Here is a 144,179-nt window from a genome sequence, read left to right on the forward strand (position 1 = left end):
TGACCTTGGTCTTTACGGAAATTATAAAAATGTTTCAAGTAAGATTCTGTGTGTGTTCTATTCTACCAGTAATTTGGGAAAGTGACCACAGAACTCTGATGCTAGCAATGGATCAGTGCAATTCAAATGGTTTTCATTGTTTATTTTTATCCCTTATTCATGAAACCTCACTGCTGACAACCGACAATCCATTTGTCCAATTGTAGAGACCAAGCTCAGTCTCTACAGTAATTGGAGACCACGCTCAGTAACTCCCATCAGATACCATCAGTTAAGGTGCCACTGTCCTCCAACAAGGAGGTTTATAGATTTACTAAGCTTTTTGCATCCTACTTGAGATGCTGGGATTACGATAGCTATTCAGCTATTACATTATCTTAGTTTGAGTTAAAGAGAAAAAGAAGGGGAAGCCATATGTATTTTGTTTTTACTTCTGTTGATTAATGAAGGAATTTAGTAAAATAGACAAACACTGTTAGTCATACAATTTACATTTTTTAGCTGGAACTTGATTTTTTTTGGGTAATGTAGTAAATTAGCAATATGACAGTCAAGTACATTTTAGTGAAGTAGCTATTTGAATTGCTGCTTCATTTATATTGCATTTAAATCAAATTATCCTAAAAGCTTTCCCTCAGTTTCTTTTCGTAAAAGCTTTCCCTTTAGTTCAAATCAGTCTGACAGAACCATTTTGTTTGAAAAAAGGAGCTGTGACGAACCAAGCAGTCATTTATGTCCATCAAATAAAATGTTTTCCCCTTTAAGAATATTAAGTTAATTTCTCCTTTGCTCTTAAATTATGCTTTTTAAAGTCTTACACTTCTTTAACCAAACATGTTGAACGAGCAGATTGTCAAAAATAAGCTACTCAATGTGTGGTCTGCAAATAATTGAATAATGTAGTGAAGTAAACATGCTACTGTTACTTAACAGCTTTTTCCATTACAACATTTTGCTTTAATATTTTAGTGCAATCACTTGACATTTATTGTAACAAGTGATAACTACATATACAAATGCATTTTGCGTATTTTGTATGTACATTTTGGTTGTACTTAAACTCATTGTGCTAAAACAAGGAAGCCCACACATAAACAGAGGCAGAAAAGTGTCCTGGTGGCACAACACAACAGACATCTGCTCGTTCAATTCCTGGTTTCTTTGGCATGACCTGGCATTTCAACCAACACAACTAGCAGAGTTTAGTGGAAAGCCAATCAGGGATGACAAGTGATGTCCAGGTTTTCTGATTGGGAGCTCCGTGTGAGGGTTGAGAGAAAATCATATTTTTCTAAAAATGCAGGAATGCTATTCATGCTAATGCGAGACAGTTCATTTTTCTTCACCACTCTTCATCACAATTTGAAACGACCATTTCCCCATGAACCATATTTTGGGTTTTGGCAAAAAGAGGATGAGGAATATCCAAATGACACCCGACACATTTACTAAACACTCTTGATGACAGAGTATCATGTTAGATGTTGTAAAGAGTGCATATGATAGCACTGTTGATAGGTAATGTAGAATAGTTCCATCTTTAATTTTAAGATTATTTTTAATTGTTAAAAACTGATTTTAAAACAGTTTATGTGGTATCAATATAAAGTATTTTACAATCTACATTTTGTTTATAATCAATACCGTATAATAGTAATAAACTGTATATTATACTGGTCTAAATTAAAACAAATAATGTGGATAAAAATGCTCCACTTTCTTTTATAATGTGTATGAATAATTATTGGTGTAATTGTACCAATCATTGTGAATCAATAGATTGTCCTGGGTCTACTCACTGAAACCTCTTGTCTTGTTTGTCCTCTGAGCATCATTAAAATAACTACAATGCTTTTAATAATTCATAAAACACTTGTACGTAATTGATTGTTGTTTTTACACTATATGTCAAGTGAATTTTGCATAAACTGGCCATCAAAATCATATTGAAACAACAGTTCAGTACTTTGAACCTTACGTAGCATTTGGTGTATACCCTATGAGTAAAATATGAAGAATAGTTTATAGAATGGGAAATGGTACAAACAAGCCTTGCTCTTCTTATTAAATATAGCCTTTTAATGAGAAATAGATTATTATATGAAACATTCATTTGAAATAAGCTGATATAATGATGTCAACAGAACAGCAAAAAAGTACATAGGCAAGGTATTAGGTGTAAAAATCTTCAGACATATCCATGGATACATGTAAGCAACACTGTGGTAGCATAATGCCATACGATTAAATGTGCTTGTTTTATGGACCTTGCGGTGGCTCAAAACTAAATTGTAATGTACAGAATGTTTTGACAATATAAAAACAGTCATACATTGTCATGAATCTAATTAGATACATTAGACATGAGTGCCCTGTACTTTGTGCTGATGTACTCAAATGGAGGGCTTTTTTTAAAAGTAGTCTTTGTATTCCCTTTCGATACCGTTATATTTTATAATAATGTTACTCTAGCAGAGGTTGCTACTGTAACAGAGTGATTATTTACAGATACATTGTACAACAGGGGACACAAAATGTCAACCATAACTTCAAGTCATCCTTTGACCCTCTGTCTGGTGGTTGATTTCCCCACATGCACAAACCTCCTGAAAGGGGTAGATCTCAGGAGGACATGAAAAGTGTTTATTAGATCAGCATTAATGGTCTTAAATTCTGAAGCTAATTCAGTGTCACTCGTCTGTGTAACATCTAAAGGTTTTCTCCAGCTCTGAATGTGTTAAAGGGATAGATAACAGGCACTTAATAATAATAATAATAATAATAATAACGTAACATTTCATTTGGATAGTCCAATGTTAATGCTGAACAATCAAGTCCCCAATTTACTGCAGGCTTGTGGCCATCTCAGGCATCTTACAATGATCCATTTGGAGATACCATTAGCATGCAAATGTTAGAATGGCAATGGTATGGACATATTTGCAGAAGTGTAAATTCTACCATATTGACATTAGCATGCTGAAAATGAGATCGAAATTAATAACTTGGCCTGATAAGCAACAATACCAAGAAGCTTTGAGACAGCTTACAGTTAGCATCTACACCCAAACAGATGGGTCTAAGATGGTATACAATACATTTAAAAAGGTATCCACTGGTTCAGATGCCCTCTCACACCTTGCTGCTGCTTTCCTAGAGGCAGTGCTGCCATCCTATTCAAAGTCGAAACAATAGCATTGCAGCAGCAACTGCTCACTCACTATATGTTGAGATATTGACCTGACAAAGGAAATAGATAATAAAAGTAATGTACTGTGAGACTAATTTGACAACACATAGTCTGACAACCTGAGCCTTAGTCATCCTGAACCAGCCACCACATATGTGCTAACCCGTAAATTGAAAATTGAAAATTTTGCAGACTACAGCATCACCTGAAATTGATTAGATCTGTCGTGAAACATTATACTTACATATCTGACTAAATTGTTGTTCATAAAGCAACTCTCAAGAGTTAAAAGTGCTTCGCGAAAAGACTGGCAACAGTAAAACAAAACAAAAAAAGAGATGATTCTATCAGTTACTTCATGGCTAGGATGCACATCAAAGCTGTGATTGTGGATGCCGTAAAATCTGCAGATGACAAAGATGCATCCATAAGGTGTTTTATTCCAGGGCTGCTGCAATTTCTTGCTTAATTAATGCCCCACATGTGACCACTGTTTTCAAGACGTGTTGGATTGGTTAAGGTTTATGTCACAACTCAACACGATTGTTCCTATATTACATGTCTCTGCTTTCAGCTGACCGCACAAGACGAGTGACATCACAATGTAAAAGAACAACAATTATTTAGAAGAACACAAAAATTAACAAAAAGTACCAAGGGGGGAACCAAACTATAGCTACATCAAGAGACCAACAGACAAAAAAAACAATAAAACAATCTGAAAATAGAAAATGTGTTAGGTGTGTTAGGTAAATGTGTGCAACTGGGCTGGCAGCTTCTACACTGGGAGGAAGGATTTTCCATTTGGGAGCCATGGCAGCAAATATGAAATCTCCTCTTGTTTTCAGTTCAACCCCACCAATGGCTAGAACAGCAGGGTTATATGGCATGAGTGACCTTGCCTTTGTTGTTGTTAACAAACATGCAGGTAATGAACTGGACCTATAACAACTAATCAGCATTAGCAATGTTTCAGCATCGGATTACCCAAATAAAGTGTGACCGACAATACATAGGTAGTGTGTCATATTTCAGTTTGATGATTTAGTGTTCAACACGGTTGCAGCTCTGTTGATGTTTCCAGCAACATGCAAAACAAGGTTAATTTCCATATCTGGAGAGAAATATCTCATAAAAAGCTTACAGATTAAACACTGCCAAAAAGGTATTTTAAGCTTTAATATAACCATTTCTTTTTTTTCTTTTTTTTGTTTTCCTGTGGCACAACAGAGAAATTCAGTGGCTTTACAACAATTCTTATCCAACATAATATGCCTTCCCTTGTCATCTCCCTTTTTGCTGTGCTCTTATCTAAAAACCGAGAGACTAAAATAAAACCATAAAAATGGAAACATTTTTAAATTTGTTTCATGTACGTACTTTTGTGAAACGGGGATGAGCTTTATGTCTTACTGTATGTCTACCTCAGGGAAGTGTATGGCTTTAAGTTGTCTTGCAAATGTGCCTGAATGATGAATGTTTATATTTTGCTCTTGGTGCTGAAAAGCTCCACAAATCAGCAGTCACGACATGTACATTTTGCAAAGCTGTACAAAATAGCATTGATTGTTAAATCTTCAGACCACAATATTGCACTCACGCACCAGGAGGTACTGCCTTGTGAAAAACACAGCTTGAATTTCAAACACGGGAAGAAGCGCTCCAAATGCAAAATTTTGCTTAGACGGGAGTCAATCTCAAATGACACATTCAATTAACGAACAGCAATAAGCATCAAGCCAAAAAAATGTACACGCACATTTGCACACGCGCACACACACATACATTCACCCACATATATATGTATATATATAAACAGCTGGCTTTTGTTATTTGACATGACTATCCATTACTGCCCTGCTGTGTGCCTTATGTGTCAGAACTATGACAGAGTGCCTCATAACTCACAAAGAGCAATGCAGATTTGCTGTGGGTTTGAAATGTAATAAAGAGTCTATAAGTAATGTGTTGACTACTTAATCACTAGGGCTATTTAATCCTTACAATGTATAAACATTTTTTTAAAATATTAAACTGTCCATTATGTCTGAAATACTTTGCACATTAGCTGAAATAAAAGGATATCTGCCCTTGTGTTATGTCATTATTCCTTTAAAAATGTTTTTCTCAGTAAACAATGGCAGTTTCAGATATAACCTTTGATCCCTCAGAGTAAAATCAAGGCCTCTTTTTCACCAGTACATAGATTTTATATTTAATTTTTTTCTCATTCTTTTAAGTTCTTTTAGGGAATGACAGACATGCTGGGACAAATATGATACAGTCTTTATAGTGGTTCCATTGATCTTCGTTAGCTTATCTGAAATGCTTTTCATCAATGCCTTTTTCCTTCATCTCTTTAAGAATTATGCTTACAAAGTTAATATTACATCAAAAGGCAGAAAAGGTCCAAAAATGAAAAAGAGAAAGAAAAATTAAGATTAATTTCCCCTCATAGTTCATTTGTTGGGTGTTTCAGTTTGCTGTCCTTGTGTTTATGTTACTATGTTCAACAGAGTTTCGCAGTCAGGTGATCTGATTGTTTTAGAATCTCTGTGCTGTACATGTCCAAGGCATGATTTACTCGAATCATCTCACTGTTGTTGAGCTTGAGCCTATGCTTTAGCATACAGGAGAAGAGGTCCAGCTGGGGTTTGCCAGGAGCAGACGGAGGGGCTAGGCGGTTAATTCGATCCCGAATGTCCAGTAACAGGAGCATAACAGATGAGGATGAGTAGAACTGAGTTCCTTGTGTGTACGACTGGTTAACCTGCTGCACGGCACTACGGAGCAGGTCGGCATTAAAGCGCAGGCTGTAGCCAAACACTTGAATATCAGATATTTTGATGTAGATCTGGCGCTTGTTAGGGTCTCCGAGATCCACTGGACCCTGTCCTGTGTCATTGCGTAGGCCAGTTGGGATCTTAGCACGGCTACGCAGGTAGATGTGCACCGTCTCAAAGAAGCTCTTCCACCGGTTCCCCAGCAGGAGAGTCCAGTTGAAGCACTGGGTGTTCTGCAGTCGTACTTTTTCCCAGCGTGGGTAACCATGTTCTCCAAAGGGCATGCTCCAGCCTTCTGAGTGACTACCACTGAATGGGTTGACATAAACAAAGAACATGGGGTCAATGCTGCTATTTCGCATCTGGCAGATCTTCATCGATAGGCCGATTATCATGTGGAGGTAGTCCATCCGGTTTTTGTTACTCTTGAGAGTTAGGGACATGCGCTTACGCCATCGGGGATCAAAGAAGGTCTCTAGTCGGATCTCATTACTGATGAATGTAGTGTGAATGTACAGTCGCGAATCCATTTTCTGTAACAGGTATTTGAGTTCCAGGTCCTGAAAGTCCAGATCAGTTTCAAAGCTGATGAACTGCTCACTACGTTCTGAATCCACATTCTGGGGCTCACAGCGACCGCGGTACAACTTATAGCCCTTGTTGCAGGAGCCACATTGTGAGATGTTGGCGAGGCTGCACATGGCACAGCTGTTGTTGCCCCCTATGACACACGGGATGGGTCGCTGGCACAGGGTGACACCTGTGTGGCACACGCATGTCCTTTGGCTCTCCAGGAAGGTCCCCCAGAAGCCATTCTCATTGCAGTAGAGGAAGGACTGAACCCTGTTGAGCCACTGCATCACAGATCTACAGAGAAAGGAGAAAGAAAATCAAGAAAGAAGAACAGTGGTCAGATGGAAAGTTCAGAGGCTTGTCATATCAGCACTATTTGTTATCCCATTTCCCAATACATAACTGCTGACGAATTTTACCGAAGACCTTCCATTCATCTCTATACATTCTGACAATCAACTTTAAATGATTCTAAAATTGATTTGATATCTATAACTGTGGACAACATGTTTGGTTTTAATTCTGTTTCATTATCTTTTAATTAGGTAGTAATGCACTTTACTATTTAGGAATAAAACCCATCATTAAGTAAACTGGGGTGCATTACTGTATCGCGAGTAAACTTGTTCCTTGTAGTCAGTTGACTTACTGTAATGAATGGACCCCAATGGCTCGAAGATGTAAAACACATACAAGAATCACACAGTCAATCAAATGCATCGTTAAAGGATTGGCAGCAATGTACACATGGAAATCATCTAGTCAGGATGGTCTGGGAATTGGATAATGTATTCCCTTTAAGGGGGAGGAGTTGCGTTATTCCCCTCAGGTGGAAGGCATTACTTGCTATTCTTATCGTGGCCCTCTTTTCCCCTCAGGCATCTTTCCCTGTCATCTTGACAGTACTGGGATTTCTTTTCTGAGTGTAGGAGATGAATTCTGAATCCTGATTTTTCAGAGGACGGGCTGATCAAGGTTAGCTTGACATGTTAATAAAGCTAAGGCTTAACTATGATGGATGACAATGCATTCTCAGCAGGCCATAAAGCCCCCAAGCTATACCCAAAATGGGCCTGGAACAAATCAACTATAGAGGACAATGGAAGCACTATGCTTGATTCCACTAACTTTGACTTCAAATTGAAGATTTGATAAAGTGAAGGTATGCTATAAATGATCCCATATTCTCACACCTGCATTTTAGGAAATGGAAAAATCAACTAAAAATGTACTTAATAGCAATGTGTCCTTTATTCCCCCACGCAAAAACGTTGAGACATTCAGTGGTCATTGAATGACTAGAATTCAATTCAGTGAAATTCTGCAAATGTTTGGGCTTTTGATTATAATCATTGTTTGTAATAAACAGGATACTTCAATATCTTCTTCCAGCTTTTCCTAAAACTATAATTTAAAATGAATTCATAATTATCTACCTTTATTTTAACTTCATCCATTGTCTTCATCTGACACCTGAATATTTGAAATGGTCTAAAATTGTTCAAGGAAGGTAGCAGGACGTATAGGGTTTCGGCAACATATTTCAAATGACAGACTCTTTAAGAGGTTAACAACACTTTGTGAAAGCTTGAACTGTAAAACAATACATCGTCAGCATACAATTAGAGATTGTGTTTCATTTTGGAAGGAACAAAACAGGAACAGAGATCACAAATAGCTCAATGAACACATTAATATGAGAAGGGAAATCTAGGAAACCAGCTGGATAAAGTGAACTGAAAAAGAACTGATGCTAATAAACTGGTTGGCTGAGTGACTCTATTAAAATAATGTATCTTGTAATCTTAGACCAGAAAACAAGTTATCTAATTAATGAAATCTTGGAAATCTCAAACTATACAGTTATACCTCTTATTTAACTTATCTAGTTCAGGAACTTATTGTAATGTTTAAATATTAAAGTTCTCACAAAAACAAAATAAAATAGTGAGGAATCCTTGACGGGTTCAAAAGGATATAAATACATAAAAAGGATTAAGGGTGTTTTTTACTCTTCAAGATTAAGTGTAATCTTGATACAGCCATTGTTGTTTTCAACATGACACAACAACACAAGTCGAAAAGCTTCAGTGTCAAGACAAATGTGAGAGTTTGGGTCCCCTAAATGTGAGCTATCATCAGTTTCCTTATATTCTTTGGCTTACATTTTGTATATGTGTGTATTTTATGACAGAGAAAAAAAACACTTTCAAACACTGCAACCCATCTGATCACTGGTTTCTTCATTTGTTTGTTCTAATGCAAACTTAATATGTGCCCTGTGTGGAGCAGCTATTTCTTGAGCGTGTTATGTGCACTAGTGGGCTGATGTCTGCTTTTGCCTTTTCCCCTAGAAATAAGACATCTTAATCTCCTGGTGCAGAAACTGTATTTGTGATTTTTATATCATTTTCCATTGCCTCTCTGTAGTATTGCAATTCGGCCTGGAGTGTCTTTAGAGAGATGAATGTATCATGTTAGTTGCCTCCAGCTTGTTTTTCCTGTCCATCGCAGTATGCATACTAAAGAGCCAGCAAGCAGAGATGTGCCAGGACATGGTTTTATAATATTAAATGGAAACATTTTTATGGTAAATCAACAATTTATATTACCATCAATACAACGATTATTGTTATTTTCAGAGGACACCATAAACACACCACAGCATTCCTGCCTTTGTTGGCAGTTATATTTTGATTAGCTCTAATGGCTGCAGAGCAGTCACAGCAGGGCCAGCTAACTTTGCTACATGTCTGTTAAACTCTGAGCTGAAGCTACTTTGGCCATAACTTCCTATGTTTACATTAGCTGGTTAACCCACTGAATTAAAGCAAGTGTATGTGTTCATGCAACCTGTCCTTACTCTCCACATGTTCAATTACGCAGCTTGTTCAGTGCAGCTCATTGTCTGACACGACGCTTATTTAGTGTGTGTATGCGGCACACCTATCTGCAGCGTTGCGTGCAGAGCTACTGACGATATAAAAAGTGCATTTTGTTGGTGCATGCATTTTGCCTTTTTACAAAGGAAACGCACTGTTTCAAAATTGTGCACATTCTGTTCTTGCTCATAAGTGAGCTTCACCTGTGCCCAATGCTGGCAAAAATTCTTAATTCACAAAAGAAATAACAATGTGTATGACAACATAAGTGGTCCATACACTGCAAGTGAAGCATTATACTAATCATACAGTCTTGGTCGGAATTATTTTGTTCTAATCTCATTTCTAATAGTTGTGTTTCAGGAAAGTTTGATGATGATCATGATAGTGCCATTTTCACAATAACCTTAATATTTAAATATGATACCAGCACAACCCTACTACTGAGTGACACATATTTGGAGGAATTTAACCACATGCTCATTGTCGAGAACACCTTTGAGTTACAAAGGTTTGAAAGCTAATTCAACTAGTGATTTTATAGGTAATTGGATTTTGGTATAAGAGATCAAACTTACATATGTATAGTTTATCATCACGACGTGGACATAGTTTATAATGGATGTAACACTAACGCAGTGGTTGTATGTGCAGTGAATTGAAATGGTCGTGCTGTCTGAGCTTTGAAGCTACTGGATTCTTGAACTCCTGTGGTCTGTAACACATCTGTCATATCTGATATAAGCACCATGGGTTCCAATCCCATGTGGCTTAGCTATGCTTTCTTGGAGAATGTTAATAGGAGCAGCAAAGAGTAGTCACACAACATAACACCATAGTAACTACCGCAAATGCAGCCGCAGTCCGGGCAATTAAATTATCCTCAGCGACAGCTTCAACCACCACAGCTGTAGCTGTATACTGTATATCGTCAGAGCTTAGCCTTTTGAAAGGAGTAATGAGCGATAAATGCTTAATATAAAGTGTCATATCATCTCTCCTTTATGGAGTATCTGCAAAGCGTCAAATTTCACTGGCAGTGTATCATAACACACATCCTGTTGCGATGGATCGAGGGGGGTGGTTTGGGAGCTCCGTATGAGAGAGAGCCTTGATGATTTCTAGTGACAGGATATATGTTGTATCAAACTCAATGCAAAATTGGATTCAAATATGTTTAAGCAAAGCTTAAAAAGCAGTGTCATGTCAAAATCAATTGAAATTAGGGCAAAGTAATTCATCACATGGAGAGCACATTCCTATTTGTAAATATGCTTGACTTGACATGAATAATTAAAGCCAATGCAAAGCCTGGATGCAAATGATTTGGCTGGGAGTGAAGCTACTTCATATCTGTCACTATTAATCATTTACACCAAAGACAAATGGCTATGTTTATTCTACTTGAAGCAAGCTGCTATATTCATTAAAAGAAATGCAATAGCAAATCCAATTTAGTCCAGCTATACGTTTGTGTGTGTGTTCACAACAGGAATTGACAATGCTTTTAATGAATGAATGCCTTGCGGTGAGGTAAACCAGGAAAAATTATAAGTTGGTGATATGCAATTCTAATTATGGCCAGGCAACAATGCATCTGATGCCTGTCTTTCATTAGCTGATGTAAATGTGTTTATTGACTAACCTTTTGCAATATGCAATGGTGAAGGGGCAGCATGATTTAAAACTTAAAATCTTTTTTGGATAGGTTTAAGTTTATTTCAATTTCACATTATAATAATTGCAATGAATTATAAGTAACTCGCCCTTACTTTGCATCCATAATTTAATCAAACTAAAAGCGTACTCGGAGTGGCATAATATGAATGCTTTGAGGCAGCATGTAAGAATTATGAAATAAAATGAAACTAAGAGCTGGTTCATTAAGAATGCATCACTCTACTGTGTTGTAGTGTCAGTCAATACATTATTGGATAATGCATACCTCTATTTTTTACCTATCTATGAATATACAGTACATTTACTCACATTCATATTTATGATAAACATGCTTTACTGAGCAGCTATAGTACGAAGGTCACCTTCCATTATACAAACAAAACATCTACTTGGGAGTCCAAGCTCATCTCCATGAATGAACAATCTTTGTTAGCTAGGTTGCCAAGGCAACAAAGCATCACAAAGCATATTTCTCTTACCTTTCCAGCCAATTGCAAATGACTGAGCCAATAGCAGCGCCATGGTTCAGCCACAGCCCTCAAGGAAATATAAAGTTCTTATGTCCTCTCTTTCTCTTGCATATCAGTATGCAGTCGAGTTGTCTTATTAGTGTTAATAAATCTGGGGGAGGATTTCACGAACCAATAATAGTACTACACCATCTCTCTTATCCTGGTTACTTTGAGTCAAGGGTGGTTTGATAGGCTTTACTGCTCTGATCCGCCTTACACTGCCTACGATTGGCATATCTGAGACTTAATTGACACTAACTCTGACCAATCTCACTCCTCATGCCTTAACCTAACCAACCCAATCAACAGAGACAACGAGTACGAGCCAATCAGAGGCAGAGTAGGGCAAGTCATGCCTTCATTAAAGCAGGATTTGTAATTTAGCGGCCCAATGGAGCGTGTGTGTGTGTGTGTGTGTGTGTGTGTGTGTGTGTGTGTGTGTGTGTGTGTGTGTGTGTGTGTGTGTGTGTGTGTGTGTGTGTGTGTGTGTCTTCAGCTGTGTGGCTTTCACAACAAATTAAAGAGCAGGCAAGAAAGTGAAAAAATGAGAAAAAATATTGACACATATACAAATATTTAATATGTTTCAATTCTGAACATCATCTAATGGGTCTTTTTAAAGACCACTGAACTAACTATTTCACAATAATATCAGGCGAGAGCGTTCAGTGGCCGATGAATCGATGAAACCCTTGTGACCTGATCAAGCCAACATAAAATAAACGGCAAGACATTTAAGACACAACACATTAAAATTTCAGCACCTCTAATTAGAAAGTGCTTTGAAATGTGCTCTAACGCTCATTGAGCGAAATTACATGAAATGCAAGAGACATTCCCTTTTGTACTGCATGTAATTTCATTTTATTTTTTATTATTAACCAGTCAGTTACCTGTTAAAGGGTTTCGGGCTATCGAAAGCAAAACCAACCAAAACTGACATTCCTAATGGGTGGGGTGATCTCTGTTCCAATTGATCACTACAGGGTTTCCACATGCATAGCTCAGGGAAATTCTTCCCTGACTGGTGTTAAAACCACAGGAGATGGCAATGGACATGATTCTTACAGTGCCCCTCCAAGTATGCACAGAGTAGCAGGTGGTTGACAACATCATCCTCCCCATTGTGGGCCTTATGTAGGATCTGGAGGGAATCTAAACGGTCCCTCGCAAGGGATCTGGCCGGCTGTCATTTAGAGTCCTGGTGTGCCCATTCTTGGCCACTGGGGCCAGGCAGGATGTTTTTCACATCATCATCAGCACCCTCTGCAGCTTTACTGACAGGTGGAGGATGTGCTGGAAGGCCTCCCTGAGGTGGTTGGCACGCACCTTGAAAACACTTGGGCTGATGGTTTATGGGCATTCAGCTTTACATCAATTACCTCATCCCCAGATCAGCTGTTATAAGCTGCCCAGAGGAGAGGATAAGGTTGGAGTCCCTGTTGGTGATAGGGGCACTTTCCTTCAACTGGGGAAAAGGAAGATACCTTAAAAGGCACTATACTGACAATACACATGCATTGGGCAACATGGTTACCCTTACAATACAGTCCAATATTATTAAAACAGTTGATTGTTTTTATTAGATGTTAGATGTACTCGAATGAAAACAGAACCCCTGGGTGAGCTATAGACCACATCTATGCAAAGTACAAACACAAACACACACACACACACACACACAGGTAATGAAAACAAATAAGTCCACCATCTGATGCAAACCTGTCTCACACAAGTAAGCAAATAAACACACTGCTCTTGTTTCCAGTGCCATCAGGCACCCTTGATGCATACGCCATGGAAGAGGAGGCACATATACTGTGTCTCTTTGATAACACTTCACAACAAACCTTTGCCAACTCTCACACTCACACTCTCTCACACATACACACACACACACATACATGTGGGTGTGTGCCTTTTCTGTCAGTGACAGTTGAAAACCGCTCATTTTCAGACCACTTAAATTAATATTTCAGATTCTGTTTCCATTTATATGGCGACATCCCCTACGTGGAATAGTTTTCAGGATGTTTCATGTGGCACCTGGGATTTTTGCATATTTTCCATAGTGTTTTTCTAATATTTGTTACAGCGGAGGGGGAAATTGGGCAGGCAATGCTGACACCATGGCACATCTGCAGCGAGGCTCTTAAGCAGCAACTGCAGTAGGTGGTGACAGATGTGTGCAATGACCTATCAAGAAAACTCCCACAGCTACATTTTCTTTTCAGACTGCAATGTGAAATACAAGAATGAGCAAGAGTGCTTTGGGCATGTGCAAGCCTCAGCACTAAGTTGGCTTGATGGACAGAAACAACAGAGCCATACGTTGAAATGTATAATGGATGACATCCTTACTGTGCACGCTTCAAGAAGAAACAATCAAAATAAAACCTCTACATCATCTCAGAGGAGACATTTCCCTGAAAGATGTCATTACATTTTCACATGCTCTTGCTTTTCTTGCACTTGAAAAGCAGATATCCAAAAATATCAGTGCCAAACAGCACCTTTGCTGTATGTTGCTGATTAAATCCACACCTCATTTCCACTATGATGTGGAGGTCGTATATCTACCCACCTCTCCCTTGGCATCTGGTGGTTGGGGTTGTGGTGACAACGGATGCTGAGGCCAAAGAGCTTGCGGGCGGTGTGCTGGATCTTGAGCCGCTGGATCTCCAGGGAACTCTGCAGGAGCCTGTAGCGGGCCTGAAGGTCCCAGTCGCTGCCCCACAGGAGATGCACACTGCTGATGGGCAGGAAGTGAGTGGAGGGCAGCCTCTTCAGAAAGGATTTGAACTCATCTGGATGACGGAGAGGGATGGAGAGAGAGAGGATTGCAAAACAGAGATGAGTGGAGAGAGAAAAAAAAAGGGAAAAAAATAGTGGAATAAACATTCTGACTTGAATGCTTCAAAGGTGCTGAGTTAGATAATTTAAAATAGTTGTATTGTCCTTCTATGTTAAAATAATCTGATTATTTGAATTAAAGGAGAGCACTTAACATTTATTCTCAAACTTTTAAGCAAATATGGTACACAGGTAAGCAGCCGGTAAACTGCACTGACTAAAATGAGTTTACATTTCCATAGTCGAACCATTTCTGGCATTTGTTCAACTAATGAAATAGTGAAATAAAAAAGTATTCATTCAAAGAATCCTATCAGTGAACCAACCGGTGTGTTTCATACAAATGATAAGAATGTTAACAATATTGGCGAATGGGTTTGTTTTACAAAACATTTATTTGTTCAACCCGAATCCAGCTAGCATCCTGGGTAGAATTACAAATAGCAACAGCAAGCAGCTGACCGTATGGAGGATTCATACAGGAGAGTGACAAAACTCTTGAATCTGCTGTATTTCTTTCCCTTAGGACACAAAACAAACATGATCAGAATTAACTTTTATTAACTGATGAGTGAGGAAACAAAGGAGTAACTTTTTTGTATTGCAGCACTCTGTACTCTGCTGACTCCTGTTTGAATTTGATGTGTAACTAAATGAACTGTTACGGTACACTTAATTAAGTAAACGTGGAATTAAGTGAAAGTCGCTTGTGTCAGCAGAAGATTCTAACAGTCAATTAATCCACAATGTTTGGATCATTTCAGAATTGACTGCTTGAATTGACCGCTTGCTATTTATATAGATAATTGTTATTATTTTACGTGTACGACATTTTGTCGCCTACTTCTGGATGTGTGATTACAATCTGGCACCTGGTCACTATGTTTTTTTATAAGTTGACGCCCAGAAACGTCTTGAACACAGCGAAATGAAAAGACGAGATAAAATGCGTCAATATAATGTTTTTGTAGGAAAATCCAATTAATTGTCCCTATTGAGGACAAGCATGGTAAGGTGCCAGTGGTCAGTGAGCACCCAGAATTCTGACCAATCTGTTTCCTATGTGGTTGGATGTATTTTGTTTACTTTTGGATTGCTTCTGTTTTGAGCATTTAGAGAGAATTGAAACCCTCAGTTCAGTAAACACCCTTTTACTCTGTGCTCTCACACTTTCGCTGAAGAGCACTGCCCAAACAAATTTGTGTCCACCAGTGTTGATTATTGCCCTTATGTTCCTGCTGCTGCTTCTGATCTATATTGCTTTTCTCCAACCCACACAACCGTGCGCCCGGCTCTCTGACCCTTGTTTTCAACACTAACTCCAATGTTTAGCAACAAGGGGCATGATGATGAGACTCAGACTCCAATAGCAAACACACAAGGGTAGGGAATCTTTTATTTGGTGTGCTAATTAACAAAATATCGAGTCAAACGACTCAGAGTAGCTTATTTTTTTTATCTCTGAAGATAAATGTAAGCACATCATTATAAATAATAGAGGTAACAATTGAATGCCTAAAATGTCTTCTTAGCAATGTCAACAGTCAAGATGCTACACACAATCGAATGCCCTTGATAAAGCAGAAATCTGCAGTGGGTGATAAACAAAAAATGTCTATAGAAAAAATGTAACAGTACAAAAAGCTTCTCCACACTCAACTCTAAAAAGAAAAGATTCCCATATTCAAGACCTGCGCAGTAAGCCAGTCACCTCACACAGACCTTTCCAAGACAGTTTAGCGGCATTAGAGTTGAGAGCTCTTTTTGAGGCACAGCCGAGAAATGTCAGAACTTCCTCCACTCTCCTCCCAGGCATGTCAGAGCTCCCCTTTTCTTCAAAGACACAAGATGTCTTCTCCACCCTTGTTCTGAACTTGCCATATTCCCACACCCAGTTTTCCGAGATGTCACATACCTCACTTTTTCCCGAGAAAAGCTGGGTGTCTCCAGCATTCAATATTTAAAATTGTCTGATTTCCTCACCAAAAACACACATCATCCCTTCATGCCAGTTCAACAGTTGCCAAGTCTTTCTACACAGGCTTCAAAGCCATCAAGGATCTCTTCCCTGATACAGCTTCCAAAGAGTCCTCGTCCCTCGCATGACTCTTATCTCAAGTCACCCAGCACTGTATCTAGAGATTACAGCTCTCAGAATGTAACCACACTTCACCTCTTGTGCCATTTACATCTACATGTGTTGGGTCCAGGATATCTCATCACAAATGTGTTCTGTTTAAAACAAAAAATGTTGCATTTAGAAATTGCATGCAACATCTGCAGAACCTCATAAAGGTGTATGCAACTAAACTAATGCATATTATTGTATTAGCTAGTTGACTGAGGATGCAATGTATTCCAAGATCTTAATGAATAAATGTGCACATGTCTCGCTTCACTATCACTTTTTGGATAGATGCACAAGTGGAGTAATATTGTGAGTATAAAATACATGATCCGTGTGAGCCATATATGATGATATAATTTGTCATCAATCCAATTACCTACTTTCCTTTCCATTAAAAGACAACTGAGGCTACAACGGTTCTCCCAAGAAGAAACAAGTCTTTGTAGAGGAGGTGCTGTACATAATTGCAATAAGCTTATAGAAAGTGTATCATTTGCTTACCTTTTTACTTTGGTAATAATGGGCAGTTAATTTTGGATTCATCATCATGCTCCATTTACTGTTCTTGACATTAATTATTCCCTGTTATGGTTACATGCAGTACATTATACAATATGTCTGTTTAATCCCCTTTTGGTTTAAACCAAAAACAAAGTGATATTTTTGATAAATGTTACACACCCTGCAAAAGTTATTGATTCCTTAACGTCTTATTTTGGTGAGTGTGTGAAATGCATTTAGTTTTCTGGGACAGTAATACATTTATATAAATACTTGTGCCCTCTTCGTGCGTACTATACTCATCCTCTTCACAGACTTGCTGCACTCAGTGACCTCCATGACTCGCATTAACTTTCTTCTATGGTACATAAATATATTTATCTGTAGCTGGCAGGTTTTATTGGGACACTTTCATATCATATCAATAATAGATAAGCATGGTGACTTGCAATGTAACAGCTGGGAACTAGCTATGCTTTTTCTTTCAATGTGTGTGTCCAATATTTTTAGCGTCGACCTTTAGGTCTGCATTTGCATTCAATAAAAACAGAGACATTTGTATGGGAGAGAATATTACTTGCCATGACTTTCAAAAGTTCTCTTTTTGATGCCATTCATTCCTTATGAATAACAAATAAGAAAGTAACTGTGATTATTATATCTGCGTATCATGCGTTGCTTGCATGTGTGTGCGTGCGTGCGTGCATGTATCCGTCCGTCCATGAATGAGTGACCGTGCACCTCTGTGTTGTCCACCTCTAATCTCGCATTCTGCAGCGGCAAACTAAACTAAATATTTTGGGAGGCTAGTTACGTCTGCATTTTTTAAGGACCTCTCGTGGTAGCGGTGACTCACACTTTCCTAAAACACATTGTATTGCCTGTTTTATACTGATATTGAAAGCCTGCTGACTTCTCACTCGTTTCTCTTAACTGGCCCTCGGCCAGTAGGGGCCGCAAGTGATCATACAGCTGAGTGCATCCCCAAACCCCAGCTGCTACTCTGGGGCCAGAGACACAGTGGGGGGAAACCATAGACTGTATGTCTATAGGGGAAAGCTTAGTCACTTGTATTGTGTTGGACAATGTGTTTGGCTAGCAGCTAACAACCAACAGAACTAAACACACAGCTGACTGCACCAATGCAGATTTTTTTTGTTTTTCACCAGATAACAGAAAGGAAAAAAAAGGCAGTGCCACTGAAGAGCATGCACACTTAATATCTCACAATTTCGACTTTCTATCTCATAATTATGACTCTTTATTTCATATATTTTTCTTTTACTGCCGGAAATGGGCTTCCATATACCTCACGTTCACATGTGTATTACAGTAAAAATAGATTTAATAATAAATAAATAAATAATTTGTAAGTGCATTGCCCATAAAAGTGTTTTCTCATCTATACTACTTTCTATAACAATATGAAGGTTTCTGCAGTGAACATAAAAACATAATTGTCTATTTATCATCTAGATTTGGCAGTGAATAAGGACAGACTAAGCTGCCAAAGTATTAAATATGTTTTTAAATTATCTTCGAGCAACAAGGAAATTGAGAGATCATGAGATTACCTTAATAGCCTGAGCTATGTATTTGTGTCCATTAATATGCTCTTCAGATTTAAGATGTGTCAAGAATGGTTCCCTTGCAAAATAGTAAAACATACCTACGCAGCTTTAACATAAATACAATGATGCGTTCATACGATGTTTCTTAACTGTCATGATAGATTAAGGTTAGTGGGATTTCCGACTTACCAGAGTTCTCAAAGTCTTTATAAGAGGATACCCAGGACTCAGACATGCCCAACATGGTGTTCTCCATGATCTGGATGTCGGTGATGGGACAGTTGCATTGCGGATAATCGTCGGCACACTGACAGATGCACTGGTTGTTACTGCACACGTACTCCCCCTCTCCATTGCACATGATGTAGCTTAGGGCTGACTGGACAAATTTCTCCTGCAGGTAATCTGGGAAAATGACCTGAAGACCTGAAAGGAGATAAATGAGAGGATTAAGTTAAACAGAATGTGGAAAAAAAACAATTCAAGAAAGAAAAAGAAAAACATTACTGTTCTTGTTCAATTTTCTTTGTGTTGTAAAACGATGAAGCATTTGGACAAGATATGGAATGTGCAGCCTAGTGGACCAAACTAAATAATAAAAAGAGCTGAATACAACAGCTTACAAAATTCATTTAAAAAAGGGACATGAATCATTTATTTATCATTGTTATCAAATGTATACTTAGTAATAACTGAAATGGAAGGATGAGAGTGAGTAATACTGTCAACGCATGATACTAATACTGTTCAACATAGTAAACACACATGTGAGAAAAAAAGAGTGGGGAAAGCTGCAGTTAAATGGATGGCTGCCCTTCTAGGATTGTTTTTTGCCATAAGCACTCTTTTATTTTTTGGAAGATGTGCTTCAGAGTTCGACTATGTCCAATTTGAGCTGCCTGTTCTGTGGCTGATCACTCATGATGTGACCACTTTCAACAATGATTGATGCCTGGTTGCGCTGTGTTGTTTTGTTTTTATCACATAATTTCACTTCCTGGGCATTTTCTACAAAATGCATTACTGTGTTCAATAAGTGTTTCCATTTGTATTTGATTGTGGTTAACATACCCAACTTTGCAGCATCCTGCTTATTTTATGCTAATGGAGGTATAATTTATAATCTAGAGGCCAATTTAAAGCTGAAGCTGAAAGTACCTCTTCACTCTCACTCACTCACATATAACTTGTTAGACTCCAAAACAATCCCTATCTCACCCTGGGTGTCTCCTAGAACTGAAGCTTGATGAGCTAACAGTAAAGCCTTTTTCTTCAGTCCAGGCCCGGGAAAAATAACCCCCAAGCTCCACGAGCCACTGAATTGGAAAAGAACTAAATAGATCTTTTCCCTTCTTGTACGACACGGCAATATGGTGAGGCAATATTTTCTTAATAGGTTTTACTTGAGCACAAACAGTGCTTCAGCAGAAAATAGGCAACCAGGAACCAGAACATAACAAGTTATTGAATGATGAATGATTGCATTATTTTTTGTACGCTCACATATTATTATATTTCACCTTTGGGTGAAAATAGGAATCCATTTATGCAAAATCAACATGATCCAGCTGAAATGAAAGGGAGAATAAGCCTACAATGTTGTACTGTACACATTAATCATTTTGGGGGTATTGTCACATAGTTGAATGGTATTTCTTATTGTGCATATGCATGTCGCAATTAACGTTCCTTATTTCCGCCCACAACACACGCTAGAATAAAAACTGAGTGTGATATAGAAGAAAAGGAGGATCTTAATATATGCCAAGTTTTGTGTCTGACATCTAGAACAACTTTCACATTCATCGTCATGGTGACACCCTTTGAAACGCATTGCTGCATTAATTATCGAAACACATACTGCAGTTTGGATGTGTTTGGATAATTCATGTTCGTCAATTCTATCGGCCAGTTAATTATGCTAATAGTTCAGTCATATTTACCAGGTATGGTAAATATGCTGGTTTTGTTTTCACCTTGTGAGTCTGCGTGTTTATACGCCTGTTGGTTGACATATTTTGACACCAGGATATCGGAACTGCTCAAGATATATTCATGAAACAATACAGGTGTGTAGTTCAGATAAACATGAAGGCTGAGTTTGGAAAAAGAAAGATAGCAAATGGGGACCTCCGACTTTAAGCCCCTGGTTCAATTTGGTGTCGTAGTTGGTGAGATTTCATTCCAAAATGGTTATTTTTATACAATGATGATGTCAGTTCAAATATGAACTGAAAAAAAAAAAAACACTTTCAACTACAAGCTGTTCTTGTGTACCTTTTTTCATGGATATCAAACAGTTCCCTTCTCCTCATCAGTGATAAAGAGAAAAGAAGGAGGGAGTGATGGAGGGCGTAAAAGGGAGTGATGGATCATGTCTGATCACAAAAGAGTTGGGTTGCACAGGGCTTTCTCTCCATCAGGCCTGTCTGCGGCCCCTGGATCCAATATTCATTTAGCTTGATGTATTCCTGGGTTTGAAACTTTAATGTGATTTGTGGGAGAATCCAGATGGCAAGTTCACGGATCAACGCTGCTTACTGACAGTGCTGATGCCAGCGGCCGGGTGCACAATAACACCGAGTGCTTCAGCCCTCCCTCTTTCCCGCTGCTGTCCGACCATACCCCATACCCAAACCCCCCGACCCACACACACACACACACACACACACACACACACACACACACACACACACACACACACACATCATTGTGTTGGTACCAGCAGATTGCAGAGGGAATCGTTTGGGATGCTGACATTCAGTATAGCACTATCCGTCGTGCAATCTATTGTTTTCCACTTTCTTTTCCCCTCAATGTTTCTGGTCCTCCTCCTTCCATGCCTCTTTCCCTCTCCCTCGTACTCTGTCTCTGTACACATCTCTTCTGTCTTACTTCATTACACTCACTCCTACTCCCGCCACACTCATGCACATGCCCCTTGACTCGTCCCCCATCATCCTTTGGCTCCCATTCACTCAATCAATCACTCTCCTCATTCCCGTTTCTTCACCTCTCCTGCTCTCCTCTACGTTCTCCCACCGAGCACGTATTCAAGTATTGGAAATTTGATGTCTTGTCCTCCCACTCCAGTGTAGAAATGATGTCATGCAATAAAAGCAAATCAATCAACATTTGTTAGTGCAGTGGGGAATGAGTAAGAGAATTGGAGCCCTCGGGCCAAAAATGAAATGAGAAACTAATCAGAGAAAAACATTTATCTTTGTGACTTTCCTGGCTTTGTTGTGGTGGTGCAGTAGCATGTGGACACATTGAGAGTGATTGGGCAATAACGCTTCAGTTTATATGGCTCTGATGCAGGTATTTGTTGAGGAAAACACTGGGTTTTGGAGCAAGGAGTTACACTTACTATCATTAAAGAGTTACTGATGAAATGAATAGGTGCATATTGGAATTCCCGTACAGCCATTTGATAACCTCCAACTTCATGCTCTGTCAGTGCACATAATTCTCTGCAACCAGTATGCCTGACTTGCTCTAAATAAATAGCACCTCAAAATGGCAGTTAATCTAACTGCATACATCAGAGGCTGATATATTTCCTTCACGTACTTTGGAGGATATAGGCCTTCAAACATTCCATGAATGCTAAAATCGGAGACTCTGCAACTGTGACTTTGCCTTTTTATTGTGTCTCTTTCGAGAGTGCTCTATTTTTACATGGTGATAGATGAGGAGTGTAGGCCACAACTGAGGCTTGTAACTGCCTTGGCAAGCAGTTGCCTGCTTATTGCAATGCCACGCTTCGCCTCATAAGTTTCACTTTCATTAAAGATTAATTGACCATTGTGTGGCCGCAATTTCGCAAAATAATCATTACTTAATCCACTGGTGCAATAAAGTGCATTACTTGAATGGCGGCATTAAATTACCATTGGAGGTTATCGTTGCAGCCATGATACAAAAGCAAAGACCTCTGAACTGGATGATTGGCTTTTTCTCTTCAGTCCAGGTCTGTCCAGTCTGCCCTGCTGATCCCTAGATGCTTATAACAAAAGGGCACACAGCCGTAAGATTTGCTGTGTTGGCCCATTTCACAAGAGAGTTGTTCTTCAGCAACTAGAAGGTAAAGGTGCAGCTAAATCAGCGATTATCCACTTTTCATTTCTTTACATAAAGCGCTTTAGGTCTCTGACAGTGCGTGTTGGTCTGACAGGGATAACATGTTACACTGGAGCTATTCTCAGCTCTCAGAATATGTTAGCATTTTTTAAAGTTCTGAATGAGGTGTACTTAGCATTCAAATGGATAATGTGTTGCTGTGTGTGCCGAGTAGATTATTGTAGATTACCATAAGTGTTCCCAACACACTAGAAGGCAGCAGCCTCTGTTTTCAAACAGGACTGTCGATGATTTTGTTGAACAATTCTACTATAAGTATTTGTGTGTGGGAATACTTGCTCAGGATGATTTAATCAATATTTCCATCTCAAATATGTCCAAAGTGCAGAACAAAGAATGTTTTTGAGTTGTTTTCATCCCCGAGTGCTCTGCCGAGGTATGTGGAGTTTTTGTGGTGCATTAATATTTAGCCAGGCATATATTTGAAAAAGCAAAACAACAGAGAAGTGTCTAATCCTATTTTCTGGACATATTAACATACAAGTGCTTGCATATGCATATGCGATACATGCTGCTGTATCTGTGTGGAACAGAAAGACTTGCATAACACAATGCTTTCCACACAATACCGCTATATGACGTTAGCTTTGAGGAAACTCACTTATTCACATTGTTAACACAAAAAGCAGCACGGATGAAGGTAATCACTGTAAAAGCATACATTATGTATACAAATGGATTTTGCATTCAGGCCCTTCTGCTCCTGCCTCTTGAAAATAAGGAATTGCTGAAATTGCACGTTGAAGCAATTGCTGGATTGAAAAGAGCAGACAGTCTGGAGAGGTAGACGAGCTCTCCATGGTGCCGAGTTATTGCTAGTTGTGCTGCACATTGGACACAGACGCACAAGTTGAGTCAGAGTATACGTAAGTTTGTGATTATTTTTCTTCTCCTTTTGCTGTGTGCTGGATCAAAGATGGGCATATGCAATTTTGTATTCTTTCTTCTTCTTTTTTTTTTAGGAAATATCCCAAATATATTGCAATTTAAATATATTAATGCAAATGTATGTAATATAATTTAGTTTTGAAGCAACAAAATACTTAAATATTAGCCGTGTTTCAAAATATGTCTTGTGGTTGCTGTTGGCTGCTTCTGCACGACAGTCGCACAGTTCAAGCTGTTCTGTCGTGTGCTACCATGTGTCCCCGCACAGCAGTATCAGTAGGGCCTCGGCTGGTGAGATATACTAGTGTCACTTTCTCAAATGCACGCACGCACACACAGGAAGAGATGCACGTCTGAGCACATGTGCACACTCTTTGCAGGCTCTTGCAGAAATCCCATGTTTTACAAGAACCCCGGAGAGGGAGAGCCGAGACGTATGACAAGCTTTGACATTTCCATTTCTGCTATAAAAGATACAACTGTCCTCAAAGTGTCAAAATGTGCTGTATAAACGTCTCAGATCAAACGCCCAGATTTATCACAGAAATGACATCAAGCATCTCTAAAAACAGAAATGTTAATCTATTTGTTTTGGGGGTCACACATTTGCCCTAGACTTTTCAGAAAGTGTTGTACAGTAACCCAAAAGTGAAAGCGTTTGTGGGTTATCTATTATGTTATTTGAATATTTAACATTTTCAAAGTATGGTACACATCATCATTTCAACTCTGAAATATAAAACCATGATCATGCAAATGTATTATAGTTTTTGAGTCTACTGTAAATCATTTAGCTAGTGGTGAATACCTTTCAAATTTTTTTAATAAAAGTGACTGCAAAGTAGCCATAGAGAGGTGCTCAGAAGTGCTGGTACTGGTAGTTCCGTTAGCTGTGAGCCAAACACACCGTCCCAAACTATAACACGGTGCAGACTGTTTCCACCACACTGTTTCTCTGGTTGCAGAGTAGCGGCTTGACGGTCGTAGATGCACCGAGCTACATGATCACTAGCGGCCCCTACTGGCCGTGGGCCGGTTAAGAGTGGTGTGTGAGGAGTAATCAGGCAGTCAATGGCAGTATAAAACAGGTAATAAAAAGGTGTTTAGAGAAAGTGTGAGTCCTTGAGGAACACTTGAGGTTCTTGAGCATGCAGCCATAAATGGACACCACAAATAGTATGCAGTTTGCTGCAGCAAAATGCGGGATTAGCCGCGGACAAACACAGAAGTGCACACTCACGCAGTCACGGGCAAACGGGTCACACACACATAACCAAAACAAACACGTAAGCTCTCCCCAGGCTTACACCTGGCGGAGATAATAATGGTCTCATAATACCTGGAAGTGCTATTTGTTATGGAAAAACATTTTAAACAGAATCATCATCTTTTGTCCATACATTCTGACCAACAATTGAAGTAGTGTGCACAAAGTGTTCAAAAAAATAGAGTTGAACACTGCAAGGGCCCTTTTGAATGAAAAAAAAAGAAGAATAAAGTAAAGAAACCCCCAATCAATTGATGAAATAAAGTCTGTCAGAGAGAGAAAAAAGACTGAGTGGAAAACCGAAATGCTGAAATGGCAGCCTGCAGCTGGCACAAGTGAGTGGAAGAGAAGATTTATGGTTACGCTGGCTCAAATAGAAACTCACTCTTGATTGACCACTTCCAATTGAAAGCTGACCTCCAGGTCAACATGGGAAGATTTCATCAGGTACTGGGTTTTCGGAATGTTAGAGAGAATTGAAAGAAAATGTCCAGCTATCCATCCTGATGGAAATGATCCAGTGTTATCATTTCTCTGGGCAAAAGGACGCATGCTTTCATCAAGGAAATGGTCGCCTCGGTCCTATACATGGGCCTGTCCAGGAGCTGGGTCAATACCGCCGACCACTAATGTGACATGAGATATAGCGCAAGCTGACCCTGATCTCTAAGTCAACATAACTTGATGTGGTTAGTACCACCATGTTAAGAAGATTAAAAAAAACAGTTTTTTGTGTCTGTGTATTGACAAAGATGTGTTTGTGTTTTCTGTGGTGCTCGACCAACATTTGCTCTGCTTGTTTTGCAAGACTTTGTTTCAGGAAATAATTATCTGGTAACCAGGGACATTGCGTTTACTAATATACTTTTGTCTCTGAATACAGTTTTCTTAACAAGTCTGTCATGAAAAAAACACTTAATTGATTTGTATGGTTGTTTGTCTTCCCCATAATGTTTGCAGCGCTTTCACTTGAAAAGAGGGACAGGCATCGAGCGACAGAGCAATGAGTATCTAATTCATCACTCTCCGCACGACTTGCCTACAGGGCCAGTTTAATTTATTTTCACTTCACCACTTTGAAAACTGTTGGCTCAGGCTATTCTAACATATTCATAAATCTTCCAAGATAGGCTCATGGCTCTTCAAAGATTGGCTGTTGAGAAAACTGGAGAAAAGGGAAAGAGAGACAACATGTGCTGGTGATTGAAAGAAGCAAATTAGTTTGCTTTTGTTTTGGTGCTAATTTATGACAGCCATATTGGAGGTGATTGGGTCCTTACAAGGTAATGGCTTGTAGAGGTTCCAGGGCCTGTGTGTGGCCCAGCTAAAATATGTAATCATTCTTTTCTTCCATCACCAGTGTGTGTTTTCTTTATTTGTGTTGGCTATCAGATTACGCCAATGATTTCTGCCCAATACACTGAAAGCCCCTGCTGTTTTGCTCGACAAAAAAAACCCAAATTCTAATGAGATAGTCAATGATGAATACTAACAGATGAAAGAAATTAGGGTATTATGAGAAAATAAATACTTTCTCCCTGCCACCTGCCATACTGTTTAATAAGAGTTTAATAAGAGTTCAAGTGAACAATGACGATCCACACAATTTGTCTACCACATGCTAATATCCTCTTTCATTTTATTCTCACAACTCAATAAACTGTTTTTACTTGCCGGTCCCAGGGGAGGCAGAAAGTGAGAATGCAGCCAAAACCAATATCATCGGGTTACTAAGCTTTAGCCTGGAGAGAGGGCAAACAACTAACACATTCATGTGGGAGAACAGAAGTGCATTTATATCCCAATTGTAGGAAAGCTAAATAGTGTGGATCTTTCATTGTGATTTAATTCAGGAGAATAAAGGAAAAAGAGTCATTGTTCTAATAAATCAATGTATTTTTTTAGAGTTGGTTCACATTCATAGCTTTTGCTACTTATGCATAATATGCTTTTGACCCAGCCAATAATTTGTAATGCAAAACAGATTGATTTCATAATGTTCAGAGACAAATGTGTGCAAGGTTATAATGTAATTTGTGTTCGGTGACAGAGGAAGACTGGGACAAAAACATTGATTTCCTCTTGCATGCCAACAAATAGTGTCTGCTAATAACATAGTGTATTATGATGCCCTAATTCACAGTGTTTAGCAGCCAATACAGTTGTGCATATATAATGCACTCTGACACTAAACATGCCAAAATGTATAACTGAAACCTCCACAGTTTGCAAAGTTCCGTTTCTAGATCAAAGCTTTGCTATGTCGTGCATGAAATCTAATATGAAAAAAAAAATGTTCAAGTGCCATCTCTAATTCTGATGATTGTCGGTGGATAAGGGAAAAAAAGAGAGGGAGGGAAGGGAGGGGGGAAGGGTTATTTAAATTGCCAAAACATTTCACAAAGCAAAACTGTGGGAGAAACGAGGACTGAGTATAGGCTTTGATAGGTAGCTCCCTTGAGATGATATTCAACTACAGCATTTTAATCTCAATCTAAGAGAAAGCAGAGGAATTATCTAGGGAGTGTCATATCCGCATTGTGTTATCTGTGGCTCACAGTCCTGCCAGCTCACAAAGACCAGACCACAGGGGGTCGAAGGAAAGGGAAAAAAACAACAGTACCTTTTGAGAATTCAGTGTAAAGTGTAAAATGTCTCCAGGAAAAAATTGACCACATCTTAATTCACTAGTGTGATACGAGAATGCTGTCTCAGACTGAAGGGATTTGCTCAAAAAGCAGTCTGTGTTTGGTTACAGGTTTTATATAATTTTCTTGTATATATTTTCCAACAAAGTTTTGCAGTTACACTTGTGCCTCAAGGTAGATAAAGTGCTGAGGTCTGGAGCGACTGAAATACAAATAGGAATGAAAAAGACATGATTAAAAGTTTAATTAGAATAATGAAATGGAGTGGGTTTTCTATTACTGCATCTTTGTTGTAGCCCACATGACACTGCATACTAATATGAGCCCCTTATTTAATTTATAAGCGGTAAAAATAGCTAGATTAAGTTTTTCTATGAATTTATTCATTTCCAAAAAATTTAATTATACATAGGAGACAATGATTTTTGGAAAGACAATCAGAAAATACATAGTTAGAGTCTTCAAAATATGATCTGATCCTGATATGGATCAATCTGTGCACAGTAGACAGGGTGAATTCAGTTCAGTGAAGAGTAGAATGGAAAAACAGAATATCAAAAGAAAGAAAAAAGCAGAAGAATAATAGCGATAAGATAAAAAAGTCCTCGACACGGCTCATCTGAAATGGCTCCAGTGGAGATCACACACACACCATTGTGAAATTTCAACTGACAGAAAAAGAGAAGTGCGTAACACTGTCTGCAATTACAACCTCGAAAAGTAGTGTTCTCTCACTGGCAGTGATTTTAACATTCTGGAAAAGAAATGATCGGCCTCATATAGCATAAAAGCCATATTAAGAGGAGAAGCGACATGAAAAAAAATTGAAAAATTGAAAATTGTTCAAATCATTTTTGTTATTCTTTTTGCCCAGAATTCAATTACCAGGACCCATATTTAAGTAACTAAGTCAATCAGTCAGATGACACTTGATTATTGGTTGTGTTCCAACTACATTGACACATCTCTAGATTTTGTTAGCAGTGAAAATGTTAGTTTGGATTAACCTGATTAAGTGGCCCAAGGCCTTCTTCAGTTTGAGTGCATACTGAAGAAGCCTCAGCCCTGTGCTGATTAATGAGGAAACCAAGTTCATGAGTACAAAGCTTTTCTACTTTGTGTAATAAACGCTTTGGTTAAACACACAAGACCAAAGAGGACAGAGATGGGTTTTCATAGCCCTAGTGCAATTTTGGTGTTTCAGATTCTATGAATGGACATTTTTCAATCTCAGGAAGAAAACTACAATTCATCCAGGTGACATATTGTCGCTGTCCTGTGGAAACCATGTAATTCCAAGACGTCAACCTTTCATGAACGATGGAAAAACAGCCTTGTTTACAGACAATACACTTTTTTGGTAACCTGGTGGGGTTTTAAAATGGTTTGTTTATTTGAAGAAGTAGGGGAGTTTCCACGAATCACCGAGGACTACTTACCTTTGGTTTGATTGCCAAATGTGGATATACATGGTTTTCACAGGACAGCGGAGATACATATTGTGTCGCAGTGTTTAAAAATGAAAATGAACACAGGTATATAGTGTTCATAAAGAAGTCATTCATTCAGGACTGGCATCTACATGTCCACATTGTAGAAAACAAATCTGATTCAAGTTAAGCAGTAATTCAAAATAAAAAAATACATGTATCAACGCATCTCCATTAAAATTGCATCCATATCTCAAAATTGTGAAGGCAGGCTTGCCTCTTCTTTTCCACATTGTGATTTTATTATCTGATTTCTAAGATGTGGACATATGGATGTTGGAAGCCTGAATAACCTTTCCAAGTAATCTATCTCGACTGTTATGAGCGCACTGCTTTTATGCACCCTTCCTACACACTACATACTCAGGAGAAGAGCAGGTTTTTATAAATCATAAAAAAACACATGCACAGAAGAGTTAAAAGATAAAATTGCATCAGAATTAAATGGGGTTCATCTCTCTACTCCTTCCTTTGATGCCTACCTGTGATTTACCTAACGAGAATAGGTGTGCACTTCCCTTCAGTTCTTTATTGATTGAACCCACCAAACATTCAAAATAATGAGTTGGTTGAGTACTGTGGAGTTGTGCCACACCAAATCAGTGTTCCTTTGTAAGAAGATATAAATATAGAAAACACCATCAGAAGAATCTGCAGAAGCTACATGTCCTAGATGTCTAATTCTTATTTGCTGAGGTAGATCTACAGTCGATTTAATAATTTATTTTAGGTTACATATTGTAACTGAAATGTCCCATGATGTGCATATTTTGCAATTAGATACTGCAGCCAGTGATATATGATCTTCCACATTGGCCAGATTTGACTTCTCCCCACAGTTTTAAGGCCAAAAGTTAGCATTTAAGCTAATTGTTGGGTAAAAGGTCATAGGCATTTCAAAATTAGACACATGGTGGGTGTTTATTAATGTGCTGGAAGCTGCTAGTGCTTATAAGAGCAGTCCCGGGCCCAGTCAATGTCTTCCTTCTCAAGGGATAGTTTGTGAAGTCCATTTACTGCGTGTTGTCAAAGACATGGACAATGCTGTGAGATTATTTTTTGGGCATTGGCTGTAAAGACTAGTCAAGGGATTCAGTAAATCTGTCGGGGAATATAACGGTTTTGTATGAAGAAAAGGCGATAAAGCTGCTTTTGGAACTAGTATGAGGTTCACAAGTTGTTCCAAATGGCTCAACCGTTAATTGTCTACACATCCAATTTTTCTAAGTGCACCGAGATAAAGAAAAACAACATTTAAACACATGCTGCTATAATGGTGCTTGATACCCTTCTTCTGTGGAGAGTATGGTTTTTCTTCTAATCACACTAATCACAATTGCCATAGTTATAACTCTAAATGGCCTTGCAATCACAGATTAGACGGTAACAACCACTTAACAATTCACTTACGTGCTCAGAGACACAGTATCGACCACATGGTGCCGCCGTAGTGGCCACAAAAAAGCAGCTAATAACAACTATCTGGAAACCCCTGCCAAACCCCTGCATCAAACATCGGAGCAACCATCAAGCCATGCCCGACCAAACATTCACACCACCATAACAACCACCTGCCAACAACCTTGCAACTGACCTGCACAGCAAGAACATACCTGCCAACAACCTAGGAGCTGCTTACCACCTACCAAGCAATGCCCGACCAACCAAACCAAAGCCACGCACGGCTTGAAGTTTGATGCAAAGGTCGTTTGAATATCTAGCGATAATTAAAAAATACTTCAAGAAATGCATACTTTTCGAAGTAAATACAAAATCGAATACAATATTTTTTGGTTTGTTGAAACAAATTGACTTTTCACTACTTTATAAAATAATTTGTTAATTGATACATGAACAACTCCACCAATGTTTTATGACATATTGAACGTCCAAATGAGGTTATATTCCGGTAGTACAGATATACATTATAAAGTAATCATCATATCAGTGAGTTTCTGTCATCTGCTTGTGTTGGTTGGCTCAGAGGAAAAATGGCCTATGGACATAACCATAATATTATATATAAGTACATATATTTAAAAAATTAAGATATCTAGAATATGTGCTGGTTTTTTATTGTGCTTTCCAGTGGAAGAAAACATAACTCTGCTTTGAAGCTGACTGAATTAACTGTTAACAATAGACAAAATCAACATACATCCTAAAAACATGAGACTCAATGGAGACCAGGGGGGAATTTCAGTAAGCCTGCGCAGGAGTAGGTTTACATTTTTGGCTGTGTTGCTATGGTGATTTTTTAAAACTTGCTTCGAGAACCGAAAAGCCTGACCTACGTCATCTTATCCTGAAAAGTAGCCGGCTAACTCAGTAAGCCAGGTACAAAGAATAGGGCCCAGAGCCAGTGACCTGACTGAATAAAAATGTTAAACCGTAACCAATGTTAGATGCGTAGGAGGACAAATTCTTTATACATGCACATGACTGGCTTAATCTGAGAGGAATATATTGTTCACGAGGGGATGAAATAAGCCTAAATGTTACACTTGAACTAGTGTTCATGTCAAAAGAGAAACTGTGAGGTAAATTAAATGTTTGAATCTCATTATGAATGAATTTGAACAGCATAAAACTAAAAATATTTCCATTAACGACATGCCTCTCATAGAGCTGTGTGAAGTGCTATTGCTTTGAAGAGCACTATGATTGTTAAAGAAGTTACACCATCAGTTGTCTTTCTAATTAAAAGGCAGAAACGATAATTGCTCTTGAAAGAACGTATTTTCAGAAGAACTCTCAACACCTCCTATAACACTTCGCCCACATTCAAAATGCATAAACACACAATAATATATTTTGGCCAAACACAAAACTCTAAGCCAGAAACCAATCGAAAAAGCTTTTCCATTATAGTAGGGATATTATCAAGGCAAAAGAAAGAATCTTTTCCAGGCCTGTCATCTATCAATTGGGTGTCAAAACAGTCTTCAAAGCAGAAGGCTAATACGTTTGGTGCGTGACAATAAAGCTTTTCCCAAAACCTATAGAGTCCTTTGAGTAAGTGGCAGCGGAAGACTTAAAAGTGTTTCTTTGACAAACCACTTAGTTCTCTGATTTTAGAGGACGAGTAATGATCCCTTCAGAGAGAGGAAATAGAGGCGTGGGGATGATAAAATAAGCCTCTGTGATGCTCAGACTGGTTTTAATAACCTGCGTAAACTGGAATAAATAAAAGAAACAATCACTCTATTCAAACACTTGACCTCAGTTACACATTCTTTCATCATTCCTTTTCCACTGGGTGACTGTCACTGCACGCATGCTTCTTTTATGCTAATTCTTTGTTGTATCAATGTTTAAGACAAAACCATTTTCCCTTCAAAGAACATTACCACTAATGTGAAAACGTTGCTATTTGCCTCCACTGAACCATGATCTGTCATCAATGCCTTGGAAACATTCTTGAGATACTTTCTGGTGGACACAAAATATCGTTTTGATATCGCTATACCGTATTATATATTTGACCTTCATGGAGAGTGCTGGTTTCCGCGCTCATGTTTTAATGGTTTGCACAGTTCATGCAACTCTTTTGTATTTAGGCTGGGCTCTGAACAAAGCTTGAAGAGCGACTCAAGAAAACAATTAACACAGCAAATATCTATAACCACAGATAATTGTATTGCAGTCCCCAAAGGATTGGGGAACAAATCTATCCCAGGCCCAATTAAAACAAAAAATGCATTGCCATTCATTCTCGAGAAGGCACACATTTCCTTTGAGCAACTAAGACTATTTTATGTATGACTATAGATGCCCTTTACTTTTTGAGGATAAAATGGAGTTGACCCTGCTGCCCTACAATGTCCTAACAGCACTCTGGGCAGCATGTGGAAAATATTGGTATGCTGGGATTGTTTACCTTGCAGATGAATCTTGCTCTCAGGGCTCTGCAGGAGGATTGAGCTGACTGAGTCCAGATTGTCATAGCTACTGCATCCCAGGGGCCCCGTCCGTGTCTCCGTCACCTGCAATAGAATTAAGACTCAAATTCAACTTATGCACATTTGAAGCAAACACATGCACATTGTTCGAATGTGTGTGTGTGTGTGTGTGTGTGTGTGTGTGTGTGTGTGTGTGTGTGTGTGTGTGTGCAAACATCTGCATGCACATTATGTGCTTATGGTCATAATTTCCCGTCTCGGTCTTCACAGTCTTCTGTACTTCTGCACGCTACACTTATCAACATATGCAAGACCTCCCCTCCCCCCCCCAGCCATTAATAATGTCAGGCGGCAATAAGACGGTAGCATCTGCTCATTACTGCTGTCAGTGGATAATGTAACAGTATTAGCACAGACTTCCACATGTGCTAATTGCACTGAGTTCACACAATTTTCAAATTTCAATTTTCAGTTTGTTGCAATCTGCAACTTCACTGCTAGAAGCCGCCACATCCTACACACTAGACCAGGGGTGCCCACACTTTTTTGCCTCACGAGCTACTTTTAAAATGATCAAGTCAAAAAGATCTACCTACATTAATAATGCTTATATCAAAATAAAGCATTATTAATGTATAAATATACAGAGTATACTTTATATTTACAATATTGGCGTACTTTGCATAACTGCATGAACCCTTATGACACAATACAATTTTGTACATTTTTGGTCATTACATTTTGCTCTGATGACTTCACTGCTTGGAACCAGCAGGGTTGCATAGTCCGGACAGTAGCTGCTTGTAGTCAGCGTCAGGCAGACCAAATGGTCATCAGTCATGGTGGAACGGTGTTTGGGAAAAGGCTGACTCTAGGGCTGCAACTAACGATTATTTTCATAAACGACTAATCTATCGACTATTTTTTCGATTAATCTAATGACTAATGATTATTTCCCATAGCAAATTAAGAATAGTAACTCAAAATGTTGGAATTTGAACTTCAAATGTATTTGAGTAACAAGATCTGAACATCATCATAAAAAATAAATTAAATAGTAATACAAATTAAAGTGCAAATATGCTTTAAAAATAAAGAAAAAGTACAAATAAAGCTTTAAAGGTAACTCAACATAGCAATCAAGCCTCTGAAAGTGCAAAATAACTAAAGAATAACTGGGCTGCAAGTGACATTCAAAGTCCAAAAGTTTAAAAAAATTGTCCATCCTACCCGATAATTAAAGCGCAAGGGTTGAAAAGTAAATCAAAATGACTTATTACAGTCCCACGTCTTGCTGCTCCCTCCTTCAGGGGAACACACAATTTACACACGTTTTAAATTGTAATTCAGAAACGTGAGCATATTGACATACTCTTAGTTGGTTGTATTCTGCATGTTTAACAACATGGAGAAACTCCTGTATCTCCGGACAGAGCTCTATAAGCCATCTCACATCAGTGTGCAGCAGGAAGTCAGAGTGGCTGCAGTCCTTCTCCAGATGCGCACAGAACATCCGTCTTTGAAGAGCTCTCGCTCGATTAGACGATCTTTGTTGCCACATCCGTGATCTCTTTCATGTTTAGCGTTGCAGCGCATAATGCTTGTTGGTGTATTATGCAGTGGTAATTAAGGAAGTCGGGGAAAACATCTCCCTGTACTTGGCAATACATCCATTCAAGTGGCCAACCATTACGGGCGCAGCGTCCGTAGTGATTGACATTAATTTGCACACTGGGAGCTGGGTTTTGTCGCCAAAGTTTTTTTAATTATTATTATTTTTTAAATGGCATGCGATCTACCCGCACTACCTCCGCGATCGACTGGTAGATCGCAAACGACGTATTGGGCACCCCTGCACTAGACCTTTAATGAAGCGGCTGGTGAAATTTCCAATGTGTTGCAAGGATGGTATTTCTTTGAGACACTTTAAACAACTTTTTATTTGAAGGATAAAAATGTATGTCAATTTTTCTTGAACTATGTCCTTGTTCGGTTAGCAGTGGTTCTTGTTCCCCATCCACAGACCTCTGTCAAAAGAAATAATGACGTTATTCAGTTGTGAAGAGGCTGCTTTAAAATCTACAGTTCCCACATTTGCTTGAAAAGAAAGGACAGCAAAGGGAGAAATATCTCCTCTTTTCAGTTGCCTCTGCTCATTAAGTTGTTCATGGTAGCTCCTAATAGTACTTCTACAATGTTCCAAAAAGCTTAAAGAGATCAGCAAATGAGATTAAAGGAGATACTGGATGAATCTCACAAAAAGCCTCAAGTGTTTTATGCGGGTCTTTGTTGAGAACAGAAATGGAAAAAAAAATGCCATTGTTAAGTCGCAGACCTATACTTTGAACATGCCAGAAGACATTTTGTTGACAGCTGTTTTGTTTATGTTTAAGTACAGAAATACATATTGTGTCTACAGTAAGGATAAGTTTCTTTAGAATTGTACTGCATTGTATTTAGTACCGTCGACACACGGTGGCTCATGAGCTAAACATTGTGTAACACTTTACTGTATTTGCAGAAAGCTAGGACCAGATACTAGGTTCGGAGGAGCAGTTTAAAACTAGTTAAAATCAGAAGTAACAGACCACAGACCAAGGAGTTATGTTTGAACGGCAGATTGATTTATGTAGAAAATAAAAACATACACATCTGCACCATATCACGTTACCTCACAGATAAAGACAGTGGAATTGTGCAATTGAATCCCTTGAAAACATCCAAAATAAATACCAAAACCTCAGAAAAATATAAATATAAATGATATAATATAAATAAATATGTCTCCGTTTTATCTAACTTTGGTTTGATTTAAACCTATTTGAGATCAAGATAAATAATCCTACTTTAAGTCTTTTAAGTGGTTATTTAGTTTATCTTGTCTCTTTTAGTTGACTCAGTTCTCATTCTATCATATTTGGATATATTTAACCGTTTAGTCTTAACTTTTCATTAATTTACTTAACTAGTAAATAAATTCAGACTTTACAATAAGACAATCCCATTTGCATTGCCGGTTTGGCACAAAATCAATGGAAAATAACAAACAACTCAATATAGAAACAAAATCCCAAACTCTCGCACAATGACATACACTATATGATCATTAATGCAATTTCACAAGTAAAGTCCTTTTGCAAAGTCTTTTGCTCTCCAAATTAATTCCACTGCGTGTTGCAGCAAAATATTGAAAGTCCCAGTCCTACCACGACTCAGGTGTATGAATCAGTGTGTCCTTATCCAAGGATTGTAGTTTCGTCTGGCAGAAGCAATGCCGTCCAACTCAATTTCTCTTCTATGGGTGGCTCGCCATCTTCGTTTCCCGGCTTCCGGTGTATAAACACCAAGCGATCATCTCACTATAAAAACCTGGCCTGTTGTACAACAGTGCCATACACATACAGATATTTTAATCGTACACATTCAATCACAGAATTAATTGTTTTAATAGAACTAGCACCTAAATACAGATTAATCATCTGAACCACACAAAATGGCGGCGCTGTTCACTGAACCATGCTAACCAGGCTAACCTTGAACATGCCTGCTGCATGTAGCTTCTCAGTTCACTTTACAAACAGACAAATGAACAAACTACACGATATGAACTTATTCCCACCGTCTTAATTTAGCTACGGGACATTTTGGCTCCACATTCAACTTAAGAAACACAGGGAAATAGCATACTAACTTGACACGTGAAAAGTACAGTTTTTAACTCACCAAATCCTGATTCAAAACTCAATCGAACCCCTTCCAGCAACAGGGAGATAAAATCGTCCAAGTACGGAACATTAAAGCTTATACTCTTCAAACGTATTTGTGAACTTATTTGCTTGACTCTTTACTCGTTTGCGATCTCTCCTTCTGGTCGTCTCCCGCGATCTACCGCGCTCGCGCTGTATTGTCCCTCTCTCTCTCTCTCTCTCACACCAGCAAGCGGCGCTGCAGTAACGTTGGGTGCTGTATTTCTTAAAGGAACAGTACATACATTAAACAAGTAAAACCAACAGTGTAAACCACCATTCGGAGAGTTATTGTTTAACCTTGTATTTGTTTAAGGTTCTATTAACCTGGGTTACAATTGTGTGATCAGCATGTGTCTGTCGACGGTGTTGAAAAAAAGTCTCGGGAGTTCAAACCGCACTAACTGATTTTCTTGGCCACTTGGGGGCAGCGGAAAAAAGCTGTTGTCACATGATTGACATACTGTGTTGTTATCTTTCACTTTTTAGGTTGATATGGTGAATTTGTTAGCAGCATTACAATCCATTAAGAGTCTTGTTTCTTGCCACTTGGTCAATGTAAATCTAATATCAAATCCCATATTCGCTGTTTGTGCTGTCTGTCTCTTAAGTCACTAAATGTTTACGAGCTAGTTTTTGTTTGTCGGTCATTTAGTAATAATAATAATAATACATTGCATTTGTAATGCACTTTATATTTGAGCAATCTCAAAGTGCTACAGAACAGAATAAAACAAGAACATTTTAAAGATATATTTAAAAGCAAAGCCCATAAAAAATATTTTATGGGCTTTAGGGAGGGAGAGTTTATACTCAATTCTGTGTGGGATGGGGAGCCAGTGTAGTGATTTCAGAACAGGGGTGATGTGGTCGTATTTTCGGATTCTTAGCAGGATCTTGGTGGATTTAGTGCTGGTAGGTAGCGTACAGTGTTTTTTTTCATAGCTTTTCACTGAAAAGAAAACAGTAAAGCTGCAGGCCAAAAAACAACAACAATGAGCTGAAAGGCTCATATGTTCCGCCAAACTGAACTGTAGAGATAGGTGTTTATTTTCTGTGCACGTGCAACCCGCTTCAGATTAAAAAAAGTAATGTGATTCATGGTAAATACAAAAACATTGCATATAGCTGCTTTGACTTTGAACAAGAAATCCCAGAAACGGGAAAGAAAATAGAATGGATTACAAAGATAATTGTAGAAGTGAATAATAAATAATAATCTCACCTTAGACCTGTACTAATGTTCCTCAAATATATGTTTTAAGATTTGTCTAATAAATGACCATTACACTAATATGAGTACAGGCTTGGGTGCAGTTAGAGGGTGTTCCAAACAGATCCAAAGGAGGGGAGTGAGGCCTTTTCTGACACAGACGCTGAGTTTATACTTCTTTGCTTAATGCGAGCCATTGGGCTCTCAGTACATCAGCTGCACCATATTTACACAAACACCAACAATTGACCAGCTACTTGTACTTGAAACTAATTATTGAAATCTGCTAAAGACTTAATTGGGATCTTGAGAAAAGGCTTCACGTCTCAGGCTTCACCTGACAAAAACATCACTTTGATAGGTAAACAAAAATGACCAATGTGAGTAAGATGTCCACCTCCGATGGCCACAATAACTTGAGCATTCTACACTAGTGTGTGTGTGTATGTGTGTGTGTGTGTGTGTGTGTGTGTGTGTGTGTGTGTGTGTGTGTGTGTGTGTGTATGACTGACAGTGAGAAACCATTTTTCCTGTCGTTAATGTTGATATTGCACCAGATGGTGGGCTGACAAGCAAGAAATTAGACAGATGTATATCGTACCCTTGGCATCAGGCTGTTGGGGGGGATGCAAACTCATGGGGAGCCAAACTCATAGGAGAATGTTGCAATCTTAGTTTCAAGAATATATTCTACTAATTTTCATCATCCTCAGATACATAGTATTCACATCACAGTGCTGTCACATGATTGCTGTTTGTACTGTGTGATTTTATCACACTACATCTTTTAATCTTTGGGTGGTAAAGTGATACTAATAGTATATGACAGTAGTACTGTTGCATTGGAGTGTCATTCTTGTTGCAAAGTTTAGTGGCAATAATACATTCAATACGGAGTGCCATAGAAACATTTCTCAATATGAATGTAATATTAGAACCTATAAAAAATACTATATGTTAAAGTCTTTACACAGCTACTGCTCTTTAATGAAGTTTACTCGATGGAATATGCTTCCCTTTACACACACCCACTGAATTAATAAACTATAATGCTGTAAAGTTCAGCCTGTTTTCTTTCTATGAAACTTGTTAGCACAAACAGGCCTATATTAGTGCAATTTGACTTTAATAAAAGAACATATGTATTCCTGGTTCAAGAACAACTATTGGGAGCTATTTCTTGACAACTAGTTTATCGCATTTGACTGAACACATTCATGAATATATGCATTTTTCACTGGATCAACTAGTCAACACTTTCCACGTTCCCTTCTTTATTTATTTCCAGCCAAGCAATGGACTTTGAAATACACGGTATGGCCTTGCATAAAGTGAATGTGCAGATTGATTACAGAGCTAGACTTGCCTATCACACTCTAACATCTTGATGGCTGCTGACGGTGCTCTTTTTCCTCCATTTTTGTTGTGCTTATCGCCAAATGAATAACTTCCTTCCAGAGATAGTGTTGCATGATCTATGGGGACTCAGACAAGTGACTATATGTCCTCTGTCACCATTGGACATTTTCCCAGGTGGCAAAGCAGGCATACTCACAAACCACATTAGTCGTTGCACACAAATCACACACTCAAATGGATGTGCATAAACATGAGTGCAGCTTGCCACAGCCAGTTTACCATACAGTAATTTTTCTCCAAGAATTATTATTCCAAGTTGGGAGCAGACATCCCCAGCTTTATGGATTAGAGACTGACCCTTGTAATCTGAATGACTTTAGGAGGGCAGTATGCAGCGCTTGTTCGCCTCTCTCTTTTCATTCTCTCCAGCACACACCATAAGAGTGCTGTGCACCAGATTATGAAAATGGAGTATAACGCAATAAAAATACAAGGAGCAATCAAAGGACTGAAGTGGGCCGAGGGGGATTTAGAGGATTTGGATTATTAAGCAGAACATAACAGTGGAATCCCAGTGGGCCCAGACTGTATCACAGCCCACAGTCAGAAACCACGGTTCTGGAACATCCTCTCTAATTGTCATCTGTCATCAAGAAAATCATCTAAGCAAGTAAATAAGAGATGATGCACATGAGATCCTACAATTCTCCTGTTTCTATATTTTCTGTTGGAAACCAAATTCATTATTCCCCAAGTGCCAAATGTTGGAAAACTAAGTTTCTCCATTCTGGGATAACTTCTTTGTTTTTCAAAATGCAAAATTCACCCTAGTGACACACATGCAATACAGCTGCAGTGTATCAGCGGTGTGTAGGTTGAATGTGAGTTTTGGACATGTGTTTGTGTGTTGAGACTCAATTCCATCACTTATTCCTTTTTATATAAAAATGAATCATATATGAGCTTGTCTCTGTCAGCTACATATATCATCAGTAGCACTGTAGTAGAAGGACACAAGCTAGGTATTTAGCATATTATGCACTTCTCTCATTATACATATCCTATAATAAGAGTATAAATGTGTATCACTTCAAGTGATTCAAAGGGGCTCAGTTGATCCAGTCTCATTAGGAACCCCGAGCAAGAAACATACTGAATGCACCGCATGTATTTATCTTAAAAATTGATGCCAGGCCTGTCCATGTGTTTTAGCACACATCCTATTCTCTTGTATGGATGACCTTCACGATGCACCTGCCTTTAGTAAAACGGCAATTAAAATCTCATTCGAATCCTGGAGTTTGACTATTTATAGCTCCTTAAATGCAGAGTTTGGAACTTTCAACAGTCAACATGGGTGGCAAAGGCTGACTTGCTGTTGTTACACCAAGCAATGCAAATATTCTAACAGAGTAATTGCAAAATAGACTTACATTCATTTGGAACGCTTTTAATTATCAAGGATATTTGTAGGCCTCTCAAAACAAAAAAAGACAAATGTCAAAGGATATCATTGTGCCTAATTCAAATCTTCCCAAAAATGTCAAAATCACTACATGTTTCATGAAAGTCTTTTGCAAGTTGTTTTACATTTGCATATAGCTGTATACCATGTATGAATTTAAACATATAACACTGTTCTATAATGTGCTAATGTACAAACAAAAGGGTCTCCCTTTCTATAAACTAAAGTATTGTAGCACTGCGAGAACGGAGAAGGAGGAATTGTATGCGTTAGAAATCCACTTTTGGATCTGTATTGACTGGCTCAGTTGTGCAATAAAACCACTTTTCACCACGTTCATTAAAAATATCACAGCATATGGAGCTCTCATTATTTCTATAATTCCTGCAACTTGTGATGGGAGCAGTGTCTCCTCACTTCTGATTTTCAAACCATACTGAGAGGAGTATATTGCATCTCCCAGCAAGCAAACCTCACATTATACTGTGTCCCCAAGTTGCCTTTCAACTTGAAAGACCGAAGAGAATAAAAAGGTGGTTTGAAGCTATGTGAGATAAAGAAAACAATGGATGAAGGGAATACGATGTGTGAGTGGGACGGGGAAGAATACTGTAAGGTTGAACTGTCTTCATTACACATTGCCTCTGCTGAGCCCTCCTATAATACGCCCATCACCTGCCATACTCTTAATGACTTGCTATTTCTGGATACATAGAAATGAAGAGACGTTCTCCTCAGTAATTCTCAAAGCCTGATAGTAGAAGATCTCTGAGGACATTTTGTCTGCCTTGTTCATATCATATATATGGCTACAGTGTTACTGTAGGTCCCATTAGAGGGATACGGCAACAATATTTGAGGAACACATAGCTCATTGCTCTGATATTTCTATAGCCTTTCTTGTAATTTAGCATTCTTTGGAAAAGCCATTTCTTATTTAACGCCTTTGTTTTGAATGATACTGAGAAAATCCACAACTTTGGGGCATTTTGAATAACTGTAGTTACTCTCAAAAGCACAATTGAAGCAACACTGCATGTAATTCTGCTTGCTTGTGGCAAAATGAAAATTAGATGTAAACTGTTCCAAACCTGGCTACAGCAATCGACAAAAATCGGGGTCATGTTGTATAAATGTTACATTTCCCTTTCACATTTCACATGAGGCTCACTTGACTGGACTGTGAAACAAGAAATAGGATAGTATGGCTGTGGCAGCTGCACTACCAGCACCCACAGCACTGCAGCATCATCAGGAATACGCATATTGAGCGCTGGTGTAAATCAGAGTAACTGTATGGATAGGTGACCTTGCGAGGGATGCAGTAAGCACACTCCCCAGTAGGAATGCACACTTGCACACTTCATGCATGACTGAATATGCAGTTCACACGCCACATGCACACTCATGTGCAGCTGTGATAGCATGTAAGCCTGTATAAACAATTTCAAATCGTACTTCATCTTGCATATTTCCGCAGGAAGGCACTCACTTGTAATTTCTTTATTTTATTTTTTCCATTAAAACACCCTGCCCATCCCATTGTTCTCAGTGGGAAGGGACCTCTCTTTGTATTGACTATATTCCTTATGTTTATGTTTGAGAACCCTACTGATGTAAAGTGCAGGACCATGTCCGTTCTATGAAATGATTTATGTTTGCCCGCTAAAGATTTACTAAATGAAGGCACAAGGAAAAATTGGTACACTAGCGGGGAAATCATCAGAGATGTGCAGCCCAGTGGTTCGGGGTAGCTGGAAGAGAACTCATGTATTTGATGTATACAGATTTTAACACAAAGGGGAACTGAAGAGTGATTTATAAATCAGTAAGTAAGGATAATATGTTGAATGGGTTCTGGGATTTTTTTTCTAGTTAATAAAAGAGCTGCAATCTAGTCATAAATAAATTATGTGTTAATTACCTTTTGATAAAATGTATATTTGCTCTACTTTTTACTTTTATGTGCGGTTTAGGCACATTTTCTTATCCAAAAGAGGAACAAAAGCCTTTCTTTCAGACAATGTTTTTCTGGATAGGTGGGTCTCAGGTAAATAATAAGGCTAAAGTTCTGCTAAAGGCGCCAGCAGCACAATTGCGATATGTCTTGGTTTTGATTAACATTCACATGTAGCTATAACACCTCTTAAGTAGTGCAAAGGCTCAGTGAGACAGAACAGAATATCAAGGATGAAAGGTTTGATCATTTCAGCCAGCCACTATGCACGTAGTCTATTAGCCAACACATTTAGTGGCAAGCAATTGGACGTAGCCTACACAAAGGATATGCACACATAGAGAAAGCTATTCATTGCAGTTCAAAGCATATCTCGTGTTTGACATTTTGCCAATAACTGATTTTGATTACTAATGGGTTTTATTTAGCAATAAGAGCTCCTTAGGGACCAATTTTACATGTAGCACTCTATAAATGTGTTTTCAGTATTCAAACCATTGCAGCTTGCACAGCATGTGAAACCTGTAGGAGTCCAATAACAATCAAACAATTGTTTGTATTTCTCACTGATGAAAAGACGACTGAGTTTATAATGAGAACACTTGGCATTACTGCCTGCACAGATGTCTGATGTCATCAAAGACTGATTGTTTTATGTCCTGCTGGTTGCCCTGATGTTCACGTACTTTCCGGCTGCTTCATTAGTAGTCTGATAACGACACAGTAAATCAAATAATGCTTAACATTTTTTTCAAAGCATAAAGGTTTTGATATACTGCAGATACTTTTACATTTTCATTTAAAAGCGCAATGAGTATGATCCGATCATCAGTGATCTGCAATTAGTATCTTGGCAAACAATCGTGATCAGGGATCTCTATAAGTTATATTTGCTCCCCTTTTGTGCTGATCTGATCAATGATCCAAACCGTCATCCGATCCAATCCGCAATTTTAGCTTTGGTAGATGGACAGACATTCAGTTAGCAGAGCTGTAGCAACTTAAATTAAGCCTGCACGAGCCCCAGTGCTGGAGATCCGAACCCAGGGGAGCCGCCCAACTTCCCGCCAGATCAGCAAACTTTCTGTTGCAGCCGTTACCCAGTGCTGTGGTTTGCACTAGCTGAATGTGAGATGCTACAGCTAACTTCTAACTGAGGTTTTATCCATCTCCCGGAGCCACTGCTCACACCCTCCTCGCGCCAGAGTATTCTCCTGATGGAGGGGAGTAAGAAAGAAAGTTTTATTGTTTCTGCCACTTTCTAGATTGAATCTAATAAACAAGGACCTTGTATCTTCAACTTTATTGATAAGCCCTTGGGGCAGCTCTACTTCTTAGTCTTCCCCGACTGGGGGCAAACTGGTTGCTACCGTGACTCACTGTCACATCTTAAGGTACAAGCAAGTGGTATTACAGGACAGGTCGGGGTAGGGTTAGCATTTTTATTTGACTGGATATCTCTGCAAGACAAGCAAGGCTGCATAAAAGAGCCATTTGACCCAAAGTTCTGACTTTATCTACCCTTACCCTACTCCACTCCCCCAAGCACCATCACAACTCAGCTATTGCTCCATCCAACTAGAACATAAGCCATGCTTAATATGAATCAACAATCACTCATGACTGCAGTGTAATGTTATCACTGTTGCGGCAGCAAATAGCCCATGAGTCACATCGTCATTATAAGCCCATCAATTGCAGGCCCGGTAGCACAGAGCCCTCTCCGTCTCATTCATTTAGGAGTCAGGCATGTTTTTTTTTTCTAAATGTGAATTTCATGTATGGTAATTTGCCAAATTCTACAAGCAAACGCAATGCTACATTTTCTCATAGGATCCTAACACATGTTTTTGTTTTGGTTCTAGGACAACTGCTATATATCATAGGAAACAGTTATGTGATATCAGGCGACGAGCCAAATAAAAGTTGGCGGCAAACCATTTGCAAAAAATGGTTAAGGTGTCAGTGTACTGTAAAACTACTATTCAAAGGTTTTTATGTCTCTATTAGCTAGTGAGTGCTCCCTGGGTAACAAGGCTTTAATCAACGAGGTTTTCTGACCACTTGGTATTAAAGTCCCCTCTTTGTATTCTGTACCTCCTTGCAGACAGTGCACCAAAAATCATACATAGCACTTGACAGGTAGGTATTATGTGTAAGACTCTATGAGAAGCCATTGGTTTTTACAGGTGTATTTCCTAATGAAATTTGGTCGACAACTAATTTGATACGGTATTTTTTTATCCGTTACATTTTAAGTTTTCATATGAAGCTGTGAAGGTGGTTTCTGTATTGTACTGCTAGTTGTTGTCTGTTAGAAGTAAGACAGTATCACTAAAAACACAGAGCTTGCTGGATCATGAATTGTATTATATCTATAGTTCAAAATGTTTTATTTTAAAGCTAAAACAGTTCATATTAATAATAGTAATCATTCTTAATATATGACACAGATTATGGAATCTATTCACTTATGTTTGCCTCAGGTTGATCATTATCTTTGCTGGAAATCTATCTTTGATGAAGAGAACATACAAATTGCATTTCATAATACTGGCTTGTTTTAACATGTGTCTTCTTTAACCACTTGTCTTCTGTATCATTATTATCATTATTATTATATTTATATTATTGTTATTCATACTATTACATGTACAACTACAGTAAATGTACTGAATGTAATACTCAAACTTGAATTAAAACATGTTAATTCTTCAGAATAACATGAAGCTATTCTAAAATGTTTAATGAACATTGTTGTCTGTGTTAACTCTATGTATGCTAAATGCTACAAATCAAATGAATGAGCACAGCTGCTAATCATGAGGCCAAAGTTACACTTGCTTCACAAAATATTTCAGTGAATAAAGTGGCGCTGACTTTCAACATCTAAATGTATAAAACATGTCTGCTGTATTGACACGTGTTTTCCATCCTGATTGTAGGTTTGCACTCCAAAGCAGGTCTCACATCCATACTGAATCAATATTGGAGGAGCAAAGCCCTTGTTCTCTGTGTTTATAGATCCATGCCTTTTGCTGGACTTTGCCTCCTCTGCACATTCTGATCACTGTCTGTCTGCTGGAGACGTGACTGGAGAACTGCAATTTATGCTGCCATTATTTATAGTTGACAGATATGCGAATGCCTGCTATGATTTGTGGTGATGTATATCTGACAATTATGCACATTTTTAAGTACTCAAAATGAAATCAAATTTAAGATATCTAATACATCCGCAAAACGTGGTGCACATGATCTGCCGCTACTCTTTATTCTATCAACTCTCATTTCATCAATATTTTACGTTATTCTGAAGACATAATGATTACAAAGTATGTATATGAATGTAGTGGCTGTAATTTGAAGGTTGTGATATTTATATATTTTAAATGCTGCAAAATGTCATCACAATTACATGCGTACATTGAAATCATTTAACACAACTAGCACCAACTTTGCCAAAAACATTCTTTTTTGTACAGCAAAATTGTCACATTTCGCCATGCACATGTCTCTCAAGTTTTAGGCAATGCAAAGTATAGTAGAGAGGATCGGCTAGAGTTTTCTTTCGAGAGAAGGGCCCTGGACTCTAATCCCAGCGTATTACAAAACTGTCTGCTGCTTTTAAATGAGATGAGAAGAGTTAATGTGATTGGCCATTACTGAAGGTTGCGGCAACTCTATTCTCGGATAATTTATTCCTGAACAATGTTTTTATCCCTATTTCACCCTTTCCCTCATTTTCCACATTAGTATTCTGCCTGTAGTCACCAAAGTATGTTTGCACCCTTATATACAAGGATATATTGTATCCTGGCGCTACAGTGGCTCACTATCACCTCTCGATGTACAAGTTATATTAAAGGACAGGCCGGGTTGGGGCTAGCTAGTTAGGATTCTCTGTAACGCAATCAAGGCCACATTAAAGAACCATCGGCCCCAAGGCTATGCCTTTTTCAAGGCCTTACCCCACCCCAAGCACCATCACAACTCAACTATTGCCCAAGCCAACCTGCACACACATCATCTGCATTTAATTTGAATACAATACTGCATCGACAATCATTCATAAATGCAATTTATGTTTATGACTGTCCTAAAGAAAGGGCTACAGACAACTTTGACATAACGTCAAAACTGTAACGTCTTCACATTCTCTTGATAATGCTCAGTTAAAATAAGACAAAGTCTATAATGATGTATTCTTAATCCCACTCGTACCAAGATATTTTAAGTCAAGTTAATTTTATGTATAAGACAACATCTCATCCTCCCCTCTAAAAATGTAAGAAACCATAGGAAGAAACCAAGCTAACTACTACTGTACACCTACTTTATGCCATATGTGTACACAGCCATGTTTGTTTTGCTTGATCGAGCAACCCCATTAGATTGCTATTTATTCCTGTTAGAAGAGTAAGAGACATTAATTGTGAGTTTTAAACAAGTCATTACTAATTCTCAGAGGATGCTATACCCGATACGTGAAAGCTATCTGGCGTGCCTGCATTCTCATTCACTAAGTAAAAAATGGACTCAATCACCAATCCATTCCCAGACAGTTTTCCAAACTCAGACAAAGCCTTACCTCTTGACATGTGCTTCAGGTTCATCGGCCCTGATCAGCAGACATGCAGTCCACTCAGCTTTGCAGTAACCTTGTGTGTGTGTGTGTGTGTGTGTGTGTGCGTGTGTGTGTTGTATGGATACACTCTCCTCTCAACACCTCCTGCCTTCCTTTCCTCAGAAACTGACTCAGCAACCACTGTCAGGTCTGCTTAATTTTTTCATGGTCGACTTCCTGCTACTTGAAGTCTCATCTGCCAGAGCCCCTTAATCCACTTGTCACTCACAACAACTAAAAGCTAGGAAGGTGCTCCTTGAATGAAGATGGGGAGGGAGAGCATTGGTGGGTGTATCAGAGACTTGGATTGGAGGTTTTTGTGAGGCCATGTGGACATGCACAGGTTCATGGCAGAAGCTGTGGGAGTTTCAAACTTATGGAAAATGTCAACACTATTCAAAAACTATACCAAGAGGAAGCCTTCCAAATCACATCCTTCCAAATAAATCAAATGCATCATCCTACCATATTAGCAACAAGTTGTATAACACTAAACAGGTAAAAAACATGTAGTAATGAAAAAAAGCAAAAGCTCTACCTTATACTTCTCTTTCTCATACTTTTTAACAGTTGTGCAAATCGCTGTCACAGTAACACGTTCCCCTTCTCATTGCTATCAAATGCACTTAAAACATTTGAGCTCAATCAATGTTTTTCCTCTCGCTGTAATTTAAAATGCATTTTGTAAATGCTACTTTGCGAGACCCACTGGCAATAAGGGCACCAGGAGTGCATCTGTTTCCCTGGATGAAGACATGGAATGAGGAATGGCAGAATGGGCAGTCCTAAGGATATTTGGTGATGTAGAGAGAAGAGAGAAGTTTAAATTAGTTTTCATGGATCATTGTAGTGCTCCAGGAAGCCTGCACCCCTGCTGATGTGCACTGCAAAAGAAGTAGCAGTTTGGGTGGAATAACTACGCAGTTTGGATGGTTATTGTGGAACAGTATTGTGCATGATTTCCAATTCGTGAAACTTATAGAATTTCAGATTTCCCCAGTAAAGCTGAATTCAATCGAATTGAAAATAAATAGTCACAAAGACAGACGGAATGCTTCAAACCATTGACATTTAGCTAAGCTGATACTGGCATTATTGCACATTTAAATGGTATTTTGAAGCTAATGCTAACAATGTAAAATGTTTGAAAAATACCAACGTTCTTGTCCTGCACCATATCCATTATTTAAAACTCCCAGTCCTGAGTCCGGAGATGTGTCAAATTACAAAATGTCAAATATCAAAACAAAAAAAGTCAATGAGCCCCAACTTTTCTGTCACATTACTTTCAGAATACTGGACACCAATTGATGGCCGACATTGTAAAATCTCTGTCTGAAGTAAGGCTCAAGTAGTACAGTTTAAATGATCTTTCTTTACTGAGATATTTACAACACAGGAGGTGATGCACTGTTATTGGGATATTTACAGGAGGTGATGCACTGCTGCAGGATGTAAGTCTTTACAATCCTGTGGCGTTCCAATTTATCTGTGGTGCAGCCTATTTTGCTCCTGCAATCTGCTTTCTGATAGGAATTGTGTGATTGGAGAAGCAGAGAAGAAAACCACTAAATAAACATGCTCACCAGGGCTTGAAATCAACATCAGCTAACTCACTCAGTCTAGGTGAAATCTGAATGTGGCAGGTAGCACAATTCTACCTGGAGCATTGTTTGCTGGGTTTCTCTGCTTCACTGAGGCTTCCGCTGTGTTCTTTAATGTATTTTCTCCCACAAAATATTTTTTACTGCACCACTGACTTATTCTCCATTTCTGAGTTTTATGTTTGTGATTGTTAAGGTATAATGAAATGTATAAAGTGGTATGTTTTCAACGGTTTCATTGTAGGTGTGTTGTATTATATTTTAATTGTTTGCTTCTAAGTTACCATACTTGGGTAGAACAATACCAGAAATAGACAGATACTTTTCAGAGTCAGTAATCAACATTTGCTTCCTCTGGGTTATCTGGGTTCCTACAGCTATACTGGAAGCATAATAGAAGCAAACAGTCCCTGCTGCTGAGCTGCTGACTTGTTAATCAAGTTGACATCTTCACACAACAAAACATCCCAGAAGCAGAGCTGCACACCAAGGTTCACTCCAACTTTTATTCCGGCACATGTATTGCCTCGCAAACTAGGTTCATACAAGCAAGGTCATAGCAGACAGGAAATGTTGTCCTGGCCAGTATTATTTATTTGTCATATAGGTACACACATGGAATCGTAATGTGTATCCCTGCCAGTTTGGTAAAGGAGTGATTCACATTCAGGAGATATGTGGGGCCTTGGTTGTTGTGGCCATGCCTTGTTTTAGTACTTTGTTTTTCTTGCAATAATATAATAATATAATATAATATCTCAAATGCTTTTATTTTAGCAAGCATTTGACGAAATGTATGGTAGATATAACAAATAATTAATTACATTCCCGACATTATGAGAGTGGCTGTATTAATCAGCTGACAGCTAGAATTTTGTGTGTTTACATGCCATTTAATAATGCGATAACAAGGGCAAGTCCAGTTGGAAGAAGGTAGAATGTAAAGCCCTGTTTTAAATGATATGATTTTTATTATGAATAATTAATCAATATATATATATATATATATATATATATATATACATATACATATATATATATATATATGTATATATATGTATATATATACATATATATATGTATATGTATATATATATATATATACATATATATATATATATATATATATATATATATATGTATATATATATGTATATATACATACATATATATATACATACAAATACATGCAAATACAGAACTGAATCCAAAACCACTCTCTATATTCCATCCATCCATTATCCGAACCGTTTGTCCTGTTTAGGTTACACACTGGACAAGTCGCCAGTCTATCGCATATATATACATATATATATATATGTATATATATATATATGTATATATACATACATATATATATATACATACATATATGTATATATATATATATGTATGTATATATATACATGTATATATATATATATATATATGTATATATATATACATGTATATATATACATATATATATATATACCGTTATATATATATATATATATATATATACATACATATATGTATATATATATATGTATGTATATATATATGTATATATATATATATATATATATATATATATACATATATATATATATGCGATAGACTGGCGACTTGTCCAGTGTGTAACCTAAACAGGACAAACGGTTCGGATAATGGATGGATGGAATATAGAGAGTGGTTTTGGATTCAGTTCTGTATTTGCATGAGTTTTGAAGCTAAACCATATTCCACGCTGATACCACCTCCCTCATCACCTGAGACAATAATTAACATTTGGCTAATTACTGTAACATGGTCACAAGAGAGGGGTATTCCAACACTGTGACCTGTGTGGCTTTACTTGATGTTATTTATACTGTACAATTACTTTCCCTGGCCCCCTCACCTCGATGTCCCTGGATGAATGAGCATGTGAATGACCACAACTGGCAAGCAGTCGCAGGCAGCAGACTCACACAGCCTTTCTTTTTTTCTCCAAGTCGTCTGACAGCCAGAACAGAAAGAGGAGGGAAAAAAACAGCTAGAAGGATTTGTTTAAATGCCTAAATATATGTGCCGGTTGTCTATGTTCACGGTATACTTATTTCAAGAAACTTCAATTGGCAATTATTTTTAAATCGGCGCTCATATGACCTGGCATGTGATGAATACACACACATACAGGAAGGATGTGATTAGAATCACAGAGACTGCCATTCAGTATGTAAATCAATGTATTGCAATCCATCTGCTCATATCCTACGGCCTGTGGAAGCATCGGTTTCTTTTCATCCCACCTACTCCTCTATTCGAGCACTTTTGTGAAATGATTTAACAACTAGCTCATCTGTGCAATGCTACATCACAACGTATGCTAATGTGATTCATAGGGATGTACTTTTCTAGGTGTTACTGTTTTGCAGTTTCATTTATTTGTTCAATATAGTCCGCCATCTGTCTCTGGAGGAAGGGAAAGTGAGACGTGTATCTGACTCTGAGTGGTTTGGGTACACTGTTTTTTGTTTTTCAGAAAAGAAAGCTCTTTCTACTATTTGTTATCTCTCATTAGTAAAAGTGGAAGTCGCTCTATACCGTAGCAAGAAATCTTTATGAGGAATGTTCGGCATACAAGAGAGCACTTTGAGACAAGTGACCACAGTTTACGAGATGCAATGTGAAAGTGTTCTCTCCGTGCCTGTAACCTTATTACAAAGGGGGTAGCGCAGAAAATACAATACTTTTTGTAAGACTTATTTTGTACACAGTTTGTGTTGGAGACCACTCCGGAAAATCGACTGCATTGTTTTGTCTAATATGAAATAGCAAAGAATACAGAAAAAAGTAATCTATGATAATGATACATATTATTGTCTCAAAAAAAAACATTCATGTATTTATTTATTCTGACATCCAGTTGTCATATAATTGACTCAATACAATTTTCAATGTGAATACCCTGCATATTGCAAGAAATATAATTTCCCAGGTTATGCATCTGTGTTTCATTGTACAAAATGACTCAGTAAATGTGTTTGTATATGCGTGTACATGTTCCATACGCACTGACCTTGATGGCATTGGTGGAAATTTGGATCTCATGCAGCTTCCTCATCGTGCCGTCACGGTCAATGAAGTAGGATGAGGCCAGCTGATGAAGGGCTTCCACGTTCTGAGTAGCGTTGACAAGCTTCCTGTCCAGCTTGTTTTTGGCCAGGTACATAGTCAGTGCCTCCTCTCCTATAGGTAGCACAAGGACATGGAAATATGATTAGGATTATACATACTTACTGCCTTGGAAGTGCCGGAGAAAAATAAAGTATATACGGTCTCAATTGAAGACATGATCTTGATTTAAGGTGCAGTGAATAAATAACCTGAGTGTACTGTAGATATCTGTGAATTGTCCGTTATCTCAGCAGCCAATGGAGCTCTCAACAGGAGGGATAAGTCAGAGGTCTGAATATCAAGGCAAGCAGTTTTAGCTTGAGAAACCAGATGCCCCAGTTTTCCAGGAACAGTGTCTGTATTCACTGCTTCATCCCCAGCTGGCACCTTCCCCAGAAATGTCCCCGGATTTACCCCTTTTGGGATGGCATTATTTCCAGGAGAGGTCTAGTGATATAGAATTTTTACCTCAACACCACAGGAATGTTATCCCGTGGAGAACAAATAGATCACATCCGGTATTTTCTTTTTTTTCAGCTACCCCAGGCAGGGGAATGCCAAATTGAATATGAAAACAGAAATACAAAATAACATTGCCGATTGCAGATATTTAATTAGTGCAGAGAATGTTTGCAAAATCTGAGTGCGGGAGGCTAGTGTGGATCCACTTGAGGAGGATTGTACCTGTTTTTATGTCCTGCGGCATTTTGTGGCATGTTATCACAGTCCAACTGTTTTTTTCTCCTCTGTCTACTGGATGATAAAGAAATTACCCGTGCATGGTTTAATTAAATTACTGACCCTGTCTGGTGATACTAACACTGCCCAGAGAGGTGTGAGAAAAACATTGTATTTTCTTTTTCCCACTGTTTTTCTACTGACGCTTCTATTCTTTCCAACGATGCTTTTAAACCACAGACGAATATTCCACATAGCAAAGCTGTTGTCTCTTTAATCAACAACCATCTGTTTGGTGTCTTGCTGGCATAACTATCTACCAGATTTAAGCCACTGAATGAGCCATGATTGTTGATGTTGCTGTGGTTTCTGAGATAATTCGCTGTAGATTTGGGTAAGGTGTAATGCGTACTCAGGTAAAGAGGTAGTGCTCCCACCTCTAGTGTAAAGTGATATTACAAATCCTCTCCCCTGTCATAAGGTCACATCTACTGTGAATGCACACACAAAATCAGCATGTCTCTAATCTTGCTCTATAAATTCAGTACTATGCCCAGCATTAATATTTGAGGGGTGAGAAATGAAAGCACATAACACGCACCCTCACTCTATTTGTGCACAGTATGTACTGTATGTCAAGTTTGAATGTCCACAGGAAAACAGTGTGGGGGAGATTGTATTAGAGTGAACCACTGACCTTTCTGTAAGTGTCTACCACAAAAGAACACTTGAATCAGTAAAAAGACCAAATATTTACAGAGCACCAGACAACCTCCCTGATTTACATGTCGTGTGTTTGTTTGTTGACACGTTATGAAGGGTTGAGCTGCTCATTCTCTACACATCACATTGTTCACATCTCGCATTCCTACAAGCAGAAACTGACGCATGTAAAGCAAACAGGCAAACACCAATTTTCTCCCGCGAGCTCATACAAACTTGCCTTTGAAGATTACTGTTCAAATGGCAAACCATATGCCTGGAACTCATTCAAGAGCATGTCATATATGTTTAGGTTTCTAGTGCTGTGAATGGTTATTTGGCCCCCAGCGTTGCATTGGAATTGGTCACTTAACTTGTGGTGACCGTGACTAGGGGTGGGTGGCAGTCGGGGCCAATGTCTCATGCCTGGTTAGAGTACAAGCACTGAGGGGACGAGTCCCCATCCGCTGATGGTACCATGCTCTCTCTCCCTCGGGGGTTGGCAAAGTTACTTACACACACTTTACTACTGCACAAGAATAACAGTCCTACATTAAGCCCTTGATCTGCCCCCTTTTTTAAACTCTCCATTGAGACGTAGTGGGTATTAAGGAGGTCCTCTGTACATAAATACTAAGTGGTTATTGCTGCTGGTCAGGCAAAAACCATAACCTCCGTGGCTTTAAAAAAAATCATCTGCGTGCACCTTTCTGAGAGTAATACATTGCGTTACATTATTACGGGGCGCCTTGCTGGCACTCTGCCAGAATGAATCAGCTCACGCAGAGAGTCAGTGTTTAAAGCGGAGAGGTATTTAAAAACAATGAACTGTTTCCCCTAAAAGGAGGATGTGTGAAAAGGCATCTCCTACGCATGCACTTCTTATCTTCTCCTTTGTAGTGTGCGTGTGCAGGTGGATGTCAAGGAGGGTTAGGAGTGCAAGTAGGGTTTTAAAGTAATGGAATGGCTGGGAGTACTCAATTTGGTGTTAATGGTACATGTGTGGGTCACTTTATGGACAATGTTAAACTACGCTGTTTCCTTCTGTGCAGGGGAAAGACGCTAATTGATTTGTTGTTGTTGTTTTTTCAAAATACCTTTAGAAGCCACAGATTCATAGCATAATTAGAGATCCAATTGAATGTGTTACAACATATCCTGCTTTATTATTTTATGCAGCTAGACTGTATGTTTTAAATATGAAAAATGTGTATTTTAGAACAGACCCAGCAGAGAGCAGTAAAACCCAAGGAGGGCAATGCATAGAAACTATAAACAAAGAGCAAACATATGATAAACATCACAGATAAATAGCCACTGATTGTTGTAATAATATATATATTTGAACACAGGTGGATATACTTTCTCAAATGAACATAATAACTGCATACAAACATTCAAATTTGTAGAGAAATGATCATCACCAATGTTCTACTCAACTATAACTAGATTGTCCCTGCTTTATGCAAGAGATATTCTAAAAGCGTTGCTGTTGCTTTGAGATAGCCACGCTCTCAATGCCCAATTGTGCTCGGTGCTTTTCATGTTGGCAGCAGAACAACAGCAACTACTAAAGTTCTGTGGCAAAGAGGTATCACTGACAGCTTACACAGGCCAGTCTTCCACCGCAACCCAAAGCACAGCCAGTGTTCTGCATGAACCCCAGCCTCAGGCTTCAGTGACCACAGAGCATTTCAATAAACTACTTCTTTCTCTTTAGTGCTAAACGCATAAGACTGTTGTAGGGAAAAGGTCTTCGATCCAGCCATAAAGAATGTGTATTCACTACAGAGGACGAGGGCTAATCAGTCCTCACAGCTAGGACAGTCCCTCCTCCATGGGAAATCTCAATCTAATCGGTTAGTTGTGGTTCAGTCTGCCTGACCTAAAGGCGCTAAATTATGAATTCAGAGCATATCTTGTGCCTAGACAAGGCTCTCAACATGGAGACGGCTGAGCTGGCGGATAGCAGCTAACAGCGCTAACAGCGCAATTAAAGGCAACAGTGCTGACAGAGCTAACAGTGTCAACCAGAGGATGGGTACTGTGCTTCAAGGCAATTGATTGGGACAGCGTTATCAGCTGTCACATACATATATATATATATATATATATATATATATATATATATATATATATATATATATATATATATGTATATATATATATATATATATATATATATGTATATATATATATATATATATATATATATATATATATATATATATATATACGACAATGGCCTTTTCAAAATAGTTGTAGTGGATTAAATAGCTTATTTTTCTTCCTACACTTTCATGCACATTTGCATCTCCTCTCTCTCTCTCTCTCTCTCTCTCTCTCTCTCTCTCTCTCTCTCCCTCTCAACCCAAATGCTCTGGCCGCTCTGTAAAAATACCAACAGGAGTCACAGTGAAAGAACAGCAGTCTCACTTCAAGTGTAAAACTGTAAAAATGTCAAACATATGAAGGAGAGAGGATGACAGATGTGGTGAAATAGGTCTTTCAAACTTTAGCAAAAATGCAAATATGCCCTTCACACTTTTTTTTTCTATGCAGTACCTCCCTCTAGTATTTATAGACAGCAGAGCTTTGAGTTTTCCATGCACAGCGTGAACCCAGGATGCAGTGAGTTTATATGTTGCACTTCAGAAAACACATCCCTTAATGCCCAAAGACACCACATATGCCAGAGACCTGACTATGAGGTAGTTAAAATGCTCAGACGGCAGAAAGGCAGCAGGCAATTTATAATTATTTCGTCAAACATCTTCAGCAGACGCTGTCAGTCAGTAATGTCAAGAGAAAGTAACTGATAATCTTCCTTTTACCGACATTACAACAGTTTTTTATTTACACACATTTACTGACTCCAGGAGATAGAGTTTGAAATTAACATGATCCAGTTTACTAACTTAAGTACATTTAATTGTAAATAAATCAGATATGATCATGTTTAGCATTAAATATGACTAAAACATTCAAGCCTTCATATCCAGTAAAGAGTATTAAAACTAAACATAAATAAAGGATATTGTCAGAAACAGTTTTTCGGTTTCCGGAGCTTTCAGGCTCCACAGAACACATTGTTTTTGACTTGAAAAGGAGCCAACGGACAATAAAAACAAACAAAAAGATTCATTGAAAAAGGTCACACTCTACTAATCCAAAAGCAATACTCCACTGAACTTAAAGGCTTTAGTTATAAAAATGGACTCAGGCACGAGGTTACATAATCAGTGGAAAGGATTAAATGAGAGTGTCCTCACCCAAATCACCACAATAATGCACATTAGCTGTATTGCAAAAATATTAGGCAAAAAAGAAAAAGAAAAAAACATTTCTGAACAACCATTTCCACTCAGTTCAGAGGAGGAAACCTTTAATGGGGCTTTTCACACTTGACCATTCAACTCTATGTTGGATGTGAAAGTGAGCATTCGATGCTTCCCTCTCAAGTGTATAATGGATCAGGAGACCACAATGTGTAGGCCGCTAAAGAGAGGATTAGCCTCTTCTTCTTACTTTATCACTAGACAGGTGTGCACATTTACTGCTTCATATAACTGTGTTCTTTAATGGGCAATCCCAAGATTGAGATAAGAGTGTACTGACCCATAACTTAAAACAAGATGGCCTCAAGGTTATACATAATACGGTGATAACTCAGAGGCGGAGAAGAGGAGGCAGAGGTTAAAAATGAATGAAAGGCAAGAAATGTAAAGAAAAAGAGGACAAATATAAGGTGATGCAATACGATGAGATCAAGAAGGATGCTGTGGTTGAAAATGATACTGGGATCATTTTTGTGGCTCATTTGCCACATTTTTTGCCATCTGTGGAAGTGACATCCTCCCTAGCTGAGACACACTTAATTACATTTTACCTTCATATAATGTTTCAGACCAATATTGTATTTCCAATTTCCAAAATTAGTGTCTCAGTATGAATTACCTTCCAGAGTAGTGTAGATGACATTGCAACTCTAACCCTTCACACTTGATATTCCTCTGCACCGTTTAGCTCAATTATTAACACCTTGTCTGACATGAAGTAGATTCCAAGATTTTTAAATAAAAGAAGTCTCCTCCTGGATTAATTTTCTCTGCCAACTGTTTTGGCATCAAAGGTTCTGGGTATCTAGGTATTATAGGTTAACATAGAATAGCTGTTTTAATTTGTTGTTAATTATTAATAAAGAGAACAGGACAATAAGGCCTGACTCTTTTCTTAATACAAAGGATATCTATATCTATAGGTTAAAAAAAAGTCTGCAAAATGAACCATAGTTCCCACGCTCATTATTAACCCTAAATGATCTTTCTTTCTAAATGTTGGAACAAATATACAACAATTAAACGTTGTAATCATGTGTTACGGTCCAAGTTCCAATTATGCCTTGTACAGTTTTATACTAAGGAGAAGAAAAACATGACAGAAATATGAATATTTCTCAAAGGCCTTTGATTGTGAGATTACAATGTGACAACTCTCTTATTACACAACTGGAGTGACTACTTGGCTATGTTTCATGCATACCATTATATAATACAGAGTTTGACTAAAAGAGCAAATTATCATTCTAATTATACCTTTGAAATGCAATTGGCAAAGTAATCCCAGTTAGTTGCCTTCATGTGTCCCTCAGAGCTTGAGATAGGATAAGAGATTCGAGGGAGAAGCCATTTATATTTAGACTTTGACAGCAGGGGTGCTTTACTTTTATTTTGGGAAGCACATCCAAAATACTGAAATCATCCATTAGAGGCATTTATTTCTCTTTCCACAGTTAGTGTTTGTACTCGAAAAATATATTTCCCAACAGTTGCAGGGTTTTTGGAGGTGGTGGTTAATTCATTCCAAAATAAACCTTGTGCTTGTATGCCTACGCCAATCAGTCAAGTTGTATTTTAAATATATGTCTGTCCAAAATTATTATTATGCAGTTGTGGGAAATTGTCATTATTAGCATATGAACGTTTACAGTTATGGCTAAAAACGTGTTTAGCAAGGACACAGTGACCACCCAAATCAAATCAGTTCAACAATGAGTTCAAATGGATAGTGCCAATTTTGTATGTATTCCTTCTAAGTGTTCCTGAGATATTGCTTTCACAAGAATAGGGTAGACGGATGGACGGATGTACAACCCGAAAACATAATGTCACTGGCGGCCACGACTGTCGCCCGCCTGGTGGAACAGGAAGACATAAAAAAAGGCTTCATAACATTAAAGAGCCATGTTTCTCTGATAAAAAAAAGTGCTTATTCTCTATAATGAAATGTGCTCTGTTATTCTTCTCTAATAAATCCGTGCTTGTAGATTAACCAGAGCAATACATATGATAATCATCCTCTCCCATCTACCTGAAAGCTACTGTAAATACTCATGAGGTAGATTATCTTTCGGTATTATGTATGACTATAATGGACTTGGTGTGTTGCGAATTAAATCAAAGCTGTGTTGTTAGACCCTTGTGCATCCAGGGAGCTGATTGAGAAAATTCATTTCTAAAGCATCCTGAAATCAGCTTTTTGTTATCACATTTGGTCTTTCTAACTATTGTGCACAACATGTAAATATAAAAAAGTAAAACTACTCATTTAATTAGGTTCCTATCTGCATGTAATGTTGCTTCTCCGAGATACATACTGATCATTTCTCACAAAAGCAAAAACTATTAATTGTGAGTCGTTGAAAGGTGGCAGCCACACCTTGCTTCCACAGTATTTACGGTTGTGAGAATTCACATTATTTCCCGGCCGTTTAAGTTTGTCTTGCCTTTTCACTTATCAAATGTCCCCACGTGTTCAGTGGAGTTTAGTGACTGTGGAATTAAGATAGTCCTGTCATCGCTCGCTTTGATGTAAGTTTTGGGTCACTGTCTTGCTGGAAAATCCACTTAAACCAGATGAGATGGAGTACCTTTTCAGCTTAGAGTTGTGCTCCACTTCGGTCAGAGTGGAGTCGATCATGTGCAAGTCACCAACCTTGCACAGCTGACACTACATATTCAAATGCAGGTCGTACATGCTGTTGCATTCATTTCTCATTAAGCAGACTCATCATTGTAACGATACAATTACTATCAGCTTTATAAATGCAAACCTGATTCAAATTTGAGCTTTTAAATCTTGGGGTTGTTTTGCCAGATGCACAACTTACTCACTTTATCATCAAGTAAATGGACTGGAAACCACTCCTCATTCATCAATGCAGTTCATTTGGCTTCGTTTTATGGATGCAAGTGCTGCACTGGTGCAAATGTGTCTCATGAAAGGGTTCCACCAATCTTTAGCTGCGGTCACTTTAAATTGTCCTAACCTTGCTGAGAAGAAAAAAGGTATTTGGTTTGTGAAAATGTTTCGAGTATGCTTTGTCCTGCCCTCTTGTAAAGTAGCTGAATATTTGCTGTGGGAGAGTTTTTGCATCACCCTGGAGAACAACTTGGCCCCAAACTGCTTTACTGAGCTGTTTTGACTTTGTGGCAAACGGGCAGATGAACAATCCAGAACACCTTGGTGTTGCAGTTTCAAACTGTCATCATATGGGGTCATTGAATCGTGATACTTATTTGTACAAATGAATCGAAATATTTCTTCCTTAACTTGTTGAAAGGGTTCTGTCCTGTTTTTTTTAAATGTATTTATTCTTGAAACCTTTAAGCAACCCATGTGTGGGATTCACTTAAAACCAATGTGCAAAAACTTGTAATCAAACATAGATGTGAGCAAATTAAACCTCTCTTACCTCCAAGGGTGGCGGAGATGAGAATGTGGGTTCCATATTTTTTAATGATGGTGTCGATGAACTGTTGAGTTGTGGGTCTGCGGCCCAGCAAGCGTACGCTGCGCTGGAACTCAGGCATGAGTGGCACGGGGTTCCGGATCAGGTCCCTTCTCTCGATTGCTGTGTTCCTCACCTTCCAACGTGCAAATTCCCTGAGGATGAGAAAAACAACTGCTCTCACCAAAACCCAGTGAAACCACACTCTCAATGACAGTAGAGTGGTCACACAATAATTCACTCGACCTCATCTCACCAAATGAATTTGAGGGAAAGCAATACACATCTGGTTGTGAAAACTGTGGTCTAATCCAAAAATTAATGAATTATGTCATGAAATAATAATTACTGGATTAATTCAATAACATATTGAGCAGTTCAGAGCTCCCAGATCTGAAAATTCACATTGAAGTTACTTTAAAGCAAAATGACACACCTCTGTAGTGAGTGGTGATGCAGAAGCTTTGCATTCAGCTGTGCTCACTAAGCTCTCATAACAAAACAAAAAAAAACATTTTTTGGGATTATACTTTGACCATTGTTCTGTGATGATCATCGGTTTTCATTTAATATTCTCAAGGTCTTTTGCTCTGTACAACGGTACAATCTGCTAAACTGTGCATCATCCCAAACTTGTTGTTTACAGCTTAAGATGTACTTTGCTGCGTCAATATTTGAAAAAAATCCTGAAAATATTTGTGATGATGTCCATGATGTTTGCTTCTGTTCCCGCTGAGACGTACATCAAGAAAATATTCCCACAGACAGATGTTAAAGGCATCTCTGTTTCACTGAGGGTTCCAGAAAGAAACACATATCACTGTCCTAAGGGTTTTCTTTGGGCTCTCGGAAATGCAAAAAAAATGGCACTCTGTTATTGAGTCAGTGGCTAATGCTTGGCATACCCAGGTACTGAAAGCCAGTGATTAGGTATACATGCAAGTAGGTTTCTTTGTGTGAGAGAGTTTCATACAAATTGTGTTATTGTTATAAAAAACAAAGCCATTCTTAGATGTAATTCAGTATATAATGTTATATCTGGGTGAGACAGCAAAAGAGGATTTTTGATGTATTGGTTCAGTCAAAAGAGACGTCATTTAATGCAAATTGAGTTGGAAACTGTAATTTGTATCACCATCTGTTCTTTCTGACAATCACAGAAATGTTTCTATTTCCATATGTACTGTGCACATTCTCACACTGCACTATCAAACATGAGTATTTGCATGCTGATCTCTTATTGGGGTTGGATGTGTGATACATATGCTCACACTTTTACCTGAAAAGTACGTATAGAAAGGTATACACTCCACACGGCTGAGACTGCTCAGTTTTTAGACATGGGGAAATGTCATTTCCTGAGTACAAATTTAGTTTGAAAAGCATTACCTCAAAATTGGATTTAGATTGAATTTAGATTTAGACTTTGTATGAACGATGAGCCCAATTACAGTAAGTGTGTGATTTAAAGTGCAATAAAAGATTCATCGAGATGATAAGGGTTTTTGTTTGTGCTTGATGCAGAAACAAAAACCCTTATCATCTCGACAATTTTACCCTAAAAGCAGGCTCTGATTGAAATCTCATTTCTGTTTAATAAATGCATATATGTCCTTAAATAAAATCAGCCAACAAATAAAATACAACACACACACACACACACACACACACACACACACACACACACACACACACACACACACACACACACACAAATACAAACCATCCATGTTTAGAAGATGTTAGCTATTCTTTTGGCTTTTTAAATCTCGAAGAAATCAAATGGGGTTTTGCTTTTCACTTTACTTTTTGAAAAGAATGAGCTGTATCAATAGAGTGAGGGAAAGAGGGATTTTACTTTACTTGTTATCAGTATGTAAATAGAAGGAATGCCTTTTTGAGATAGACAAATATTTGTCGTAAAACAGTTTTCTATTAATTAATTTATTTGTTGCCATATTTCTATGCACTGTAAAGAGCAATAGTTGGTCTTATTTCTGTGGAAGACTATGATCCTATGATCCAAACTGTCCTGACTGCAATCAAAACAAACCAAGAAACACACTATAGGTCAAGGTAAAAGATGAGCTTTAGGAGCTGGTTCAGCCACATACAGGACCCATGCACGTCAAGCGTTTATGGTATATAGCTTACTGCAGCTAAGTGAAATTGTACATCTGCAACAGCAAAACATTATAAAGTGTTGTCGATCACGTTGTCTTACGACCCAAACGTGCTACACTCACTTACAAAAGCTACATCTTCACAACAGCTTCATCCTCCAAGTCTTTTCCCTCGCATCCCTCAGGGGCTCCTAATGAATGATTTAGCCGTGAATATGGGTCCCCTCAAATTGATCATCGGCTACTTAATTTGAATTCTCTCACACGCAGTCAGCAGTGTGTCAGTCTGCCTGCGCACGGCTTGACAGCAGCACTTTTTATAATGCTCTATTCAGCACTCTGTATTCGCATTGAACGCGTAATTCCTTTTTGCCAGTCGGCCGTTGCATGACTACATAACTTCATAAAGTAGCCAACATTTCAAAGGTAATATCTTGACAGCTTTTTTAAAGAAGAGTGGAATTTACACATTTACACTATCAAACGAGGGAACGCATAGTGTAAGAATGAGTGAACAAATGCCGATATTATGACAGCATATAATATATAATTATATATTATATGAAGGCTTTCTGGCAGATTTGCAGAGGCCTTCCTTTGAGAGGTTTGCAATTCCTCAACATGGCAAAGACACAAGTTCTTATCCGGCGGGCAGTGGGGGGGTATTCCATGATCTAGCTTTATGAGAACTACACGTTGGCAGGTATTTCTGAAATCTGGAGCAAACATTCAAGAGACACTGTCAGATTTGCAGCAGATGTACGAAAATGTCTCCCTTTTCATTCTTTGCCCAGCTCTCTCACTGTATCCATGTGCTGCCATCTCCCTCTCTTGGATATCTGTTCATTTTCAATCCTCCTCATGGCTTCGTCACTGCCAATTTAAATATAAAACTTCATATGGCAGCCATATGTACTTGAGCCCTTCTGCCCCGGATTAGGCATGCCAGCAGATGGAACCTGCAACATGATTCAGTGCTTTACTTCACAGCTCCAAGACCGGTTTAATGACCTTTCAAGGGAAGTTAAGAGGAGATAAATGGCATTGCAGCTGCATTAGGGGCAAAACGGGAACCTAGGTGATTATTGCTTTATGGTGGTCAAGTAACTCGTGTGGGAGGTTGGGTACATTACATTTCCTTCTGTGGAAGTGTCTGTGAGCTACAGAAAATACAGAATACATGATATGGACAGGGAGGGCCTTAAATAATTACGTAATTATATCATGACATCCTTTTACATCTGGGGAAGCATTTCATGCTTGTGGAGGCCCATATGACATACACTCCTTAATTATCCTCAATATTTTCACTCATCGATCCCACATACATACATTCATGTATTTACGAGTAACATTTTGCCATTTTCAACTAAGAGTTTCCTCGATGATACAGGAGTTTGTTTTTCTTCTGGACAAATCCCCCTGTGCTCTCACTTAGACCTCCATTTCATCTTGTTCCTTTCCAATGTTCATCTCAGCACAGTTTAGTCCAATAAACATGGACAGTGGTTGCTAGGAAATAAATCATTGTAATCGAAAAAAAAAACCTGCCTCTTCTAAAATAGATCAGAATGAGAATGGCTGCTCTAATGAATGTGATGGTGGCTAAACCATGTCTGCAAGGCCAACATCTTAGCAATGACGACAGTAAAAGTAGCTTTGGTTCTTGGTCTTGCCTGAAGTACTGATATGAACTAATGACTACTACTCTCTGTCCTAGACAAATGACATGAAAGGCATTTTTTGAGAATGAACTGGATGTAAAATGCAATGTATAAGTAGGATGCTAGAATGAAAACTATTTCAGGGGTGTAATACATCATTATTTGCATTTATTCATCTACTGTAAATGATGTTAATTCAACTATACCACTATGCTAAAAGAAAGAAATAAGATGAACTAATCTTACATCTGTAATTAACCTGAAATGCTTTGAACCAAACTATTTGCAATTCAAATAGTTGGTCATGCTGGTAACCAGGAGATACAAGTTGTAATCCATCTGATTAAATCATGTTTTAGATAGCATTTGATGGTCATTTATTCTGAAATAGCCATTGTAATTAACATTCAGTAATTACCTCTTTTTTTAAGTAGTTTTAATTCTTAGAGGCAACTTGTGCTATTCCTGCACTGGAGGTCCAGCGTTACTGTCCGGGCTCCTAACACTGTAACAGACAGTGTGTTCCTACTGACACTGTGTGGCGTAAAAGCATTCAACTGGGTATCACACAGTGTTTTTATTTAATTTTAATTGTGAAACAAATCCAATGCAGTTTGAAATATTGCAGGGAGTAATGGAGCAAGATGGACCAAGCCACAGTAAACTGTTACATGAAAAAAGCCCAACCTCTCAGCGTGGTAGCCACCCTGCATGCTGTTGGGTTGAAAATGACTCTTGCCAAGTGCAGCAGGAAGTCAGATTGTGGTCAGTTTGTTTGGCCGCACTGACGCATCCACGCTGGTGGCAAAGTTGTTATTCTGTTACATTTTTGAGAAATCAGCTAATATCCATGTCTTTTAAATCACCTAACCTTCACATTACGTTTTTTAACCAATCCATTGCACAGTTACTGCGTGAAAAAACACTTTGAGCTGTACATTTAAATGCTACCTAAAGCCTGTTATCCTTCTAAGTCACTCAGCAAAATATCCACTCCCAAATACAAACAAACCTGCCAGGCATCGAATCCCTGAAGCCAAAATGTACAACACATCATATACCCATACAAAGTGCATTTTCACACATGCAGCATTGTACTAAATAAATCCCGATAAATCTGACAACGATGTGTGTCCAATGCCATGTGCCGATTGGCTGCAGCACCTGCACTGTGGAAGTACATTCCCTCGATCACCTCCCACAACCTGAGCTTGGGGATCCGCCCCCTGCACTCTGTCTGCTCCTCCTTTCCTCCTGGTTTGCCACAATATATATATATATATATATATATATATATATATTGATCAAAGAATGATGTTGGCCTGTTTGTGTTCTTGCGTTATATTTTTTCTACCGTAGGTGCATCCTTTACATTTCTCTTGTAAAATGCTGTGTGCCACACTGTTGCCCTTTATGACAGCATCTTGTCTGCTTCAAATAAAGTCAGCCTGTTTTGATGACACTAACATGTTTATAGCTGGGTGTAACAGTTTCATTTAGTGTGTTTCATCATAAAGAGGTGTCTGTGTGCCTCAAGTTAAGAGAAAATGGCACCGGCTTTTTTGTCAGATATTCATGATTCTTACCACAAGCTGACAAAGGTCAAGCTGTAACTGAACAACATTGCCTTCTGAATATGTATTGTATCTAACTGTAAAGACTTTGATTCAGAATGAAAGGAGGACAAAGGTGAACAAGAAGCCAAGTTCTGTAATTTACAAAATTCACTGGCACTCCTGCTCTTATTGTTTTCTGGTGTCACTTCTGACGCATCCAAGAACATGTTGTCTCTGGGTCCTGCTGAGCCAGTTTCCCACTGCATTAATTAGAGATTGTCTTTCAGCAAAACCGGGCTGCTCTTTCCTCTGGGCTGCCACACTTCCACTTTGAATGTCTGTCATGCCCTCTCAAGGATTTTAATCTGGGCTTTAGTGCTAGGATCAACAAAGTGCCCGTGGTGACACACTGTATGATGGTCGTTTCCTGCCCCTGTCAGAGCTGTAGGGAATATTCACTCAAAGTCAATGCTACCCAATTCTTATTGAAGCAGACAACATGCTGCCTGGAAGGTGTGATGACATGCCATAGCAACACTTTCCAGCCAATATGGTGACAGAGAGCACCATGATATTCACAACACCTTGTAGGATGAGTAAAATAATTGCTGTCTAAGCAATCATGCTCAATGTAGAAAAGCAATATGATCATATCTGCAATATATTGGAACTGTTGTTATAAAACATCGTTGTCAGGTAATTAGAGGCAGCATATATTCTCAGAGCTGGGAAGAAGCAAGGAGGAAGAGAGACCGACTGGACAGGAGTCTAGGAGGATCCCCTGAAGCTCTGGAGAGAAGCCGCAACGGACGTGAGTTACACCCTTGTACTCAGCTCTCTCCTCTGATCTGCGCACACAGGGCAAAGGAAGCGTTGTGTGAGGCTGAAGACCAAAGACCCCGACCGGGAGGAATCTTTTGTTGAGTTTAACCCCATCCCCCTTTACCCCAAACCTATTTATTAAAATACACTTTTCGTTAAAGTACTACTGTCTGAGTCTCCCGTTTTTTTGTTGAATCTTGCCTCCAAGTCCACTGGGTTGCCACAATATATATATATATGTATATATATATATATATATATATATATATATATATATATATATATATATATATATATATATACATATATATATATATACATATGTATATATATATATATATATTAGCAGTGCAGTCTATAATATTACATCTGGACAGCGTTAATAAAGCATAGTTTAGGGGAAATTTAAACCATTCAACATACAGCAGTGTCACTTAATCATATGCAAAATATTTCAAGATATTACATATTAATATGCACTTATGCATTAATATTTTTATTTCTAGTGCTACAAGATGTAAAAGACAAATAATGGAACTTGGTTAATTGCAAAACAAAAATATTGATGATAATTTTGGCTAATTACTGTACTGAAGAATTATTAAAAAAGTTATAAAACTTGCTCTAAAATGTATTGAGGTCATACACTGTATATTGACAGTACTACTTTCAGAAGAATACAGTGTGCGATAAACTCCCAAGTATTACATACAGTGGACAAGTCATCGTCTTCTGTATATGCTGTACATGATCATTGTGCACAGACAGAGAGGTGGTAAATAAATTGTCATTTCTGTCGCTGCAGTTTATGTTTATGTTGTACTGACACAGTATGTTTTAGTGGTGGCTACAGGATGTATAGTAAGCTTGTTACAGGTAAATGCTATTTGGTACAATATGTTTTACAAAGTGTGTCACATTTGCTTTAAAGATGTAATAAGACTGCATTGATGCTTTAATGCAATATTGGTTGCATACAGTATACATAAATCTGGGCCACAAAGTCACACCAATATGTTTGCATTGTCAAAGAGTGAGGAAGAACTGAAGCATATGTTTGACTTTGTTCCAACACTTTTAATGTTGTATTTAGGAATCACATGTTTATATCGAAGGTATAATCACAAGCATGCTATTTATTGTGAAATTAAAAGGTGTGAGACTGAGAGTCTGTTGGTTCATGAATATTCAGAGATGAGTGTGACTAATGAAAGTGAGGTTGTTAAAGTTCTAAAATAAATGAATATATATATCTTAAATCCTACAAAAAAATACACTAAGAGACAATTATTTTTAGCTTCAAGGTTTTCATTTATAGATAAAGATACAATATTCATAGTTCTAGCAGTCTCACTTTATACAAGGATATAATATATATGTCTTGCAGAAGTCATACCGAATGTAAAATGTTGAGATACACTGTTTTTAGATTTACATTATCATTATTATTTAATCTTAATTAATATTCCATTTATTCTGCTATAGTTTCCACTGAATGCTTTAGCAGCCATGGGGCTTACCATATTGCACTACAATTCCCTTCTCCTCCTTCACATTCACAGTATTAAGTTGTGTGTGTGTAACCTTTCACTAGGCACATGTTTCAGATCTAGTTCTAATTGCGTTCTTCTATTCTTGCCCATATTCCCCTGATTCATATTTGAATGAAATAACTAAATAGGAGAAAAAACTGTTGTATATCAACTTGGCTTTGCCTGTATCTGAAAATGAATAAGCTAGTTCATAAAACCAGAAGTAGAAGCATGGACAGGATGCTCTCTATGACAAGTTTATTTTTGTAAGTGATACAAAAAAGTTTAATGTTGGAGTGAGCAGACATTACAAAAGCTTCATCTGAAACAAAGACTTAAATTAAAACAAAATTAAACTTGAATTTGTGTTTTCCCCTCATGATTTCTGTTGTTTTCATGGTGCCTGTGAAACACAAAACTTCAAGGAATAAGCTGCATGTATTTGGTGCCACTCCGAGAAGAAAGCATCGATTTTATTGCTTTGATGAAGAATGAACCTTTCATTTTTAGTCATTTGTTCCACTATTTGTTTGTTCGGGATGACTTGACTAATACTTCAATTGCTGGTTGAAAAGGATACAAAACAACAGCATAATTTTGATCTACTTTCGTCAAATGTATTGTCAGAAAACAAAACACTCGAGAGGGTAATAGTCCATTTCAAACCACCAATCAAAGGAGTGGATACATCAATCGCTGTCGCTCTAATCCCTGCCCGGAAACTGTAAATCAGCTTCAGCTGAGCTCATTGTACGCGAGGCAGCTTCATGCTAACATGACCTCAATTTTACACAGGTAAAACAAATTGCAGGACAGGCTTGCTCACAGTTCTGCAAGGTCATTTACCAATTCCAAATATCTGAATTAATATATTTACTTGTAAAGCTACCTTTTAACATAACATTGTGACACAGAAGCTGTGCTTATGCAAATGGTATATTGCTATGATTAGCATTAACACAATTATCCATCAAAACAACCATTAAAAAAGAAGAATAGCAATGGAAATAGCAGAGAATGGATGCTTAATCACTGCATGAGAGTAGTTTATAGTGGTGAAAATGCATCTTATTAGCTCCTGGGTTGTATGTACTTGTTCACTCCACTTTCTTACTTTTGTATGTGTGAAAGACAGGTGAGGAAGTCAGAAATCGGCATGCTGGAAAGGCTAGGATAATTCATGTATTGGGGACACAATTACCACTTTACAGTTGTGTGCCTCCTTCACGGTGACCTTGACCTTTGACAAACCAAAGATTATCAATTCACCTTTGGATGTTTCTGCCATATTTTAAGACATTTTCTCCAGCCATTCTTGAAATATGATGTTCACGATTATGATGTGTGGTCACAATGACCCTTGACCACTGATGTATTTGATTCTTTAAAAAAAATCCTCCCATGAATTCCATAGATATCACTTACAAGAATGGTATGCCACTCATGGACGGACATGTACAACATTTGGACATAATACATTCATCCAAGTCTAAAATAATGATTATTGCAACTATTTAGAAACAATAAGGTTTGAGGAATACATTATGAGCAAAATGACTGAGGATGGGGGGGGATCATCCTGACCATGATGATCTAATTTGTCTACGGCCTTTATACTATCTTGTTAAAAATAATTAGCAAATGATCCCACACATGGAGATTTTGCATTAAAGTGTCCTACACTATTTACAAAAGACCATGAAACATTCCTGAGACATCATTGATTGAATCTTTGCCACACTGCTCTTTGTGAAGCCATGCTCAGCTGACTGATAGTGGTGCACCACGACGGCCTCAACAGAAAATGCTGGCAAGCTGCAAGGACTGGGGGAGACTTTGATCCAATAATGGAAATTCCCCCATGAATGACTTTGTGAAGCGATTTTGTCTTCCCACACAGTATTGACTTATTCCCTTTCATTCTGTACATGGCATTCCCACACAGAAACAGTGCTGCATGATCTCATCTACGAGGATATGATATATTTTCAGGGATGTAAGTAAATGTTATTACATCTGCATCACCATGTGGCCCAGAAGGGTTTATGAATAAACATATGCGTTGCATTTTGGAAACTGCCTACTCTGTAGGACTACTTGTCATGGCTACCAACAAGGGGCCTTCATGATTAACATGTTGCAGGAGATTTTTTATTTGTCCAGTTCATGTGATTTGCCAGTGATGGATGAACACTTGAAGCAAAAAAAAAACCTCTTTAAGGTTGTCCCTAACGTATGCTGCATGATTAACAAATGGCAAACTATTGAGTCTTGCCTACTACTGCAAGAAGCACAGACAAAATACACTGCTTTTATTTAAAAATCAGGCCAGAAAATAGTATTGATGAATTGAATTACAAGTCATTGGAAAAGGTAAGTTTAGTTGACCCATTTGTCAACGTATTAGTTCTTGAAAAGCAGATTTGGTCGAAGGTAGTCCCTTAAAATGGGGCACAGCCTCATGTATTTATTTTATTTGTCAATTAGTGTGTTAGTGTATCTTATCTTTCTATGCATATGAATATGTGGATGACATTAAAAATATATATATATCATGACATTTACACAGTTTGGAATAGTATATCATTTGGTATATTGCTAGCCATAGCTGGTCTGTAAAGAGCACATAAAGCACACCAACAGAAAACTGAAAAATTCCTATTATATGCTCTATTTCCCGAACTTGATCGTTTGATGGGATTGCCATTTCATTTTGTTGATTTAGTTGGACTTGTGAACTAGTTTGTTAATGGGGTGGCGAGGGTAATTCTATGTTATTTTACCTAAACCAATCAGTAGTGAGGTATTTATGTGTCCTGCCAACATAATTTTTTGGCTAACATGAAAGATGCAGCAGCAGTTGCTTAAAGCAGCTACATTTTTACAAAAGTTAAAGAAATATGCTAAATTGAGAGTAGTTATTTCTGTATGTCATCCATGCTTGTTGCCATTTTTGTATACATTTTTCTGTCGTAAATGTTTATGGAATTAGCAATGTAGCAAGGCGGATATGCAGAAAGATCATCATAGCCATCAATGAGAAATATGAATAGTATAACCATATCAACAGTTATTTCTTTGGGGAAGGCCCCCTCAATCTGAGACCATAGAAGCCTTGTTCCTGTACTGCCTCGGTATTACGCTGCAGTTTGAAGGAATGAAAGAGAGAAGAAAATGCCTAGCCTTTCATGGTAATAAGAAGGCAAGGCCCAGTAATAAATCAAACAGACAGAGATACAATTGAAATCCTGTATGAATTTCAACCACCAAGAACCATTCAAGATTTTATAGAATGAATCTTAATCCTATGCACCAGTGCACACTAAAGGACCACGCAGAAAGAGGTGGGATGATATTTTGGATGGCCTGAGCTGTTTGCTTGTGCTTGTTTTATTTATTTTCACTTCAACACTGGCATGGGCCCCATTTCTAAACACAGCAGTGTAAATACTGCAGGAAATCCGAGGGGCTATTTTGAAATTCTGTTATAGTGCTGCTAAAAAAAAAGTCGATGCCATCAGCAGAGAGGCTATGTAAAAATATCCAAGTGACTGTTCCGAGCTAATGGGTTTAGATAAAATGAGGTGCGTGTCAACAGTAAATTATTTCAGACACACTGTCAATGTTCCCACATGTCTGTCAACGTAATGATCATACAGTACACTGTCTAACAGAGATAGCTGCATATCTTTCATCAAATATAGAAACATCTAGTTAGCTAACAGATATTCTTGACAAGTGTCCTTAGATGCACTAAAACATGATGTAGTGCAGAATGATTTCCTATAATTAGATCGTTGATAAAATATATTTTGTAAGTAATAGTCTTAAGATTAGAAGGCATTTAAAGTGCAAGATATTTGATGGACTGGACTGTTGGCTATCATATTGTTGCTAAACCTGCCAGAATGACAAGTTATTTTTCCATAATAGTGGAAACCAAAGTTTCAAGAACATAGCAAAAACAGCTTCCCCCCCTAACATTTGTTTAATTTGCAAATTGCAACATCTTTCAAAGTCATCAGATCATGTAACATGATGCCTGCAGAGTCCATCTGTGTAAAATGGTGGCATTTGGCCGATGCTGTTTTCATTCCAGAGGAACGGAAGGAAGGATAGAGAGAGAGAGAGAGAGAGAGAGAGAGAGAGAGAGAGAGAGAGAAAGAGAGAGACTCAGTTGCGTATTCAGGATTATGTCAAGGTGACTGCGATGTACAACATCAACACACATAAATAAATAAGTCTGCCGTCAATCTTACTGTGTGCGGGCTGAGTTTGTGTAGATTTTGTATTTCTCCTGCCAACTTTTGTATGAGCTGGCACATTTCAATTTCCGTTTCTCTTTTAAAAGGTTGTATTCATTCAGTAAAGCTAGTTGTGAGGTCAAACCAGAGATAGAGAGAGCTGAAGAGAATCAAATAGAGACGCCTGCCAAAATAAATTAATCTGTAATTGAATTGTCTTTCCATTAACTTCACTGGTATTTGTAATACGTTTTCTTAACATAGTTTGGCTGGGTCATTATCTCATTTAATTTTGTGTCTGCAAAATATTGACTGAACCCACAAGAAATCCTTAATAGGCTTATAAGGGAAAAATAAAAGGGGAATTAAACAGTATACATCTATTTTACTTACCACCACAATAACACAGAAATTGTAATACATACTCTCTGGCTATTCTCAATGTTGCTATATGTTTGAAATTCTCAATAAAACAGTAAAAGTGCTTCCCAAAATAACTTCTGTACTACATCCTAAAATGTTCAAGAGATTATCTCGGTACCGAAAATTACACTTCCTCCCTATTCTTACTACATTTAGGTTGCTTAGTTATTACCCATTATGGAGCAGATCAGGAAATGGAATGTGATTGCCTAAATGGAATATGATTGCCGGCATAATAGCTTTGTTAGTGCACTCTGTAATTCTGAGGAGGCAATGAAACGAAAATGGATCTAATCAAAAACAATCTCTTAATTCACTTTGATCTCAAGAATTTGATGGGACATGGTGCCGGAAGCGAATGCACGCGTGAGTGACATGAGCATGTGTTTGAATCTAATTAACTGTGTAATGTGGGAAGTTCTGCTGATGAACTAGTCCGACTGTGTGGGCAAGGACTGAATAGAAATTATGAGCCCAGGCCCCACACAACAAATAGCAAAATATGTTATGACATAGCATTCATAAAAGCCGATGCAGTTCAGGAATTCATCTCATTGTTCCACATATGCTTCTATCTCAGTCCTCCTGTATACGGTTTACAGCTGATGAAACACTTCATCACCTTCTGCATCCTGTAATGAAATCACCAACAATGCTTTTCCAATCTACATATAACACAAAACCGACCAAGGTCAAGGCTTTCATGTAATAAAAAGAAACAACTGCTATTGTCAGTGCCCTAGATGCCGCTCATTGTATCCCATCTATATTCCGCTGAACTCAATTTGCCCCATAATAACAGTCAGCCATAACCCAAATAAAACAGCATTATGTTGATGATTTCTGTGAACTGTATTTATTGTTTGTGTAACACGTTCAATAAATGTCAGCTCTTTCAATTCAATAATCCCTTTATTTTTGTAGCTATCCTAAAACAAAGCTTCGCAAAATGAATTCCAGTGTCTTTAATTCAAGGATACCTAAAGTACTTCTGTAGTGTCATACGACTGGTACTTTGTATGGTGTTAATATCAAAACAGGAAATGTTTTGTCATTTTTCTAATAATTGCGGCAAAAACTGTGAAGAGTGCTGAGGCAAATACAATGATTTGAGTATAGTATAGTTCCCTAACAAAAAGAATCCTTTGGATGCAGGTCAAATGCTTGACATCCAATACAAGTGTTATTCATTGGAACATTCTTTTCAGGCTGTACTGAAAAGTAAAACAACGATGTCACTTTCCTGTTTGAGTTATGATGTATGCTCAATGTCACACATTCAAAAGAGATAAATCAGACCTCAGTTGATCTTGGGGCTTTCCATTCAATCTCAAATGGGAGATATCACATATTTTGGATAAGTAACTTTACTGAATTTCTACAGTACGGGACACGCTGTCATAAACGTTTAGGATAACATGCCCGAAATGGTTCAAGTGTTTTGCTGGAAGTGAACTGTTCGTCAGGAAGCCGAGAATAAACACCTATGTGTTTGTGTAGGTCACACAAACCTCCAAAGCTGTGCACTGACGGCAGGACAGAGAAGAGAGTAAAGACACCCCTGACGAGGTGTTCAGCAGAGATGCTGTGTGTGCACACTGACACTGGGACGGAACATATTCCGAGCGAATATATTTTTAGACCTGCAAAGAATATTTGGGAATTTGTAAATATCTCAACACACATTTGTGATTGGATTTCCTTTCTTAGATTTTTTTATGATCCTATAATTACGTTAAAAAGACAATAAATAAAAAGAAAGTCTATTGTGTCGCCATTATAACCTGACACATCACTATGATGAATGCGATCATGACAAATCTGTTTGGTGCTGGAGCTCCCTCCACCACACCAACTGCCTCATATTTCATTTCAAATTGTTGACTTAACTATGTTTTTTTTCATTATCTTTTCCACTTATCTGGGGGTGGTTTGCGGGGGCAGCATGCTAGCAGGCTTAGTAGGGAATTCCAGTCCCTCTCCACAGAAAAGTTTTCCAGCTCTTCCTGGGGAACCTTGAGGCATTCCCTTTTTAAACCACCAACACGGTCTGCCAGTCCACAGGCACTGTCCTCGACCACTATGCAACACAGAAGACGTTTGTCGGCCAAGACAACCAAACTATGTCCAGGGCTTTCAGCATCTCAGAACAAATCACATCCACCCCTTGTACCTTTTAGCCGAGGAGCTTTTCGACTAGCTCAGCATCTTCTGCCAGGGATGTGGATGAGTCTTTCCCTTCGAGTAGGTTATACAGAACTATCGTTTGGCCAACCAAAAGTCCTTCTCCATAGTATCTCCAAACTCCTCCCACACCTGGGTTATTGCATTGGCATTGGACACAGCTAAAGCCCTTCTGGGCCAACTGGTACCTGTGTACTGTCGGTGACCCCTGGGCCAGCCAAGCCCAAAAGGTCTCCTTCACAGCTGGTGTCCACCAGCAGGTTCTTAGGTAGCCGTCAGAACAGGCACAGAGGACCCTCAAACCACAACTCCTAGCAGCCTCTACCACAATGGAGGCATTTGACGTGGCCCCATCTGGATTCCATGTCCCCAGCCTGCACATACATCTTCTGGAGTTAAGAGTTGAAGATCTCATCGACAGGGGCCTCAGTCAGACTTATCCAGTTCAACCTCGCGACACTTTTAACTGCCCTTTGCTCAAACATCCTGTTTGTTATGGACAATCCATGACTAGCACAGAAGCCAAACAAAAAAGCACTACGTTCAGATCAGGCAGGCCATTCCTCCCTATCAACCTCATTCATGTTTGTCCATCACGGCCCATCAGAGTGTTGAAAACCTCCAACAGCACAATAGAGTTACCAGTTGGTGCACCTTCCAGGGCGCAACCCGGGAACTCAGAGAAAACCGGGTTCTCCGAGCTGCTGTTTGGTGCATAAGCACAAGCAACAGTCGACAACAGAGACTTCCTTCACCGGAATGCAGTCACATAGAGGCTAACCTCTCTTCCTCTGGGGGAAACTCCAACACAGCGGCACTCAGATGGAGGCTCGTGAATATCCCCACAACCGCCCGGCGCCTCTCACCTTGGGCCACTCTGGAAATGGATAGTCCGTTCGGTTCAAGAACCAGTGCTATTCTAGTAAGTGAGCCCAATAATATCGACTTGATACCGCTCTACCTCTTGCACCAGCTCTGTTCCTTCCTAGGCCAAAGAGGTGACGTTCCATGTCCCTATAGCCAATCTACAATGCAGTAATTAGTGTCTAATTATATGTTGTCATTTTTGCCCATATATTTTAGAATTAGAATAATATTATATCTGCCTGGTTTTCTGTTTTAAAGCATCTGCACAGTGTCAATAGTGTTTTCAGTTAGTTTTACCATTTCCTACTTGGAAGAGTTTGTACACGTAAAGCTTGATTGACATCCCTGACCTTTTAATATTAGTTGTGTTATACCTCTTAGGTCAACACTAGCACTTTTGATTCTGTTGAGTATAGAGCCAGGGGATCTGAACTCCACCTGAGCATGTAGTCGACACAAAAAATGAACCAACGAATATGGTGATTCCTTGGGCTTAACTCTTGTGGATTAAACATCAACAACTGCAGTCAGTGAATGGATCATATTCCTTTTTTTTATTATCATTATATGATGCACCTTTCTGATTTTCTCGAAAAAATGCAGGCCTTATTTTAGTGTGATATTTGATATAATTTCCAGCTTGGCTCACTATATCACATACATTGTAATATGCTCCAGTCCCATCTCTTCAGAGCTTGTTGCACTTGGTGATGTTGCAATGCCGTTCTCAAGGGAGAGTTGCACAGGCGTCCCACGCAGTGAATTAGTCAGTGCTTAACCCTGACAGTTTCTTCTAGCCTTGTGTTTCTTCTCTAATTACCATCCCTTCCTTGCCAGTAATTAAGTCGTCCCACAGCGGGGGCCTTCTTACCACTAGGTATGAGAAAGGAAGTGGCACAGAATTACTCCCCTTATCAGCCTATGTTAAGTCTCCCAAACTTATAGAGCTGAGAAATGCAGATTAGCACCAAATACGTAAGTGATTGTAATTGCAGTGATTGTAATTGCAGTGTAGCCCCAGGATAGCATTGTGTTTCTGTATGTGTGTCTGTTTTCCATGTATGTAATAGAGAAAGAGAGAGAGAAAAAAATGTATTTCTATGCAAAGCAAATTCATCATCTTCCTCTCTTTGTCTTACAATAAAAAAAAAGTTTGAGTTGATCCTGTGTCTCAGTCATTTTTCGTGCTCCGCAGCAAACAACTCTGACACTATTTAGAACTCACATTTTTTGTTTTGGAAAGAAAAAGAAAAAACGGAATAGTGACAAGCTGTGCTGGATTGGCTGAGCCTAGTGGTGGTTGGACGTGGTTACTGCTTTAGTCAGCAAATGAAACCTCACGTCTGCTGCCAAAGTGTGAGGTGACAGCCAACATTCTCTGTGGTGACAGCATCTTCATGAGTCATCGAAGCTAAAATGCATGATCACCTCGTAACAGTGTCACTTAGAAACTGCACAAAATGTATTTATTTCACAGCAAATGTCTTGTATGCTGCGTTCAAGAACTGGAGGGAAGACCTAACGTTTTGGAAGTTGAAATGCTGAAATATGGTATATACATAATACATAGTATGTTAAATATGAACTATTTACACTTTTTGGCTGAAATAACTTACACAAACAATATTATAATGTCATTTTAAGGAAATTGCTTGTTTTCAAAAGTATAACGCGAGCATTTTTTGCCTTAATGTATATAGAACAGTTTCTATTCGGTTGAAAAAAAACTTGTACGAAGCAATTTCTTTCTGAATGCATGTGGTGCTGTTATACATATAGTTGCATTTTTGTCATCACCTCTATTATTGTTCCACTCCACCAAAGCGTTAGTCCTAAAGAAACTGTTTCCGTCACCCTCACACTGCTGAAAAAGTAATGAATGAAAAAGTTATACATAAATAAAATGAATTTGTGTCACCCGCTGAGCATTGGTAAATAAGTGCATGAAGGAATACAAATAGTGAAAAAGTAGGCAATTTTCCAGTTTTGCCCAGCATCCCTGTCTAAATCCTGGATATGGATGAAAGAATTTTGACAGGTGATAAACATGTGATTTAAGCACAGCTATGATGACATGCAGAGAAGGCATTAATACAATCTTTGTTGTTTTTTGTTTGAGAGAAAGAGGTGCAGCTGAGTACATGTTTTTTCTGAGTCATCTGACCTACTTCAATGCTTCTATGAAACGGTTCTTCATCACCTTGACTATGACCTCCGTGCCAGCAAACACGTCCGCTCTCCAAATCCTTGTTTTGATGCTGAACTCAGCGGACCCCCTTCATTGTCTCGGGCACTTATATACATTCTCGTTATCACACACTTTTAGCACCTTCCTGTCTCACTGCCTAATGGCATCTCAGACCCCACGACGTCTCTGTCCGCTTTCTACAGTCTGTTTCATCTCTCCTGACTTCCTGAATGCCTCTCTCCTTCTCTTCCTTCGGCTACAGCCTGCTGAATTAAACATTGCTGCAGCTTCTCTCAGCAAATCTGCCGACTACATCAAATACGCCTTCTCTCGCTCTATCCAATTACAGATGGCTCATCCAAACTAATTCAAGACCTGAGTCGGACAAATATTACACCTTGTTTCTGTTTAAAACAAATGGGGCCCAGATCAACACTGACAGATGCATCCACACAGAACACGAGGAAACTCATGACAAGGACTTTTTGTCGCAGCTCATCAGAGAATTTGAACAAATTAGGCAACAGACGATGCTACGCTAATAACGAATTCAAAGAAAAATGGGGATAAAAAAAATGTATTGAGTCTCTAGTTGCAGTGCTATCTGTTTGCTGAACAGTTTAAATTAGAGACTGAATAAAATAAGTTGTTTTCACATGCAAATAAGCTGCAGATTATTAATTCAAGGTTTAGTGCTGATCAAGTGGTTGTCTGTGGACTGATTATAGTGAGGAATAATTAATATTATGAAGGAAATGTTCAGTAGGAGATATGCATATTGTGCTTGCAATGGATATCACCATGCTGTGCTTGTCAAACCTGGTATTAGAGCTGAGTGTTGAGGAATGAATACTTATTTTAACATCAAAGGACTCAGTTATAAGCATGGATATGTCCTCATGGTGGAGACCAATGGGTTGTGGAGACATTTCCTAACCTTTTGCCACTTCTACCTCAACACGTGGGTGTATTAACAGGGCCAACAGGGCTTGTAGCTTGCTTGTCAGCAAACATTGTGTAAATAAACCAAATATTTTGTGCCAAGTAGTAATTATAATTTTTGTTTGCAATTGTAATCTTGCATTTTTCTAGGTAAATGTTGCCCTCATTTGCTTAGAGTTTAACATTTACAACATTTTACCACTTCCTTTTTGTCACATCGCTTGTTATCTCTGAGTAGATATTATGGCCAGCAGCATAATATAAAACAAAAAAATCAACATCAGGGAAACTTTGTCCATCAACTTTGAATTTGTTTTAGAACCATCCAAGCACCACCTCCTCTCATCCCACCGCTTACGGCAAGTGCAGCTTGATCCGAGGTGCCCTGACGGAGCCAGGTCTATGTGAAGATGTGGGCACAACAATCATCAGCTTCCTTTGCTGGGCCAACGTGAAGTCTCAGTTCATCCATTTTATATTTCTGCAACTGGACATTAGCCAGGAGTAGGCTCGATAGTTAAATTGCCTCTGGTCCTTGCTGGGTTGGCTTAGCTTCCATCTCAGCTCTCCTCCCTCTCATTCTGGCGTGATGGACTCTGGTTTCATTCGGTCTGGTTGGGTGATCAGAAGATGCCGTGGGCGGTGATTGTCTTAAGGTCCATTGCACTTTATCCAATCCCTATGCTTCCTTTTCCGATGTTGATGAACGCATCTCTGCCATATGTCATATGTGATCCAGTAATACACACAAAAAGACAAGAAATAAAGAAAATAAAGAAAATATAGTAAAGTTCATGGGAGCTACCGGTAGCTGCATCTACATTCAGCACCGTGACCATAGAAACATATCATTTAGTGAGGTGTGCTCACTGTGCTGCTCATGTTTATACCTTTGGACAGTATATATAGCTATAGGAGCTTTATATTCACTATACTGACATGAGAGGTGACCCAAAATGTCAGACTTTTTCAAAAAATGTCAACCCAGCAACAAAGCTTGGAATATATTGAACAATATTTTCTCTTGATTTTCACTAAAATCCCCACCCCAATTAGCTCATGTTGAAAAAGTCAGAATATTCAAAATGTATAAATAAAAATAAGGATCTACTTTATATCATACTTTATTAAAGCGATATGATACTTTTATTTAGTGAAATATTAAAACCCAAGATGGCCATACTTTGTTGCCATGTAGTGTACCAATTGTGTCATTTTAAACACAGTTCTGCAGGAGCTTCCTATGACAGGCGCTAAGAGGGTGTTTGGCTTGACTTCTTAGCTAGCTAGCTCTTAACTTGACAATTTGTGAAATGTTTACTTTTGTGTCTGAAAATCAGTGAATTCAGCAGAACTCGCATAAAAGCATTTTTTGCTGCTGTGTCATCGTAATGGAGCAACATTAACAGACAGAAATACAGACCAGCAGAAATAAGATATATTTCAGAAGCTAAGATATCATTCCCAGTGTTTGCGTAACAGAAGGCAGGCTCTGGCTCACACGAGGAGAGATGAGCGTTTAAAGATAATTATCAACATGAAACTCACAGAGTTCTTGTATCTCTTTGAGAAGAGCTTTAGCCATTTTGGTGACATAATGTATGTGCATGGAGTCTTTAAAGGTTTTAATGAGTCCGTAATTGAGTATAGTGATACAATATATCATACTGGCTTTGCAATTATCTTAATCAGTGAAGTAAAACATAAATTTGGCTCAATTTTGTTATTAGATGCCTCTCTGTGTGACAATTGGTTTATATTATTATGTACAGAGTGTAGCAATTTTTAACTGATTATGTCAGTGCTTTGCAAACATGACATCAATCCAAACATGACACAATTACCTAAATGGCTTTTTTGTAATTACCATGGACAACATGTTTTCATTTCATTTTCAAGTATTACTTTTCCAAGGTTTTGTTGAATTTGTGAGGTCTTCATGAGCCCTGGTCCAATGACGAGAGTGGCTCTATCAACCTTCTCTGTTCATTCACTTCAGCATGTCTTTTCAAAGTGTGATCAATCAGAACTATTTATTTTCATAAATATTTCTATTTCAAATAACAACCCCCATCTCGTTTCTTTGATTACAGAGCAATGCTGATTTGAGGCCTTTAAAATGCATTAATGGCCACCAGATTTGCATTTATATTGGTTTTTCACTCAGGCACACAAGAACCTGAGATAGAGCTCTGTGAACAAAGACCAAAGAGAGAACACACATTATCTGAAACACATTCGACCCCATAATAGAGTACAAGCAACAGAATGGAAGATGCTAGTGTGAGCAAAACAGGCCATCCAGTTTCACCACTAACTGAAGCACACATAGATACACATAATTCGACCGCAGATCTGATACAGGAGCAGAAAGCAGCCAGCAGTGAAAGTGGCTTTCTTGTGACTGATGAATACCGTATAGGAAATGTACACTTATGCATATGATAATAGGAGACGGGGAATAAAGGAAGGAATGCAGTTTGAAAACTACAATCAGCAGTGACACAGTCGTGACGATTACTTATACAAAGCACACTCCAATCATTTCTTTAAGAGACATACGTCTAGAGGGAGAGGATAATTGGCGCCTTGTGGTGTGTCTTTCCCCTTCAAGCGACTATGACCTTTTCAGAGCACTGGCACTTCCTGAAATCTCTGTTTATCCTTCAAATTAGGCCCAATGCCCATGTCATTAAAGATGGGGCAGATTTGTTTGTTGGTGATCAGGTTGGCATTGTCCACGCGACGTGCCTCCGGGGTAATCTCTCTTGATAAGAGAACCCGAAAGGAATGGATGCTTTGTCTCTCTGCAAATCTGATTCAACCACTTTCCACCACTAAATCGTCGAGGCAGAGAAGGTCCCCGGGGAAATTTACAAAGCGATTCAGTTCTCATTGCTGGTTAGAGTAGAGCACGGCTGGGCAATCATGTGCCAAGGAGGACCGAGAGTATGTATGATTTCATTCCAACCAAACACCAGCACCAGCTGATGTCACCCCCGCTTTCTGGGTGAAGATGTAATAATCATTGAAATGAACTGATGGTCCAGGCTGGGATTAAAATCCTTTGAAAACACTTGGATCACTGAGAAAATTACTTGACTTAAATACTGTATATGATTATTTACTAAGTATGCATCTTTCATTTAATTCACTAATACAGGAGTAGACTACACTACACTGTATTGTAGCGTGTATACTGTATACAAAGGCTCAAAGGCTTTATATATTGCACAATCACTCAGAAAATAGCTACAAGAGGAATCTATCAAACTTTACATTTACACACTTTACAGTTTTGCAGATGTCTGACAGATGTGAATGTGGATTGTTAACATCAAATTCGTCACACACTTAATGTGAAATAAAATGTTCTTGTCATGAAGAGAAGGATATCTGGCTGAATTTGATGCCACTGATGGTTTATTAAGAAGTAGAGACAACAGGAGCCACCAGGGCCCGGCAACATTCCCATCAGGCCCCAACATGCAAACACACACTCTCTATTTTAATAAATCACCGCAGCATCACAGTCAGCGCTCGACGGCTGTACAGCGTCGGTGGAAAGCGGCCTCAGAAGTTTTGCCTCGGAGATTCATGTCTCTGTGCAACATCCCACTCTGTCAAGTTACACATTATGCAAATGCATTGTTTACTGTTCATGTGACAATATCAAGGCAAGGAAGCCAGTGGGGACTCGGGGCTGTGGCAAGTTACCAAGAGAGACGGAGCAGGGAGACTGTGAACAAACTCTATGAAAGATCTGCCAAAGGAATGCAGCAAATGACTCTCTTACTCTCTCTCTCTGTCTTTCTATACTTCTGAGTGCAAGGCTAGGGATTGAGCATGCAAGGAAATCAAAGCACGTCTTTCTGAGAAAGAGTATTTCTATCTAATTTCTCAACCACATCCTCTGTATGTAACAAATGATGGACTGTGCAATGAAAATACATATTTAAGCTATATAGTTGAGCACTCATAGAAATCAGTGGTCGATGGTTTGAAGATAAATCTATTTCTAATGGTCCTAATACAGTTTAGGGCTAGGGTTAGTAGAAACAATTAAGAACTTATAGTATATTAGGTTCTCATTATTTCTTCTGGTATGTGTAAAATTTGCAAGTCGAGGAATGAATGAATCTGAGTAACCATTAAATATGATTTAACTTACTTTGATACTTTTATGATTTGGGCACTGAACCATTTTCTTTTCTTTGTTGGTAGTGAATAATGTATGCATGTTTTAATGTGTTTGTGTGTCAAAACTAATATTTGGTGATGAGCAGTGTCAATAGCCAGTTAAAATGGTCAGGGGTGTCCTATTTTGTAATGTGAAATGAGCTGTTTGACAACAAAAAAGCTAACGTCAAGTAATAATACACATTGTGATTAGTTACCTGTAAAACCAGTTATTTTTTTGTTTTTCTAAAGGCTGAAAAATAACTCTGGTGATGTCATCTTTGTAGTCTTGGATTGGGCTTGAGGACTAAAAATGTATGACTAAAGTCTTCGTTATGCATGTGACACTTTTTAAACTGGACCATGCAAAGGATTTGCTCCAGTATTTTGGGATTGTGATCTATAACTAAGAGTGGAGTGAAAGTCCCAACAGAGTACCTTATTAATATAAGAACAATAAGTTCACAGTGCTGAGAGTGGTTGCAAGTCAGTATAAAATATGCAAACTTATTTGGTTAAAAATGTACACAGTGCAGCTTTTTGCAACCAAAATAGAAAGAAAATAGAAAAAAAAAACATTAAAACAGACAGATTCTTAAAAAGCCGGACTGGCATCAGTACATAGGCTGAAAGTGAACTCACCTATAAATTTTATATCTGGTCGTAAATCCTTGGCGGAATCTCTCCACAAAGGACAGATAACTCCGAGAGTGGTGGAAAGGTCCACGGTCAGAGATGAGCCAGTCATATTGCTTGGTGACATGTTGTTCAGTGGCCAACGGGTCCTGGCGGGAAGACTGAACTGTTATATGGTCCCATATAAACAGGAAGCAGATGACCTCAATAAACCTCCAGTTCATGCTTTTTTTTAAGCCGCTCTCTGTTCATTCTCGCTCCATTATGTGGAGACCTGATGGGAGAGAAAAAAGGAGGGAGAGGGGGAGGGAGACAGAAATAGAGAGTTGTTACATGACAGAGTCTATTTTAGCAGTACAAGAAGATGGCATAGAGTTAGGTTAATTGTGTTGTACTGAACAAATAAGAAAGTGCCCTTGTCATTGTCACTTAACTGTGACATGTTGTGTATTTATTTTCTGCTCTATCTCAGTTTGTTCACCCTTCATGCCTCCCTGGAGTTTTTTTAGAAAGCCGAACAGATTGTGCCGCTCCGTACAAGGACTGTTACCCTTTTGCAGATGAGCATGAAGTACATCCTTAGCTGTGTGGCTGTCTTTTTTATTTATTTTAAATAGATAATTGGTGTCATGATAACTTCTGACAAGGTTAGAAGATTACTTTAGGATATGTTATGACATCCACCCACTAATGTGGAAGAAAACCATCCCCCTTTACCCAGTGGTGTCAATTACTGCTGGAGGAAACGTTCAACTATTGACTTGTGACTTCATGAATTGTTAAAACTAATGTGATACACAATATTGCCTTTGCCATCAAACACAAAATAAGAATTTAATTTGGTTCAACTAAAGCTGCTAAGGTTGGTTAATACAATTGCTTTATTGTGCTAGCTTTACAGAATGTCACTATATTACAAAATGTGACTTTAGATTCTATAAACATTTTAGAGACAATGCATTTTTTTAAACTGGGCACAGATCAACAAAGTAGCTAGGATGGGTCGTCTAAAAGCAGATTAAAATGTGGTCTGATTATGGTGTTTATTTGTTCTGCATTAGACAATTCAGGCTACACCTAACACTGCCCGGGTTGGGCAACTCATGCTTAGGGATGGGTATCGTTTGGGTTTTTTCCGATACCGGTGCTAAACCGATACTTTTAAAACGATACCGGTGCCTAAACGGTGCCTGAACCGATACTTTTTTATTGCTGAGGCAATTTTTTTTCTTCAAATTGAACAATATTATTAACTGTTTAAAGTATACTATATATATAAATAAATAAGTACATACAAAACACACTTCAAACTACAGCTTCAAACCTTTTAACTTCAAACTATAAACAATATATATTTAAAAAAGAACAGACACAAGCATCATGGCCTGATGGGACCGTGTGCAACAGAAGTCAGACTCTGTTGGATCCTAAAACTGCTGCTTTACTGGACTACACGTCATCATTAATATCAACTGGAGAGATTTGTTCCATCAAGCCGAGGACGGGCGTTCAAAAGCTCGTGCTCCTCCAGCGATCTCTGTGTGCGCGCACTGTGTGTGTGTGTGTGTGAGCGCTGGAAGCCCCGCCCCCTCGAGCCCCGCTCTGCATGCAGGCAGACAGAGAGCAGAGCAGCGAGTGCGCTCTGATCCGCGCTATTTTAATAATCGTTTTTAGCGTGCGGGCACCGCGCTACCTTTTTAGTATCTATATACCGTGCAACTTTACAGAGTAGTGTAAAAAAAAAGTATTTAAATCGGCTCAGGCATCGGAAGGAAGCACCGAAATCTGCGTTGCTTTTCGGTCCGGTAGGTACCGGACGTGTTGGAACCGGTGCCAGTATGGCAATGGTTCTCGGTACCCAACCCTACTCATGCTAAGAAGTAGCAGTAGTAGTATGAATACTATTCTGACATATATTGTACAGTACAGAATTATGTATTTCATGTTGCATTGATCTTAAAGTAAAATGCCACGGCTCCATTACATCCTGCTTAATGGAAGAAATTGAAAAAAGAAATCTTGAAAACATTTTACAATTTCAGAAAGAACATTAAAATGATCCATTTTCTCATTTTGCATTGGCTCAGAACATTATTATCCACTTGGGAGTAAAAGGATGTCTCTTGCTTACTGATAAAGAAACGATTTCCATCAGTAATTGCGTTAAAGAACTTTGGCCCCTGGCCGTGAAGCACCCAACAGTGTGCTATCAAGTGCTACTGTATGCAAAAAAATCCTCCCCCTTTCATGGTTTATTAGACAATAACGCATCATAAAAGAGCAGGGCAAATTTAATGGTCCTAATCTTTTCCTGTTAAATAGATGATGAACTACTTGATTGCAAAAGTTAAAGAAATCCCAGTGGCATACTTAAGGGGAAATTGTGTGTCATATCATGGCTAAAATAAGTGTGTCCATTTCTTATGACCATTTCTTTTTCTTATGACTCATTTATTTACTTATGACTATGGTTCAAAAAACCCTGATGAATAGCAGCCCACGGTCTAAAGCTACCTCGCCCGGACAAGGGAAACCGGGGCACCCTCCCGGAGCCAGACCCAGGAGGGGAGCTCGTCGGCGAGCGTCTGGTGGCCGGGCTTTCGCCCATGGGGCCCGGTCGGGCTCAGCCCGAAGAAACAACATGGAGCAGCAGTCACCCCGTGGACCCACCACCCGCGGGGAGAATTATCGGGGTCGGGTGCTATGCAGACCGGGCGGCGGGCAGGGCAGGAGACCTGGGCGAGCCGATCGCCGGCAGCATAGACTAGCTCTAGGGACGTGGAACGTCACCTTGCTAGTGGGGAAAGAGCCGCAGCTGGTGCAGGAGGTGGAGCGGTACCAGCTAGATATAGTTGGGCTCGCCTCCACGCACAGCATGGGCTCTGGAACCAAGCTCCTGGAGAAGGGTTGGACTTTGTCCTTTTCTGGAGTTGCCCAGGGTGAGAGGCGCCGGGCGGGAGTGGGGATACTCACGAGCCCCCGGCTGAGCACCGCTATGTTGGAGTTTTCCCCGGAGAACGAGAGGGTCGCCTCCCTGCGCCTACGGGTTGCAGGGAGTAAAGCTCTGACTGTTGTTTGTGCTTATGCACCGAACAGCAGTTCGGAGTATCCGGCCTTCTTGGAGTCAGTGGGAGGGGTCCTGGAAAGGGCGCCGCCTGCCGACTCCATAGTTCCCCTGAGAGACTTCAACGCTCACGTGGGCAATGACAGAGAAACCTGGCGGGGCGTGATTGGGAGGAACGGCTTGCCCGATCTGAACCCGAATGGTGTTTTGTTGTTGGACTTCTGTGCTAGCCACAGTTTGTCCATAACGAACACCATGTTCGAGCATAAGGTGGCTCATAAGTGTACCTGGTACCAGAACACTTTAGGCCGGAGATCAATGATCGACTTTGTAGTCGTATCATCTGATCTGCGGCCGTATGTCTTGGACACTCGGGTGAAGAGAGGAGCAGAGCTGTCAACTGATCACCACCTGGTGGTGAGTTGGATCAGATGGCGGGGGAGTTGGCTAGAAAGACCTGGCAAGCCCAAACGTGTAGTGAGGGTGAACTGGGAACATCTGACGGAGGATCCTGTCCGGGAGGTCTTCAACTCCCACCTCCGGAGGAACTTCTCACAAATCCCGAGGGAGGCTGGGGACATGGAACCCGAGTGGACCATGTTCAAAGCCTCTATTGTGGACGCGGCTGCTCGGAGCTGTGGCCGGAAGGTCATCGGTGCCTGTCGTGGCGGCAACCCGAGAACCCGGTGGTGGACACCGGGGGTGAGGGAAGCCGTCAAACTGAAGAAGGAGGCCTATCGTCGGATGGTGGAAAGAGCATTTTGAGGAACTCCTAAACCCGGCCAACATGTCTCCCGGAGAGGGGGCAGCGCCGGAAGACTTTGGGGTGGTTTCTCCCATATCCCTGGCAGAGGTCGCAAAGGTAGTCAAAAAGCTCCTTGGTGGCAAGGCGCCAGGGGTGGATGAGATCCGCCCTGAGATGCTGAAAGCGCTGGACATTGTTGGGCTGTCTTGGTTGACACGCCTTTTCAGTGTCGCATGGGGGTCGGGAACAGTGCCCATGGACTGGCAGACCGGGGTGGTGGTTCCCATCTTCAAGAAGGGGGACCGGAGAGTGTGCTCAAACTATCGTGGCATCACACTGCTCAGCCTCCCGGGAAAAGCTTATGCTAGGGTGCTGGAAATGAGGCTCCGACTGCTTGTCGAACCTCAGATTCAAGACGAGCAGTGCGGATTCCGTCCCGGTCGTGGAACAGTGGACCAGCTCTTTACCCTTGCAAGACTACTGGAGGGGTCCTGGGAGTTTGCCCAACCAGTCTACATGTGCTTTGTGGACTTGGAGAAGGCTTTCGACTGGGTCCCTCGGGGGGTTTTGTGGGGCGTGCTGCGGGAGTATGGGGTGCCGGACCCGTTGGCACGGGCCATCCGGTCTTTGTACGCCTGCAGTGGGAGCTGTGTTCGTATCCTCGGTAATAAGTCAGACACGTTCCCAGTGGGTGTTGGCCTCCGCCAGGGCTGCCCTTTATCACCGGTCCTGTTCGTGACCTTCATGGACAGGATATCTAGGCGCAGCCAGGGGGCGGAGAGGATCCGGTTCGGGAGTCTCGGGATCGCCTCTCTGCTGTTCGTGGATGATGTGGTCCTGTTTGCCTCCTCGGACTGTGACCTCCAGCATTCACTGGGGCGTTTTGCAGCCGAGTGTGAAGCGGCAGGGATGAGAGTTAGCGCCTCCAAATCTGAGGCCATGGTGCTCTGCCGGAAACCGGTGGATTGCTCCCTCCAGGTGGGGAAAAACTGCCTATCCCAAGCGAGGGAGTTCAAGTATCTCGGGGTCTTATTCACGAGGGGGGGTAAGGTGGAGCGGGAGATCGACAGACGGATCGGTGCGGCTGCAGCAATAAAACAGGCGCTGTACCGGTCCGTCCTGGAGAAGAGGGAGCTGAGCCGGAAGGCGAAGCTCTCCATTTACTGGTCGGTCTATGTTCCAACCCTCACCTATGGTCACGAACTCTGGGTCGTGACCGAAAGAACGAGATCTCGGATACAAGCGGCCGAAATGAGCTTCCTCCGCAGGGTGGCCGGGCTCACCCTTAGAGATATGGTAAGGAGCTCGGACATCAGGAGGGAGCTTGGAGTCGAGTCGCTGCTCCTTCGTGTCGAAAGGAGTCAGCTGAGGTGGTTCGGGCATCTAGTCAGGATGCCTTCTGGACGCCTCCCATTAGAGGTTTTCCAGGCACGTCCAACTGGTAGGAGACCCCGGGGAAGACCGAGGACACGCTGGAGGGATTAGATCTCCCGGCTGGCCTTGGAACGCCTCGGGATCCCCCAGAATGAGCTGGAAAGTGTTGCGGGTGAGAGGGATGCCTGGGTCGGCCTGCTGAACCTGCTGCCACCGCGACCCGACCCCGGATAAGCGGCTGATAATGGATGGATGGATGGCATTTCTTATGACGCCTTAAATTAATTCAGTATTTCATTATTCACCTACTTGCCAAAGGACCAGGATCAATCTGGGATTGTTTGAGTATTCTACCAAACAATATTGACTAACTACATTACAATTATACTGCCTATTTATAATAGTATGTTAATATAATCAGTTCTTAGGACTGATTGTAATGAATTCCCAGCTATCAACAGATAATTCTGCATTTCAGTTATAATTGCACATCTGACAGAAGGAAAACAAGCCTCTTGTTCACCCTATCAACCAGATACTCAGTGGCAATGACAACATATGACAGTGAACTGAACAGGCCCATTTTAGGCTAATTATGTAACACTAATTTGAGCTTGGCTGTCAAAATGAAACAATACATAATCTGATAGGGAGGGATGATGCTGAGCATGGAATTGATAATAATATGTATTTGTGCAAAGAGTGTGAATTTTCTCGGGAAAACAAAACATGTATAAGAAAATGTGTCAGTGATTAAATATATTTTTCAAAGACATATTGACTAACGTTCAGTATGAAATCTTTGCTGGATATGTTGTAATTAGTTCTTAAAAGGGTTGAATGGGAAATGATTTGTTCTCATGGACAGTTTCTGAATATTAGTAATTTGGTTATTATTATTAAGTTATTTTCATAGATTTCTAACTTTAATCCACCAACTGTAATAACTTGAATTACCTTGACCATGTCCATAATTAAAAAAGCACCGTAGGTGATGTATCTTTAGACTTCACAGTGGCTTTAAGTAAGTACCACAAACCTTTATAATAACTCTAATTTAAGGGAAATGAGACCTCCCCATCTTGCACAGTGAACAGTGATTATGTTTTACTTTGAGGCAGCACCAAACACAGAATAGACACACATGTTGATATTACTTTTGCGTGCCCTTGAGCAAGTCATTTCTATACCCCTAACTCTGTTCTTTACTTTACATCTCATACAGAACCTTAACCCTCGCGTTAGTGTGTGCTCTTGATTGCCCATCACCATAAAAATCAGTTCTGCCGTTGACCCAGAAGCTTCATCAATTCGACCACCTGAGGTGTCATTTATTTCTGCCTGAATCCCCGAAACCTCCTGCAGTGAGCACATTTACATTCGCATGGCCACATGATGAAAGTACATTCTCAGTGCTATTTTTCTGTAAGCCTGTTTCTATTGTTATGCTAAGATCTGCCTTTCTTCTACGACCATGAAACAGTATTCATGTCCTGCCAGAATTGTTTGCTTGTTTGCTTTGTGGGTTTTGGATCTGAACATTATCACACCTTAAACAACATTGTTTTGCTAGATAAAAGGGACTCTGGTTCAACAAACAGCGCTGAGTGATACAAAGGAACTGTGGACAAATAGGAGTCATCGTGACAACTAAGCTGTCATCATGATATGATGTTGATGGTGATGTCGTCAGCTTTACATATATTTTCTCAGTATTAAAATATCCCATTTGTCTTGACGGAAATAAGTATTGTGAAAAGAGGTATTGTGATGAAGAAACGGTCCTATGAGACAAAAGGTAATGGTGAAAATTGCAACTGCAATTAAAAACACATTACCTGAAGATAGGCTTGATTCAAATGAACGTACTGCATGCCCCCATCACAATCTGAAGGCCCCACTGAATCACTTCACACTGGCGAAAAAACCACTGTCGACATGGGGTGGGGTGATTAACTTTTGGTATTTTGGGGTTTGGAGCCATGTGGTGCAGTGCACCAGCTGCACAGCAGGAAATAGGCTGGTTTTAGGAATCAGATACACTCTTACAGTATTCTTCCCTTGAAAATATGCCGGCTCTACGCCACGCTGCTCTTTCAGCTTAAATATGGGAGCCACAGTGAACAGTCGGGACCCTTTAAACCAAAAAAATAAAACAAATTCTCTGAGGAATAATGGGATGTTCACATGCATAAAGTGCTGACACACCCAGAGCAATATGCAGCACTGTAAATAAGCAACTGAGGGCAGATGATGTTAAATGAGAGGAGATAAAACATTTGGTTAATAATTGCTGCCCAGGTCCTACGAGAACTGTTGACTGCTATAGGAAACAGTTCAATGCCATTGCAAGGAGAGCCAAATCATTTGGTGGGAAAAACCACGGGGACAGTTTAACAACTGTATGGGGGCATCCACTATAGCCATTCCCTCACTGGTACTGAGGATATGAATGCTTCTAATGTTTTGGGATGGAACCTGGGGACCTGTGAGTGCTATTAACAAAATCAGAGATTGTATCTTTCAGGTGATAAAAACAGCCTAGATTTAATGAGATTTTATTCAACTGTACTGACGTTGGACAAATTGAGCAGGGCTGCATTGAAAGGATGATGGTGCCTTGCTCTTCCCTGACCTCCAATGAAGTGCATTCGATTTGTTCAAAAAGGACATTGCTTTATTGAGAGTGATGCTTAAAGTCTAACTCAATAAAAATTGCATATTCTTTCCATCTGCTACAGCATACACATGTGTGTTCATGTTGGTGTCCCTTTGTTTTGCATTCATTAGATAGAATGCCATTGCGGTATTCATCCACCTAGATGAAGAACTTGTTTTGAGCCAAACAAATCTTGCACAAAGCAGTAATGTCAGTGTTCTGTCATCGGCAGGGCCCCTGGTTACAGGGACTCAACTCCACATTAGCTTCCTGCGAAAGTCTCCTTCTAATCTAATTCGAAAACATGAACACACTCCTTGTCCCGCACCTTAGCCAGTTGAACGAGCCACTAAAAATACATTCACCAGGGAAAAGTGCACTAGATCGCTCATTAACATATCTGCAAATGTCACTTGGATCCGGTTCGATGCTGATGTGGTCTTTACTCTTCAATTCCACGAACTACTGCCCGCCCATGACAAGTAAGCTACAGGGCAGGTTTGTTAGGTTTGTCTCTCCTTCCCTTTGGTGTAACTCTGGCAGCCTGCCAGCTGCTGTCATTCACACACAACATTGAACACAACATTGAACGACCTATATATATATATATATATATATATATATATATATATATATATATATATATATATATATATATATATATATATATATATATATATAGAACTATTAAAAATACATTTTAAAAAGTTGCCATAATTACTGAGCCATACCGCACCATCCTATGCAATGTACATTATATTTTATTTTATGCATAACATTTTTGCAATTGGTCGCAAAACATAGTCATTGTTAACCAAAACCGTGTGCATAAATGAAATGCATTGCCAAATGTGTCAAATGCATTGACACATTTTCAGAGCTGGTCCAATCAATCCATTCTAATGTGTTAGTGCTAACAAATTACCCTTTTTTTCATATTTCAACAGCGCTTGTTTTATTATTTATGAAAATAAGAATGCACCAAATGTTGTGCACTCCACTCCACTCAGATCCACCAACTTGATGGCCAAATATTGTTTTTCAAACCCTCTCCATGTTGAGGTATTTGTGTCTTGTTGTGAAATCATAACCCACACATATCCCACATCTCACATTGGAGCCACACATTTGTTTGTTTCGGTCTGTCAGAAATATTCTTTATCTTGTGTTATTTGCAGATTACTGATATTTGAAGAGTGGATTAGTGAACCAGAGAAAGGAAGAGACTGAGTGGATCACATTTACCCTTGAATAAGCAGGGTAAAGAAGGGAGGATGTCTGCTTCAGGAAATCACAAGACAGGACAAGGGAGGCTTGTTTTCTCCATCCCCTTTTTAAACAGCCTCATTCATGCCGCAACTCCTCCTCCATTCTGGTTCATTCAGGGAGATTCAATCTCCATTCTGGTCTCATCACTAGCTTTGCCAATCAATTCCTCCCTCCCCTGTGTGGGGCCCTAAGTGTCCCTCTTTATTCAATAAAGTTCATAAGAATGGGGAGGCTTGTTCTCCTTATTTGTATTCTAAATCCCAGGGAGGCAAGAGATCAGGGTAGAATGAAGCCTTTGCGGGGAGGCAGGTAGACTCTAGGGAATGAGAGCCGATATAATGTATTTCTGCACAATCCAGCTATCCAATGCTCCTGCATGACACCTGGACACCAATATGTAAGATTTATTTCATGAAATTCTTTTTAGAAAAATATTTTTTGTAGTTTGAACTGTATGGATGCAAGCTGATGGAATTCTCTCTGAACTGTTATGCATGACTGCCTCTGAGCGTCTTCACTTTCAGTGATACAGGTATCATGCAGATAGTGAAGTAAAACCTTTGACGTAAGGTTATGGATGGTTGGCAGCCTAAAAATGCATTTGTATCCTCCTCTGGGTTATTTTAACTTAGTCATATTAACAGGACCTCAATGGGACCATAGGGTTACGTGAGACTGAAGCTGGAAATAACAGAATGAGGAGGGAGCGAGCAGAGTTGCATCTAAATATGCCAAACCAGTGTCATCTGAATTCTGAGAACTATTTTTTGCACAGCTCACAGCCATGTCTGGAGAGGCGTGGTAATGGTCTGCCAGTTGCAATTTCTGGGAAGCAACAGAGCAATTGGGAAGGCTGGCCGTGGCTAACTTGGTTTGTAGTGGATTCCTTTTTCCTCCGAAATCTCTCGCCTTGCTCCTGTCATTTCTTTTTTTAAAAGCACTGCAGAGGCACCCTGACCTTCAGAAAACATGGCTGAGCAAGCAACACTCTGTTTGATAATTAAATTCTCTGGTTGGTCAGTTGCAACCAATCAGCTCAGCTCGAGGATCAATGGCTGATTTTGAAGAGCAAACTAATTCACTAATGGTCAGAGTTATTCCAATTTACCTGGCTCCTGAATTATTGTGTCCAAATCTATTCAGGGAGGATCAATGCAAGACGGGGAGAGGTGCGGCAGAGGGGAGCTGGATGCATCTGTCATGTGAAGCAGTGCAAGGAGTGTGCTGCAAGGGTTATTTGATAGCTGCCTAGTTGAACAGCCGCGACGCGGGGGCGGTTTATGACCTGGTTTTAAACAGGCACTGTCTATGTCATAAAGCAAACTAATTAATATTGTCTCAGAGTAAGCACAAGCGCAAACACTGTGGATGGTGAAGGTATAAGGTGGTTGGGCATGCGACTCAGATAAATAAAGCTCATTGGCTAGCCAACAGGCAATTCAATTTAGCATAAAATACACATTTAATTGATTTGCTTCATGAAGAATTCGGCAGCAATGGAATTAAAAACCATGTGACACTTGCATTATTTTTTTTCCCCCAGGCAGGTTTTTCCCATCAATATGTTATTTTATTACACAGAGCTCACCTTTTCATGACCGCTTTGAATGGGACAGCTGAACCGATTATCAGTAGCATACGTCTCTTTAGCATATTAAAGGGATATTTCAAATTGTATGGAGTCGGGTAACAGTAGGTTCCATATGGCATCTCCCCAGTTTGGAGAAGCACAAAATCAATATCAGACTATATATATTTTTTTATTTTCATTGCTTTATCTTGCCTTTCTGACAGGGAACTTAACTGGTTATCTATTCAAAGCCACCAAGCTGCCAAGATTGGGTAGTTAGTTTGTGTTATTGTGTGACTTTGGTGATTCCAAACTAAACCTGTGAAACATCAAAGTCACACAATAACACAAACAAACTTTGAGATTGAGGCAGCGACTCCTTTGTTGAGGTAACGTTCCTGTTTTTGTCTGGTGAGTTTTAAAAACAGCAGCAGCTTCCATTCTCTTTCGTAAAGGGCTGTCTGATTGCAAGTTAAAGAAGTGAAAATATAGTGTACACTTAAAGATTAGATTTTTTGTGGGCCTTCCTTTTAGGTGGCTACAATATGTGTCGATGCTGCCCCAGTTCAAGGAGTACATTGCTTCGATCCAGTGTGGTTACTACTTTCTGCTTCTCAAAGCTGCTGGCGAACCAACTGTCATCTACTGTAGGTAATACACCAGCTATAAATAATTACCTCACAGAGTCTGACATAAAAAAGAATTGGAACTATCCCTTCAAGCTAAAAAGCACATAACAGGAGTGATTTGCTCCTGTGTTCATCTCATTCCAGGAGAAGGTGGTTTGCACTGATAGGAAAAGCAGGCGTTGTCTTCCCCTTTAGCCAGAATCAGAGTCTTTCACCAAAGAGAATGAGACGCTAGCTGGAACAGGCGAGCCATCTGTCACCACATCTACCAGTGCTGCTGTATGCTACTGTGGCTGCGTTACAGATGAAGATTGATCATTTGTCAACTTGCAAATTGGCTTTCAAGTGGTTTCTCTAATTACTCTGTAGTTTTATTGATGAGAAACAACTGACTGCTTTCCTTCGATTTACCTCACTGGGCACCGTCTTTGTTTTGAATATGTTGTTTCTTCGCTTCCTCTCCAAAGGCATTGTTTATAAGGGCAAATAAAACGAAGCAAAATGCTCCAACCTGAACAGATTTTGCATGCTAGCTCTAATTTTCCACTGAAACAATGTGAGATTAAAGGGAAAAATACGCCAGAGCAAATTCCATTCCCTGAGCTTGTCACACTCTAAATGCACCCAGAGGAACCCCTGAGAGCCTGAATCGGAGTTAGGGATGTAAATGACACTGTTCGCATGGCAGTTCTACTTTGCTCATGCATGTAAATGTCAAGTGATGTTATCCACTGCATGGTTTCTACTGAATGGACTCAAAAGGTTTTCACCAAAGGGAAGAAAGAACAGGGAGAACAAGAATGTCTCAGAGAGCATTTAAATTTGTTTATCTCCAAGAGAGCACATGTAAGATAAGTATAAGCCTAATATAAAGGCACCCAAGGTGCTGCTTTTTACCAAAGTGTCTGCGCGCATGTACACATTTGTTTGTATTTGTCGCATTTGCAACTGTGCATTCAGCTGAAAAGCAACAACAACAACATAACAGGCATTTAATGAAGCTGCTGTGAAGCTCACCTCAGGCCCCAGTAATATATCTTTTTTTTTCTTCTTTTTTTTGACTGTAATTACCAGCCGAATTAAAAAGCATATACTCCTTCCTCTCTTCTTCCTCCCGTGACTGATCTGTCATAATTGGTTGTGTCTGTAACATTTTATTCACATCTCACTATCAGTGCCAGGGGGCAGGGTGTGATGAAGTGTTGTTGCGAGGCAACTGTGAGACTGCAATTGGATTGCAGGGCTGCATTTTATTTTACAGACATACGTGAGGGAAGTATCGCCTTATCAGGACGAGCATGATTTGCTCATCCTATTTCAGTAACCGAGGGACAGGACTACGGTATAGGGAAAATAAATGTTTCTCGTTTTCTCATCCTGGATTTTATCAGCGTGTGCACAAGACGAAGCTCGAAAAGAACAATGTGTTTTACTAAAACTCGTCCTTCCCCACTGCCACTCCTAACGACCGTCATACTTGAGAAATTTCTGCTGCCAGATGTTTATAAATCACAGAAAAAAAGACGGTGACAAAAAAAAGGGAAAGATGAAGGAAAATGTTTTGCCAGAGTGTTAATGCTGCTTCACCTAACCTTTTCACAACAACCTTCTACTTTTGCACTTTTTTTTTTTTTTTAGGGAGGGTTCTCTGAAAGAAATACATAACAGCTGCTGTCCTCTCAGGAGACCGGACCACTGGCATTACGTAGAGAGAGATTTTGTCCAGCTGCAGTGGGTTATTTATGTTCGCCTTTGCTACCCCGCTTTGCTCCGAGCCCTCTGATGCAATGCCATACCTGTAATTATTGACCTCGTTCACCAATTGGATGTTTTCTTTTCAATTCACCCGTAGAGAAATTGCTAATCAGGAGACTTTGTGGAAGAAGCGTTCCCGATCTGACCCACCGTCTTACTCAGCAACAGAAGGAATGGGATGTTAAGCTGATGGTCACCGCTCCAATTGTTCCTAATTCACAGCCATAAATTTGTGAAATGAAAGGAAAGCAGAAGAGCACCGCACACACTCAGTTGGTTCCATAAATCAGCAAAATCCGCAGAGACGCAAAGCAGATGGTGGAAATAAAAAAAAAGTGCTCCCATCTCAATTCCTAGGATTAAGCATTGGAAAGCTGAACTGCTCTGTATTACGTATGCCTGGGTTCAGTGCCGTGCATAAATATCAATATTCTAAGGGTGTTTGTGTTCAGTGCCTGGCTCAATCTCCCTCACTGTTAGGATGAACTTACTCTGTCAACCTCAATTTAGTGTCATCTATTAACCTACAGTATGTCATTTGCAATTTAGTGTTGCAATGTAGCTTCTGTACCACAAAGACATAAAGTGCCTCTATACTTGGCTTTTTATATTCAAAGTGCGCTCCATATGCAATAACACATATATAAAAATGAGTCTATGAAGGATGGGCTGTTTTATTTGCTTGCAGTCTCCAGATGAATTAGATGTGTCTGCAGTTTAGCCCTGGGAGCATTTTTTGTGATTACTCTGCAGTGACAAGGACGATGACAATTAAGTCACAGAAGGAATGGAAATAGTTCATTGGGATGCATTTGTGAGTTTGTTACTGTTTAATTGCAGATGCAAATCCGATGAGCCAATAACTATCTGTAAAATGTATAGTAGACAAATGGGGGTCACAGTTTTTTTCATTACAATGTTGTTGTTTTTATGGTTAAGATGGTCATGTTATGACTTTCAGCGATTTGAGTGTTTCAAATAAGGAGAGACGTATTGAAATGGGTGCTGCTTTTGGGGTGGATGCTCTGTCACATTCACAAGCTCGCTCACATAGTACAGTGTATAGATCCACGTGCGCAAAGGCATCCTGAGCAGACATTTTTAGGCCTGATATGACTAAAAGGATTGTGAATTTTTGCTGAGAAAAGCTCTTTCTTTTCTGCAGCACATTTCGTCTCCTCCACTTGGGAGGTTATCGTTTGCAAAAATGTGCCCTTGATATGGGTTATAGCAGCCGACGTGTACCCATTCCCCATGTTAAGATTGAAAATAGAGGGCTCTTGACCTCTTGCCTTTGGAATTCTACTGTCGCTGTATTCCTCCACTAAGCTGTCCTCTTTTCATCCTGTAGCTTAGAGGCTTTTGCCTCAAGGCTAACGTTTTCATTTCCCATGTTCCAGCGTTTCTGTGGCCTCGTTCCTTAGACAGAAGTAAACAGTCATAAGCTATGTAAAAATATATGTGCTTATATATTCAGATGTGTTATAAGTTAAGTCAGCTGTGATTATAAGCATTAAGTACAACTCTATTGCATGGTCGCTAATAACAACATGCCCACATCTGCTTAATGATCCACAGACCATTTTCCCAATTTTTTGCTGAGGCACAGTAGAACAGGAGGTATTTTATAAGGTCTTCTTCATAAGTTTATGTTCCAATAAAGACAGCAAACGCCTCTTCACAACTGAAAGTAAAATTAGGGTTTTATAGCTATAGGATAAACTTTATTTTCTCTAGTGTATAAAACACTTACTGTATTTTAATGTCATAACACATTTAAGCCACTATAACTGTATGTAGAATAAAAGTATGTCTGAATGTGATGCCTCTCGGTGATGTGTCAAAAAAGAGCTTTCGCAAAATGTACAGTACAATCATTCAGCTCTCCATATTACAGTTTACTGAACTCTTTCACTCGATCAAAATGTATTAAAAAAATATTAGAAAAAGAGATTATTATTTTTTTCAAGAATGAAAGATTGAGATTAATGTGGATTTTGTATATTTATGCAACAAGGCACAGGCTAGCGATTGGAATTGATTGTCACAAATGTGAAAACTTACTGATGATGATGTTTTATACCTTTCAAGCCAACTGGCAAATCTGCAAATCTCCTGTCTGGTTTTCTGCAGATATGAATGTGGTTTAAGTTGTTTAGCCTGTTGTTGCTGTGTAAACTTGTATTCCTGCCATTTCCAGATGAGACAACCATGTTATATTCAAATAGCTGGTTGATTTTACAGTAAATCACATCTACTTACTGCGAGTATTTAAATGTCAATTTTTTTTTAAGCTGGCAAGCTAGTGTGTGTGTGCATTGGTTGCCTAATTTTCTGTTAATACAGTATTAGGCATCCGTTGCTGTGTCTGCATTCTCTTGAGTGTAAGCTCAGGGTGGCCGTCATACATCAAAGACGTGGCTTTCTGAGAGAGCAAATGTGGAAAAAATTTGCTCCCAGTAATGTTATGCTGCTTCGAAAAAATATGCTTAAGTGTGTCTCCCACTGAGAGAACCATCTTTGTCTGGTCTGGAAATAAGCTTTGGTAATCCATTTCCTCTTTCGTGAAAAAAAAAAAAGGCTCTGGCTTGATGGAATGATGTTGTGTGTGTTGTGCGTCTAGTACGACTTTTGAAAGGATTGGCAAGAGTGTTTTCCTTTCACTGCCAACAAGACGACTGAAGGCACCAAGAAGCAGTGACTCTGAAGCAAGTGCATGGGTTAATAAAGAGCACACTGATTAGTGATTAGCCCATGTGGGTAAGAGAGGAGGAGGGGATTTTAGGCACACTTGATTGGTTGATGAATTAAGAGGAGGTTGCCTTATACATTTTAAAGTGATATGATGATGATGAAGGGAGGTGTGAATGAAAGGAACGCAGCCAAGAGGTGTGGCTTTTAAAGAGTAATGAATGAAAGAATAGCCTGGAGGTAAAATAATTAAAAATGAAGTAGTCTTCCTTATTAAACTTTCACTAGGCTCAATTGCAAGGATGAAAAAGACTTGACTGATGAACCAATCGAACTAAAGATCATTGGAACAGAGCATCAAAGAACTAACACATTTTATGGCATCTGTCCTGAGCTCAATAGTCCGTTGGCAGATCATAATCTAATGTCACTGTATGTGTCTCTTTTAAATGTGATCTGTTTCCGACTTCTGTTCCGACAATGTAGCCGGATTGTTTTCCAGCCAGAGGCTACCACCATTGCACTTTTTTCCCACTGCTCACCACTGTGACTTGAATCTGCCGCGTTGCCTCTTCTCTGCCCTACATTGGTGTCATGTTGGTGTGCTGAGTCTGCAAAACACCAGAGAGGATACTGCTCGGGCAGCTTCACCTGGACCGGCCTCTCCATCATTAAAACTAACAACACCAGCTCCATCAGCAAGACAAGGTCTTTGGGGATGGTACACGTGTGTGTGTGTGTGTGTGTGTTTTGTGAACATGTGCTTGCATACGTAAATGTGTGCTGGTCCTTGTCCTCTGAGATTCAATCAATGTTTTTTTCTTTTTCTGCTTGCATGCTGTATATGTATTCATGTGGTTGGTTAAGCAGCGATACAGGATCAATGAACAGGATCAATGAAGGTTGTGTGTCATATTTTACAGATGGCTAAACAAAGCCATGTAGGTCACCAACAACAACATGATGAGGCAACAGTATGACAATTTGGACAATTTAAAGTGCATAGACTCTGCCTACATTTAACTGCGGTAATTACGTTAGAATAATTATCTTTTTTATCTCTTTAGTTGAACCATCTATTTTCCAACACTGAGTACCAGGCTTAGTTTTGAGGGCATTGTCAACAGCTTCCAAAAATACCAATTCAGAATCAGCGGTGAAGAAAGAACATTTGAAGGCAGCCATGCAGTAAAGTGTATTTTTTGCCACAGACAGTAAATGTCTAGCAAGCGACATAGCGACGACTTATGCAGAATACCCACACTAGTGTATTGACATCCATAATTCTTTTGCTGGGAATTAAATATAGTCAAACAGGGCTGATTAAATCATATATGAGATGCCTCTGAATTTACAGTACACACTGTGCATCTTCTCCCAGTCAGCACACTGTCAGCAGTTTGATTCAAACACAAATCTGACTGGAACACAAACCATTTCTCTGTCTGGCTCAGGCATGCTTGTCAGATTTTGCAGGGTTTCCGTGATAAAACAGCATCTCAGCGTAACAAATAGGGCCTCTGTGTGCTGATTTGTGATTCTGTATTCATAGTTCAATCACCTAGGATCTGTCTGTGTCTGTCTTATTTGTGTGAAGAACAACATGTAAGACTGATCATAATAATCCTGCCACTCAGTGATTTCATGTGACTCCAAAATTAGAAGAGGACTGTTAATGGGATGAGGTGCCAGGTTGGCACAGCGCTGGCGACACTGCACTTGGGTGAGACAAATATATTATTCATGTTTTGAGACGCAATTATTATGTATTTCCAATGTCTCTCTCATTCTGATTTAAGGCAACACATGTTGTCACCCACTGAAGTGTTTCTGAATGAATCAAATTGAGAATATTTTGATGAATTATGTCCTGCATATGGATTGATTTCGTAGACTTATCCAGCTTCACCCAATTAAGATAAAATCAACAAATAATTAATGAACTGTTTCTGTTGGGCTTCTTGGCTCTGGATGTTGCATGTCCATGAAAAGACTGCAGTGACAAATGCAATACACTAAGAAAAGGACGTATTTTTTTCTTAATGAAGTGTTCAGTCAGTTTTTGCTGCCAGTTATAATCTTAAACTTAAATCAAAAGCGGATTTATGTTATCTGATACACAATCATCCCAAAGCATAATATAATTACCCCTGACATTTCCTTGATTGCATTTGACTCAGTGCAAAGCGAACCCAGAGGGGGCAGCATAAAGACCTGCACTGCTTTACAACTGCATTTCACATTATTACAGTTGTTTTATTTCATCTACAAAATCTTTCCAAAATGTCTTTTGGAAAGTCTTCCTTTTTTGCTGCTGGAAGAAAAGCCTGCTGAAGATTTCTTAGATGTCCCCCTTAACCTGACAACCTCAGAAAAACCTCTAGAGTTTTAAAAAACAGGGCCAAATTGTCCTCTTTGCCTCCACCGCCATCTCACATCAACCCCCTTCTCCCTCTCCCCTCGCTCATGCATCCCCATATGCCCCGTCATCTCTGTCAACCCGCATCCCCTACAAGAGGACCAGGAAAGAGGCCCCCTTCTATTGCTCTCCACCTCTAATAGCCACTTCCTTGTGTTACATGATCACCAGGTGTCAAGATTAAAGAATGGCTACTGCTTCCCGGGGCAGACATAGATAGGAGACAGAGAAAATAGCGCTCCATAATTACTGATTAATCGAGCACACTGCCGCTTCGCCTTCCACTTCCTCCCTATCCACCTGGCCCCGATGTCAATGTGAGGGGCTGAGCGAGTTAAGCTGGGGGAAAAAGTTGACCACGCCAGCCACTTTTTTCTACTGCTGATATTGCAGTTAAGTTCGGGCAATTCAGGGTCAATCGACTGACTTGGAGCTATTATTCACCCTCCAATCATCCTCTCTTTGAAGCCGGACTCAGGACTAGACTCATTTAAGGCAGCTGCAGCCGTAGCACAATGGCCTTGCATTGCACAGAAGTATACGATACAATGTGCTCCACCTAACACAGGTAAGCTGCTATTATAAACATAGAGAATAAGTCTTGCCTGCAGTCTCTGACAGGGTTATAACCTACAGAGGATGATGGATGCACAACAGAGCAAGCATTATTTTCTGCTGAACACTAGGTGTGCAGTGTAAGGGACAGCGGCTGACACCAATGGTAAAAAATGGCCAGCTGGTTGGGTCTCCTCCCTCCAGCAGGCAATCGCCACAGGTTGCCAGGTGGCAACCCCATGCCATTGTTTATTAGTAATCCCAACATCCTTCATGGCAACCAAAGTGGAGGCAAATGGAGTCCAACAGGGCATGAAAGCCTCTGCTGCAGTGAGACTATTTTGTTCCATCCTGTCATATTGGAGAATTTGAATGTTTAGTCTGAGTCGGCACACAACCAGGTGGTGATGAGGCTCTAGGCTCAAAAGCAGTCTACCTATGAAGCAAATATAGGATGTAATACATGTGCTAGGAAGCTGTATCTTGGATGGATGAGCTCAACCAGGCTGAAAAACAGGCCATGTGTTTGTACTGTATTAGCCTGATAATAAGACTGAATTCGATGGACAATGGACTTGCAGTGGTTGAGAGATCTGAAACCAGGCCTGTGCTGTGTGTCTATATGACATCTACATTGTTTAATAATGCAGACAAAATGTTTGTAATTGTGTGTAAGGAAACCATAGTTAATTGTTTCCAGCTAAAACAAAGTAATTTGTTGCCTTTTGGCAAATTCAATTCAATGTGAAGATGCCTATCTGTCTGATAGTGAAAAGAGTAACCACTATCACACAGAATATTTCAACCAATAAACATATTAAGCAATGGGATTAATAATTTAAATTTAAATTAAAAATGTAAATATTAATTAAAACCACTGTAAAAAGGTTTTTTTTTTTTTTTGCAATCTGGCATAAAGTCATCAATCTGTCCCAGAAACCTGTTCTACTAAATTTCTAGATATTTGATTCAGAGTATTTTCTATTTTACTCGTTCTCTGGCCACAGAGTTCCTTCCCTGCTTTTAAATATGCAACGCTTCATCCTGTTTTAGGAACCATGCTGACAGTTGACCTAACCTGATTTCCTACAAACTGTGAATGCATTTATAGATTGCCCTTTTTTTTTTAAAGAAAGAAAAACTTATATAACACGTAAGTTCCCCAATATGAGACTGGGCTACTTTTCTCTATTTCTCTTCCAAGTCCAATCATTCTATTATTTTATTGGGGAATGAAAGTAATGGTTACATTTATATATTTCACATTAAGATCATTAGTTCTGTAAACTGTAAATTTGACATAGATTTCTCAGAGTTTGTAGTAGATGCGCATTTCTCTCTGTGTCAGTGTCTTGCAGTCAACATCCGCCTGCGTGTTTCATCTTCAGTGGACATAACATGTGGGATTTCATGTGGGATTCCAGGTTTCAGTTTTAGTTCTTGGTTTTTTAAGATTCTTAATCCCACTTCCCTTCCTTTTGACTGAGTAATACTTGTAAAACATAGCATGATTTTAACTTTAAGTTATCTGTAATAGCAGAGACTGTATGCCACATCAACCCGTGTTCATATTTATTACCTGTTAATGTCCTAATAATTCCATTGTTTTTCTCATTAATTGTTGTCATCAAACTTAAGAAGATTGATGCCATCTTTGCCTGCTATAAATACACTTTGTACGTTTTAAGGTAACTACATTTCAAACCACAATACTTCAAATATTTACCAAAACATGCAGAGTATCTCAAGGCCAAGCAATGACAGTAACATGTGCAGGGCTGGAGGTGATGTGATGTATTATTGATTGTCTTTTAATTATATTCTTTATCCTGAGGCAAATACAATTTATATTCAAAAATGTATAAAACAATATTTAAGCCCTCAGGTGTGAATGTGCCTCTAAAAGAAAAAACAGGCATGAAAATTAAAGCCGTAGATCTACATCATTTGAAAAGACAGTTCATTATGAAACCCAGTTAAAACAGTTTTTTCCTATCATCAATTCACTGGGTGAACATATAATAATGATTGCATGAATGATAAGTGGAAATTAAGCTGATCAAACACACAAGCACCAGTTAAAGACATGGTGCAAGGTTATAAGAGTTACCATAGCAACACACCTGAAGGCAATGCCAAATAGTAACAAATATGCATGCATCTCTTGTCAGAGTCCCTCAGGCTAAGTGTGACAGGACGCCGTGAGCAGGCAGTACAACTCACATACTAGGAGAGCAAATGTAGTAAAGGTTCATCCATTGGGACATGCAAAGCTGACATTAGTGAACATGACGGATCTATGTTTAAATACTTATTAATATACATGTCTGCTGCTGTGGCAGATGTTCAGTCTCAGCCACTCAAAACGATTCACAAAGTGCAAGAGACACACACATACACATATAGAATGCCGGCACAGGCAAGGTCAGGTACATGGAAAAATCTATAGGTTGGTACTTCTGTGAAAGTGCTGCGTCAGGCCGTTCATGTGCCGCTTCTGTCGTCGGTGGCCTTTTACAGCACGAAGTGGTTGCAGACAAAGAGTGCAGCCCTAATCAACTTCGCAGTTACATTTTAGGATAAGCACATTGCTGCTTGGATGATGTTTTCATACAAAAGGTTTAGCACTGTATTGTACTGTCCAACATTTACGAGATTTACAGTGATTTTACAAGATTGACCCGGCGTTGTCATGCAAATGAAGAATGGTTAATGTCTAGGTGAGGATTAATTTATGATCAACTGAAAGCACTTCTTCAATGTTATAAACAGACAGTGATCATGTTTCAACTTGTGATGCCTTTTTGTCATTCAGATAACACACAGAGACATAAACATTAATGATCCTTGTGAAACAACTCCTACAAATTAAACTAAATACATTGTTTCTCCGTGCCCTCTCACCCTCACATTTGCTTTATTATTTTGTATGACATGACAGCACTAATGTTACTGGTTTGATGAAGTTTAAGAACTAACTTGGTTCGATTGAAGGAAACATCATCATTTGGGTTGATCTTTGTCGTAATCAGAGCGTCAGGGTACATTACCGGTACTGATCCAAAATTGGATTAGAAGTGAGGTCACAAATTGCCACTAATAGACACAAACCAAATCATTATACACATGCTGATCCAATGGCAGTTTATCTGCAATATGATTATCAAAGCAAGCTAAAATTGTGGATTTAATGTATCCCTCCCCAGCAGCTTAGCCGGATAAGAAAGCTTCGACGATCACGCTCACAATATGATTTCACTGCAATTTGAATATTAAAATCTGATCAGTCATTTGCCGCATTGTCGGTGGCTGCTGCCCTGAGCAGCAATATAGGTCACTGATGCTGAGAGCCACCGGCGTTAGCCAACAGTGCATTGACTCACCAGCATCACATTGGTCATGGGTCAGTCTCTGAATCTACCCTCGCTCCCAAATGACAGCTCAGCTGTTGAGTTTTCAAAATGGGGACACACTGTTTGTACTCAAAATAGAAGCTTCTCATCTCCATCCAGGCTTCATATTGTGAATCTCAGACTATTTTAAATGTTTTAGCAAATGTTTCTCTTTTCTTAAGGAATAATTGGAGATACCTCAAATGTTTCAGCAGGGAGAGCTTCTCGCTTGCTAGTCAGCACTAGGATGATTGAAAAAGATTAAACCTGCTCTGTGAGAGGCCTAATTAAAATTCCTCAGAAAGATCTTCGTCCCATGATTGTTCACATCTTAAATTGAGGCTTTTTACACGGGCAGAGATTTAGCTGACTCATAGAAATAAGTAATGCTTTAAATGTGTTTATAAACGTTTGCAGTTAATGTGAAAGTCCAGGATTAGACACAATTGTTAATCAATTGCAAATAAGTTATATATTTAAACAAAACTCATATTTTCGGTTTGTGTGCTTCAGTCATGAAGACAGACGGCATGAAAGTTAAAGTTTAATGATTATTTTTCATGAAACAAAGCACAAGAGCCGGAGCAAGTTTAAGGCTCTCGTGTACTTCAACATGTCCATCAAAATGATCGGTCATTTGGTAATTGTATTTCCAATCGAATCTGATCTTTTCAACCCCTTTAAACACTTAAAAGTGTGTTCACTGCTACAACACACTGGCAATTGTCCATTGACATCCAAACCTGCAAATTGTTTTTTCAGAAAGGCTCAATTTTCTTTAGATGTGAAATCCCCATCACGGCCTTGTCCATCCAAAGTGACCCGAACCAATTACGAAAGACAAAGACTCATGCAGTACAGTTGCAGCACTTGCTTTGTTTTGTTGCTTGCCGGTTTTCTTTTCTAAATATGCACCAAAGACACCACACACTTCTAGTGGGCTAAATGTGATGACAAGGTTGATTTGGGAAAAAAATATATGTTTGCAATCAGCAGATACATCTTTACTTTGTTGACCAGTTAGTTGTGGTGGTGCAAATAGCATACAGTGGTATTTAGTGCTTGTCTTTTTTTTTCTTAAAAACAGTCTGATGCATCTTCGAGCATCAAGACTGAACGGGAACCCTAAAACCAAAACAATGAGCCCCGTAAAGCTGAGGGGAATTGGAGAGATGGGTGGTAAGTCTCTGTGGGTTCATCCCAACCAGCGACCCCGTTCACATTATGTGTAGTCATTTGTTCCATTGTTAATATAGAACTAATGATTGAAGAAGCATTAACAGTATCTTCCTCATGCTTTAGTTACCACAAGTGGATATGAGTGTGAACGTTTTATAGATATATTCAACATACGGTTGATACATGACCCGCTGATGTATAACATAATCGACGCTTTATTAAATTAGTTTTTTTTTTGCTGAGGCTACATCCAAAAAAATTACCAAACAGATGCAAATGTAAAAGAAAATCTCGACAACCGATTAGCAAAATCTGGATCGCCGCTGTGTTTCATCTCCATACAAATTGAGCGCCGGTGATATTTGATGACTGAGAAAGTTGTGCTTTAAGATGCCTCAGACACAACTTCTAGACTGGTGCAGATCAAATTACATTTGCTGGAGGGAATATGGGAGTGAAGCAAATGAAGTTAAAAGGTTTTAAGTGTAATCGCCGGTTAGTGCACAGTGATGCGAAAGACCACAGCAAATCAAAACATCTCTCTCCCCCTCCCACTCACAGGAACACAGACAAGTCTAATGGTTGTACAACCACAGCTATCACCAAGCCAGCAGAGACAGAGGCTGTGTCAATTAAGATAAATAACTGTGGGTATTACTGTGTTGTCAGAGTTGGCATATTTTTAAAGAGTAATAACGGAGCTCTCTGGCAGTGCTTGATGACACAGGGGTCGGGTTTGTACAGGCTGAATTTAGCATCACTTTTCTATCCAGTGTCTCCTACCTGGCAACCGACAAATGTAAGGTCAAGATGAATAATTTGCAGAGGACTGAGTGCTAAGCAAATATCCAAGGTCTGCTTTTGCACATTTGAAAGCAGAAATCTAAGAAAGTATGTAAGGGGGATTTTCGTTTCTTTTACTTGGTTTTAATCAAACATTCAGCAGCTGATAAATACCATTTCAATTATTCCAGTTCATACTAATAAGATCAAGGTGATCATCCAATCTTCTTTTTCAAGACCAATGCTAAACTCAAAACACGAGAGAATGTGGCAAAAATTATAATTCCAGTGCATAACTATAAATGCAGCTCCTGCAAATTAACTTAATAATTAATGATTTATACGTAACACCATATTCAGGTTCATCAGCAGTCAGAGAAAGGCAAGCCAGGCTCGGCTTCAATTTCAGGAACTAAAAGCGGATGTACATATTTGTCTGACAGATAATTGATTTTTGTTTGCTATTTAACTTTTAATGTGCAATTAATTTATCGATTGTATCAAATGGTGCTTGTGTTCGCTCACACAATCAGACTGCAGTCCCCTGGTGAGAAGGAAGAGAAAGAGGGAGACGCAAGAGACTGGACAGAAGCCACTGCATTCAGATGAGGAATTGTGTGCGTTGACTGCCAAAATAGTTTATAACAATACAATTAACACTGTGTGTTTTCTGAGCCTGCTTTCAGCTTCCAAAGGCTTCACAAAGAGCCCAAAATGTGTGGCTCCGGAAACTGACAAAGACGGCGAAAAGCAGTAGATGCAACAATGAATTTCAAAACATTGGTTGGGTAACAGGGACTGTTATTCAAATAAAGGCCATTGTAACAATCTCCTTAATCAAGGCTTAACATGGTTTGAATTTCATGGCATTCAAGTATATAATTAACCACTTGTGATCAGTTACCAACCCTTTAAGTGTGAGCCTCTAATGAAAGTCATACTATACAAGAGTAGTTTGGCTCCATGTGGTCTTGCGAGACTGAAAGCAGCAGCACATAGGTCAGAGGGCTCCTCGCGGAGTTCAAATGATCAGCTGTCACTCCAAAATACTGTAAGCACACCAGCATTTCTGTGAGGTTTTGCCTCGTGTCATTATGTGACCCTGCTTTTTTGTTTTCCGATAAAAACAGCTTTTTTACTTTTTCAACCCTCTTGGGAGGCAGCCTTCTGGCCACTACAGCTGCAGCCAGCCCCCACATAAAAACAATGCCAATACCAGAACACAAAGACAGTGACAGAGAGAGCTGCTGGGTTGTGCCAATACAAGACCGGTACTGCTCTCTGTCCACTACAAAGACCGTTTGTAAATAATATGCGTATCTATACTGTGAGCTGCTCTCTGTGCAAAGGGCAAATGCGTATTGTCTCCGTCATTCCTTCTGTTCTTTGTTCTCTCTTCTTATAGGTGCTTTATTCCTCGGCATTCAAGAATCAATGCCACATGCTTTAGAGATAATTCATCAGTAAGTTGCAATGCCAAGATCTGTAAAAAGAGCTCTGCTGCTGAATGCTGTCTTTCTGGTCCTTGAAAGCATCATTAACATTGGGTCATCTAAAGCCATGACACAAATATAGCTCTAAGCTACTACTGGCATTTTCATTTTGGCATCGTGATGTGGAATGCCTTCCCTCTGAAAACGATTACATGTTGGCAGGCTTTTTGCCATTGAAAAGGCCACCAGATTGAATGAGGCATACTGAAAAGGGGAACTTTTATTCTGCTATTTATGCTGCTAATGCAATTTTCTGTGCTGCACATGAAGACAACGGCCGAACAACAGTCAATATGTCAATTTCAACCATTAAAGCTTCACTTAAATTTAAAATTCAGTATGCAGGATTACTGAGTGCCACACAGATCATTTTCAACGTCCTTTTTAAAGGCAAAAGCTACACAGTGTTTCAGTTGGCCTATTAATAACTTTGAAAATGAGAATGATATATTGTGCTCTGAACCTTGCATTCATAAATGCATAAAGTACCATTTTTTTCTGCATACATATATTAATACTACATGAATGAAGCTAATTAGAACTTCCAAAGAGAAACAATGACAAACAAAACCCCAAAACTGCAGTGGCAGTCATGGAAGTGCAGATAAATGCTTCCGGACTAATTTCAAGCAGAAGCCGGGTCTCTAATTTTATAGAGTTGGTATCAGCATCACACACAGTTATCTTGCCTTCAGCCACATTATGACACCCAGTGTAAAAGAGCATGAGCTCCCCTCGCAGTTAGTCAGTGGAACAGCAATCAAAACAACTTGAGGGAACAAGGAACGGCAACTTTGCCTCACTGGTGACACACGCGCGTGCGAGCGAGCGCGCACGCACACATACATACAAAAAAGCAAGCATGTACGTGCTTGCTTTTCTTGCACGCGCGCTCAAAGCCACGTAGAACACAGATCGGCACGTACACTGAAACACTACTGACTATCTGCTTTCACTGAATTCATTACAGATAGTAATTCAAGCTAAAACACGGAATCTAAAGAAATAATGACAAATAATAACGGGAAGCGTGACCGCAACTCATTCCATATCCGATATCCCGGCTGGGATGACACTCACTTTTAGTTAATGGACCATGCCGTTTCCGGGATGAATGGATCAACATTGATGTAAAAAGCCACGACTGGACTGCAAACGGGATGAGCTTGAATACAAATAGTGATGCCGACTGCTCAGGGATCTGAAGGCCTGCTAATGCACCTTCACTCTAAATGTTACGTCTGTAATGCCACTCACTGAAGCAGCAGCAGTGTAAAATGCGAAACCCCCAAAATGCTGGGGATCATCACCAGTGTTTTTATGCTCCTTTTCATCTGCACTTCTGCACCACCAACCACCACCGCGGGAAGATGCGGACTCACAACGTGCGGAGAGGAACGCAGTCGGGTGCACATAATCGAGAGAATAACTAATTTGCATAATGTTTGGACATGATGGGTTTATAAGATTACGAGAGTTATGGTATTATATTTAATAGCCTCTGAACGCTCCGTCGACATTGGGTCCGGGCGGAGCTTGAGAGGACTTGCACACACCGACTATTTAAAAGGTATATATAGCCGCACAGTGAGAAGAACAAATTGCCTCCATCCTGAAAAGGACACCGGCCACATCAGTAACATGCTGACCACGCAACATCGACATAATTGTGCCACAATATAGCCCTGCCTACCCGACAACTATACCTCGTGGTCAGTGATGAACAGAAAAAAATAATATATTATATGTATACACAATCAATATAAAAGATACTCTCACATTATGTTAGAGGTCTAAGACGGGATAACCGTACTTACCTAAAACTGACTCTCCCCTCTTAGCTGTATTTGTGGTCCAAGATGTGTTAGTTCTCTAGCCAACAACTTCTGCTGGAGCATATGTATCCAGTGCTCATGCTGGTGGCTCAGTCGGTGATGTTGGATTGCGGATGATTTGGCAATCCTTTTCATGCTCAAGGGAAAAAAATCCTTCGTTTCGGCGTGGTCTCGGGCATTGGCGCGCAGAGGAATAAAGTAATGAAGTCCGTCAGGAGGGGAAGAGGAAAAGGGAGCTCTGGATGTGAGATTTATGCCGACGTGTTTCAAACTGTTCTGTTCTCTCCTTTTTTTTCTCCCCGTAGGAGCCGTTTGCGGGTGGAGAGGTGTGGGATGGATATCTAGGAAGGGATGCTGGGATGCACAGACTGAGGGCGAGAAAGGGGAGGTACAAAGAATACAGTCTCGTATTGTAGAGGACGGTCATGGCAGACAGTAAGGGGTGGGTCTGGACTGGATGAGGCGAAGGCGAGGGAAGTGAGGGTGGATGAGGATAAGAAGCCGTGTCGTGACTTTTCTTTGATGATGGGTAAACATTTACACCAAGGCTGCAGGTGGACCGCCATAAAACAGCTTGACCGTGACTAATCAATGGGACCAAATGGGAGAAAGATGCGCTTTATGATTTAGGCGTGAGAGATTTTGTGGAAAAACGAAACTGCAAAAAAAGTAAAGGCGGTGAATGGCACAGAAGGTGCCACACATATGCCACGTGTAGGCTGTGTACTTTGCATAAAATACAACGTGACTGTATCACTGTGTTATTGTAAACTTGGAATGATTTGCTGTGAAACTCTCTTCTAAAAAAAAAAAAAAATCCCAGGCTCTGTGGAATCTGTTCAACTCCACCTAGAAGTGAATGGAACAAATGCTGGTTTCTGAAACACAACTAAAGAGTGCATTTCTGGCCGTTGCTGTTCATGGTTCTGAAACACAACCAAAGGGCACAGTTGGTGTCGTTGGTGTCTATGATTATAGTTGCTGTCTATGATTATAGTTGCTGCCTATGAATCTAGTTGCTGTCTATGATTCTAGTTGCTGCCTATGATTGTAGTTGCTGTCTATGATTCTAGTTGCTGCCTATGATTCTAGTTGCTGTCTATGATTCTAGTTGCTTCCTATGATTCTAGTTGCTGCCTATGATTCTAGAACACCACTAAAGTTAGGTACTGCTGGTTGCTGTCCATGGTGCTGAAACAATGTTTAAGCCGTTACATCAATCTAACAGCAGAAAGGGGCTCCTGAGCATGAATGTGTGTGTGTGAATGAATGCTGACATGTACTGTATAGCGCGTTGAATGGTAGGGAGTCTTGAAAGGCTCCATATGAATCCCTTTTCCAAGTCCATTTACCAATGATAGGGCCATAGCATTTATATTGTCTCTTGAAATTGGTGGGTTCACCTGATTTGAAATATACATTATACAGGTGCATACATTTTGGTGAAATTTTAAGGTTGGATTTAATATTACTAGAGTCTAAACTCTGTATTGTGTCCCTTGTGAATGGAATATATAAAACAAATTGAAAATAGAATAGAAAGGATTCTGACATTTTTCACCATCATTCTTTGGGCATTGAAGGGAAGGCTTGGGAAACACATTTAGATAGGTCTACAGAACATATATCTTATATATATATATATATATATATATATATATATATATATATATATATATATATATATATATATATATATATATATATATATATTAATATATTTTTGTTGATTGCCCGGGGAGACCCACAAATACTGATATCAGATTTTCCAAAAAACTAGCTACATCTCTTCTGATTACTGGGGAATCTTGAAAACAATAATGGTCTGACAGTAAAACAAAACATTTGGAAACATACTGAGACATTCAGGCATAATGGGCTAATCAGCTTGCATTTACCTTGATCAGGATTCCACAGAATTGTACACATGCTTTTCTGTCTTTCATCTTATATGTTGAACACCTGTCATAATTGAAGCAATTTATGAATCATACTTCCATTATTCATTGTTTTGCTTAATTACATGCATGGTAGCTTGTTACTGGCTTATTCATTACAAACCACTTGCTTTACAGGATGTTAAATTTGCAAGGTGGAAATATTCTAAAAACATGTTTCTTCCTCAATTACAGTTCAAATACATTTAAATATATATGTAAAGCAAAACTAAACTAGAGATCTGGCCATTTCAGTTCTTGTGAGAGTCAAATTACTATAATCAGTCTAAAGTGACATCTAAAGCCCACATACTGTTTGGATATTACTATTCTTAAGTTTCTACACTTCACCTTTTTGTAAAAGCATTATAATTACTAACATGAATAGCCTGATTTCAATATGTGGGGCATTTAAAGTTATTAAAAGGATGGGTTTTTTTTGTGAGGGGTTGTGTTTTTGTTGCAATAACACCACTATGGCAAGTTAGGCTTTATGTTTAGACGGCAGGCAAATCCAATTTTTCTCTCAAATCAGATCTTGAAGACAGTTTGTCAGCACTCATATTTGCAAGTAATCAAATTGGTATTGTGTGTCCAGACATCCCAAATATATGTAAGGGTTGCTCTCTGTTGGGAACATGTAGTCCTCAGGACCTTTGATGACGATTTGAACTTTTAATCCGTTTAGTTCAGCCAAACAGAGACGCATAGAAAGCCGATTGAATTCATATTTTGATTTTTTTGCAGAGACTGTGTTTGATAGGATGAGTGTATGATCATGTATTACTACACACTACCATATGTTTAGCCTCCTTAGTATGTTCAAATGATGAATTAGAGTGCACTGTCACTTGTCATTACATATATCCCTCAGTATTTGTTCCAGTAAAACTTGAACAAAATGACAAGTTGTGAAAGAAAATCATTCTCAGGTGATTATATTCCTCTAAATCTAAACATAGTACCGTCTGTTCCTTCCTTTGATACATTGATACGTTAACACGTTCTGCTAGTTTGGAGGCCTCATGCTGATTAAGTGACGCAACACAGTATAACCTGATGAGCAATGGATGGGTGGCACTATGTCAGTTTAACTTAATTGAACCCACGAGTACATTTGCCCCATTAATTGTTTCACTTCCTCCTTACATTTAAAGTAATATGTATATCGGCATGATACAACATAATATTAAGAAACAATTCAATGCAACCCAACATATCATCACAATGAAAGTTATTAAGGGAAATTAAGGGAACTCAATGTAATCCCTTGTAAATGTGTAACCATCAGTTATATGTTCATTTACAATCGTCATTGTAGCTCAAAGCCCAAGCATGTGGGATAACGATAACTTGTGAATTGATTTTGACACCACTGCATCAACTGCAGCCCAGACAGCTTTGCAACTCCACTAGCTCTCCAATGGCCCACGTGCTGTCAAGTGTTTGAAGCATCCACCAACAGGCAAAGAACCTGGCGGGACCAGCATTGCATAGAACTCAATGAGGCTAAATGGATAAATGGGGCCATTACAGAGTCATTAGCCTGGAAGCGGTGGTAGCACGTGACATGTTGCCTTTGCAATAAAATACTCCAGGGATCATTGAAGTCTTTACTTTCTATACTTCTATTGGTCCTAGCTTTTAATTAGAAACTTCCCTTCAACTTTGTTCATCTACTAATTCACACATTTTATAGAAGCTTAATTGTCTCCTAAAACTGAGTCATTGTCAGTCTGTCTATGATACATAAGCCACAATATGAGGTAAGACTGGATTTCCATTCAGACTAAAATTGTAAACTTACTTGCATATGTACTGTATCCGATTTTTAGGTAATCGTTCTTCCATGTGTTTCTGAGGCTGGTGCAGAAATACTAGGGATAAACAATTAAAAAAATGATGCGTGTTATGAGCATGCTAGTCAAGAATGTCACAGGGAACCATCAATACCACTGTTGCACTGGGTGCATCTGTCTGATGACATTAGTATTGAGCATGAGTATGATTGGGTGAAGCTGAGTGTTGATATAATGCATAATTTAAATGCCATATCTCCAGAGGGAAAGTGCAGGTACGGTACTGTTGGCAAACTCAAAGAAAAGATAAGGATTAAATGAAAAAGGAAACTCACTGGAAAGAACGAAAGAATGGGAAGAAAGGGAGGTCTTTCAATTATTAAAAAAAATAATTTAAACCAAATATCCTGTATTACAAGCACATTCTAAACAGGTATCTACAGATTACGAGCTCACAATATTTCATCTTAATTGTTTGTGCTTCTCGATCAATGGTGATGTCCAGGCAGTAACCTCTGAGTCTGAAAAGTAAACGCAATATGGAAGTGTCTTAAACTTCTATTCTTTCAAATAGCCAGAAGGGGGCGACTCCTCTGGTTGCAAAAAAATATCTGATTTTCAATAAGTCTGAGAAAATGAGCGTACCTTTTACTTTATTTATTTCCTCAGCAAACATTGTAAACACAAGTGTATGATCTAAATGCCTAGTTTCAAGTCTTCTTCAATAGAGCATGATGTTTTTTTAGTAAATGATGGTCCCAAATAGAGTAAAATAGACCATAAAGCAGGGTATGCTTTATGACATGTTTACCTTGTGACTGACATTTGGAGGGTTGTCTGTGTTGGCACAAACAACACTCTGCTTTTACATTTTACCATTTACCGTAACTTAGCTTCACTCTCTCGTCTAATGTCAAGTTGCAAAAATTAAGATTTCGACGGCAAAAGAACAAGATGGCAACGGCCAAAAAGCCAACTCAAGGTTTCAAAACCATAGTCCACAAATAAATGGTGACGTCACATTGACTACGTCCACTTGTTATATACAGTCTATGGTGATGACAGAGACTGGTCAGCAAACTGACTTCTTTGGCATTTGGCATGTCGGGTATTGGAGATAAAATGAGGTGCTCTCTTGTTCTGATTCTACATCAGCCTTCAGACTAATACATTCAGGGACTGTGTGCACCAGCAGAGCCAACTAAAATAAAAAATCCAACTGTTATAGTCCAACTTAAGTAGTTATGTCATGCAACAGCACACCTTCTCTATAAATTACATGCTTTGCCAGAAGTGGATGCGTGATTACTTCCAAGACATACTTCTTACAATTATTTCGATGTGACTAGATAATAATATAGTCAGCTGCAGCATATTGATCAGCTTTAAACATTACTTTACTGCAACTGTTCACATAGGTCTGTTTAGATACGTAATGGTATCCTCCTTATTCTTCACTTTTCTTTCTTCCTTTCAGTAATAAAACATATTACAATTATGTTTTGTGGAATTCATTAAAGATTCAAATACATGGACATTTGAATTAGATATTTGCAATCAAATGTTAGAACATACAAAATGCATGGTAAATCCCTTCTTTGTCAAAGGAAAACTTAGATACAAACTTTGGCAAAAGAAAAACCCATGCTGCTCCTGCGTGACATGGTGTAATATATTTGAGAAAAAAATACTGAGGTGTCTCAGTGACTGTATTTACAGTTATCCTTGCTTAACTAACAGCTCTTTGTATACTTTTAGTCACATGCTAATTTGAGAAAGCATTTCCAGGGTACATCAGACTGTGAGTTTCCTGATGGTAACACCATATTAGCCACAAAGCCGACTGTGCATGTGCATCAACATCCTCATTGACTGATAAAAAAGAGAATTCAGGAGCAATATTCTAACATGCATGCCATGCAGCGTCTCATTATTGGTGAGAATGTGTTCGTTAATGTCAAATATGACCCAAGTTTATAACTTACAGCCTTCTAGGAATACCGCTGTCAAGTCAATATATACTTTTGTACTGTGCAGATTTGACTCCATTATCCACATAACTACTATAATTGTGCCATATTCAGCACCATGAGCCCTTACAGGAGCTAAATTTATCTGGCCTGTAATGATCTCACATATACCTCCTTGTTGGAAGCCATGGCCTAAATCTCCCTCCTACCTGCCCAGAAGACTGTTAGTGCTTGCTAGATTGACAACCTGCTAATGGCTGATCTCTGAGGCTTAGGCCACAGATATGTTACTACCTGGTCTTAGTACATGCTGCTGCGAAAGCCTGTCACACTGTACCCAGACCTCTCCCTGCCAGTGCTATGAAGGAGAAGACAGATGTCCAAATAGCCAGCAGGTCCATCAGTCATCAGGATTTTTTATTTTTTTTTGCAGGGTGAGGGAAGGAGGGTCAAGTGGGGGAAATACAGATGAATGAAGATGACACCATTCTAGTCTGCTCCTCTAATGAAAAACTAACTCATTTTTAGAGATTTGTCTGGGTAATAAGACAGCCAACCCACCAGATCCAAACATAGTAACAATAACTTTTAAAAGTATTTCCTTACCATCGAGGCCACCTCATCACTCCCGTATTCTAGCTAATAGACGTCTCCTGAGTATTAGGAAAAAAAGACATTTAACTTTGAAAACATGTCTGCATGCAATGGTGACACATTTCAGTGTATTTTTTGATCAATGCTATACAAACGCAGGTAAATTATATTCATGGAATTAGTGTAAAGGAAGGAAAAGACCATGAAAATGGCAAAAGTCCTCCAAATAATGAAAAGGACAAAACATGCCATTTGTCTTCGCACTCTACAGCATGAGCGTTTTCTGATATGATTGCCCCAACCGCAATTGCACATCATTTGTCTGTGGCGCTCAAAATCACTCTTGAAATAGTGAGTGAAAGCTGGTATTATGATGTGGCAACACTATGTTAAATGTTTGGTTCGGTTTTAAGCACGGAGACTAGCTTTAGGAAAATATCATTGTTTTGGTTAAAATAGGCACTTAGGCTGTGATCCAAATCACAGATTTATTCTTTTCACATTCATCACATAATACAGTTTCTCTTACAAAGTATGTGTTGCATGCAGTATGCATATACTTGGGATACTGAAATACTATGGGTTAAGACATTTGGGGGGATGCTTTAGTAAACACAAATGTGTTCAATTCTGACTGTCGGTTGGTAATGGGAAACAAACAGCTGTCTCACGTGATACATTCCGACATTTTGTTGACCCATCTATCAACCCTGAAATCTTCTCTCAACAGAACACAGAGGGAGTTCTCTGCTCAGGTAGACATTACTACTCTATATCTTTACATAGCAAATAGTTGTTTGCTGCTCTCATTGTTAACTACAGCCCCTTTAAAGAGTATTGTAAATTGGTTTTAACCAAATATACTTCTCAAACTGTACGTCAAAGAGGAATACATTTTCAATTAAAGTACAATGCCATAGTGACAGCAGGAATAACTGGTTCCATAAAGACTTAGCGGAAGCATTATAAGACTTTATGTTGTTGTGACTTAACTTTTTGAACCTGTTATAACAAAGTGACAGATGTCAGCTGTTCTTTTCTATTGGCAATGCACAGACAGTTTTAAGCTTAGTGACAAGGACCTTGAGTGGGGTATATACTATGAGCTGTATTACAGGTAATCTCACCACATGTGGCAATGTTGCCGACAGTGTGTGGGTGGCTGCTCAGCATGCAGTAACCATATTTCTAATTGCCCATCTGGCACAAAAGCAAAGGATAATGCAGAAAGAGGGCGCACACCGAATCACAAAGCTTCGGAGAGCATTAAAAAAAACAAGTTTGAGGCCTTCTTTGAAAATATTCTTGAGTACTGGCCGAGATTCAGCAACCTGCTTTGTGTTGTTGAATGACTTTGCTGAATACTTAACTGAGGAGAGTACTAGTCTCTCCTAAAGAGTACTTGAGGAGAGATTAGCATCGTCTGGCTGTATCATCACATCACCTTTGTCTTCTGTACAAGTGTGTGGGATCATTCACATTATGAAGTAGAAATGATAAAACCAGGTTGTATATACGTGGTGCCATTGAAATGTATTCTTCCAGGAATGTGTTCTGGCAGAAGCTGAATCAAGTAAACCTTTTTTTTGCTGGATGACCCTGCGTTTGGCAACAGGTGGTAAAAGTGAATTGTAAGTATTCAGCAAGAAAAAACATGTTCATTGGTGAATCCAATTATTTCCATTGTCTCATTCCATCCATAGACACTGACTGGAAGAAGCTATGTATATAACATGTTTATATTGAGTCATCCATAAAGGAAGTCTTTAAATAATCGTATTTATGCACTAAGAAAATATGTATGATTTATACATCCATGTATATTTGAAACCAACCATAACTCATTAATACAGTGCATAGTATATTACAAATCTGTAAAAATCTAAAGATATACTTTAAGCAGTAATGTATGTATGTTTATGTATAATCAAATCACCCCTATGAACCCACTGAATGGTGTATAAATAATTGCGAACGAATTAACGCATAGCTGCAAACAACATTATTTTCATCATTATTCCAAAGCCGTTAAAAAAAATGTTTCAGGCGCCACATCTATCCATTAAGAGATGTAGAACATGCACTCTATCTTGCCTCCTGTTGAAATGTTCATCATTCATTCACCCAAATAATGTGAAACAACTATTATCACATGGAATCTGAATAAATGTGTGCCAAATTAAGGAAGAATCGAACTCTTGTGACTGCTGACTACAGGGAGTTCGCTACCCTCCTATATTGCTCATGGCAAACAAAGTAATTTAAAATGTGGGCTTTGTTTATTTCTCGTTCCAGACAGAAGAAGAGAGTAAACGAATGCAATAGGATTGTATTGGAAAAGAAAACAAAGCAGCCTTGAGAGCAGTTGTTCAGTCTAAATAATTAAGCACTGATTAGGATGTGGCCAAAGGCTGTCTGATGTGGACCGGGCTGAAGCTCTCCATTTGCAAAATATGCATTATTGTAGCCAGCAGTGAGGAAATGTCATGCCTCCCACTTTTCCATTTTCCACTTGACAGCTACTCCTACTGTCCTCAGCATTCACTTTCTCCCTCTAACTATATATCTACATGTCTTTCAATCCTTTACAGAATATATTTTGCTCCTCTGCCTTTTTCATGTGTGAACCCACTCATCATTCTACACAGCACTGTGCATTGCTCAGCTCTGGGCACTTTCTAAAGCATATTACACTTGTGGCACTTTGTTTTTTACATGCATTTTATCATTTCGACATTTCATTTCATGCCCTGCTCTTTCATTTGCTAAAACCCTGTATATTCTTGTTCTGGTTCCTCCATTGTGAAATAACTGTTTTTACTAATGAAGTGCTTATTCAATCTGTGATGATATTTTAATCACCCAAAGCAAAAGGAGACCTTGTAGATGCCGATGTCATGGCAGAGGTTTAGCACATGGTCCCACATACATTAAGGTGGTAGTAGATTTGCAAGTAAAAGATACATTATCAATTCCCCGTCTCTGTGTACCTGTGTATACTCCTAGATTTACAAAATGCCACGTTACACCTGTCTGTCATTACGAATCCTAGCATGAAGACACTCAGCAGAACTGCACATTTGAAATAAAGATTTGAGTGCAGACAGAAGAAATGCAACATTACTGAATGGGAGGCTGAACCCTCTGAAAATGAAATAGGCACAACAACAAAAAAAGCAATATTGTTTGGAGGATTGAGTTTGGGGATCTCTGATGAAATAAACTGCAGAATGACAGACGGTCAGTGAGACTGTGGATTCTGTAAGTTCAAAGTTGTGCACTTTTAACAAGATAAAGACAACACTGTCTGATTGCAAAATACAGACTGGAAAACACAAAGCAATCCGAAGGTGAGCAATCTCTTTTCAATTGACCAAAGCCTTGTCAGCGTCATTGTGCCTGAAAAAAAAATGAGTACACAAAGGCCACACTGCAGATGGAATTGGGCATGTGCTTCCATGCCATATTGCATAAATGCATAAATCAAATGAATGGCAAAACCACATTTCATGTCATAGTTGAACAGTAAGATATATTAAGCCTTTTGGCACACTATAATTTAATCTATGGCAGGTGGAGGAGGGGGTCTCATTGAAGAAGGCGCTGGTGTGCGCCACAGTACAGAAAGCCTAACTGACTGCCAGTGAATGTCCTGGTCCACATGGACGGGTTATAACAGGTGCAGTGTTAAGGATGCAGAGAGAAACAACACAAGCTCTAGTGAGGCATTAAGGATACGCCATCTCGCTCGCGGTCTATTCAATAACAAAATGAGCGATATGCGTTGCACTGTAGCGTGCTTACTGTGAGGACTAAAGGTCTGTCACTTGACCATGGAGGTATTTGAATGGGGCTTGGAGATGAAATTGACCCATGACATTAATAAACCTGTAATAAACCTGCAGCTGTAAACTTTTATGGTAGCAGCGAATCATGAGTCACAGCTACATCTTTGAGTCTCTCTCTCATTTAAGAAGTCAATCCATAATATTTTGACCTCTGGCTTATGGAAGAACAGCTTGTAACAGGAAGGTTACGGTTCAATCAACCGATTGCCAGGAAAGACCTGGGGAATGTGAAAGCGTAGCGGCCTAGTGGCCTGCCGGGTCAAAGTTGATATCCCAAGTGGGTTTTAAAATGTATTTCTGATGTAGTTTAAACTAGTGGAAGAATAACGGATCACAATTTCACAAACAGTATGTATATTACAGTTTGTAATTTAATGCTATTACCAAAACGCAACAATTTGGTTCTGCCAGTCAAACTCATGTGACGATAACATGAACATGTAGTAGATATATGCATATTCACATCTCATCGAGTTGAACGTTGGTGAACTTTCAGGAGGATACTTAAACTCAGAGGCTGCGGATTTATCCGTCCTGCTAGCTTCAGATGCTGCAGGGATTTCATAAACTTAAGTAAACGCTTTTCAAACGCTATAAAGCAACTGTGGGCAGCACATACTGTGATAATCAACCACATTCATTTATTAATCAATGCAGACTGATTTACTGACTTTCCTGCTTTAACCAAATTAAAGCGTATTTTCTGTGTAGATGTTGGTTAGAGGGGGATTAGGTTTAGCAAAGGCAAGGCAAGGCAAATTTATTAGTATAGCACATTTCAACAACAAGGCAATTCAAAGTGATTCACATAAAACCTTAGTGAATGTAATACAGTAATATAGCAAGTAAAGTAACAGACTACTTTTGATACCTCGTAATAAGTAAAGTAAATTGACTAACATCGCTTTTTCAAATGATCTTTTATTATTATATATTATAATTATAATTATTATTTATTATATATTATTATTGTTATATATAAGTCCTCGAGTCTGCCTGAGATGGTTGATGGTGGCAAGCAAGACATGGGAGTTGTACTGAAGCATTTATTGACCTACACTGTACACACGCTGCAGTGATACGTGGCGCCTGCTGTGCAGTCAAATACATCACTTCAATGCAGAAATATGTGAAGCGCAAAATCTATATTTATGACGGTACTGAAAATCATACTGTCTGGATTGCTAGATACCCTAGTATACCTTAATACTGTAATACCGTAATACCGCCTAAGCCTCGGCCCTGCCTGAAGGCTGCCATCAGTCTGTCACTGGCCTGCGCCCGGGACCCCATCAAAAAATGACACTTGGCCGCCGGCCGCTGTCAGAAGATGCTTTGAACAACTTCTCTGGCAGAAATCCTGACCAGCAGTTGACCGTCCTTCTTTACCTTGAACAATTAATCTCCAGCTAATCCCCAGGGAAACAGCTAAAACTGTGGGTGTACTGGGAAGCTTCCAGGTGGGAATGCATGTACAGTAGCAGCTTGAGTATGAACCTGTTTTTCAGAGTTCTCAGGGAACCCTACATGAGAAAAGACAGAGAAAAAAAAACAGTTGGAATTGTTTACCTGTACAGAGCACGCTGAAATTAAAATAATTGTTGTTCATAGTTGTGAATGTGCAAATATCTGAAGCAGATGTCTGAAGGAGAAAGAGTTCAGACGTACCAGATAGCAAACAACGTGTCATAAATATTGACATCTCATTGTGACAGCTGCAAACTCCTAAGTTCCTGTCTGTACCCCCTCAGCAAACACAGAGACTCACACACACACACACACACACACACACACACACACACACACACACACACACACACACACACACACACACACCCTTTTGTGTCAACAGGAGATTCTGAGCTGTGTTGAAAGCTTGAACAGTAGTAAGAGCAACACTCTGTCTTCTGGGGGGAAAACTGACTGCCACAAAGAGACGCTGGATTTGCTGTCTGGGACCTGATTGAGCTGCCTAGTACTCCTGGAGCTCACCGTGCCGAGCATCTGGAGCAAAATACAATGCCGAATACAAACAGAACTGTATTTGCATGATGATGAGAATGTCGTAAGGCTTCTTAAATAACATGGGGGAAATTCTAATTTTCTGAATGTAATGACAAAAACGGGTTTCCTACAGCGTACATTCGCCATCTGAAAATGTTTCGAGACAATACATTTACATTCATTTCACAGACATGTATGGCCTTGTGACGTTCTTATTAGCTGAGCATTTTTTACCCGGTCTAATTTGATTGACTCACTAAATAACGTCCTTACTCCTCTCCTGCTGCTCCAATGCACCACTCGTGTTGGCGAGGGTCTGTAACATAGGGACGTAAGCAGCGTCTTAAGTGAGTAATGTCCGAATGACAGCTCACTCTCATAAACAACTAGGATGGGCTTGAAGTTATTGAGCACGGTGGGACGGGCTGCGAGTGGCCAAATCACTTCATCACATGTGCCAATCTTCCTCCAGCTCTAATGTAATTAGTGTGGATCTCCTCTGCCTGCTCTGGCCTTTTGTTGTTTGATAAATGTAATTAGATAGAACGAGCATCAGTAAGCTAAGGCCTCTGTAGTCTGAAAGATGTGACAAGAAAGTCATTGTCATTAACAAAGTGGCTGAAAATGTGCTCAGCTCACTTCCTATTGAAGTGAGGTTAAAATTGCGTACATGCACACACACACACACACACACACACACACACACACACACACACATAATGGTTGAGATGGAGAAGGAATGTAAAGGGATGTTTAATTCAATGAGTTAAGCAAGTTAGATGAAGGTATATAATGTAAATGATTATAAAATAGATTTGTTCATTTTATAAATGTAGCACCACTCGCATATGGATGCGGGACTGACTCAAAAAGTAAGTCAAGTGGTACTAGAGGTATTGAATATGAATCAAGCCTCATACAGTATTGTTCAGCAGACAAGTCTACTGTGAAGTCTGTACACCGTCTGTACACCGCCGACAAGTCTACTTCACAGTAGACACTTTGGGAGGTGGATGGGAAACCATATGAGTAGCTGATGCATCTTTTGTCTGCAAATTACTGCCAACTTCTGTGCTATTTCCCTCTGAATGACATTTTTCTTATGTGCATGTGCCAAATCCAGCCGTGATACGGTATATTCAAAGCTGTTCCTGAGGATTAATTTGACTGGGTGGGTAAACCTGACTGTGCAGTTGCACAGATAGCCAGCAGTAATGTTGGAGGGTAAACAGTGTGTGAGGGATGAACTCTAAATGATCCCCCAAGTAAGATAGCACAATTATATCCCATCAGAAATAATGCTATGCAGGATTAAGCTGGTAAAAATGTATATCCTTCAATCTAACGCAAGCAACAGTACTTGACTAGCATTTGTGTGATCTCTGTATTAAAACAATTTATTTTTTATATGTGCTAGATATTTGCTTATATTCATTCCGAGGCTTTTGAATGGGATCTCACACAATTTAAGCAGACCTGTCAAGATAGAAAACCTTTAACTTCTTTCAACTCCAACATTGTAGGTCTGTAAGCTTTGAGGAAAGTAAAGTAGCACACACCAACTGTAGTTGTGTTTGATTGAATGAAATGCAAGACCTGTGTGCAAGGCTTTGTCTCAACTCTAATGAGGCTGGCATGTGTGGTAAAACATTGGAACTCACATTAAATAGACAGTGTGTACGGTGTAGTGACCTCTAGTGGTTTGTGGCAGGTTGCAACCAACTATATACCCCTCAGCTCGGCCCCTCCCTTTCCGAGCGTGTCGGAGAACTACGGTGGCCTACAGGTAGGGAGAGGTATTTCTAGGATATTAGGACAACCAGGGGCTACTCTTATCAATACTTGGTCCTCCTACATGACTAAATAACTGTTTAAAAAAAGATAAATAAGGTTTTAAAAACAAATAAATTCAGAACAGAATTATAAGTTATTTAATTCAGATCATTTAGATATAGCTAAATATTGTCTCTAGTGCAGAAACATGTATGTTTACAATAGCAAAGACAAGATATGAAGTCATTAATATCTCACTGGAAACAAATGTAAAATGTGAATCGAATAAATAACATTTGAGTGAAGTCACCTGTCCTCTTGTCTTCTGTCCAGTTGCTTTGTGTCAGCCAGCCGAGAAGTTGACAAAAAAGCTTTTGGCCGATCGTTCACGCTGTGCTTGTGTCACCATAGCAGCAGTGGCTGACTTTTGTTTTAAATGGTCACATATACAAGTATTGTTTTTTTACTCTCACATATTATTTTGTACTCACAGTAACGAGCAAAGTTGCAGTCAACTCGAGTATCCTTCACTTCACCTGCTTCACTTCACCACAGCGGGCTGCCTGCTCGCACTCCATGTGTGTGTGTGTGTGTGTGTGTGTGTGTGTGTGTGTGTGTGTGTGTGTGTGTGTGAGTGAGTGTAGTTGGAGGAGCTCAGCCCGACAGAGAGAGCAGAGCAAATGCGCGCTGCAAAGTTATAATAAATTACATCAAAACATTTAAAAGTGCTAATAAAAAGCACCAGTAAAACGTTCTGGGCGGCTGTAGAAACATGGCGGTTCAAGATAGCGACCTCCATGGAAGACAAACCACTCCGTATACGTCGATATAAATGGCTTTTTTCTAAGCTCAGGAAAACATAACGATTCTTAGTTGCGGCTCTTTATACGCTGATTACAACATGGTTATGAATATTATATGCAATATCTGCCAATAACCCCCCCTAAATGTTCCACTCTGTCCCTTTAAATTATCCCGCAGACGAGTCAAACTGTGTGACGATCTCTTACTTTAGAGTTATTGAGTCTGTACATTTGTTCTTCAAAGCCAATTTGGACCTTTACTTGAAGTAAACACCTTTTTTCTCCCCGTGACGTTCCTTGGGGCACTGCATGCAATTTATACCACTAACAAGCATACATTACATTGGGGACTGAAAAACATTTCCCTCTTCATGAAATCCTGCTTTTGCAGTTTTGAAAAGAGAAAATTGCAGAAGCATGTCTTTAGTCATTTTGCCTTTTGAAAGGTAACACTCAAAGATGCCAACTCTGTCGGCATGAAAAGACTGAGACTGTCAACGTTGAATAGTCACATATGAGACAATTAATTTAAATTCACAAATGATGTGCGTAACATGACTGGTGGATATTTCTTCTAGAAATATTTTATAAGAAGACGCTTAGTCAGACCTAGCACTTAACCAATCCGGTGTCATGAGGATGAAAGAGGGGGAGGCCGCAGGACAAAAAAAGGACGAAAGTTGTGAGTCCACAAGTCAGGGCAAGTTTCAAATTTGCACATGAAGAATTTCTATGTCGTCAGAGAAAGAGACTCGATCATAACTTTTGAAATAAATCAAGAAATATAATTTAAATCATAATAAAATAGACATATCTTTTCAATGAATGATTATGGCATCTCTGACATATGTTTGTGACAATTAACCACTTACATTTTCTGAAATATAAAAACATTACCTAGCTAACATTTTGTCTAATTTCCTCATTTTGTCTAATGTCATTCCTCTTTAATCCAACGTTCAGTTCACACCGGGGTTTTATCTTTATTCCTCATCTTCCCCACGGTATATCTTAATCCCTCAAAGCCTCTGTGCTACCTGTCTGGTAGGAAGGCAAACATCCCATAATTTCCATACTGTTTCACAAACTTTGCAAGTACTGCAGTTACGTGTGCAGAATTGGAACTGTGAGATGAGGCTGGGGACATGATATACTCAACTCCAGTCTTGGAAAATATTTCACACAAGTCTTTCCCAAATTCATTAGGAATCTCTGCAAATCAGTCAATTGTATTGTTCTTTTTGACCACTGTGTTTTTTTAAGACAATTGCAATGACTTTAGAATATATATTAAATAAAGGGTGAAGACTATATTGAGGACTGTGACTTTGCTCATCATTATATGTGAGTATCAATTCTATGTTGAAGCACAAGTTATTAAACTGCTTAATATATAAATCAGTGACTTCTCACAGATTACTAGGGGTGAACTGAAAAAAAGAAGTAGAAATGAAAACCTTGAATGCACAAAAACCCTACTGATAAAGATAGATGGAGCAAACCCACAACAGAAGAGTGTATATATTGGAAGCACTGTTCGATCAAATGGAAGCGCAGGCAGTGCCATCAACAGGGCTGTAGTCAACCAAAGACAATCTTGGTCGACTCAAATTCTACCATCTCGTTGATTAATTGATTGGTCGGTGGGTGAAATAAAAGTACATTTCTCCACTACTAAGTTAATTATGAATAAAAAAGCAATTTAGAGTACATCAAAAATGAAAACAACGACTCAAAACCCACCAGCGTGAACCATATTCCTATGATTTCCGAAAATAGAACGAGCCCTTGAAGCTGTCACTAGGGGATGTGACTGAACTTATATTTCAAGCAAAACAACTAGGCTATTTATTAGACCAAACCACCTGAACCTGACCGACCCACAAACCACCAATTATACCACCATTATATGAGCACAGTTGTCTGGACTGAGAACTGGAACAAAGAACATTTTGTTGTGTGTGCCTGTGTGCATTGCGCCAAATCAGCCACACCAGAAAAACCTTCAGAATGCAGAATAATTTGCCCCCCACAGACAGCATCAACACCAAACCACCACCTAACATTACCAGAACTGGGCTCTTTATTAGGCTGCCCTACAGCTCAGAAAGCTAGAAATCTGAGAACAACCTCTCCAAAGATGTCAACATTCTACCCGAAGAGCCTCAGAAAAGTCCAGAGTCTCTCCTGGCCTCTCACCTTTCCCAACCAACCACTGCTCACTTGGTCCAGTCAAGAGAGCAAAGATGCCATAATCATGATAAGGCAGTGGAGATGGACAGGACACATCAGTGGAGAGAGAACTGAAAGTCCTGAAGCAGAGCAGATCCAAAAGTTCACCCCAAATGGACAGCAGTGGAGATCCTTTGTTACTGCCCTATGCCAGTGGGCATACAGGGCAGTAAGTCATTTAAGAAGTAAAAACTGAAATAGAATGGTATGCCATTTTGCAAAACAGAAACTTGACAATAAATATCATGCAGCTGAAAAATACTGTAATATGAACTTAATATGAACTTATCAGTTGGCTGTGTGATCTGAGGCAGCACATTCCGTGGTGCTTTTTTAAGCATTCTTCCAAAAATAATAAATCAGCTGCATATAGATGCAAAATGTTTATTCTAGCTTCATATTCTGGACATAAGGAGCCAGTGGAGTTTCCCTGACTGATTGATAACATTTGGCAGTGAGTGGCGGCTTGCTTTGCTGCTAGAGCTCCTTATTACTACCATTGGGAGTTGCCAAAATCAGAAAATTACAAATCCTATACATGGGCACATTAAGAGAGTCTTTTATTTAACATTTTATACTAAAACCTATGATAATGTTATTTTAGAAAACTAGAAATGGTGACTCTAAAAACATAGTTTTTACATAATCAGACATTTTGATAGTCCCTTTATTTTCAAAAGGATCACAAGTGCATCCAAACTTGAGCCCTCTATTGTGAAGCAGATTCAACAGACAATTGTTACTGTTACTTGGTGGGGAAGTCTTTTAAATGATCATTAAATGAATGAAGGCTGGTCGAAATATGATGGTGTAGGAGTTTGTGTGTTTTTCCCAAAAAAACACTTGAGGTTCATTTCCGAGAACTCTGTCATCATCATCGCCCTCCCACACAGCGTGATGGTTGGCCAGGTGGCAGAATCGTTCTCCACTGACAATTTTGGCCCTGGTCCTCATTCTCCGCATTAACGAGAAATGTCTGAACAGCAGTACTGTTCTGTGGTAAACACTTCACTTTTACTTTTTAGATTTATTTTTATTTATTTATTTCTGCAAATGTTTTGCTTCCCTTTTACAGATATGTGAAATTAAATAAGGGATTCACTAACCTTTACGTGGTGACTTCTCAAGCTGAAGTTAGTATTTAAGTCGCAGTGAAAAACTTGACGGTGTCTAATGGCGACCTTTTCCGCTGTCTCATTCACTCAACCGGTACCCCTCAAATCATCTGGAGCTGTCTGCAAGTGCACACAGGACCAGTTGCCCCTCCTTGACTTTAGTGGCAGTAGCCATCGATTTGTGTGATCCATGCCTTGCTGCAGAACCAGTCTTCATCATCCAGAAGTGCATGTTCTGGGTTTGTGCATGACAGATGAAAACCGGCAACCTCAGTTGAAATTGCTGCAGCACTGCACCATGACCCCTCCTCTATTTGAAAAGAAAAATAAATTACAGAGGGAATTTATGAGTCAACATAATTGTTGCTCCATTAATTAAATGATATGTTGAAACTCCATTTGAACCGTCTCATATGCAATTGCAAAACCGACCTTGGTCCTCTAGGTTTTGCTGCGGTAGCTTTGATGTCCTCCATGTCTGGCAGCATATATGCATGTTTACCCTACTTTGCAATGGCCGACAGCCCTGCCATTTGTCTACTGTCCTCTAATATATCCTCTGAATATATATCCAGCTGTTTATTCTTCTGTTTCAATGTGCACCGTAGCAGTGTATACTTGGTACGCTACATACTGTTAGAAACTTGAGAGGGACTAATGATGACAAACTCATTCCAGGCCTCTTCATCATAATGCAAAACAAGATGGAGCATACAGCCACATACTTTATCATACTTTAACATGGTGTAATTCCTGTGTACCTTAAGGAAGTTCTAAATAGTTGAAGGCTATCATCAATGTTAATGTGGAAAGAATTTTAAGTGAAATATCTTTTGTGAGTACTTGCAAAGGCTCTAATCCCCAGTGATTTCTCAATCCATCCCGAGCAATGAGTGCCACTGTGTGTTTGTCTGTGTGTGTGAGTGTTTGGAGGTAATAATAATGTGTTGGTTTTCCTGGTGGTAGATAATTTCCTTCTGGAACCCAACTAGAGCACCCACAAGCCGCTCCAAATGCAGAACAGGAGTTGCACCGTTGCATCTGGCATGGAATCAGGGGGCCATGTGCTCCACGCTCTCGCCATCTCCTCAGCAGAGGACAGGCTGCCGAACATTATGGACGACCAGCATGAATCCCTGGCATCCAGAACTGCGGCGGTGGTACTGGGGTTTGACAAGACCACACTCAGGCTGTCCTGTTCAGGGAGGATAGGATAGTGTGACTGATGATTCTCAAGATGGGAAAATAAATTATGTTTCTGGGGTTGACAACTTTCCCAAATGACCCATCTACTGTAGCTCAGCAATCATTTACTTTGTAAAATAGAAAGTGTATCTTAGTGCAGATAGAACTAGACTGCACTGGACATTAGGTAACTTTACAGGCATACCATTATTTATTTAATACCAGCAGTTTACCAGTTCTATAAACCAACCAACTTTGAGCAAATTCATTGAAAACTAACAACTAATGACATTGTTATGTGGAGGTATAAGATAACATTTAGTAGAACGAAGATGATTGAAATAAAATGAAGCTCACCTCTTCATTAATACATTTACAGGAAACTTTAATGAAGTCATCTTTGACATTGGGTGGCTTCTGGATCCATAAGTATTTTGTCATATTTCTACTGTTCTCAGTAGAATATATACATATTTTTCTACTGCAATCGCCAAGATAAAATTAAAAATAATTGACACTGTGATACTTTTCCAGAGCAGTCCAGTCTTTGTTCCAAATTTCATAAAACACAGTGCATTTTTTTTGGTGTATGATAAGCATACACATTCACACCATCACAGGCCCTTTAATTAGTTTTTTCCTCGTTCAGCTTTTGTGTGATTGGTTGATCCTTCATAACCACAAAGTTGTCTGCCAAACAGCTTTGGTTGTTTCGCATGCCAGATGTCTGTGTATGTTTTTCTTCTCACTGGTTTGAAGTAGGTCGGGCTTCACTGGCAAAAGATAATGCTGTCATTTTTACTTTGATATTTGATAGTCATAAATATTTGATATTATTGAAAAATGGGCTTTAATCCGGTAGTTTTCAGTCTCGATGACCACAGATCTTCTTTACAGTCAGTTTTAAGTATTTGAAGAGACAGCCTGGTATGTTATTTATTTTCTGGTGAGGACTCAGAGGGACACACATTTACTGTGTGTATGTTTTTATCGACCAATTTTGATATAACACAAGGGTATGTATCTCATATGTAAGTGCCTTTAAACGGTGAATTTAAGAAAAAATTACCTCAGAGGGTTAAACTTGGTTTGGCTGACAGTTCTAGAATCACATTGCTGCCTGTTGTGTTGAAAGACAATGAAGCCTTTCACCTCAGCATATTAGTATATTTGAAACACTTACTGACACTGCATTACCCTGATGTTGAGAGACTATTTTGATTACGTTGCATAAGCCCATTAGGTTACTAAACAATGTGTTTGTTTCACAGTACTTGTCTTAAATTTTAAAAAAATGCAATAACTAAGTGGTAGCATGTGAATTTCACTGCCCAGTATTAATGTGTTTAACTGCTCGATTAAAATGCATGTTTTGTGTTTTGTTATGGGCTATTTGGAGATTACATAAACATACACGACTGTCTGGGTAAAAATGGATAAAAAATAAAAAAAAGCGGAGAAAAAATGCAAATAGTCTGGGTATTTGACAGTACAGAACAAGTACGTCCTGCAGACTCTGCTTCAGGCGTGCTTTGCAATGGAGAAAGAGTCATACACTCAGGAGGTTTTATGAGAATATGAATGCTTACAGGGGAGAGTTTTCGTTGCATGTGCACATGTGGGTGGATGCATGACAACAAGGATCCAGGAGCATATCTGTCTGAATATGACAGGCACGTGTAAACATTTGGGTGCTGGCAACAGGAAAGAATGCATGTTGACAATCGTGAAAGCTTTTGGGTATTCTGATGAGGTATTCCCGTCAACACTCAAGAGAACCGGGATGATTCCAAGCTTGGCGCAGTAATGCATTTTCAAGAGAAGCATCTGTCATAAGCTCTATATCTCACTGCTACTGCAGCCCATTGAGCAACATCTCTGCACCACAGCTTGATCCATGGTCATTCCCCCCCACCTCTCGGCTCCCAGTCCATTTTCCTCCTCCCCTTCTCTCCACACCTGCCCCTCTAATCGTGGATGATCCTGGTTGATGGTGACTTCTCCAAGGCCTGTATCAAATGCATTACTCTTAAGGTCAGCGACAAGGGAGTCTTGGTTGGTCAGACATCGGTTTCAAGTAATATAGGGCATCTAACAGCACAACAGCTTCTTAAAAAGATTACCTTGCACTTCATGGAAGATAGAAGATTTTTAAAACTGAACGGTAATGTAAGCCGTGGATCCTATGTGACATTTCATTATCCCCTTTGAGAAATATCACAGTATTGAAAACACTTTGTCTTGATAGAGTAGCATGGCTGCTGTATTTTAAATACATATACCGTATGGTTAGATTTAAGACCACATTGCTATTCTGCATAATTGTCAGGCATAACCTTTGGATAATACTGAATGACCTTTAGCATACTGGCAAGCCTTGTTCTCTGGGTAATCTAACCCATCAACATTAAAATAATTTACCAGGTGAGGGGGCTGATAAAGCTTACCCAGCTTTGATGATACCACAAGGGCAGCAGCAATTTGCAGATACAAATCAGAAAATGATTTTGCATTAGCAATCATCCCTAGGTATTTGTGATTACCCACGGGGATGCAGAGGAAAAATATGATCATTTGAAATATACTGCACTTCAGTCAGTTTTTAATTGAGGAAAAACTGGCATTTATTTAACAATTGACCGAAAGGAAATTAGTTTTATTGATTTGTTTGCGCGCAAAGAAAAAAAAAATCATCTTTGCCTCTGCAGCTCACTAGTTCAGTCCTTGGGGGAACAGACAGAGACCGAGTTGTTTATCAGCAAATATTGGAGTAAACCCTTTGAATTCTTATTCAATATGAGGACACGTGCCTTTGGGTAAGTGAATGAGGGTATAGCGTCTGCAGATGGCTGAAAATAGAAAATAATCTATACACTTCATATCCTGACACCCATTAGGACAATCATGTCTTGAAAAATCCTTGTCTTATTGAAAATGGATGCAAATTTTGTGTTGAAATTCAGAGATGACTGAAGGCTAATGCTTTTCGTCATATTTCATCATGTTATTACAGGTCTTGAAAAGTGTAATTTCAAACTGCCAAAACTAAAATTATTTAACATGATCTGACAGATAAGCTCGAACAACACATGCTCATAACCTTAACAGCGTTCAGTATTTAGTTACTGAGATGTGCTCTTGCTGTTCATCAGCAGTGGCAGAGACAGAAATCACATCGTCAGCAATAGCTCGAAGGACTGGAGGTCACGCAGGTCCCGGTAAGCTTGCTATATTTTGACAATTTAGACCGGTTCCATGTTAACTGCAGTCACAGCTTTGATATGCTAAAGCATCAGGATGGAATTTTTGTTTTTTTTGCTGCTGGAATTAAATTGTGCATTATGCATTTTAACTAGGACTGAGGGGCAACCTAGCAACAGTGAGAGAAAGAAACAGAAATAGTTTGATTGCATTTTTTTTTTTTTAAGAGCTCTCCTACATCAGTAACATTTGGTTGGTGTTTTATATATTTCTATATATAACACACGTGGTGTGAAATGGATACACTTGCCTGGTTTGAAACGTCAAAAGTAAAGTTAAATTGTGTGTGGGCCAGACTGACGACAGTAATGACCTTCATATGTACATCTTAATTAGTATTGCTTTTTTTTTTTGCTTGTTGGTTTTAAATAATCATTTTTTCTCATTTATCTGACAAACCTGTCATTTTAGTGTGCATAATATATGTAGGGTTAGCATATTACGTGCAATTTCTATGTATATAGAGTACATTTATGAATCTGGCCAAATAAAATAAATCCACATTGGCTCTGTGAAAAGAAGTAGAGCCAGTCAGCAGCTGCAGGAGTGTGAAGCCAGAGGGCAAAGTTGAGACACAGAAACATTGAATAAAACTGCAGCAATTCCTAATGGGCTTTAACATTTCGGCGTAGAGGGTTACAACAGTGGAAAAAAAACCATGTTATTGCTTTCCGTGCTGGGCCGACAAATTGGGAAGATCGACAAATAGATTTTTGATTGCAACATTTCAACAGACACACACACACACACAAACACACTCCTCACAAACTACTTGTTAGAAGGCTGCTAGGTGGGTGGTTCATTCCACATCTCCTCACTAGCAGAACTGTGTGGGTGGAAGAGCATGTCTGGAGTATGAAAACAGTGCCAAGGTTGTAGCTCATAACACTGGGTAAACACATGGCAGTGACACACACAAGTGCTCATGCACCTATACACACACACACACACACACACACACACACACACACACACACACACACACACACACACACACACACACACACACACACAGGGACACAAACTGCTTCTCAACATGAAACACACACATTTGCTCGCACAGACGCACACACATATTGCTTTGCTCAAGTTTGTGTGCTGGCAAGATGCCTGACTTGAGCAAATGGACAAGAGCATTGTCACCACCACCATCCAGCCCAAGGCCTGATCATTACAGTCGAAATTAACTTACCATCCTTTGGCCCCAAACCTACTGTTTATCCTCGCTTTAATTTATTTTACCCTCCTTCTATTTCTGCTCTGTCTGAAAGTGCTGTGAGCTACACTGCGGTAAGGGTCGTGGACTAGAATAGAGCTGAACTGATAATAAACCTCTTAGTTTTTTCTCTCACTTTATTACCTTGGCAACATTTCATGACATTAATATGTTGTCTGTTGTGAAGGATAAGTCTAAAACACCCAAATGAGAGTGAGAATACACACAGCAAATTAAAAGTAGGTAAAAATGACTGATTTCTTGTCTCACTCTTGATGGGGCTTGAGCTTGTGTTGACTGCTGATTAGACTGTCAGAGCCACTCTTGACTCTGACTCACTGAACTGGCTTCAAAGCAGCCTGTGTGTGCAGGGTGTGTGTGTGTGTGTGTGTGTGTGTGTGTGTGTGTGTGTGTGTGTGTGTGTGTGTGTGTGTGTGTGTGTGTGTGTGTCTTCTGCTGGCGTGTGTGCTCAAATGTTTGTCTTTTTATGTATGAGTGTGTGCGTTTGTGTGTGTTTGCATATATGAGCAGTCCAGCCATTCATCATGGTTCCATTCCTCAGCTTCATGAATAATGTCAGTGTGTATGCATCTATTTGATGTCCCACAGTATAGGACTGCAGTGCAGCTTCGGCGAACTCTATTCATCGTAAATCAAAATTAATCAATTAAACTGAATCAATTCACTGCCCCAAAGGCCATATATATATATATATATATATATATATATATATATATATATATATATATATATATATATATATATATATATTCTGTTAAACTGTGCATCCAACTAATATGGAAATTATCAAGCATAAGCTTGAGCACTGAGACTGCCAAACATCTGAATCGTCTTTACTCATGCTCATGTAAGAGTAATGGGGCAGAAGAACTACTAAGAATGTGCATTCTGAATTAAATTTTAAATGAAGAATCTCAGTAGTTTTCACAGAAACAGAATAACAGTTGGGAGTCAACAAAAATGTAACAATAAAAGTATGAAATATCAGTTTTTCACTGGATGGAAACAATGCTGACCAAAACTGGTTTATCTCTGTGATGCAGCTTAGATGCGGGCCAAGCACATCAATGAGGAGACCTGCCAGGGCAGCAAGAGAACAAAGCTGATACGAGAGCTGAAACATCCTGCTTGGAAAGGGACGGCAAATTAATTAATTGGCAACTAGTTTAATCATTTAACTTTCCAGTCATGATGATTAGACAAAACAAGACATTTGTCACCTGGCAATTCAGAAAACGTCTTTCGCTATTTTCTGACATTTAATTTAAAAAAAAAAAGCATTTTTCTTTACATTTCTTTAAAATTGATTTATTTGTGTAATACTCTAATGATCTATGTTTCATTGGAAGACACATATTGCCCTAATAACCACAGACTAGGGCTGCAAAATATTGGCCAAAATGATAATCCCAATAATTTGTATCTATATTGAGATAACGATTATCTCTATTATTCAGTAATTTGAAGGAAATCATATTTTTCATTACACTTTAACATTTAATTCGACAGACCACTGCTTTCACTTCCATGGTGCTCTACATTCCTGCTAACATACAAATCTGGTCCTTGTTCACAGTGCATCTCCTAGAGGCAAAATTAAATTGTACCAGAACTTTGTACCCAAAAATAAATCAACAGAACACTGTTTTTACTTTCATGTTGTGCAAGATTTCTGCTAATTAACAAATGTTTGCATCAAAATAAAACTTAATATGTTATTATTCTCCTCTGGCCGACAGCCGTAACATTTAGAAACGTTATTTCCATGCTGCCACCATAGCAAAGACATAAAATCTTGATCGGCGCCTGTTGGCTGGCTGTTAATTAAGGAAGTGCTTGATTTGATTAGCAGCAGAGTTTTCTATGAGTGGAGTACTTTAAACGTCAAAATCACAGTCGATCACGTCCATTAAATTGTGGGAATCCAGAAAAGCAAGATTGTGAATAATATTTGATTAATTGTGCGGCCCTACCAAAGACAAAGGGTTACTTCTCTCTCAACTCATGGCAACACAGGAGGAGTCTGACTTCGGTACCGATTCAACCTCTTTATTTCACCAGCCCAATACAGAACTGCACTCATTTAAGAAATGGCTTGTCGAATGTCAGCAGTACCCGAGGAAGAACTCCCTATTTTTCCTTCAAACACTGGTGTCTGTCCCCACAGGGCCCTGGATAAAGATTGAAAGCATTTCAAAATGGCAGAAGTTCCATATGTCCTGAGCAAAGAACAATATCTCAACTTTGAAAACAGATCTTGCTCCAAGTGAACATCACTCGCTCAAAAGATCTAGAAACAAGACAAGCAATGTCGCCGAAATATCAGGATGAAGAAACAGCAGACGGATGACAGCTCTCAGCTGTCTTCAAATCCGGGGTTCATCCTTGGATTCAAAACCAAAAGAAAAGGGACAAAAAAAGATGAATGGAGTTCAAGTATGCCTGACAGATGGACAGTAGTGATGCAGGGCTCGCCCCTAGCCGTCGTCATTAGGTTGCGTAATTGCACAGATAATGATTCAGTCTGCCTCCAAGTTAAAACACTCCCTGACACACAGCAGAGAAGACTTTGCCATTTGCCTGCCTAACTGCAAATGTCATTGTGAGAAAAATGTTTTAGTAGTGTCTGCAACCAATGAAAGACTTTAAAGTGGTGGCAGGCTTCATTGTCAGGCTGGTGGGTGATACAGTCCCCACGGTTACCACTGCAACTTTCACAAGAAAAATCCATTCTTAATGCACCGCAAGTGTATACTCTGCTTGCAGTGTTTGTATTAGAGTAGAAAGAACATGAGAGCTTTTTTTTTTTAAACAGCCTCCTAAAACTCATGGAGAGCTGTCAAGGAGGGTTTTATAGACACCTGCCTTACAAGATGACAAAGTATACACTACAGTTGAGCCTATCCACGAATAGTCCAACACCCTGAAACACATACATAAAGGTGTATATATAGGAATAAGGGTTTAGCATGTGCTGCGCTGTCCAACAGAAAACCACAAACAAGAAATATGGCTTTGTTCACTGCAGTTGTTGCAATGCTTTGATAATCTGAATGCAGAGACCTGGCTGACTACACGTTGGGTCATCTCTGCTTCCCCTGCAGATGCCGAGCCAGGTGTAAGCTGCTGTCAAAGCAAGAGATGCATGCACAGTAAATCTGTGACAGGATTTGTCGTTTATTAAGCAGACGGGGTGTCACAGTTGAAAAATCTGAACCCATGAAAGTATTTTATATTATCGATGAAGTGGGTGGCTGCATCAAACCCGGAGGCTGCAGAAAGACTGAGAATCCATCAAAGTCAATCTCTCTACTCAGACAGCCTGGCAATGAACTCTTTAAATCTGAATATGATGTTGTTCTTACATTAAACATTCCAGTGAAAACGATGATGGTTAGAGTTTCCCTTAAGATGAAAAACTGACTGCAGCCAACAGTCTCGGTGTGTATACCACTGTGCACTTCAGGCCATACCCACTGCACTCACAGCTTTCCCTCCTCCTCTTTGTGATGGAGGTATCCACTGAAACATACAATAACTCATTCTAAACTCTTAAAAGCTTTTGGCTCCAGGCACTGCATCACATGTTGCTCAGAAACACAGGGCCCATCTATTTCCAAAAAAAAAAAAAGGCACTCCAGCACACGTTAAAAGATGAATGAATATTTTGATGAAGATAGATTCAATGACCCGCAACACAGCCTTCAGCTTCTTCACACTTTACACCTTACTTTATGTGAGCCAGTCATGTCACAAGTTTTAACTTTGACTATGAAACAGTCGGCTGACCATTCAGCATGAGGAACAAGTTAAATCAGATGTTAAATTGCTATTAAAACAATACAGAGGGGAAATACAACACACTCCTCAGTCTACTATGTATTCGCATCCTGTGACTTGTTCAGTGTTTGAACTATACATGTATACAGTGAACTGTTGGTGTTCTTTCATTACTGTGCTCTAACAAGCATTGAATCTGACATCAGTGACAATGGCCATACATCCTTCCTCTCGGTAAAGACGGAGAAAGAAGTGAGAGACTCCCCGGAGGACACATTTGTATCCAAGCCTTCAGACAGAGCATGTATCGTGGATAAAAAATTACTGGAATTCCTCAGTCTCTCATCTTGACACTCATGCAATGCAAGCCATTCTGAGTTTGTAATATACTGGAGGTAGACAGACACCATGCATGAGCTTTCAGAACGCCTGTAACTTCCCCTTGCTTGTCCTTTGCTTTGCTGATTCAAGATCCTGATTTTTGTTTTCATTTGATTAATTTAGCAACCTCCGCACCGTCAACAACATCAATACTGCAAAGACAAAAACTGTCAAATCAGTGTTCTCATCATTAAAAGTGGTGCAGCCCCTTAGGATTTTATTGGATATGTTTCAGATGAGGACATACACAGGATGTATGATTTGGGGAAGAAAGCTAAATCTACAAAGCAAAAATAAAGACGAGACATCATTAAAATCATATTGCTGTTTGCTGTGTAGTCCTTCATGTAAAAGTCTAATTACAAAGCTAATTCAGGAGCAAACTAAATAGCTTTATCCTTATCAAATACACACAGATGTTTTTGTAAAAACATTTTTATTAGATGCAGTTATATAACCTTATTTCATTCCTCTGTGATAATTGTAAGTCAATTTTATTCAATTTACTTTTTTTTTATTTGTACATTTGGGACGCAGAACATCTGTGTCTTTATTGAGCTTTGAAAAGTTGATTGTATTGTATTAAGAATAAAAAATGGTCAGCCTGTTACTTGTACAATTATTATTAAGATCTGACTAATATTCCTATTTCTAGTATGTTGTTTACTTTAAGGAAATACCATGATGCCCATAAATTGGTATTAAGATGTTCCACTCTTCTGCATTTTAGACATTTTTGCTCAAATAATTTAGTATGTAATTTTGTCATTTTGGGGTATTTCCAGTTTTTACATACAAGTCTAATTAAGCTGGACCAAGAGTACAGCCTGCTGGCAGAACAATCAATCAGAATATCTTGATGCCATTTGTGTCGACGTGTAAGCCTCTTTTGCATATTACGCAATGCGAGTCAACTTTCAAGTCCAATCTTTCACATGCAGGTAAATGAAGATATGGATTTGCACACAGACTTCCTCTCGTACTTTTGGTGAACAAAACAGCGGGTATTGGGCTAGAACATGAGTGAGTGCTGACATGGGGTTATACTAATGATGCAATGCCTGAGGCATACTGACAGGTCGGCTGTAGGGGGCCAAACCAGAACTCCAGGCTGCTGATGCTTACTGCTGACAGATATTGACTTCTTCTGAAGCAAGGCCTTACGTGGCGGTGTTGGTGATTACCATGTACTTCTTGTTGACATGTCGAGCGTGTCAGGCATATTCAGGGCTTTGAGGCCCCACACCGTGACTCCCTCAACTCTCAACTAGTTGTGGAGACTAAATATGTCTTGGTGACGAAAGGGTTCCTTTCATCGATTTTATTCCCCCACCCCCAAAATGTACGTGCTACGGCTGGATTACATGTTCTCATTTCCTTCAGAGCTAACGGTGTGCACGCTCTTACTCATCCTTGACTCTTTTATTATCAACTCCCTGCTAGCTTCCCCTCAAGCTCCTTCACTTGTTCCTGCTTTCTTTGATTATCCAATTAGTCAAAGTCTCTGTTTTCCCTGTCTTTTTGTCCCTTTTGGGTTCTATGGCATAATACGACATCCTGAAATGGAGGCAACCTTGTCTTTTAAAAACAATGTACATATACAACTAATTTGCTTTGACTTTTCTTTCTTTTTTCATGGAACATTTCTACAAAACATTCACAGTCAATGTTGCTGACATGCACAGTCTTTATGAAAATAAAAAAAACACTATAGGCTACTTAGGTAACCTGGTCTGGGTGTGCAGACATGCTATGAATAACACATTATTAAAACACTAATGAGACAATGTTTTTATGCTGGCCAAAACCAACACATACACATATGTATCAATAGATATGCTGAAGCCTGGGTCAGTAAGTCAATCAGGCCAAACTGCTCAATGTTTGACAGTCAGAGTCGGTCTGAGACAAATCTGTTAACAGGAGATTCAAATCCATACAAAGAATTCATAAACTTTGATCATTAACTCAACATTTCATTCAACCAACACAACTAATTTCAACGATTCAATATACTGCCGATCCTAGCAATCCATGAAATATCACACATGTGAGATATTGATTCTTGCATCCAGCAGTTAGTTCAACTAAAAAACAAATGAAAACATATTTCCACAAAGCACGTGAGTCTGCTCAGCTCACTCACACAAGACTTTTATGCTAAACCAAACTAGCAATACACTCCACGATTGCCACAAACAGAAATGATTAAATATATTAACCGAGAAGTCTTTGCAGCCGTCTTTGGTCTTACCTTCACATCTGTCAGCAGCAGTCAGTGCATAGCCAGGTGGTGTCCTCCGACCTGATGGTAGAAGACAAGTGTGTAATGATGAACAAATGATGGACTACGATCTGTCTCCCATCATAGACACAACCTAATGCAGACATTCTTTCTACATTGACATGGGTTGTGTTGTGGAAACGACTGTGGCGAGCTAACTGCTTCACACTCAAACATGTCAAACTGCTTCACACTCAAACATGTCAAACTGCTTCACACTCAACATTATACATTTACACAACCTGAACGTACATACACCATGCACATACTAGTGGAATTGGCTCAACTTACTTATTTCACTCGAATCGTCGATGTCCATCGATGAAAGACATCCGTAAATCCATTTCAATGTTATGATTGGTTGAGGCCTATCAAGTGGTCAGGTGACGGTAGAATTGCATCATTAAAGAGACAACCATCTTTTTTTATTAACTAACAGGAAACGGATGGCAAATCCGTTTTCTGTATTAACTGTATTGCCAAATTTGATATTTTATTAGACAAATACAATGTTAAAGTTGGATTTAAGGCAAGTCGGACTTCCTGCCATGGGAATGCTCTTTATTTAATTCTAAAGGTGAAGTGAGAACTTGTGGTAATGACTTCTCCCCCATATTGAGTAGCTTTGGGGCTTTTCTACATTGATGCTTCCTTGATACTGACACCTTTGTGAAATAAATGCCTCCCAGACAGTACCTTCCAAAGTGACTGCTTTAATGTTAGTAATACCGTCTTTTCTGTCATCTCAGTTGAGAGGATTGTCTTACTGTAGGATAATGCTCATTATCCATTAATATGTATCAAATATTGAAGTTTTTTTTCTTGTTAATCTTGGTCAATTAAATGAACAATTGAGCCCTTTAAAACATAGCTTGGCGGATTATTTAAAAATTGTGTCAAATCAAAGCGTAGAACACATCAATGTTTGTTAGACTACAATGGGGCTGTCCTTTCAGAGACTTTACACAGTAGTATATTATTGTAAAAACTGAATATATTGAGTCTAATTATATTCTAAGATTCAATGCCTACATAATGTAATGCCTATGTATAGTATTATATTTAACTGTAACTGTAACTATCTCTTAACAGGCAACTGAAGTTAGAAATATCTAACATAATATGTGCAGGCAATATCATTCAATTGTACATTCCCTATTAAAACCAGAACATTTCTAAAAAGAAATCTTCTGCCATCTCACCTTTTTTTTCACTCACAGTTTGGCCTGCACACCAATAGACAGATAATACAAATATGCTCATTATGTGGTGAACGTGGCTCAGATCCCATGCCTGCAAAATGTATCCAGTGATAACAGGCTGGAGAAAATTAATGGGATTTTTATGCAAAAGAGGGATGAAAGATATCTTTTCTCAGAGACATACACAAAGGTACAAAGATACAAAGGGTATTAAAGGGGTTAAGATAAGAGGAGATACTGAAGCCGATTGACATAGAGCAAAGCTCTCTGAGGAATCAGTATGTGATCTGAGCTCCATTCCCAGTTGTGACTAAATGACACTTGAGGACAATACTGGGGTGGTGAACCATGCACAAGGTGCCCTCTGTAGGGACGTGCACATATACTCTGCCACTTTTGGTGTACGGCAAGTCTAAGCTATACAACATACACTGTATACAGCATATTCAGCCATGACAGCCAATGACTGATGATACAATTGTGACAACAATTATAGACATTTAAACAGATGAGTGAAAGGCTCAATTCAGGCTACAAGTAACATGCCAGTACAGATGGTAAAGGTCAGCCTTTAGAGCCTGAGATTCAATTACTCTGCTGGAAAACCTAAAGGGGAACCAATGTTCAGCACGGTATGTGACTACACTGCTCACTGTACAGCTGCACCATCTCAGCGAATGCTCCAAATATACACAAAAACACACAAGCTCAAGAGTTTTTTTTATTTCTAGTTCCCACTTCAGAGAGAAATGTGTCTAGCATCTCTGCTCACCACAGGGATTACAATGGTGTGCAGTTAAAGTAAACAAGTGCAATGTAGCATCTTAGATCCCAGACAGACAGGCAGATAGACAGGAAGAAAGGAAAGAAGGTAGGACAGTAGGTAGGTAGATGGATAACATAGCTTGTATTTCTGTAACCAGTTAGGCTGTCATAACATTGATTAATGTTGGAGTTTGTATGTGACAGAGTTAGCAACTAAAACAAATGATAAAAGCCCTATATAAATCTACGTGAAAAGGCTGTCTGAGACTTCAATTTGATATCTGAAACTCAACACAAAATAAAGAAATTCTGAAGGGTAAATACAGAACAGTATGTAGGACACAGGCGGCAGATAGGGAGAAATGACAGATAATCACCTTGCAAAAGCAACTGAGTTGACACATTTATCTTGAATTCATAAATAAACAAAAGTAGTGGCGGAAATGAAATAAGTTTCAGACAAGGGTCCAAAACTTCATGCACAACAGTGGGAAAAATTCCATTTTCAATCCTCTGATTAGTTTGTAACGTGAGGAATGAAGGTGACGCAGAAACCTCATCAGCGAGAGCCGTTGCTTGAGAGACATATCCAAGGCCTTTGTCATCATAGCATTTCTCTGTCTGGATGTCCTGATCTGGAGCATTGTCACGTCTCATCATTATGCCCTGATGTTATCGCTTTACCTCCGCTTGAGGACAATACACAACAGTGCACATTAGCAGAAGTTTAAAAAAATCCAATTAATCGCAAGTTTAGTGGGAAAGAGTTTCAATTTAATCTCCCAAAGGAGGAGGCTTCATGTACCTCATTGTAGCATGTCAGAGTTCAGGGGTTTAAGGGATTGTGGCACAGGCTTACCGCGTCTGGACAGGGACAGTTATTGAGTGCACTCGTCCTTGGGGTCGGACAAGGGCTTACGTGCTAGTGATGAGAGTGACAATGG

The 144,179-nt window shown here is 39.2% G+C and overlaps 1 protein-coding gene across 1 annotated transcript; it reads right to left on the minus strand.

The window, feature by feature from the left end:
* Window positions 1-5,699: 5,699 nt before the first annotated feature.
* brinp1 (bone morphogenetic protein/retinoic acid inducible neural-specific 1) lies at window positions 5,700-83,877 on the minus strand (the record flags this gene model as incomplete). The annotated part of the gene is made up of 7 exons (XM_079235393.1): window positions 5,700-6,840; window positions 14,205-14,427; window positions 18,863-19,099; window positions 32,990-33,095; window positions 52,026-52,195; window positions 60,258-60,448; window positions 83,660-83,877. The coding sequence occupies 7 exons, from the start codon at window positions 83,875-83,877 to the stop codon at window positions 5,700-5,702; spliced, it is 2,286 nt and encodes a 761-aa protein (XP_079091519.1).
* Between the last annotated feature and the right edge of the window lie 60,302 nt (window positions 83,878-144,179).

Source organism: Taurulus bubalis (genome assembly GCF_910589615.1).
Source record: "Taurulus bubalis genome assembly, chromosome: 19".
Classification (NCBI taxonomy): domain Eukaryota; kingdom Metazoa; phylum Chordata; class Actinopteri; order Perciformes; family Cottidae; genus Taurulus; species Taurulus bubalis.